Raw genomic sequence first — 144,179 nt, 5'->3', positions numbered from 1 at the left:
TAACTTTGTCATGTAAAAGTATTCCCCTTTTCCTATAGCTGCCTGCAGCTCTGCCAGTTGACTGTGTTTACTGTGTCTGTGTCGTGTCTGTGTACCAGCATGCAGAGGTCTGAGCTTCACTCACAGACAGTCCCTGTCCCCGAGCTGTGTTCCCACAATTCATACAAAGGCCAGCCTCAAAAGGACCACCACTGAAGGGTCCTCTATAAGATTAGAAACAGGAGGTTTTACCCCATATTTTCTGTACTGGTGGCCTTTCTGAGAGCCCCTTGCACATGACATTAGAATTGGAGGTACTTAAGAAAAAAAAGAATACTCTTAAAGCTAATCTTGCTGTTGACAGAAAGCAGAATTCGACTTTGGAAAGTATCCATTCCTTAATATCGCATATTGCTCTCATTTGCAGTGTAAAATGATGCAACTCACGTTGTACTATGTCCAGTAGAGCACTTAATCCTCATGAAAGAAAGAAATGAATCACTGCAGCAAGACGCGCATCCCTGATGACTCTGTCTTAAATTAGAAATGAGTAATTATTATAGGGATAAATAACTGTGAGTTTCTCAGAATAGATAAGTTTCCTCAAGTCATGAGACAGCGCTCACAGGATTCCCTCATCCCAAATCCTGGAAACGCTAAGCTTCGGACACCCCCATTCTTGCGTTCAGGAACTGAGACATTTAAATGGGCATGAGTGGAAAAATCCACATTTGCTCACAGGATATGAATACGGTTTCCTTGCTTCAAGTGGCATCTTAATGGGAATTGTGTTTCACACTCCAATTAAAGAGGCCAAGTCCCAGAGAAAGGCTCTAACTTTCAATAGCTGTGTATAAATAGCATAGGAGAGTAAACAATTGGGGAACCACTTTCCCAGGCCACCCTTTACAGACATGGAACTCCAGAACCAATCGCATGAGAAATATCACTCGTGTGATCCCATGGTGGCTTCCATATTAAAAGCTGCTGTTTACCATTCAGTCAGGAGAGTACCGTAATAAAAAAAAAAAAACAATAAAATAAGATTGCAATTTTATCTTGATAAAGTTAATCCAAAGCAAACATCAATGTTTTTGAGAAAACAAATACTGTAAAGCAATTCAGTTGTCTTCTAGAGAAAAGTAATTTATCATGTCTCTTCTGAGCTTCAGGTGTCTCCAGGAACTAGGAAATGTTTTGAAAATGAAGCAAAATTGGTAAGCAGACTAATATCAAATAAATTATTTCCCAAGCTATGATCGTAATCCAAAAGCCTGGATAAAGAATGTATCTTTTGGTCATGCGCTGTTCTCCTTTGTCTTAGCTTGATGAGTAAGAAGCTGAGCTATGGTTTCTTCACTGAGATCAGCTGTCTCCAGGAACTTGAGTAACTGTCTCCAACCCAGTGTGTGGATGAGGAGAGCAGAAGGACCTTAGGTAATCCAGAATTTAGCAAAACACAAGATTGGCCTCCTGATAATCCATTCCTTGTATATAGCAACAAAACTACAATGAAAAGTGTACCAAAAAATCTCCTCCAAGTAAGAGCATTAAGTTTTACAATAACAAGATCAATACCATGCTGGACCCAGGATGTTTTGTGGGCAGTGCTTCCCCATTATCCTAGTTACCTCAAAAGATTCTAGATGAACCACAAGCATTCCCATTTGTCTCTGAAGTTCATCATGGATCTGTCATCCATGAATTCAGCTAACTATTTGAGAAGTGATTTATATCTCTATCTAATAATGAGTAACATATACTATTTACTGTGTGAAGTGGTTTATTCTTGTTTGAACTAAATTTCTGTCTCTTGAATTTTACAGGTGATTTTCCTCATTCAATTAAATCACATTTGTAAACAAATGTGTTTTCTTCCCCCACACTTTGGATAATTTTGTAGATCTCAACCTCTGCTTTTCCAGACTAAAGAGTATTTTTTTGTTTTTTTTGTGTGTTTTTTGGCCATTTTAGTAGGACTATCAAGAAAACCTATAAATGTCAGAATCTCAGAAGTACAGCAAAGATCCTTTTTGCTTACTTTTTTTTTTCAAGACAGAGTCTCACTCAGTCACCCAGGCTGAAGTGCAGTGGTATGATCTCAGCTCACTGCAACCTCTACCTCCTGGATTCAAGTGATTCTCCTACCTCAGCCTCCTGAGGAGCTGGGATTACAGGTGCCTGCCGACAGGCCTGGCTAATTTTTTTGTATTTTTAGTAGAGACGGGTTTCGCCATGTTGGCCAGGCTGGTCTCGAACTCCTGACCTCAAGTGATTCGCCCTCCTTGACCTCCCAAAGTGCTGGGATTACAGGCGTGTTTGCTCACTTCTTCATAGTGAATCTTTGTAGTGAACATGGAGATATATAATGGTCTAGAAAGAAATAAAATATACTGCATTGTTTGGAGGAACATTTCCAGAGAACAAGGCTTATTTGATTTGACTGCACAGGCCAGTTCAGCAGTTTTATTAAAGGTTTCTCAAATTGTCAATCTCCCTATCTTACCCCTATTATCGTTCAGATGAAGAAAATAGTTACTTAGTAATTAGGCTAAATCAGAACATTTAGTTTCTGCATACATGATCTCATTTCATCGTCACCACACCTCTGAAAAATAGGCAAAACTATCCCTATTCTACAAATAAGCAACTGAGGCTTAGAGAGAAGTTAAAACCCAATACTGGGTTTGAATCCAGTCCTGACTCTAAGTACCCAGATGAGTAGCTGAAATTGCTTTCTAGCCCATCTCAGTGGATGGATTCTTACTCCTTTAGGTTGATCCTTATCTTTTAGGGTATGGATATATCCTTAACATTCACAGTTCCTTTATACCAGCTATGCATTTGAAGTATCTTAGGTAAAAACCATAATGACAGAAATGTATCTACTGCATCTGTCTCTGTAGCTGTTTTTCTATTTTGGCAGTTCTGTTTGGAATGAGATTATATCACATTCACTAACGAGTTAAAGTGAATGGTAGTAATGTTATTAATTAAAAACATGAGATGCTACCAGTTTTTAATTTGGATGGCTGAAATTGTATGTATGGCTATTTTCCACTTGTAAATTCAATCTTTTATCCCCATGAAGCATCTAAAATGAGAGAAATAAAAATACTGTTGTTAAACATTTGGGAGATTATTTTGTAAGCCAGTGAAAACAGAATCTTTCATTTGTTTCACCAATAGTGGGAAGGTTTTCTTTTTAATTTTTCTGTGTATGTTCCCTTGGGAATGAGTCCACATAATACAAAATAATATTCTTTTTTGTCCCCCCCCAAAAAACACTATTAGTTCCACATGGTGACATCCATCTCCCTTTTCAGAAATGCCCTGAGAACTCCCCGGACAGACTCAATGCGACTCAAAAACATAAGGAATGGCTTATTTTAACTTTTGTACTAAAGTCTAAAGCAAGACAACTTTTAAAATAATACACATGGTCGAAATTGAAGACTGTTTTCTCTATATCATAATAGTTTTTAAATTAAAACAAATTTCTCCACTTTCTTGGGCCTTTGTGAAAATGTGAACCCATTGGGGTACCTGAACCAAAAGGCAGTGCCTCCTCCCTCCCCACGGACAGGGGGATTATGGTTGCAACATGGCAGTCAACTGCTGAGGACACAGCCAGGGGCTAAAGCAGAATTTTTAACTATTAAACATCTACTAAAGTATCTGTGCTCCTTGAAAAGTATGATATATAGAACAGTTTTCCCCTAAAGTAATCATCTTATCTGACTTGTAGACAATCCTGGACGAATGAGTTTAGGGAATTACGACACATTTTCCTTCTTCTATCCTGTTCATATCACATGCTACCATATCAAGGGCCTGCAATAGAGAAAACAGTTGAACGTTCTTTAACACAATGTTTCCTATCTTCTTTGGCAATGGAACTGTTTATCATATAGTATCACGTGAAGCTAATATTCCATAGAGCACTTTGGAAACTTAGTCATCAGGAGAAAGGGCTCAAGATCTAAGAAGTTCAGTCTAAATTTCTGTCTCTTAAATTTTACAAGTGTCACTTGGACAAACCATAAGACCTCACCTAGAAAATGTGGGGAGGGAAGAATCCATTTTCTCCCTGTTTCAAAGGGAGATGAGAAGAAGGAAATGAAATAATGGGGTCGAAAGCATTTCTTAAACAGCAGAGTTGGTTGCATGTACAGTCGTTAATATTTTGTCACCTTTTGTTTTTTAAAGAAGAAAGTAAGAAAAAAAATAGATGACTTTCTTGTAAGTGGCACAACAGACTCACAAGTCAGGACGTAACCTGTATCAGGGCCAGGGGCTCCTCTGACATCCCATCTTTCTACCCTGAGCTTTTTCTTCCTAAGGATCTCAGTGTGACCTTTGGACATGGTCTCTTTCTTTCTCATAATGTGCCTAAAACAGAATGCCAAAGCGTTCATTTTATACTTTAGCACATTTGTGGGCCAAGATTCAGAACCACCAGAAACTCAGGAAGTAGCGATACCTCTATCCATTAGCTAAAATAAGAAAGAAAAAAAAGATCACCAGCTAAAGCAAAACAGGCAAGATTCCTAAAATGATAGACAGAGTAACTAGTTACTGAATAGAAACTGTGATGTCTGGAGAGTTACTGATATACATATTATTTTGGTTATGTGGCGTGCCAACTAAAGTCTGTCTTTTGAATTTTTTTGAAAAGCACTATTAAATGTGGCTTTCCTTTAATTTGTAAATGATAAGTTCTCCATGTTTCCAGAAAAAGAACGAATAGTAAATAAACCCATAATGACAACTTGGTATAATTCCCTTCCCTGGACCTCTGCCATTGCCAATTTTCATCTATTCTTTGAGTTTGAAAAATATTTTCTGTGTTTATATTCCATAATACTTTATACTTAGGACTTTATACTGATATGGTACCTTATTGACTTGAAGTCTTATAACAGTCCTTATAATCCGATGTGTATAATTATTAGCTGTACTTTTCACAATGAGATCCAAAAGAGAAGATTTAAGATATGTACCTGAGTTCTTTTTTTTTTAATATATGCACCAGTTTATTATAAAGGATATTACGAAGGATACAGATGAAGAGATGCCTAGAGAAAGGTATGGGGGAAGGGGTGAAGCACTTCCATGCCGTCCCTGGGCATAACAGGAACCCCCTTATGTTCAGCTATCCAGAAGCTCCCCAAACCCAGTCCTCTTAGGTTTTTATGGAAGCTTCATAAAGCCAGCATTTCTTCTCCCAGGGTATAAAGCTGGACCCTCTCTGGGGAGGATCTTATGACCTACAGTCAGAAAGGTAGGAGAATATTAGAGTCCTGCCTTGGGGCAGGTGAAAGGAAGGTAGGAGAAGGTGAGAGAGATTCTGTTTCCTGAGGCCTGCCCCTGAGGCCTAACACACTCAACATTATAGCAAGACCGTGACAAGGGCCGTGGGAGTTACAAGCCAGGAAACCAAATATATAACAAAAACCAGTATATATGTCATAACACCACAGGTCACACCCTGGTTGTGGGCCACATATCCCTTATGGCAAAATGAATGTACACAATTTTTAATAAGTAGTCCAGTCCATCATATTGCCTGAATGTCTCCCAGGGTGAGGCCACTCAAGTTTGTAGGCTTTCCTTCAATCTCGTCAGGTTCCAAAAGCAGGAATGGTCTCGGCAAACACACAGCTTCACCCTTTCAGGCATCTGGAATCACTGAGCTAAGAGACAAGGCCATCTCTTCCCCTGAGGCTCTTTAGAGTTGATAATGTAATATTGGATGCCCCTCCATTTATAACCTATTTATTCATTTCTTTACCCTCAGCTATTATTCTTCCTTTTCTCCACTTTTTGCCCAGATTTTTCCGCCTTTCAGAGAGACATTAGGTTCAGCCACTATGCTGGTCCAGGTTGCTGGTAGCAGTACTAGTCTAGTGAGTACTGCCCCCTCAGTCCATTGCCACTCATTTACAGTAGGGTTACATACGTTCCCACTAGTGAGCCTGGTTTTGTTTTGTTTGTTTTTTTAGACAGAATCTTGCTCTGTCACTGTTACCCAGGCTGGAGTCAGTGGCAGGATCACAGCTCACTGCAACCTCTGCCCCTGGGTTTGAATGATCATCCCACCTCAGCCGCCTGAGTAGCTGGGATTACAGGCACCTGCCACCATACCTGGCTAATTTTTTTGTGTGTTTTTGTACAGACAGGGTTTCGGCATGTTGCCCAGGCTGGTCTCGAACTCCTGAGCTCAAGCATTCCACAGGCCTCAGCCTCCCAAAGTGCTGGGATTACAGGTGTGAGCTGCCGCACCCTGCCTAGTGAGCCATTTTTATCACCAGGCAATACAGCTGTGTTGATTCTTATCCTGGTGCCTGAGTTCTTAATGGTAATTAACAGGACAAGTGAGCTGAAGTAAAATAATAATCAATGATATTTGTTGATAATATACTATGTGTCAAGTACTATAAATGCATTTTTTACCTAGAAAAATAGGTGATATTTTTCCCACTTTGCAGATGAATTAGCAATTTTTTTAAAAAGAATTTTATACCTCTCATAAGGTCAAGCAGTTAAAGGATGGAGCTGGGATTTGAATCCAGAACTATTTGCCTCTAAGACTGGTCTTTCTTCATTGAGTAGTATTGCCTCTCCAAATTACCAGTGTTGTAATTCTCAGTCATGTCATAGCATTTTATCTTTTCAAAACTATGTTTCGCAACCTTTGGTTGTGTGAAAATAAAATAGCAGACTTTTTAGTATTTAGATTTGAACCTACCCCAATATAGATAGAGAATATTTAAACAAGAATCATGGCCATGCGTGGTGGCTCACACCTGTAATCTCAGCACTTTGGGAGGCTGAGTTGGGAGGACCATTTGAGCCCAGGAGTTCGAGACCAGACTGGGCAACCTAGTGAGACCCTATCTCTACAAAATACTTAAAATTTAGCTGGATATGGCAGCCTGCACCTGTGGTCTCAGCTACCCAGGAAGCTGAGGTGGGAAGATAGCTTCAGCGATGGAGATGGAGGCTGCAGTGAGCCAAGATGGCTGGTACCATTGAACTCCAGCCTGGGCAACAGAGCAAAACCCCGTCTCAAAAAAACAAGTATCATCTAATTGGGTACTTCTTTTCATAGTAAAATCCTTCTCACTTCATGGATTAAAACAACCATGCAAAGCACACCTTCCTTTTGGGTACTCATGGCAAATCTGTTCTTTCTAAGAACATGTGTACACACTGCAACACATTTTTGGTATAAAAACATAACTTACAAAGTATATGAATATGTCTTTTCTTTTCTTGCTGATTTACCCAGCTTTTTAAAAATAACATCACATGATTTTTTTTCATTCTAACTTTTCAGTATTCAACATAATTTTTGAAATTTTTAATCTTAAAGAAATAGCCTTGGTACAAGTGATAATGCCCATTTTTATGGTTTTCAGAATGTATACAACCATATTTTTTTTCAATTTTACTCTAAGTTCTGGGATACATGTGCTGAATGTGCAGGTTTGTTACATAGGTATACATGTGCCATGGTGGTTTGCTGCACCTATCAACCTGTCATCTAGGCTTTAAGCCCCACATGCATTAGGTATTTGTTCTAATGCTCTCCCTCCCCTTGCTCCCGACCCCCAGACAGGCCCCCATGTGGGATGTTCCCCTCCCTGTGTCCATGTGTTCTCATTGTTCAACTTCCACTTATGAGTGAAAACATGCGGTGGTTGGTTTTCTGTTTCTGTGTTAGCTTGCTGAGAATGATGGTTTCTAGCTTCATCCATGTCCCTGCCAAGGACATGAACTCATTCTTTTTTATGGCTGCCTAGTATTCCATGGTATATATGTGCCACATTTTCCTTATCCAGTCTATTACTGATGGGCATTTGGGTTGGTTCCATGTCTTTGCTATTGTAAATAGTGCTGCAGTAAACATATGTGTGCATGTGTCTTTATAGTAGAGTGATTTATAATGCTTTAGGTATATACCTAGTAATGGGATTGCTGGGTCAAATGGTATTTCTGGTTCTAGATCCTCAAGGAATCACCACACTGTCTTCCACAATTGTACAACCATATATTTTGAGGATCTTCCATGTGCCAGGCTTGCTTCGGGGACTGGAGAGAAAGTGATTAATAGTGGAGACCCCTGTCCTGTGGAAACTTAAAGAGGGGAAGTAGCCAAGTAAATCATAACCACAGTACAGACCGGTTAAGAATGTTAAGTAGAAAGTTAACTAAATTGGGGTATTAGGAGAGAATTACCCAAGGGATTGGTATCTAAGCCAAATCTTGAAGGATGGATATATTTTGATAAGGCAGGTAGACAGGTAAGAATGACTCAAGCCCAGGTAGATATTAATTTGATAAGGTATGACACATGGGATGAATGGAAAAGGCTCTGCATTACTTGAAATATGTCTCCATCAAGTGTAAGTAATTTTCTCAGTTGCAGGTTTGGGGGCAAAACTTCAATTTTCCAATGAGCCCAACGCTCTTCACAGCCTTTTCTAGTTAAAAATGAGAAAACGATGGATTTAATAAGGGTAGAGTGGGGTACAGAGAGAGTTAAATAGCTAATGTAGTAAGATATTTCCTGGAGTCAAATTCCTATGGTCAGATGCATCAGAGCAGCATGCATACAGCATCATCAAGCAGCAGTCTCATTTCTGAATTCTGACAGCTTTTGGGAATTGGCAGATTATTATTTTTATACTTTTTTTTTTTTTGAGATGGAGTCTCACTCTATCACCCAGGCTGGAGTGCAGTGGCATGATCTCGGCTCACTGCAACCTCCGTCTCCCGGGTTCAAGGGACTCTCCCACCTCAGCCTCCCGAGTAGCTGAGACTACAGGTGCACACAACCCCCTTGCCTGGCTAATTTTTGTATTTTTAGTAGAGACAGCATTTCACCATGTTGGTCAGGCTGGTCTCAAACTCCTGATCTCAGGTGATCTGCCGGCCTTGGCCTACCAAAGTGCTAGGATTACAGATGTGAGCCACCGAGCCTAGCTGGATTGACGGATTTTGAACTTCCATTATGTTCTTCTCTCTTATGTGTTTGCATGGTATTTAATTTGCCCACCCATTTTTTTATTGAGAACGTGTCCTTGCATCACTTGTTTTTTAAGGAAATTTTTTTCTGCAATGCACTGACATTTTAACAAAGGAGTTACAGAAATAGAGTGCTCAAATGTGACAATTTATTAATTCAAAATTTTCAACTTTGCATAATGGTGTAATATTCTCTTTTCTCATCACTCGCTGCAGTTGTCCAAATAGTTCAGACTAATATCAACTCATCAATGAGCTATAATACAATGTTACTTCTGCCACATTTAACATTGCCAAATGTGGAGATACTGTCTTTTCACAATTAAGAGAAAATATAACATAAGGAAGTAAAGTGGTGAGAGTTTTTTTTTAATTCCACAAGTATGTTGCCACTATTTTCTAAAGTAGATTATTGAAAAGGGTGTGGGTGTAAAGGCTTTTAGAGAAACAATTCAGGTAATCCACTTAAAGTCTAAGTCTCATTCAGTTGTCTGGAAGCCAAGTATTTCTTACTTGGAAACTCCGATGACAGAGTGTGCAAGTTGGGACTTGGATTACTTCTTTTCACTTTAACTCTAGGCTTTCCCTGGAAGAACTGGTCTGTGATCCATCTACAGCACCACTCCCTCGCCTTTATGCAGTGTCAGTTCAGTTCAGTCATTGCAGTTCTTCAGAAAAACCCTTTGGGTTGAATATTTTTGAGAGTTGGAAAGATGTTATCCCCTACTTTACTGTAGTCCAAAACAGTATCTTGGTAATCACCTATGTTGTTTTGGAGAGAACATATTGCTATGGATACTGATTGAACTATTATCTGAGGCAATTTGGATAGGACCCTTCTTTGTTGGATTTTTATCCTTAAAAATCCTCTTCAAATCCTTCTCTCTCCATATTTCACCCAGTGTATCTAAATTGAAAACCGTGTCCAAGAAACTAAGATCTGTAAGTAAATAAGTCAGTTCATAATCGTGATTCTGTCACCAACTTGCTGAGAAATTATGTAGCACAATCAATTAAAATATTTAGAAAAGTCTTAGAGATTCAGAAATTTAAAAATGTAAAAAGAGTTACATGCTTAAATAACTTTGCATTATCAACCCCAGTATAAATGATTAATAAACTTGTTATTCAAGATACTTTGAACCCAATGATCAATAAGGAAGATTATAAGAAAATCCGAAGCATTGTTAATAACTACAGTCCTAGTAGATATATTATGGGGGATAATAATTTCTTAGCTTTTAGAAAGATCCTGTGCTATGATTACAGCAATTAAGTATGAACACAGTGAGTAAGTGAGTTCCTGTCAGGGGCTGCCAAAGGATAAAATTGACTCACACTCGTGAAATTTAAGCACATTATTGATGATGGTAATGAATTTCACATTTCAGTTAAACCCAGTAAATGATGACAATGAACTAAGAAGCATTAACCTAGTAAATGAATTTTGTATTTTCTCTTTTTTTGTTTTAAGAGACAGGGTGCCTGTCACCCAGGCTGGGCCTGTGGTCGCAGGATCATAGCTCACTGTGACCTGGAACTCTTGGGCTCAAGTAATCCTCCTGCCCCAGCCTCCCAAGTAGATAGGACTACAAGATGCACATCACCATGCATGACTAATTTTTTTTATTTTTTATAGAGACGGGGTCTCGCTCTGTTGTCCAGGCTGGTCTTGAACTCCTGGCCTCAAGCAATCCTCCCACCTTAGCCTTCCAAAGCACTGGGATTACAGGTGTGAGCCACTGTACCCAGACTTATTTTCTCTACTGTAAAAGGCATTTGCTGGAAGTTGGCCTTCAGATATGAAAATATAATAATGGTGACAAAAATAATTTATAATAAGAATAATAACTGTATTAGTTGCTATTATGGCTATGCCTAATATTTTATATCATTTAATTCTCAAAGTAATTTCATGTGGCCATGTGATGAAGATATATCGCCATAACGATATTTTATTCATATGTATTTATTAGAAACAATTTTATAACCACAGAATGGCTAAAAGTAAGTCCAAGAACATATTTAATTGACATCTTAGTTGAGTTGCATTTTGAGTTCTGTTTTCTCCTCCTAACTTAATACAGGAACATTCACTAAGCTGTCAAATTAATTCCAAACCAAGTAGCAAAGTTGTTTTTTTTTTAACGTCAAGCTGGTTGTGGTAAAAAGTGAACAAAACTAGTTGAAATTCCATATGAACAGTTAAAATTAATTTTATTTGTAGTACAAAAGTGAAATGCATAACACACATTGTTCTCCAGATCATAAATACTGGCAAAGTTCCTTCAGCAATTCCAAGGAAATACATTGGCTTCAAGAGAAACTAACCATCTTAAACATCTTAATGGATAATATTTCCCATGACAATATTTTCTTTCTAAACTGTATTGTCACTACTAAGTAAGGGACAAAGGAAACTGCCACAGGGTTCAATCAAGACTTAGCAAATACTGGCCGGGAATGGTGGCTCACCCCTGTAATCCCAAGTGGGAGGCCAAGGTGGGTGGATCATTTGAGGTGAGGAGTTCGAGACCAGCCTGGCCAACATGGTGAAACCCCCATCTCTACTAAAAATACGAAAACTATCCAAACGTGGTAGCGCTTACCTGTAATCCCAGTTACTCAGGAGGCTGAGGCAGAAGAAGCACTTGAGCCCAGGAGGCGGAGGTTGCAGTGAGCCAAGATCACGCCACTGCACTGCAGCCTGGGCAACAAAGAGCGAAACTCTGTCTCAAAAAAAAAAAAAAAAAAAAAAAAAGACTTAGCAAATATAAAATTTAAATGCTTTGTATTTGACTGGGAATATTTTATTTCATCTAATATATTTCTGCAATATGATAATTCAGGTAACATATTTGGGTGAACATTATGGAAATCAAAGTGGTCAACATAATACCCAGAGAAAACCATGGATGGCCATCATGTTTAAAAAAAAAAAAAAAAAAAAGCCATTCGGCCAGACACGGTGGCTCCCGCCTGTAATCCTAGCACTTTGGGAGGCCGAGGCAGGCAGATCACGAGGTCAGGAGTTCAAGACAAGCCTGGCCAACATGGGGAAACCCCATCTCTACTAAAAATACTGAAATTACCTAGGAGTGGTGATACGCACCTGCAGTCCCAGCTACTCGGCAGGCTGAGGCAGAAAAATCACTTGAACCCGGGAGGCAGAGGTTGCAGTGAGCCGAGATCGTACCACTGCACTCCAGCCTGAGCAACAGAGTGAGACACTGTCTCAAAAAGAAAAAAAGAAAAAAGAAAAGCTAGTATATTATTTGCATACAAATCCTGTGGCAGCCAGGCACAATGATATACAGTGATGTGTGAACTTATACATTTCCTGAAATTCCACATCTTCTATGAATTCTTTTATATTCGTTAATTAGAAGAGGTGACAAGCAAACTAAGCACTGTAATTTCCTCTAAATTCACTTTCTTCCCTTAGTATATATGTCACGACACACTTTCTTCATATATAGTTCCACAATGTTGAGCCTGTTAGTTATACAAAGACAAGTAGATAATCTGAGTCATTTTTAGCCTCTAAGGCTATAAATATGTAAGAAAAAAAGCATCTCATGTTTTTGACTCTGCTTTTCCCTATGTGCATTCACATTGATGATGATGATGGTGAGGAATATGGCTAAAATGTATAAGTAAAAGGATGATGAGAATAAGGTACATATTCCAAGTGCTTTTTGCTGAAAACCATAAGCTATGGGCAAAACAAGTAAGTGTTTTTAAGTGAAGTTGTGACAGGCTTTCCTTGACTGGCCCCTCCCCCTGCCCCCGGAGGATTTCCACCTCCAAAAGGCCATCTGATGGAATCAGATGGTCACTTCTTTAGAGTCCGTGCACTTAGTTATATGACTTTGGGCAAGTCATTTAACCTTTATGAGACTCAAGGTCCTTGTGATAAACAAGAACCACCTTACAGGATTGATATGAGGCCAAGAACCATCATTAGGCAGATAAATAAAATAATGTTTATAACATTCTTGGTACTGAGTCTGGCACATGATCAGCCTCCATTGAATGAAACCTACTGTTTTGGAGAATTAGGAAATTTATATGTAATACCATAGAAGATGACATATGATTCAGAGTTAAATTCTGATGACATCTACATTCAATTGTGTTTGCCTTATGCCAAATCATGTTTTTAATAAGCATTATCTCATTCTTTACACTGACACCCTGCTGTGTATTTATTAAGTAGATCACACAGATAATGAAGAGTAAAACCAAAGTGCAAATGCTGGGCCCTGTGTCACCATCCTCTGCTAACTTGCCCCAAAGAGCTTTCACATCTGACTGAAATCTAAAGTCTTTATATTTCTTTTCCTCATGGATAATTTGGCATTATTCTCTAACATTGTCTTGCTCTTCAAGAACCTACCACTAACTCACGATAGGTAAACACAAACTTCCACTTTGAAATCCAACAGTTGAATTTTTCTAACATCATCGTTAAAGAAGTATTTATAGATTTTTCAAAAGCACGGGCTTTTTTGAAGTGTTCAATTCTACGGAATATTATTAGTACTTAGAATTGTGTCTGGCACACAATGAGTATTCAATACAGATACAATTCAATACAGATACAATTCAATACAATACAGATATTTCTGGGAATTCTGAGCTGTATGCTATCTTCTATTCATTTCTACATAATCTCCCTAATTCATCCACCGACATGACTGCCATACTAATTTAATAAGCCCTTTGAACCTCAGTCTCCTCTCCCATAAAATGGGAAAAATTATGTTCTTCATAAAATGTTCTTGTGATGATTAAATGAGATGGTAAAACATTTGGAATACCCAGAAAAATGAATGCCCAACACATAGTTGTCAACTAAAACTGTTGTTATTGTCAAGCACCAATTATGTATTGCTGAATTCTAAATCTCTATCACCAGCCCACACTAACCTTTCTGTCTGTAAACACATGTGTTGAACTCCTATGAGATACCTCCACTTGGATTTTCAACAGTCATCTCAAACCAGCTTGTGCTGAATGGATTTCAACATTCCCACAGGACTAATCTCTCTCCCATCACCATAGTTTTTGCTTCCACTAAATTCTACAGTTGTCTAAGTCAGGAGTCTGGGAAATCATTCTTGACATCCTTCTCTTTCCCTTACTCTGGTGTCTAAAGAATCATAAGATCCTGATGATTCTACCTCCTACTCACTCTTCAATCAATCTATCCTTCCATCACTGCGTGTACATCTCCATGCAATGCTCTCTCATGACTATCATGAAGAAGCCACCTTTGTGATAGCTGAAGCTCTAGTTTCAGTCCCCTCCAGTTTGTCCTCTAGATTGCTTCCAGAGTGAGTCTGTTGAGATGCGAACATGAGCGTGTCACTTCCCAACTTCAGCCTGAAGTCCTAGTTCCCCACCCTGGACCATAAGGTTCCGGATTCACCCTTCAGCCTTATCTCTCCCCTCTGAGCTCCAGCCAAATCAGGCTTCATGGACCTCCCCAATGCTGTGTTCTCCCAAGCTTCCAAATCTTTGCACATGCTCCTTTTCTTTACCCACTTCCATGCATATATTTTTCAAAATTCAACCATATGTTTCTTCTCTAGTAAATATTTCTTTCCAACCCAGCCACAAGCCACCAAAACTGCTATCTCCCCCAACTCCAAGCTGGGGACTGCCTTTTTTTTTCCATCTCGTATCTAAGTAATGACTACTTTAAGGGTAGGAATTATTTGCTCTTCTGTATCAGAACTAGGATATTGTCAGAGACATAACTTGTGCTTTGTAAATGAGTATTATAATTTATTACATAAATGAATAGATGCCTCTTTAAGTTTTGTGTTCTTAATTCTTCTTTAATCTAGTGGAAAGAATACAGAATTTGGAATCTGAAGACCTGCACTCAAGTCTCAACTCTGCTACCTACTAATTGGAGGACATTGGACAAATTAGTTAACCACCTTAAACTTGTTTCATCATTGTGAGGATCAGATATAATCATGGATGTAAACCTTGCAAATAGTAAAGGACTTTTGAAACTATAACAAAGACACAGAGATGAGATATAATGTAGCTCAAAACAAACACTATTATTGATATCAACTTTAATAACTGAAGCTGTGCATTCTGTGGGTGTCTTTCTTGGGAAACATGGAACACAAACACCTGCATACAAATTCTATAAATTCTTATTGGTTGTATGTGTTGCATATGTTGCTTTAAAGCCTTGGGCCTTAATTTTCTCACCTGTAAAATGGGAATGGTAATAGAATTTCCTCATGGGATTATTGTGAAGATTAGATACATGAAGATCTATAAAACACAGCACCTAGAACATTGTAAGTCATCAAAAAAAGTTTATGCTTTTATCATTTAAAGCCCTTATTTCTTCCTTGGACTCCAGAATAACTATTCTGTTTAAAATTTTTAAGTTATAAGAAACTAATGATCAAATGTCACTATGATTAGAGTCAGTGAATGCAGAAGCAGACTGAAGTTTCAATAGATGCAACATCCAAGACTCAGAAAATACAAAGATGCCCGTAACTGTTAGGAGGATGAATAGGGAAGTATACTTATACTAACTCACAGATATTAATTAATAGCTTTACTTGTATTAATTTTCCCCATGTTTTTTCAAGGAATTTGATAATTCACTGCTATAATTTGACTAGTAGTCAGATTCATGCCTAAATTCATTTTAAATTCTGCCACATCGTAAATCTTTCTAAAAACACTATTATTACTTTGTAATTTGCTTTAAAAATGTTTAGTTGTTTCCCACAATGCACAAGACAAAGGCCAAACTTACATGACTTGACAGCCGAGAGCCTGTATCCCTGGATCATCCCCTCCTCCTATATTTTATCACTCCCAGTCTGAATCTATTGCCCCTGACATAACCCCATCAACATACTCTGTGAATTCTTGCATCCTAACCTTTGTTCATTCCATCCCTCCCCAACTAAATCCCTTCTGAATTCTTTCCTATCACTTCCTGCTTTTCCGAATTTTACCCATCCTTCTCTGACCTTAGAAGTTATTGGTAAGTTATTCCTCTACTAAATCCACCTATTGATAGTTATGATGATGACAAAAATGATGATGATGATGATGATGATGATGATAGTAATTAACATTGATTGAGTGTTTGCCATGTGCCGGGAACCAAGCCAAAGGATTTATTTAAATCTTATAATTACTCTATAGGGTAAGCACTATTATTTTCATCTGTATGAAACAGAGAGAATCAGTTATGTACCCAGGTCGCACATAGAGGAGTGAGGTGGCAGAGCCTGGATTTGAAGAAGTACCTGCTGACCTTCAAAGTCCATGCCCTTACCTACTAGACTGTGCTTTCACCTGTTGTCCATACAGATTGTCACGATGGGTTTGCAGGGCCATTTTCTGTTTTGTGTCATTAGTTGAATCTTCTGTGTGTGTCTGCTCTCCCATTAAGGTGGTTATTCTTCGTTTACCCTCCCCAAATCTATTCTCTGCTTTGCTCTGGGCCTTAAGAGGCCAGCCTTTGGGTTGCATCATCTCCTTCCTTGCCCTCTGGCTTCCAGATGAATTGGGCCAATGGAAGGTATCTGAAATTGGTCAGGTGATGAACCCTCCCACTCCATCACTGCTTCTTCCCTGCCTCATTAAGTTTCTCTACAACCAGCTTCTATTGTGGAGGGGCTTCTTTCAGGGCACCAGGGCCCTCCCTTTCTGATAACACTGCCCCCTGTTCATTCAGGACCAGTGCCAGGAATAGCTTCCTCCTGTTCCTAGTTCCTTGACGTTTCACCATTCCTTATTGATTTCCCTAATCTTGATCATGCCACTATAAATAATTCCTTCTTTAAACTAGTTTCAGTTAAATATTGTAATATGGTATCTGAATCTTTACTGGAACCATGATGGATCCATCACCACCTCAAATTTGGAAAGAAAGTTTAATAGGAGCTCTCCTCATATCAGGGAAGGAGTATGCATATGTATGTGTATATGGTATAATAAACTCAAACATATGAATCTGTGGAGATGGCTATCTTTCTTCTTCTGAATTTGTTTTATGAATCATTATCAATTATGCCCAGAAATCTTAATCTCTTCTAAACACCAAGTCATCATAAAAGGGGAATGTGTAAATTATATTTCAGAAGTTTTCATTCAGTGTTTTAGAAGTATTTCCTGAAAACTGCCTTTTTTTCCTTCTAGGTTACTTAATGATATGGGTTCCTATTGTATAAATGAAATACAAATACATTTTTAGATGTAGACTAGTCTTTCATGGAATAAGGCAGGATTTGCCCACCGATCTCCCAGGCATCAGTAGGAGGTGTGTGGTTCTGAAGCTGTTTGTCTATTGTCAGGGGTGTTTCCCCCTGGAATATGAACCACCCTTGTCTGGAAGTCTGTTCTCATGGGTATTTTTTCCTGAGTTGTTATTCCTGTCAGACACAACTTCATGCTTTATGATGATCTAAAGAGTCTTTCCCCTTCCAACCTCAATTCCAGGGACATTTATGTGCAGCTGCTCAAACTAAATCCATTTTTTTCCACCAGAAAGATAACCTGATTTGGGAAAAGTCAACAACGGCCATAAATGAGTGCAACATTCATCTTTGGAATTAGGAAGGATTTCCAGTCGGCTGATTTTCTTTGATAAAAAGCATTCTGACTGCCTTGTTGTATCTAGACAGGGCTGTTAGCACACAAATAAAGCAGATCTATGAAAATGAAAAAATTTCTGTTATTTGTGACAGTAAAGCCTTTTTGTAACCCTTAGGTAAACTATTTAAATTAATCCACTAGAAAGTAAAATGTTTCAGTAGAGAAAAAAGTATGTGCTTCAAACTAGTTTCAGTCCCTTAGAGAATACTTGCTGCTCAAAGGTACAAGAAACATTGGCTATTTGAGGTTGTCATTGACATGGATCAGTATAGTTTTTTCTGCTTCTGCCCCTCTGTTAAAGTTTCCGGTAGTAGAAGCCGTGTTTTGTTTTGTTAACTTTTATTTTAAGTTCAGGGGTACATGTGCAGGTTTGTTACATAGGCAAACTGGTGTCATGGCGGTTTGTTTTACAGGTTATTTCATCACCCAGGTGTTAAGCCTGGTATCCATTAGTTATTTTTTGTGATCTTCTCCCTCCCACAAGCCTCCAACCTCCAACAGGCCCCAGCATGTCTTGTTCCCCGGTATGTATCCATCTGTTCTCACCCTTTATCTCCCACTTGTAAGTGAGAACATGCAGTATTTGATTTTCTGTTCTTGTGTTAGTTTGCTAAGGGTTATAGCCTCCAGCTCCATCCATGTTCCTTCAAAGGACATGATCTCATTCCTTTTTGTGGCTGCATAGTATTCCGTGGTATATATGTACCACATTTTCTTTATCCAGTTTATCATTGATAGGCATTTAGGTTGATTCCATGTCTTTGCTATTGTGAACAGTGCTGCAATGAACACATATGTGCATGTGTCTTTGTAATAGAATGATTTATATTCCTTGGGGTATGTATCCAGTAATAGGATTGCTTAGTCAAATGGTAGTTCTGTTTTTAGGTCTTTGAGGAATTGCCACACTGTCTTCCACAATGGTTGAACTAATTTACACTCCCACCAACAGCGTGTAAGCATTCCTTTTTCTCTGCAGCCTCACCAGCATCTGTTATCTTTTGACTTTTTCATAATAGCCATTCTGACTGGTGTGAGATGGCATCTCATTGTGGTTTTGATTTGCATTTCTTTAATGATCAGTAATGTTGAGCTTTTTTCATATGATTCTTGGCTGCATATACGTCTTCTTTTGAGAAGTGTCTGCCATATCTTTTGCCTACTTTTTAATGGTTTTTTTTTCTTATAAATTTATTTAAGTTCCTTATAGATGCTGGATATTAGACCTTTATCAGATGCCTAGTTTGCAAAAATTTTATCCCATTCTGTAGGTTTTCTCTTCACTTGATAGTTTCCTTTGCTATACAGAAGCACTTTCATTTAATTAGATCCCACTGGTCAGTTTTTGCTTTTGTTGCAATTGCGTTTGGCATCTTCATCATGAAATCTTTGCTCATTCCTATGTCCAGAATGGTATTGCTTAGGTTGTCTTCCAGGGTTTTTATAGTTTTGAGTTTTACACTTAAGTATTTAATCCATATTGAGTTAATTTTTGTATATGGTGTAAGGAAGGGGTCCAGTTTCAATCACCTGCATGTGGCTAGCCAGTTATTCCAGCACCGTTTATTGAACAGAGAATCCTTTCCCCATTGCTTGTTTTCGTCAGGTTTGTCAAAGATTAGATGGTTGTAGGCATGTGGCCTTATTTCTGGGTTCTCTATTCTGTTCCATTGGTCTATATGTCTGTTTCTGTACCAGTACCATGCTGTTTTGTTTACTGTAGCCCTGTAGTATAGTCTGAAGTCAGGCACTGTGATGTCTCCAGCTTTGTTCTTTTTGCTTAGGATTGCCTTGGCTATTCGGAGAGCCATGTTTTAATTGGAGCAAGTTGCCCAAAAAGAAGAGTGTGACAACAGAAGGTCTACCTCCCTGGCCACAGCCTTGTCTAGCCTTGGGGGCCCTGACTATCTTCCTGCCTCCCCAGCTTTGGATTTGGGGGCAAGAAAGTTTATTAAAGAATTACTTTTAGATGACTGAGGACAGGTGAAGTGCTGATTTGCTGGTATTTCTTTTTCCTATAAGAATGAAAATGAAGTCTAAACATTGGGATTGATCATCAGGATTGTCATAATACATTCCTGATGTATTATGGAACACTTACACACTGTTGGTGGGAGAGTAAATTAGTTTAACCATTGTGGAAGACAATGTGGCAAAGATGGGCAAAGATTTCGTGATGAAGGTACAACTTTACAAAGATTATTAGGTGTTTAATGTTTTGAATGAAGTGTGTTCAGCCACTTCATTTGTCCTAATAGTTGTAGAGGAGCTGGAAGTTTAAGTAAAAACAACACCAGCATTGCTGGGGAGGGATAGTTCCAGACTAGCATTGCTGAGGGGAGATAGTTAAGCTTGGTACAATCAGTCATCCCTCAAACATAAAAATTAGTCAAGAATCAGTCTGGGTTTCTGTCCCCAACCACTGGGTAGCTTGGGGTTATATAATATGAACAAAATGCAGACAAAAACAAGACCTGGCAGATTGGTTAGAGGAGCCCCATAGTGTCCACATGTGAGTGAGGATACTCTGGGTTTGAGATTGGATCTCTCAATTCTATAGGCTTGGAGCTTTACTTAATGAACGTAACCAGGAGCTATTGCATCTGAAAATAATAATTTTCAACCCAGGTTATGCAACAGCATCAATCATCAGCAGAGGTTTAAAAGTGTATACTCAGCCTGATGTCACCTCCTGAAATTCTGAATCAGTGCATCTGGGGTGGAGCGTTGTTGAATTTCTATTTTTTTTTTAGATGGGATCTCACTCTTTTGGCCAGGCTGGAGTGCAGTGATACAGTCACAGTTCACTGCAGCCTCAAACCTCTACAGGCCTGCACCACCATACCTGGATGCTTGGCTAACTTTTTTTATTTTTTGTAGAGATGGGGTCTCACTGTCTTGCTCAGGCTGATCTCAAACTCCTGGACTCAAGCAATCCTCCCAAAGTATTGGAATTACAGATGTGAGCTACCACACCCAGTACAATTCTAGAGTATAAGTTTAGACAGCTCAAGGTCTTAAGAACGAATATGTATGGGAAAACTAATTTAACTAACCTTTCATTCCTTTTCTTCCTCGCCTTTTTCCCATACTTTCTTTCCTCCCTCAAATATTTATTGAACACTTACTATGTGCCAGACACATAGGAGGCATCTCCTTGACAACAGTTACCTATCTGATAGTCAACATCTTCTCTTTCCAAAAGGGAAATTTACTTGGAAAAGCAAATTAAGGTTAGAAGATTGCTTAATAAACAATAAATCATTGATTCCTTTAACAAGCATTTGTTAAGTTTTTACTATGCACTCATCAGCATAAATGTCGCTGAGTGATCTTAAGAGATTTTTATTTCACTACAGTTGCTGGGTGTCTCTCTTTACTATTCTGAGATCTTCTCTTCCTGCCAACTCCATCAATACATTGTGTTGGCAAGTCGATATAGCCCTATCTAGAATAGCACTAGAGAAATATGGGCATTCTTCTGGACCTCTTTTACCAGACTGTAAGACTACTATTTTTTTGTTTTTATTGTTATTACACTCATACCTACTTTATTTCAAAATAATTTCATAACCTGGTATCTTTCATAAGGTTGTAAGTCTTCCTGTAATTACTTAGAGGAAAGTACCTCAATCATTAAACTATTTGCAAATCATCTCAGTCAGGCACACCTATGATAGTTTCTTGCATCCAGATAATCTTAATTGCAGGATGAAAGTGCTTAAGGGCCTCAATCCGGGAGGGTGGACGTTTCCTAAGCCAGATGGATCATTCTCAGTCACCTCAGTTTGAAAAAACCGGCATCTATTTTATTTTGGTATCTGTAGCATTCTGTCCAGCTGGGCTACTCCTAAAAAACATTCTATAATAGCAGTGAGTCCCTCCCTGTAGAAGTCAACCATGTCAATCAGTCACCTCAGCCACAAACCAGGAGTTTCACCCATATTTTCTCTACTTTTTAAATGCATTCCCTTTATTTAAACTACCCCTTATTTGATGAAGCCTCCCAATGTAAATCCCTACCCCAGAGCTCTTTCCTCAACTCTAGCCACAAATCCAGCTACTTCCTGTCTTCTCTACCCAAGTCACCTACATGACCATTTATGTCAAAAAATGAAATTAACATTCCCCCAGTATATGTTCTTCATCTGCTATTTCTGACTTTGGTTGGTGGCAACACCAAGCACCCAACGTCTTAGGATAGAAACTAAGGTTCATTGTAGATTCCTCTCACTCCATGCTGTTCTTCCTTTGCCCTACTCATCCCACTCAATAAATCATCAAGTCTCTTTGAATCCACCTTTTATCATCTCTCATATCCACGCAGTTCTTTCCTTTCCACCGCAACTTCCTTAGTCTAGCATCTCATTAACTCTTGTAGCAGGATTGTGATTGGTTTCTCTAACTATATTTTTCTCTTTCAATTCATCCCCAACAAAACCACAAAAATAGAAGCTTGATTTCTAAAATCAAGCTTTCTCTATTTCTAAAATAGAAGCTTGATCATGTTCCTCCTTTTTTCAAAACTTTCCCTAACTATCACCACTTACAGGAAAAGGTAGAAAATGAAGAGAGCAAAACACAAAAGTACAAAGACATGAAACCACATGGAATCTCTGGGGAAGCCATAAGCATTTTGAGGTTGCCCAAGCTCAGGTATGTGACATAAAGGATGGAGAAGATGGGCACGGGTTGGATCATCTGCAGCAGGCCAAGTATCTGTCTGTTCCTTCTTCCTGGGTTGCCTTGCCCTACTCCCTTAACTGCCAGTTCGGGCATGACTTCTGGAAAGGATTCTCTAACACCCCTAGACAGGACTTAGTTATTTCTTCCTCAGTGCTAATGCTTTGTCTCATACTGTCACTATTGTCATCTTAATCACACTATAACATAATTACTTGTTTGCATGTATCTCCCCTTAAGACTATGAGCTCCTTAAGGACAAGGGCTGTGTCTTATTCATTCCTTTATCTCCATATACCAAACTTCCCAACACACAGTAAGCCTCCAATAACTGGTCTCTTTCCCTCTACTCTCTACTTTTTTTTATCTCATAAGAATGCAGGCAAAAGATAATGAAGTCTTAACTAAAAGTGATGGTAGAAATGTAGAGGTGGAAATACATTTTTAGAGCTATTTAAGAAATTGGATAGACTGTCATTAACTGAAAGGAGGTAAGAAATGATTGTCATACCTCTTCCTTTAAGAAGGAGCCCATCTTTCTTGCTTTCAGTTATATCAGTTTAAAATTTTATTTATTTTGTTCATTCATTCCTTATAGCTTGTGGTGAATCTAATATTAAGTTAGCATTGTATCAGACCAAATTTAATTATAAACATTTCTGACACTTTCCCAAAGCTTTTGTACTATTTTTGAAATAGTTTTTTTTTTTTCAGTGGTGGCAGTTAAGATAGAATTTAATTGAGTACAGATAAAATTTCAAAGCAAGAAAATTACAAGTCAGAAAACAGACTCCTACTAGAATGTTAGCCAAATTTGGACAGACTGTAGCAAGAGTCACCAGAGATAACAGTTGAATGTAGTGAAGAGAATACAGGTGATGACAAGGGTTCTGTTTGGATTGGGGGAAAACTTGTCGTAGGTGATCCCAGGAGTTAAACTGGATATAAACCACATGAGTCAAGCATCAGGCTCCCTTGTAACAAAGACAGCCCTTGATCTGGAGAAGCACACGTGCCTTCCTGAGGGACTGGACTCCCACCGCTCCTCCCAGGCAGGGCTGGTAGAAGAAAGTCCTGTGTGAGGTGGAGGCCATGGAGACAGGAACAGTTTCTCCTACAGTAGGAGACTGGAATTAGCAACGTCTACCACACCTCCTCAGTTTCACTCTGTGAGATTCTGACATACTCGTCCAGAGTTTCTCTGTAAGTTATACTTTTGACTCAAGAATGAGTGAGATATGAAATATATGAGCTAACATGATACATCCATACTGATCTTTCCTCCTTACTTAGAGTACAGCCATTGAGTCTATGCCAGAAAGAAAACTTTTTTTCCTCCCATCATATCCCTCTGCTACAGAATAATTTTAGGAATTCTTTCAGAGCAAGTCATATAGTGATAAACCCCCAGCCAATGGGCCAGGTACAACTGACAACTAGTCCCAGTGAGTCAGCAAAATAGATAATAACATCACAGTCATTGAGTCATGACTCAGCATCTCCATGTCAGCATCTGTGTTTACACATTTGTGGGCCTTTCATCACCTACCTATCACGGGCACTGGTTTGGGATGCAAAGACCCCTCTTTCTGCTACTCAGTCAGTTGTCTTTTTATTCATTCCAAATGACTGCCCTGAGGCAGAGGATGCAATGATGACCAGGGTATTGTAGGGTCTGTCTTAGTGTCTCAACTCTTACTCCAAGCCTATTCAAAATGCCCTCTCCTTTCTGACATCTAGGGGCCAGGAATTTTGCACAGAAGCAGAAAAAAGAAACATTATTTCTGGATCTCTGCCTCCTTTAGCCTCCCCTTACCAAACTTGTGAAATTACTTAAAAGGTTTACTGAAGGCAGGTCTCTGGACCACTCACAAACAGTCAAACAATTTATTACATACTTCATGATCTGAGTGGTGCATAAAGGAGTGCTGCATAAAACTTACATTCTCAAGCCCCACTTGGAGGTCTCAGGAACACTGAAACAGTGAAACTTGGAATAAAACAATTTTCCACTATATCTTTAGTTTTATCTTCCATTCAGTATTATAAATGTACGAGGAAGAGAACTAATTAGATTTGAATGTAACTAGATGGAGCCAGGCACAATGACTCACACCTGTAATCCCAGCACTTTGGGAGGCTGAGGCAGGCAGATCACTTGAGGTCAGGAGTTCAAGAACAGCCTGGTCAACATGGTGAGACCTCGTATCTACTAAAAATACAAAAAATTAACTGGGCGTGGTGGCGGGCAACTGTAGTCCTAGCTACTCGGGAGGATCAGGCAGGAGAATTGCTTGAACCCAGGAGGTGAAGGCTGCAGTGAGCCAAGATCACACCACTGCACTCCAGCCTGGGCAAAGAAAAAAAAAAGTAACTAGATGGAATTTTAGCCAATTTAAATAAAAGATCATACAAGGTCTGGCGTGGTGGCTCACCCCTGTAATCCCAGCACTTTGGGAGGCCGAGGCAGGCAGATCACCTGAGGTCAGGAGTTCGAGACCAGCCTGGCCAACATGGTGAAACCCTGTTTCTACTAAAAATACCAAAAATTAGCCGGGTGTGGTGGCAAGCGCCTGTAATCCTAGCTACTTGGGAGGCTGAGACAGGAGAATCACTTGAACCCAGGAGGCGGAGGTTGCAGTGAGCCAAGATTGTGCCATTGCACTCCAGCCTGGGCAACAAGAGTGAAACTCTGTCTCAAAAAAAAAAAAAATCATACAAATGTAGAGATGTCATATATGGAGATGTGGCAGAAAAATGTAGCTCTGTAATTTTGTCTGAAATTAATATCGTTTTACTCATAACCCTAGCCACTTTGTGGATAAAAATTAATTAAATTTGCATTCTGATTTAATATTGATATTATTTGCAAAATTTTTAAAAGTCGGGTAATAGTACCTCATTTTGATAAAAATGCTTGAACTCTCAGAGCCCCTTGCCCCTTAGGAGGGAGTCCAAATGTATAGAGGGAGATGTGTGGCTTATGTGTCCTTGTAACATCAGGGAGAAAGTACATCCTGTTCTCATGCTGGGCCTTTGGCGAATGCTGCTTTTGGTGAATGCTCATAGTATCTGCTGTTTTGCAGAGCTGCCTGTTATCATCTGGAAGCTGTTCATCCTGATGGCCCCATCCTTAGCCTGCTGCTGGAGCAACTTGAGATCTGAGATTCTCAGCTTCCATACAGCCTGCTAGAATGCCCTGGGCTATTGTCCCTCACTTGTCCCTTACCCCCTCTAATAAATCTGTTGGCTCAGCAGTTCACCCCTGGCTCTCTGGACTAGAGCTCCATATTCCATCTCAATATGTTCTATCCAGTTCTATTCAACCTGCTAATGAAGTCATCAGCCAAAATTTATTTTCAAGTATTACCTTTTTAATTTCTAGAATTTCTACCTCAAAAAAAATTCTGCCTTTTCTCTGTTAATATTTTCAATTTCCAACTTATCTTTTTTCTAACATTAGGTATAACTTCTATTTAGCATTGATAAATCAAGCTGGTCGAGTCTTTCGGAGTCTGTGACTATTGTCTGCTCTTTGAAATTCTCCTTTATGTTGCTTTGTGTGTGTGATTTGTGACTATAAGTGACTCATTTCTCTTAAAACCTTTTCTGCAAAAATTATTTGAGACCTGAATTGAACTTCCATTCCTCTATAGTGGATTCGTGTCTACTTCTGCTAGTTACCTGGAAGTGCTACCAAATAAAAATTATTTAATTCAATTCTCAGCTTGAAGGCATGAATTCTAACAGGTCATCTTTCATGGGACTATAATATGATTATGCATTTTCAGTGAAGATCTTTTTTCCTTCTTTTCAAAACCAAAAGTTATGAAGCAAGTTATTTTGTAGCTTTCCTGAACAGTGGAGTTTATTTCTCATTCAGCAGCTTTTCATAGAGGATGCAACCACTTGAGATTCTCCTAACTTTATACAAGGATTCCTCACTTTGGCAGAGCTCTGAGGTTTATCTTTCATTCCCTGAACCTCAAGCAACAACCAAGCTTTCCAGGTTTAATCAGAATTCCCCAGTTTAAGAGCCTCCAGCATCTGGTTACCTCCCAGGGTTCCTAGTTTCCCTTCTTTTATGTGCTTAGTGAATTCCTTACTTTTGTGCCAGCTCAATGCAGCATTTTTATTCTGTCCAAGATTTTGTTTTAGTCAGGAGAGCCACCTAGGGTACTACTCCAGCATACTACGGGAAACATAACCAGTCCTTTTTCTACCATAATTAAGAATAAACATTTACATGGTTGAGATGTTGAATCTTCGGGCTTTGACACCAGTCAATTTCAGGTTAGAATTTCAGTTATTTGACCTACTACTGTATGGCCGTAGGCAAGTTAGTTATTTGTTCATCCATTTGTTTGTTTGTTTTAAACTGTGTCCACAGTGAGGGCGCTGCTCTGCTAAGTAGAAAGCCACTGCCTAGAAGCTGGTTGTCTCTGAATAAAGGATTTGAGATGACCTCCTGGGTTTGAGGGATCCATGGAGGCGCATAGTGTGACCCAGAAGGGAACATGCCCCACTCCCCTGTTTGGCTGCAGTAAGTTTCTTAAACTTTTTTTAAACTCTCCTTTCTTCATTTGTTAAATTGAGATAATAATACCTTACCTCTCAGGTTGATACAAGGATTAAAGAGATCATATTTGTAAAGTACTTAGCAGACTGCCTGGCATATATCCAGTGATTATTAGCAATTTTGATTATTAGTGTTATTTTATACATTTTCTCCATGCTCTTAAATTTTTCGTAAACAGAAATTTTACTCAACTAATAAAACAAATATTTATTTAATGACGACCATGTTCAAGCTTCTAGAGTTAAAATAGTGAGCAAGACAAAGCCCCTGCCCTTTGATATTTATGTTCTAATAAAAAAGACAGGTAATAAGCCAGTAAGTAAATAAATATAATATATAATGTCTTGACCCAGCAATCCCATTATTGGGTATATAAACAAAGGAATATAAATCATTCTATTATGAAGATACATGCATGAATATGTTCATTGCAGCACTATTCACAATAGCAAAGACATGGAATCAACCCAAATGCCCATTAATGATAGACTGGATAAAGAAAATGTGGTACATATACACCATGGAATACTATGCAGCCATAAAAAGGAATTAGATCATGTCCTGTACAGGGACATGGATGGAGCTGGAAGCCATTATCTTCAGTAAACTGATGCAGGAACAGAAAACAAAACACCACATGTTCTCACTTATAAGTGGGAGCTGAACAATAAGAAAACATGGACACAGGGAGGGGAACAACATATAATGGGGCCTGTCGGGGGGTGGGGTGGGGAGAGGGAGAGCATTAGGAGAAATAGCTAATGCATGCTGAGTTTAATATCTAGGTGATGGGTTGATAGGTGCAGCAAACCGCCATGCACACGTTTACCTATGTAACAAAACTGCACATTCTACACATGTACCCCAGAACTTCAAATAAAAATAAAAATTAAAAAATACATATGTATATAACTTCAAACACTAATAAATGTCACCCCAAAAAAACATAAATCAAAGTAGGATATGGGAAATGATTGGATATGGTATAGATGCAATATTATTTTTAAAAATATGATCAGATAAGGCCTCTCTGAGGAGGAAATAGTTAAGAAAAGTTTCTGAGTAAAGTGAGGGAGTAAGACATACAGATATCAGAGAAGAAAAGCCTCCCAGAAAGAGACAACTACAAGTACAAAGACCTTGAACTCGAGACGCACTTGCCCTAGTGGAAATGTCAGGAAGGCAAAGATGGCTGGAGCAGACGGGGAGGAAATGAGTTGGAGAGATTGGGTGGGGCCAGACCATGTAGGGTCTTGGGATCCAGGGTATGGAGTATGGCTTTTATTCCAAGTATAATGGAATTGTCATTGGGACATTTTATGCAGGGGAATGACATGATCTGATTCATATTTTAATAAGACCATTCTGGATAATGTATGAGGAGCAAACAATAAGACAAGAGCAAATGAGTCTAATGGGAACAGCCAGTTGGGAGGCATCTTGCTGACTCAGTAACAGACAAGAGACATGGGGCTTGGGATAGGGTGGCAGTTGTAGAGATGCTAAAAGGGTACATGATTTGAAAGTAATGCTCACAAAGTTTGGTGCTAGATTTGGATGTGGAATGATGAAAAGGATCCCAGGATAATGAATATCTAACATTTTGGGCTGAATGAGACAGGGATAAATGAGATGGGGAAGAATGGGGGAGCACTGAACTTGGTAAGTGAGGAAATCAAGTCTGGTTTTGTACAGATTGAATTTGATATGTCTATTAGTGAAAATGTTGACTAGGACATTGGTTACCCATGAGTCTAGAGCTCTGAGGAGCTGTAGATAACATCTGGGTCAGTAGCATATGGATGGTTTTTATTTATTTTTTATTTTTTAGTTATTTTTTTTACCTGCTAATAAGCATTTTAATTTTTTTAACACTTTAAAATTTTTTGTGGGTACATAAGTGTATATATGGGGTACATGAGATGTTTTGATACAGGCATGCAATGTGAAATAAGCACATCATGGAGAATGGGGTATCCATCCCCTCAAGCATTTATCCTTTGAGTTACAAACAATCCAATTACACTCTTTAAGTTATTTTTAAATGTATTATTGTTATTATTGACTATAGTTACCCTATTGTGCTATTAAATAGTAGATCTTATTCATTCTTTCTATTTTTTTTTTTTTGTTACCCATTTCCCCACCTCCCTCACAGCCCCCAGGATACCCTTCCCAGCCTCTGGTAACCATTCTACTCTCTACGTCCATGAGTTCAATTGTTTTGACTTTTAGATCCCACAAATAAGTGAGAACATGTGATGTTTGTCTTTCTGTGCCTGGCTTATTTCACTTAACATAATGATCTCCAGTTCCACCCCATGTTGTTGCAAATGACTGGATCTCAATCTTTTTTATGACTGAATAGTACTCCATTGTGTATGTGTGCCATCTTTATCCATTCATCTGTTGATGGACACTTAGGTTGCTTTCAAATCTTAGCTGTAGTAAACAGTGCTGCAACAAACATAGGCAAGCAGATATCTCTTTGATATACTGATTTCCTTTTTTTTGTCTATATACTCAGCAGTGGGATTGCTGGATCATATGGTAGCTAAATTTGTAGTTTTTTGAGGAACCTCCAAACTCTTCTCCATAGTGGTTGTACTAATTTACATTCCCATCAACAATGTACGAGGGTTCCCTTTTCTCCACATCATTGCCAGCATTTGTTTATTGCCTGTCTTTTGGATATATGCTATTTTAACCGAGGTGAGGGAATAGCTCGTTGTAGTATTGATTTGAATTTCTCTGATGATCAATGATGTTGAACACCTTTTCACATATATGGATGGTTTTTAAACAGTGAAACAGGATGAGATTACCTAATGAATGCATGAATGTAGGTACAGAGGCAGAGTTCAAAGGATTGAACCCTGGCTGCTCTGCCATTCAGATACTTAGAAACCAAGCATGAGAGTCCAGTAAGTATACAGGAAGATATGAAAACAGATATCCAAGAAGCCAACTGAAGAAAATATGTTTTACGGAAGATTTTGTGGTCAACTGCTTCAATTGCTGCTAAGAAGTCTCTAAGATGAGGGTTAAAACTGACCACTGCATTTGACAAAATGAACATTATTGATAGGAATGAAGACATGATGGAAGTAGGTTGATGTGAGAGATTTAATACTGACAGCTTTTTTGGAGGAGTTTTATTATAAAGGAGAAGAAAGTAATGGAGTGGGTAATTCTCTCCTGTCTTCTGGTGTTGCCAGCTGTCTTTGGCATTCTTTGGCTTGTGGCAGCATAAAGCTCCATTCTCTAGCTCCATCTTCACATGGTCCTCTTCCTTGTGTCTATGTTTCCTGTATCTTTCTTCTATTCTTATAAGTGCACCAGTTATTGGATTTAGGGTCCACGCTAATTTAGACTTCATCTTCACTCATTATATCTGCAAAGACCCTATTTCCAAATTAGGTCATATTCTGAGGCTCTGAGTAGACATGGATTTGGGGAAGATACTGTTCAATTCACTATAAGAATTGAGGGCATATGCAAAGAAGTGATTACCTCAATGAACCATAGAGTCTAATAAGAAAAGAGATATAGGGCATGTAATGGGATGGAGAATGGTCACTGAAAAATGGTAAGGCACATAGATTGGCCTACCCTAAATGGAGTAATGGTACTACAGTAAGTGAGCTGGAAAAGCAGATGGTGGACAGAGAGTGGGAAGCCAGAAAGGTTGGAGGCAGTTCATTAACTGATTATGTAAATTCTAGGGTAAAATCACTGAAGAGGCTGGAAATGGGGTTGTAAAGGAAATGAGCATCAGAACTGAGCTTAGGTTGGGTACTGTGGTTCATGCATAATCCCACACATTGAGAGACCGAGGAGGGTAGATTGCTCGAGCCCAAGAGTTCAAGACCAGCCTGGACAACATAGTGAAACACTGTCTCTATAAAAAGTACAAAAATTAGCTAGGTGTGCTGGTGTGTGCCTGTAGTCCTGGCTACTAGTGAGGCTGAGGCGGGAGGATTGCCTGAGCCCAAGAGGTCAAGGCTTCAGTGAGCCATGTGGCCTGGGCAACAGAGTGAGACCCTGTCTCAAAAAAAAAGAAAAAAAAAAAGAGAGAACTGTTGATAGCAGGGAACTTTGAAGACAAGACATTAGCTGATCACCTATGGGGGTGTTAAAGTCCTAAAGAATGATGTCAGGAGAGGTGGTAGATGGAAAGATAGGGAGTCATGTGCCAAAACCCTTAGTGAGTGAGGAAGAATAACGAGGCTGTCAGTTAATTACAGCAATAAGTATGAATAGCAGCCAGATTCTTATGGCTTGTAAGCATCAAAAGAACTGCAGATTTCAAGAGAGGAGCAAGGTAGGTACCAATGCACCTTCAGGCGCTGTGAGAGCCAGAGGTAAGAAAGCAACAACGTTCTCCTAAGAGGGCCCAGTGGGCTGCATAATTCTCAGGTACTATTCAGGTTTCAGTTAGAACAAGGATGTTCCAAGCATGTATTCAAGACAGAGGAGTTTGCTGGCAACAGCCTGGTAGAGGGGTGTGGGAAATGATGAGAACAATGGGAGACGGAATCAGATTACAGAGTGTACCCTACCATGCTGGGTAAGAGGCTGGGGAGGGGGTTTGGCCAAGGAGACTTCTGCTGGTAGTAGAAGTAAACAGGACGGCAAAGCCCTCTATTGTAGGGACAGACTGTAATTTAGTTAATTTTTATCCTAATTTGAGACACGTGAGAGTCCCTATATTCTCGATATTGTTTATAATGGAATAGATAATGGTCGCTGAAAAATGGTAGGGTGCACAGATTATTTGTAATACTGAGAATATTTGATACCCCTGCCCAAGTGTGTTACAGCAACCATGCCCTCAGATTGTAGGTGGTCCACTGGGCTTATTAATACCACTAGAATGGGAGCTTGAGGTCATGGAGAGATGGGCTTGTGGACTATGTAACTTCTTTATTCACAGCACCTTGCACATAGTAGGAGTTTCAAAATGGTGGCATGAGTTACGGTCATTTGAAAATCTAAAACTAAAACAGTCCTTGGTTCTCTTCCTCCATGCTTTCCTTTGTCCTTTTTAGAGGTGGAGTGGAGGAGCACAATGTTACGCCAAAAGATTTTTCTACTGTTATAATAGTCTTCCAGCCTGTTTACTTGTTCAGGGCACATTGTCACCATGTGACAGGACGTGTGGGCTCTAAAAGGACAAAGTGTGTGGATCCTAGCCAGCGGGGTCAAGAAAATACTTCATAAACAAGGCTGTAAATAACATCTGGGCTGTCCAAATACAGGAGGACCTGGTAGCTTTCCTTTGGTTGTTGTTTTGTTTGCTCATGGCCATCTCCCTGTAGATCCAAACAAGTCAGGGAGCCACAGTAACAGCCCCAAATTACTTCAGGCTAATTCTTGTTGCCGAGACTATATGGCAGGCTGTCAATGGGAAAACCAGACTCTCTGCAGAGTGAAATGACAGGAAACCAATGAATCATAGCATCGAAGAAGAAAGCCAAAAGATCAGATTAATCAAGATAAAGACTTTGAACCATGAAGGGGAAATAAAGCTTATAAACATTTTTTATCTCAGGGTACAGAAAATATTTAATGAGAAGAAGAAGAATAATTGAATTTTTTCCTCTAAATACCTCAAGCCAAAAATTTTCATGTAGATATTAGTCAACGTACGCATCCAATACTCAATTTTCTTTCTTCTGCGATTGATTTGCAGATTATTATAAAAACATCCTTTATCAGTAGAAATGACTTGAAATAAAAGATAAATATGATTTTTAATATCTTGAAGGAAAACTACATTGTAAATATGCACTGCAGAAAACTCTGCCTTGGCTACAGGTGCAAAGTTCCCAGTTACCTCAATTATTCACATGATGCTTGCATCTTTGATGGATGGCATAACCTGTACAGAAATCAGGGTGAGCTCTGCTGAGGCCACCCTTACAAATGAAGGTAAGTTTGAAGGGAAAAACAGTGGGAAGGACCTTCTATGGTGGCTTCTCCCTTTCTCTGTTTCAAAGGGGAGGCCCAGGAAAAGATCTTTTGCCAACATCATCCTGAACCTCTACTCAGCCATTGTTAGAATGACAGAATTGAAAAAGAAAAAAAGATGTTGTGATGGCTAGACTGGGAAGGGCTCCAGCTCCCCGCCACTGGCTGCAGATGCCATCTAGCTGTGTCTGTGGAAAGATCACCTAGGTGCCCCAGTGAAAGATCACCCAAGCGTCAATGTCTGGGAGCCCTGTTCTGAGAAAAGGTGCCACAAGTGTGGCTTTCTTCACCAGTGCTCTAGAAGCACTACTTTGTCTCTGATTCAATTCCTTTCAATGGATACTAATTGAATAACTACTATGCACATTGTGAGGTGACAAGGGAATAGCACTGGACTTGGAATCAGGAAATCTGAGTAGATAGCCAGGTTCTATCACTGACCACCTATGACTGTAGGTCAACAACTTGGTCTTTTTCTCAATGTGTCTCTCCATCTATGAGATGGGTTTAATGTGAGCACTAAATGCCATAAAGCTTGTGCTGCTACATGGCCAACTGTTACTTTTCTTCCTATCTTCTTCTGGATTTGCTGTTGCAGGAAACATAAAATCAGTTTAAGTCAGTGTTGTGGCTCTCTGTGGAGAGATACTAGCCTAACTTCTGGGAGAATTTTGCACATGTACCTGGAGATGACATGAGAGACCCACCCTAGGACTGTGAATCCCGATCTCTGTGGTCCAAGCAAGAATCTTTTTGTTCCCCAAACTTCCAAGGTGATTCTGCAACATTCTACTGCAAAGCTGGCCTCAGTCTTCCTGGACCCCACAAATGCTGGCATTGTCACAGAGATTCCTGAGGCGTAAGACCTTATAGACATTCCAAAAGTTATGTTACACCCAATACTTTAGAGTTGGGGGACTGGATATAGGGAGAGAAAGAAAGGGAAGCTTTCCCCATAACCTTCTCTTCCGCTGTATAATATATGAGCTCTGACCACAAAGCTCACATAGCAATTTTTGTGTTCCTCTTTCATGCTACTAACCGCTTTCTACTTTGCATTGGAAATTATATATAATTTATTCTCTCTGTGGATTACCTTGCATTCCTCAAAGTGCTTGGCACATGGCAATGAGAAATCAATGTTGAGGTGAATTGATAGGTGAATGAATTCAACAGTGAATTCAGTCTTCTCAACTTCTGTACCTGCTGAGACCCAAAAGGAAGAGGATGATTGGACTAGGAAGAGAAAGGCAGTGTTGGTATCTCTGAAGCTGCCTTGACCAGGAACAAAGCATTTTTGACTCATGAGGGACAATTTCCCCAGGGATGAGAACAAGTGCACCTTTTCCTGTCTCGCCAGGCAAGAAACGAATGCTGAGATCTTGAAATGTCTTGCTGTGCTCTGCCAAACTCACGAACACACCATATGAGATGCTGATGAAATACTTTTAAAGAAAAGAAAAACTGGCCGGGTGTGGTGGCTCATGCCTGTAATCCCAGTACTTTGGGAGGCCAAGACAAGTGGATCACCTGAGGTCAGGAGTTCGAGACTAGCCCGACCAACATGGAAAAACCCTGTCTCTACTAAAATACAAAATTAGCTGGGCTTGGCGGCAGGCACCTGTAATCCCAGCTACTTGGGAGGCTGAGGCAGGAGAATCGCTTGAACCTGGGAGGCTGGAGGTTGCAGTGAGCCAAGATCAGCATTGTACTCCAGCTGGGGCAACACAGTGAGACTGTGTCTCAAAAAAAAAAAAAAAAAAAAGAAAAAAAGAAAGAAAGAAAAACCATAATTGAAGTGGGTTGTCCTCCAGTGACACTTGGTGCCCCCCAAAAATCTAAGCAACTGTGGTCTCAGGCTTTCAGCAGGCAGGTTGCTCTTATCTCATGCATGCAATTCTATGTGGTGGAGAGCTAGAATAGACTGATAAGCAGAGTTTATAGTGAGGAGGTTTCTAAAACCAAGAAACTGTATAAACATAGAAAACTAAAAGAGGAAGAATCAATGGAACCAAGAGCTTATTTGTAATGTCTCATGTACCATGTGGGAGGCTTCCAGGTTTGAATTGCTTATTTGAAACCTATCTTGCTAAGGGCATATATTAAGGCATATTCTCCAAATCCATTTTGGGGGCATCATTTCCAACAGCCAGGCAATTTCAAGTCCAGGTTGGCCAAGATATCTTGGTATTTCACAGTGGAACATGTTCTTTGAAATGCAAGAATGAAAAGCAGGGTCTCAGGTGGTGAGTATGGAGGGTCAATCAATTACTGTTAAAGTCCTTGATGGGGTCTACCCAGATCTGCTGTTATTGAGGGAATAACTTCAGTTGGAACAGGTAGCAGTCACTTAACCTGTCAATTGAGCTGTTTAGATGAGTGGCTCACAAGATTCACTGCCAACCTGAATTAAATGTAAGTGTACACCCAGACTGTTTTCAGCATCACTTGCACAAATATATATATTTCCACCTCCACCTCTGAAGAAGCCAATTCAGTAGGACTATGATAAAAGAATAAATGCTTTTAAAGGTCCTGATATGATTCTGGGGCCCATCTAGATTTGGGGACCACTACTCTCCATAATTAATAGAGTCCAGGTGTAGCCCAGGTATGGAACAACGCCAAGGCAGCTTTGGAGTAGTTACCAAATAGGAAGGGCATTTCCATTCTTCAGTGCATTTTTAATATTGAGAAACACTTTAGGTAGTGAGTTAAATTGTATGGAAATATTCATGTGCTCTACACACACACACACAGACACACACATATACTAGTGATAGGAAAAAAATCTAGATTTGATTCATCCTGTTGCTAGCCAAATTCTTTCCATCCACTGAACTTCCTCAGAGTTCTTTGAAGTCAACAATTACTTTGTTCTCAGAGGAATCATTCTGTGGCAAGGAAAATGTTGAAAGCTTAGCAGTGGTATTAGGACTTTCCCCATCTGAATCATTTCAAAATATTTATCTGCATTTTGTTTATTCTTTTTCAGTATTTAGACTTCATTCCTTCTATTAACCAAATCTACTGATATTAGTCACTTGGAAGGCATAGTAAAGACAGCGAATTTGTCAGTGTTGATAACAAAAGGCAGCTACCAATAACTGATTTCCTTATTAATCTACGCTGTCCTCTTTCAGAAGCACAGGTTTGGTGACTGAATAGAACCTTGAGCATAGAGCCTGAAACAGAATCATTTCATAGTAAATATGAACTATAATTTGCATTATTCTTTTTTCATTAGCTCATTAGCCAGCCCCACTCCTCCTGACAGATTAGCAGCAATGTACTGAGGGAATATTTTACACACATCCTATTCCTATCTTTTAGCATTACTGTTCTCTGACGTCCTGTTCTGCCTGTCATATGTTTGTCCCTGGCACTTACAGAGTGAGAAATCTGGGTAACATCTCTTTATAGTTGAAACGAGTGGCTTTTTTAACATTTTTCTCTTAGATTCCCCATTTACAGGAAACCATAGACACTAATGTCAATTTCCTATACTGCTGGAGTATCTCAGGACACAGGGATTGCACTTTTCATGATCCCTCTTCTTTCTGCATAAACCCATCCTTGCAGCGATGCTCACTGTAGTATCTGAACACACACTGACCCCTAACTGTGGGTGCGGCTGCTCCCACCCGTTTCTACTCCACAGCTCCACTCTGTGGCGTTCTCTCAGCCGGGCCCTCCAACTCCAAAGGGTACTGAATCATTGTATTACACCCAGTCCGGATCCCAGTTGGTAGCCTCTGTGTTTTTCACTATGTAATGGATGAAGTGTTGATATTTATAGAGGCTTAGTTATTGATAACCCAAATGATAAGATCACTTCAGTGTCTCCCAAATCATTTCTGTTCCTTCAGTGAATGCTTCTACTGGATTCTCTCATCACAGCACATCATCAATCAGCCTCTGCAATTACAGGGAAATTCACAAAGCCAGAGAGGGTGTGTGTCTGAGCCTTTGCAAGAGATACGCAAATTACCCCAAAGAGGGACATTTTAAATCTGTTTTTCTTTTAATGGCCTTCCACCTCCCCACCACACACACATATACACACACACACACACACACACACACACACACACACAGAGCTTCTGTTTTTCCAAGAGCTTTTGAAATTTTGCTTGGCTTATACCCCTGAGGCCAGTAGACAGGAAATGAGAATTGGATAGGAAAGGAGTTGAAAACATCTTTTGCGAATTTTTTGTTCTGTGGGGTATGATAATTTTCCGTCTAAAATGTTTTAAAAATAGATTTACCAGGAAATATTGTTTTATATAGGACTGCCATTCTTTAACATTTATATATGGTTATTATTATTGCTACCAGTTAAAATCACCATATTACTAACCTCTTGAATAATGACTTTCATTTGACCGTCTGAAAAGTTTAGAAAATACTGAGATAAATTTCCCTGCAGTCTAATTTTAGGGATGATGTTCTAAGAACAGTCTTATCCTATTGAAGGAACATGTCCCATAGAATTACAGTAATTGAAGGGGCAGATTTTTTTAAAACCCTTAAATCATTCACTCTTTTAACTTCACTTACTATAAAGGAATACTTTCAAATGATTTTTATCTAAACACAGCAAATGACCCTTCTGATTTTATTTAAGATTTTTAGATTTTCTAATTCCCTTCATCTTTGTTATCAATTAGCATTTTCTTCCCAATCTATATGGAAAAAACAAGATAAAAACAATGTACAGAGTTTTTCCATAAAGATTTGTTCTTTAGTTTGAGCTTATTTTCTACTTACTATTTTTATGTTCAAATGTCTTTCTTTTTTGAAGTTATGAATATGATAAAAAATGATTATTGTTCTCATTTGACAAAATTAGAAGTTGATGCTTCCACATTGGTCCCCAAATTTAATTTTGACATTTCATTTCTGAGTGAAATATAAAACTCCTGAAATAAGCATCTGCCTTTAGAACTCCACCAAGACAGAACACCACTAAATGCCACCATAGTGACTGCAATAAGCCAGAGCACGTAGGGATGCCTGCTGCAGACTTTGCCCCTACAACTTAAGAAATAGATTAGGTGACTGTTGCTGGTGTCCCAGAGGTCATAATTCTTCTTCAGATATTTCAAAAGGATAAGGTAATTAAGTTAATAATCCCTGTTGTTATAAATACTAGATGTGGCATTGTTCATTTATTGCCTTCTAACATCCATGATATCGATTTACACAAGAATAACTTGGGGGAAGCTCTGGTATTGAAGACTCTAGAAAAGAACTAGGATCAAAGACTCCTAGATTAAAGGGTTGATTTAGGATAAATGTTTAAAGGCATAATGTGAACAACACACTTATTTCAAACGAGAAATCCCTGGCTTACCTAAGGTTCTCTCTGGTGACAGGGATTTCACTTCCTGTAAAAACAAAACAAAAATGGATGCATAATTGAGTGAAGTAAATTGTTACTTGTGCAACTAACATAAAAGTACTTGCATTTAGACACCTTTAATTTACATTTAAAATGCAGTTTAATAGTTAATGTAAGTAGGGCCACACAGGAAGAAAAAGTTGACCTCTCGATATATACATGTTTAAATAACATGTACGGTTAATGTGCATATGTTTTGCAACCTTAACAAGTGCACTTATCTATCTGTTGTATTTTGAGATCATAATATTTAGTGTCTATATCTGGCCTCTTTTGAGAAACTCCCAAAGTACAATTTAAATAGCTAGATGGCCCCACTTCATAAACCACAGACATCCAAATTAGCATAGTCTCATAGGCTCAAAGAAGACAAATTGGTATGTGGTCAAAGAAGAATTTTAGTAAAACACGAAAATACAACCTATGCCAACTGTGCAGTATTTTTGCAAACTACTGGTTGTCAGTGTCATGTTACATGTAACAACTGCTATGACAAATGGCTGCTGAGAAACTTCTGGAAAAAACAAAAACTTTTGCAGAATAGTAGAATTTCAAATCTATCAGCCAGGATGACGTAGCAGGATCATTTCATAGAATATTTCTTTAAGTCTCAATTTCCCACTTATGTCCTATTCCCTGGGCAATTTGTCAAACCTACTACCACTTTCCAAAGGCCCTGGGTGGGTGTTTGTGTTTAGCATCTGGCACTGAGAAGAATCTGTCTTCATACCTCTGTGATTGTCCACCATGCCCCGCAATTAAGTATGCTCTGTTCTCTTCCATATTCAACTTTTATTTTAGATTAATTAACATATAGAGTTTTTACATAAGAAGGGCACAGACTATAGTCCACAGGCCAAGTACACCCTACCACTTGTTTTTGTAAATAAAGTTTATTGGTCCATATGGATGCCCACTTGTTTATGTGCTGTCTATGGATGCCACAGTAGTTGAATAGTTGCTATAGAGATTGTATGGATACAAAGCTTAAAATATTTACTATCTGGCCCTTTACAGAAAATGTTTGCTGACCTTTGGTCCACAAAGAAGAAAACAAATGTGATAGGAGGCAATTATCCATCACATGGGTTTGGGTGCTAATTCCTTATGATCGAACATTGCAAAAGAATATTCGATTTGAAGTCATTGCCTTTCAACTCGCTGAGAAAAATATGCAAAGATGGATGCCTATCCATGTTTATTTATCATTATTATTTTTTTTAGTAGCTGGAGTGCAGTGGTGCAGTGGTGTGATCTTGGCTCACTGAAACCTCTACCTCCGGGGCTCACGTGATTCTCCTTCCTCAGCCTCCCAAGTAGCTGAGATTACAGGCGCCTCCCTCCACACCTGGCTAATTTTTGTATTTTTAGTAGGGACAGGGTTTCACCATGTTGGCCAGGCCAACCTTGAACTCCTGACCTCAAGTGATCTACCCACCTCGGCCTCCCAAAGTGCTGAGATTACAGGCGTGAGCCACTGCACACAGCCTCACCTTATTTTTAATACTTGATCTTTGTGTAGATTCACAGTATGTGCTGAAGGAAGAGGAAATATTTTGAGCAAGCATGATCAGTGCTGAAGCAGACATGTCTTTGGCAAAATGTGAAGAACCCACCTTTGGTGTCTTTTCACCATCCCTTTTCTTCTGCCATCCTCTCTACCCCTCCTTTGTCCTTGGCATACTCTGGGTCATATCCAAATTCCTCTTGTATCTGGCTTAGCTCTCAACTAATTCTCACAGGACTCTTATCTGATAGTGACTTTGGTGTTACTCTTCCCATGGTATTTGTATTTTAAAGATGAATTTCTGAAGCTGATGAACTATAGCCAAAAAGCAGAGCTTGTCAATCGGGGCTGACTATATTGGTTACTGTCATGCCAAGGTTTTGATTGCCACTGGGCAGCCCATGGGCCAGTTGCTTCCCATTGGCCGCCTTGCCTCCAGAGGCAAGGAGCTCTGTCAGGATGACACTCCAACGTTACTTGCTATCATGTCATGAAATAAAAAAGATTGGGAAGCATTCACCTCCAGGAATAAATCATTGTGTGTTTCATTTACCCCAAAGGTAACCGATCTTAAGAAATCAGAGTTAATGATGACCACTTTATATTTCCCAGAAAGTTTGAAAACTCTGTTTATAAGTAAATCAATAGTCTATAGATAAAATTAGATGAAGGAGTGTAAGTTTTGGTCACTTAATTCTCAATCAAGAATAAAGTCAGGTTTTACTGACTAACTGATCAGGACTGTATACTGAGTATAAGAATGTAAGCTACACCTCTGTTCTTTTCTCCTGTATCCTCACCACCTCACCCAATGCCCGGTCCATAGAGGGAGATTAATATTCTATGATCACACTACCTCTAATGTGATCCATGGACCCGCAGTATTGTCATTACCTGAGAACATGTTAGAAATGCAGAATCTCAGGTGCACCCTAACCTCCTGAGTCACAAGTTGCTCTTTAGCAAAATCCTTTGAGGGATTCGTACGCACTAAAGTTTAAGAAGCACTACGTAGGAGACCAAGTGAGACTAGACCCTCCAATGAAACTTGGCTGTGCCATCCGAAATTTGGAAGATGTGAATTAAAACTAAATGTTTTAGGAAAGATGAAAGAAACAATAAAGTGAACATAAAAGGGAAAAGTGTTGATGTTGTTGTATTGTTTGGTAAACATCTATGAGGGCAGAGTGCCATTTTGTAAACTCAGTCATCACCGGGACAGGCTTTGTGTACCACATAGCAGATGGTCAGGCCTACAAAGAGTTAAGCAGAAATCCTGACTTGGTCTCTAACTTGTATCATGTCCTTTAAAATACTTGGAGGGGTGAAACCCTGATGTGTCGAGCTTAGTTTAGGCTCTATTTTTCCTGGCAGGGAATTTCATCAGCTTCACGCTCATGTGGGGGGTTCTGGGCTTATAGCTGGAAGGCTCAGCAGGACACAGGGATGGTTTAATGGACCATGCAAATCTCTGAAGTGGAGCCCACTCCTAGAACAGAAAAATGCACCTGATTCTTAGAGTGCATTATCATACGGCCAAAAGGAAGGATAATCTTCTCTATGGTTTTGTGAATTTTTAGGTGCTTTCTGTCAGGCCACTCTGACTCCCAAAGGAAATAATTTTTAAAACCATTGCCAAGCCAAAATGGAAGGTGGAATTGCCTAATATTTTAGAGAAAAGAATCACACAACTCTATAGAATATGAGGTATAACTTACAGGCTTGGCTTTGATCCTTTGCCATCTTTAGAAATAGATGTTTCTGGAGCCAGAGACCGGAAATAAACACCATGTTTTATCCACAGGGAGAACCATATTCTGCCCTGTCCCTTATACACAGTAAAATGCTTTGAACTTTTCTGGAGATCATTAGGGATGTGTAAAGCCAATATTCTGACTCTGTAAGAGCATCATGGGACATCCTTCTTTTAGATTTACTCCCATGAAAACAAATGCAGAATCCAACTAAAGGGAAAGAGTCAAGGTGGCCTGAGGTCACAGGCATCCTTGTGGAGAGCTGGCAGGACCTGCAGCCCTGCATTTGGACTTGGCTAGAGCTAGTCCCTGCACATGAATGAGTCAAGGCATTAAGAGCTGAGCAGAGACAGAGCAAGTGGGATGCTAAGGAGGAGAGAAGAAGAAAAGTGGAGAGAAAAAGCAGCTAGAATCCACAGTCTACAAGTGCAAGACAGCACAAAGTTTCCAAAGTCTCTCTAGATATCTTGGCAGGGTGCTGAAGGCACTTCGTAGCCTGTCCTTAACCCTCCTGGCCAGCCTCAACCTATGCCGTGTTCTTTGGCAGTGCAAGTCATTGCCCTGCAATTTCCTTTTCAGTCCTTTCTTTCTCACCCAGCACAGTAAACTGAAAGTCCTTTTTCAAGACTCAGGTCCTGTAGTATTTCCTTACCAACATATTCCCACCCCTGCCATGGCCAGGAAGGCCAGCTATATCCCATATGTCCCTCGTTCTTCGGATCCCCATTATAGTACTTGTCATATAATTCCTTTTTAGAACTTGCTACCTTGTCCTTTGATTTCTTATTTATCATGGACACACCAACATGGTTCCCCAAAGGGCCACCATGTCTTTCTTGTTCATTTGATATGCCCAATTCTTAGCAACAGAGCATGGCATGTAGTAGGCATTCAATATTTGCCAAATTTGAACAAAAATATTATTTCACTTCTGAATACCCTTTAATCTCTCAACTTCTTTAATTTTTCTAAAAATTAGTGTGATGTAGCTATACTGTAGAAATCGTTTGGAAAACTCATTTGGAAAAACATGAGAGGTATTAATGACCCAAAGTCCATTGCGAGTCCTCATCTTCTATGATCTTTTTTTTGCTGACAACTCTGTTCCCTAGGGCTGTCTCCTTTATCCACAGGGCAGTCAGTACCAAACCATGTTTGAGGTGTGCTGTCTTTTATTGCTCCTTAATTGTTTCATATCTATAAATCTTATCTCCTCAGATAGATTGTAGTTCAAGTCAATTCAAACATTCAAATCAGCAAATGGTTATTGAGTGATGGGTATCTGTGAAGATCTGTGCTGCTTGGGTGTTGGCATCAGTTCTTGTTTTAATTTCAGTTAATTCCTTTAGTAAATATTTATTGGGCATTTACCTACACATATGATCACTGTGATAAGAGAGATTACCAAGAAAATTGCCAGTATTGAACAAGGTCAAGGGAAAATTGACCAGGCTACTGACCTGGCGACTGACCAGGACCAGTGAATGAGCCTAAATGAAGTAGCTTGAAGCCCCCAAGCGCAATATAAACCCACGTGCAACAAGATTGCATGAGATTCAGGTAACCCTTGGCATCAGACGGCCCTTCTAGGGGTTCAAACATTGTGGAAATAGACTTTGAAAAGCAGTCCATGGCAGAAGTCATGTCATCCATAGGTTGTAAGATCTCTGCCAGGTGGCAGGGGCCTGAAAAACAAAGCCCTGCCCTGGGGTGAAGGAATACTGTGACCCCAATTCTAGAGAACACCTAAAAAACACTAAGAAAGGTAGCAGGCAGAAACTTGGGACTATTAGTGGAACCCTCATAGACTCTATGAACCTCTGATGACAATGCTGGCAAGGTAGCTCATACCTAGAAGCCCAGAGCCTATATGTCCCAGGCTGCAGAGGAGGCTGGAGGGTACATGCAGGAGCTCAGAAGTTCCAACTTAGCCACTGAGTTCCAGATCTGGAGAGCAGAACTCAATTCTAAGTTCTCCCAGATGGTGACCTCAGGCTGCTGACCTTTCATCCTGCCATCTCCCCCACATTGAGGGGAGAATGAGCCCACCCTTCCATTGAGTAGAAGACTCAATGTCAGTTTAGCAAGGGAGAGAAGAAGGGGACCTGATGGGACCAGGACAGGGAAGACCAGAATGGCTCAGAACCAGAAATTTACCCACCAGGTACTATTATATAAATAGCTCCTTGTGTTACTGCTCTTATGGCACTATATGGAAATTACTGTCTGACTTGTTTGTTACCCTTACCAGGCACCAAGCTGAGTATGACTGTGAGGGCAGAGCCTGGATCTTACCTTGTTCATGATTTTATTCTCAACACAAAACAGTGCCTGCCACAGGGTGGGCACTCAAGCTATGTTATCCGATAAATAAATTAATGTCAGGCATAGGATCAAGCACAGTCAGTCAATTAAAGAAAAGTCAAAGTGCTGAAGATGGAGAGGTACTACAGGCCAGAGAAGCAAGGCGTCAAGCCTAGAAGAACAAAGCAAGGCGATACTAAGTAGTGGTTACTGTCTAGGCTCTAGAGTCAGTCCTGGGTTTGAATTCTGGTTCTGCTTCTGTTCATTTCTATTTTGTGAGCTTCCGCAAGTTGTTAAAGTTGCTCTACATCTCAGTTTCTACTCTGCAAAATAGCAGTTTACAATATTAACCTCATGTGAGGATTAAATAAGATAGTAAATTTAAAAGGTCAGCTCGATGCTTGATCCTGTATTCAACAAGTTGTTGCTATTAAAGTGGGCAGGAGGAAGCAAATCCTGTAATTCCAATAGATAATAAGAATCATCCAGAGTTAGGGAGATCGAAGCTCAGAGATAAAGAATGGAGTTTCCAAGACTAACAAGTAAATGATGAGGGACTCAAATGGAGACTAAAAACACAGGCCAAGGATTGAGGTGTCAAGGAGTAAGATCCAGGCAAGGGATCTTGTATGCCAGGCATGAAGGGAAAAGAGGAAAGAGTGTAGCCTGAACCCGTTCCAACAGCATTTGGAGGCCAGGGATCCTTCTGTGCCATATAGCAGGGCTGTTCACAGTGAGTAGGCAGGTCTGAGCTCATCAGAGAAGCTAATAAGTACACTTGGCAAAGAGCAGGGATGAGAAGGGGTGTGAAGTCAGACAGTTCATGACAGCTAGGTGCATGGAAGGTGATCAATAAATAACTGTTGATAATTTACTTTCATCATTACCACAATTGTTCCAAGGTGGAGGAGTGAATAAGCCTTCACTTGGATTGTGAAACTCTTTTTTCAAATGAGGCAAAGTTGAGCATCTTGCTTGCTCAATTTTATTTGCTCAAATATTCTAGAAAAAATGGTGATTCCTAAACCATCCCTATTGTTTCATTTGTAGAATCACTGGTGCATCTTATGGAATGTTTGACCATTTATCATTAATCTGCATTAAGTGGTACAAAAAGCACTACCTGGAAACAATATTCCATGGCTGCGATGAGGGTGAGCTAAATTGAGAGCTGTTAGAATGGATCTGGCACTTTTACCACTCTGGAGGCCTTCTTCTCTCTCCAGCAACCACCTCTTACTGCAGTTGTATGGTGATTTTGCTCACAAAGACAATAGTGAGTCTGAAATTCTCCAGCTCCTTCAAGCCCTTGCTCAAGCATGTGGCCTTTGGGTCTCAGTTTGGGCCGGTTTTTTCCTGAGTATCCAGTCTGTTTCTCAGCATGAGAACAACAGGCATCACACAGAATGCAAAGTTTTCTTGTAAAAATGTCAGTTGCAATAAAGGGAATCTGGAGCCAGCCTGGCAGCCTGGGGGCTGTTACACGATGAAGTCAGAGCCTCAGCTTGTGTCTACAAGACACCAAACATCCACTTAAAAAGTGAAAAACTCAAGCAGTCATCCAGATGTTTTGTCTGCTTGATGCCAAGCATCCTGATGTTTTCAACTATCCAGATGTTTGGCATCAGGCAGACCAGTATCCAAAATCTGGAAACATCTAGGTGTTCGGCATCTTGTATTATAGCCTTAGTCCACTGGAAAGTGAAGGCCAGAAGCTTGGACATCATTTTTCCTGAATGCTGGGAGGAACTGTGAGTCTCTCAAGACCTTCATAGGAATCAGACTATCTAGTCTAAAAAGTAAAAAGAACTTGGAATCAAACACATAGGTTAATAGGGCTTTGCCAGAGGGACTGAAACAAGGAAAGGAAAAACACAACAAAGCCCACTGCAGTTCAAATGGCTTTGCAGTATCTTGCTCAGTCAAGAAACCTCTTTATATGTCCATTCCTCAAATCTTTGGGAAGGGGCAGTAGAGAGCTCAACTCTGAAGCGAGCCAAAGCTTGGGTCTAATTTTGTATTGACATCAGGCATTACTTATTAAACTGGGCCCTCTGCTTCCTGAAAGTGAACCTGAACTTCTAGACTGACTTCAGAACTTTTTCCATGTTCTCATGGCTGGCCTGGTCATGCTGGAGTTACTTAACCTTCAAGTTGACCTATTTCTGCATATGTCCCCTAAGTGTGAATGTAAACAAGAATTGAAGTGGCGTCTAAAAAGATGGAGAGAAAGAACTGGGCTTTTCTAGGACATATTATCTTATTCAGACACTCTTTACCCTGCTCCCTCAGATTCTGGCTCATGATCTATGCCTAACTCTCCTCTCCCTCTTCTCCCAAAAATCCTGAGAAATGACAAGTGCAGTTGAAAGAAACGAGAGAAAGAGAGAGAAGAAAGAAAATGTTCTGCAGATAGCACGTGCAGGGGAGTTTAAAAACAACACCACAACAACATAAAAGAAACAATAAGAGCAACCCAATAAAGGGATGAAACACAGTCATGCAACAGAGAGAATCTGAACATCTGCACTTTTTCTTATTTATAACCATGTCAGGAAAACAGGAAAAATAGTGTGCAAAACCTTAAGCAGAATTTTCTTTCTGTTCCAGTTTTGCTAGTGAATTCCACTAGGAAGAAAGTGACTGTTTTGATTGTCTTCTATAGGCTTGTAATATACAATTCATCATTGTCTCATGCATCCTATGATTGTGAGTCGTTAATACTCACTGTTATGTGGGGAAATTCCTCTCCTACTCACATCTGGACTTTACAGCAAAGGATAGAAGTGGAGCCCGTCTGGCCCTTTATCATTTCTGGATTTGATGCATCCTTTTCTCTTCTAGGATGGCTTCTTTGCTATTGTTCTGTTATTGTTGTTGTTTATTATTACTTGGTTGAGTCAAATGTTTTAAGAATTTTATTGTGACAATGGTAATGGCAATGATTGCACTCAATCCAAATTAGCTCATCACTACCATCATTGTTAAATCAATTGAGAGATTAGCAATAGCTAATATACCCATAATTTGATCTCCTTAAAGGAGACAGACATCTGTTTTCCTTGGCAGCAGTCTGTTTCCAGGCCCTTACTTGATACCATGTGCATGCCTAACTCCTGTTCACAATAGCTTTTATCCTTGAGGTTTGGTAGTATAGTTAATTAATGCCTTTATCTTTTCATGAGAGATGCCAGCTCACATCAACCCCCCCCCCAAAAAAAGGGGGGAAGAAAAAAACACAACTACAAAGGCTTGGCTTCATATCTGTTGTAAATAGAGAACCTCAAAGCTGGATTCAGTATTAGAGAAAAATAAAGGTTGCTTTCATTCACATAGCTGAAAATTTGCCTGTATCCTCTAATTTTTCCTACCATCATTGACAATGCAATGAGTATTTGGGTCTGAATATTAAAAATCTGGTTTTTGCTTTTGAGAAATACAAATGTCAATCAAAATAGAATAGAAGAGAAGCAACATGTGTGTTTCCTGGACGAGAACAGCCCTTGATGCCAGACAGCATGGTAGGAACCATGTCGTGTTGTGCTGGGGAGGGAGAGGCCAGCTGCCTTGTCTAGAAAGAACTGAAGTGTGCATTTTTATAAATGCTGAAATAAACCATCAGGTTTTTTACTTTATTTGTTGTAATACTGTCCAAACCTGCATATTGAGAAAAGAATAACTCATGTCCTACTCAGAGAAAATCAAATTCTTTAGTAGGTCAGTAATTCTGTTGTCCTCAGAGAAGTGTCTAGGTTTGTTATATAAGAGAAATTAATGCATTAAGATGATAATTATTTAGTCATTCATACCCTCAAAAAGTATTTATTGAGTACAAAAGCTGTATATGATGTTGATGAGAAAAACTCCAGACTGAAAACTGGGTGATTCAGGGTTCTGGTTCAGTTTAGTTGGGAAGATAAGTACAGGAAACATTTAAATGAAAGTAAAAACAATACACAATTAAATACCTAAATGGGCATTTGGTAAGATAAAATCTGCCTAAAGAAAAAATAAAGCTTTACACTTCCAGGATGTAGGATAAGAAACACTTGTCAGGCGGGGTGCGGGGGCTCACGCCTGTAATCCCAGCACTTTGGGAGGCTGAGGCAGGCGGATCACAAGGTCGAGAGATTGAGACCACCCTGGCCAACATAGTGAAACTCCATCTCTACTAAAAATACAAAAATTAGCCAGGCATGGTGGCAGGCACCTGTAGTCCCAGCTACTCAGGAGGTTGAGGCAGGAGAATCACTTGAACCTGGGAGGCGGAGGTTGCAGTGAGCCTAGATCACTCCACTGCACTTCAGCCTGGAGACACAGCAAGACTCCATCTAAAAAAAAAAAAAAAAAAAAAATACTTGTCAAAACATGTCAGTAATTGTTTTCATGATTACTTCTTATCGTTATTGATACTTAGTCTCAAAACCTAAATCCAGATATTTTTCCAGTGTGAACACAAAAACGAGCATCACGACAGTGTTTAGATAGCCACTGTACTAGTAGCTTCAATTGTTTTTTCTTTCAAATCCAACTAGTCACAGGTATATTTTAATAGTTATATTTTTCTTTTTAATTATTATAAGTATACAAAAAAACAGACCAATAATAAGCACTGATATATACGCCCATCTTCGTTAAATCTTAATCTTTTGCCCTATTTCTTTCAAATCTTTTTTTAAGGAAAAAAAAGACATTCATATTTAGTTGAAACTCCCTATATATCCCACTCCTAATTCCACTCTCCTTCCTCCATCCCTTTTAGAGTTAACCACTATTCTGAATTTGGTGTTTTTCATGCCTGTTCTTACATTTTTATATTATATGTTTATATCCATAACTATATGTTGTATGATTTTAACTTTATTTTTTATCATACTATATTATGATTATGCAGTTTGCTTTTTCCCTAAACATTATGCTTTTGAGACTTATCTATATGAAGCTTTGTAGATGTAGCTCATTTATTTTCATGTTTGTATTTGAATACACAATCTATCCCTTCTCCTGCTCAGAGACACTTGGGTTGCTTCAGATTTTTTACCACAAAGCTTCCATGAATATTCTTGAAAAAGCCTCTGTGCATATGTGGCTACAGTTTCCCTAGGGGCAGAATTGCAGGATCATACAATATGTGCATCTTTTCCTTTTCTCACTGTCATTGAATTGCACTTCCAAGAGGCTGTACTGATGTATATACCCATAAGAAGTATATGAGAATTTCTGTTTCTCCACATCTTTGACAACACTTGCTATTGCAGGTGCACATTTGAAAAAAGTATTATCACTGTCTTTACTCTCAAAATGCCTGAAATACTACTAAATATATACTACTCAATAAATTAAAAATGTATAATTGCTTCCTTATTGAAAATATTGTACATTATCACTGATGCCATAAAAGAATCTCAAATGTCTACAAGCCTTCTCACTAGGGAAAAGTTACCAAACAGGCAAAGACTCTTTCTCTTCCTGAGAGCTTTCAAGGTGTTCATCCAAGCCATGATCAAGTTTTAGAGCTAGAAAACATTTTAGAAATCATTCTATCCAGCAGTATCATTTAAACTAAAAAATCGGAAGAGTTACACCCAAAGTCACTCAACTATGACAATGATCATAATATTATCATTAATTTAGAATCTATTATGTGCCAAGTACCTTTCTAGATGCTTCATAATTGTTTTTTTACAGGTTGGCCTCAAACTCCTGGGCTCATGAGATCCTCCTGCTTCAGCCTCTGGAGTAGCTGAGACTAGAGGAGCATGTCATCATGCCCAACTGCTTCACATATATTTTTAATCCTCATGACAATAGCCAGGTAGCTCCATGAATAGTTTATTCTCCAAAACACATTTCCATGGCTACTGAGAACGAGCCACCATGCTATTAATCTGGTGGAACAAAATTGTACCAGAGACAGTTCCTATTTTCAGAGGCATAAAAGCTGGAAAGGAAAGTGACACCAAAATATAAACGAGCACGTGAGGAAAGCTGGGTGATGGCTCAGACCAAGCCAGGCTACTGCCTTGGATCTTTCTCCAGCTATGATCATTTGGGAAAATGTTCTAAAGAAACTTATATGGGAATTAGACTTTAGAGAACAGGGAGAACTTGGATGGGCACCATCTTACCCTGGACGTGTTATCTGGGCAATGCCCACTTAATGACCATGAGATAGACAGTGATGGGAATCCAAGACCCTGCCATCAAAATGGGGCACGTCCAGGGGGAACGAGGAAGGACAAATCAAGCCAAAAGGAACTAGAAGCAGGTAAGCTTGACAAACAGTGCAGAAGATCTGCAGAGCCAGGCAGCTGGCAACGGGGGAAAATCCAACAAAACTACTTCTCAGGAACACAGCAACAAGGTCTCCCCTGCTCTGGCCCCTGCTGCCCTACTTTCTTTACTACTCTTCCCTCCTTTGCCCTGATCTGCTGGCCTCTCTTCGGTCTCTGATGATTACAGTGGGATCTTTCGCCTGCAGTTTCCTCTGCTTGGGACATTACTCAGTTTCACGCATGGCTGGCTGGCTCCTTCTCGTCGGTCCAATCTCAGCTGAGATGTTATCCTTAAGCGCCCCATCTAAAACACCTGCTGCCAGTCCCTGCCTCCATCTCAGTAGCCCATTTGACTCTCCTCATAGTCTTTCTCACTCTCCAAAATTACTTTGCTTCTTTATTTAACCACTTACCCCAATGAGAGAGTGAGCATCATGAGAAGGGGGAATAGTTCTTGACATGTGTTATGTGGCCAGGCCCTGGCATACAGGAGGGCTCCGGTAAACATTTACTGTTTGTTGAATGAATGAACCATAATATTCCAGTTTTCAATGAGGCAGGTAGGCTGTTAGAATCTGCAAAGTGTTTTGGGACCTTGGAGTCTCAGTCATAGGGGTGGAGTTTAAGGGAAGGATTATATGAAGGGGATGCTGAGTTCAACGTGTGAGGTAAGGGGTCCCCAAGAGGGACACAGAAAACAGAAATGAGGCACAGGCTCAGGTACCAGAACTGAGGGTGAAGACGGGCCTCAGAACCAAAACAAGAGCTGAGCGGGGTGAACAGGCTGAATTGTCACAAAGGGACTTTCTCTACCACAAAGTGTCAGGCTATATACTATTTAAATCCCTCCTGCCCCAGATCCGGGCAAGACCTGACCACAGCAGTGAAGTGAGTAAGGGACATGCGTATCTCCTGATCTGGCCCCGTGGTGGAGGCAGACAACTCCACGGTGGTGGAAAGCAGAAATATTTGTGTAGAGAAATGTGAAGATGAGATATTCCCAGCAGAAAGGACAGCAAGAGCAAGGCAGGGAGGTGAGAGAATCACTGTGTTGGGAAACAGAATAAACAGAATGTGTTGGGTGCAAGGCTGAGCACCTGCTGATGAAGAGCAAGGGAAAAGGGAAAGTGAGGCCAAATGGTGGAGGAACTTGATTTCCAAACCAAGATTTTGCCGTTAAATTGAGGAAATAGAGAATCTTTGAATATTACTTTACTGCTTTGGTTGGCTTTAAGCAGGGAAGTTATGTAGTCATTTTGGACACTTTAGTAAGCTTCCTTAAAGCAAGAGTCTTGTCTGTTTATTCAGTGATGTGTCTCCAACTTAGTGCCTGGCACACAAAAGAGCACAGGAAAAAAACAAAAACAAACAAACAAACAAAAAAACACTGTCAAAGGCATTGAATTTCAACTTTAATCTGGTGGCTATATTCAGGACAGCAAGCCTAAAGGTGGGCCAACTCATAGGAAATTTATTCCAAAATATGGTTTTAGAAATTTGATTTGTTTCAGTAGGAATGGGAAAGAACAGATTTGGCAAAGGGAATCAGCAGGAATTAATGACTAACTGCATGTTTGCTTGGGGCAGGGGTTGAGGCAGGGAACAGTGTGGGAAAGAGGGGAGTAAAAACTGATCCTGAGCTAGTTTAGAGTGTGGTGACTGAATGACACCACTACGGCGACAGAGAAGTTGGAATGCAGAGCTGTTGAAGTGGGACTGGGAAGCTCAGCGTAGGTATTTGAGGTGCATGAAGCCTTAAGTAAGTAGGGATATTTAGAAGGCAGTCGAAATGAGACTGGAGTTCTGTAGATGCCTAAAGGAAAGATGTATATTTGCATGTAAGTACTTCAATCATTTTCAGAGAGAGATTGGGAATAAAACTAAATAGAATTGAGAATATCAACCGCATAGCTAGGATGCAGTGAAACCTAACTTACCTGGCCTGCCTCGTATTCAACAGTAGAATACTAGGATCCATTTCTAGAATCGAACATGCTGAGTGCCTTCGCACCAAAACTCAATTCCTACTAGGCCTTCAGGACCTAATGTCCTTGAAGCTAGGCAACTCACTTTTTTTAGGAGGTGGTATTGCCAAGTGGTTAAGAGTATGGCAATAGAGTGAGACTACCGGGGTTCAAATCCTGACTCTGTCACTCACTAGCCAGATGACTTTAAGCCAGTTACTTAACCTCCCTCTTTCTGTCTCTGTAAAATAGAAGTAATAATCATACCTACCCCTAGCAGACTGTTGTGAAGACCAAATGAATCAATGTATATAAAGCATGTAGCATAGTACTTGGTAATAGCCAATGCTCAACAATGGTCCTTGAAGCTTTGTACTGAGGACTGGAATATGTGCTCTTATTTTCATTTATGAATAGAGCGTGCTTTCCCTGAAAATCCCTGGGATATTGTAGAATATTTTCAGCAAAATAGAAAAAAAAAAACAAACCTATCAATGTTCATTCTACCAAAAGAGGTCACCTCCTTAGATTTAGATTAAAAAATATACCACTTAGGCATGCTGCCACTATAGTGAGTCTAGCAACTCAGGTGCACTAAATTCTCACAATTGAAAAAGCTCTGGGATAATTCCAATGCTATTGTTTTGGAGACTTCCTTTCACCCTGCTTTGAATTTGTCACCGTTCCAATTTTAGACAGTAAATTATAAGTCTTTAAAAAGAGAGTTCTATTCAATCTTGAGAAAAGGGAAAATGAACCCCTGAACTGGATGTCAATTACCAGTCCCTGACTTGGGCAATGTCTGAACTCTTCAGGTTGGCAAATTCAACCATGGGGTGTTGTGTTTTTTTGTTTTGCTTTGTTTTGTTTTGTTGGCTTCTTTGTTTCATTTGCTAATTTTTTTTTTTTTTTTTTTAACAAGAAGGTTTGTTTCAAAAGAGCCTTTCTGTTGTATTCATAGTTGTCAGACCAGGGCAAGCAGTGAGGCAGTGGAATTTATTTGAATTGCCACTCTTCGTTACTTTTTAAAAATGCACCCTTACAATAGTGACTCTTACAAGGATAATCTACCAGCAAACATCAGTAGGCCAGACATACTGGCAGTCCCCAGTCAATCTGTAACTGAAAACTAAAAGTATAGCAGGAAATCCTAATAATGAAACTTGCAGGATTAGAGAGCTGATGAAGCAGAAAACAAAAAGTAGGTGATAACTGCTCAGTACAGCCTTGCTTGGTGTCAGGCCCTTAAGGATTTTCTTCACATGTGGGTGGATCTTCATCTATTTTTGACTTCACTTTAGCCATCCAAAACAAGTCTTGGCTCTGGGTTATTTTCCATCCTCTTCCGAGATAACCCCACACAGCTATAATCAACAGAGCTATTCCAACAAGCTTTTTTTTTTTCTTTTTTTTTTTTTTTTTTGCTCAGTAGTCTTTCCCAAAGTAATAGAGAGTTCAGGTTATCATATCTTAATGTCATGTGGTACTAAATCACACACTCCAAGGAGAGATAACAAGACTGCCCAAGGAGGGTGGGTGTGGTGGGTATGGACTTTGTCCCAGCCAATGTTCCTTTCTCTCTAGGGGGCTAAATATGTCCAGCTTATGTATGGCAAGAGGTATCAGAGCTGGATGGGGTCAGGCAATGAAAATAAAGAAGACAGCTCTGCCAATGGCTTAAAAATGCCTAGGCTCATCTTTGTTCCGTAGTTGGAAATGGGATGATTTCATCTTGTTTTCCCAGTGAATCACAAAGTGGACTTGAGGAATCACATGCTTCTAGCTTGCTTTCCTTGGAAATAGAGACCTTTGCATTCATCTGTCAAGTGCAGAATGTGGGGATTTGTCAGGAAAGCCAAATCTTCATGTTGGTCATACCAACTGTTTTCCAGTATTCTACAAGGGGTCTTAGGACCTCACTGTCCCCCACCCTGACAGGGTCATGTATCCTAGACTTTGCATTCAGTCACACACAGGTTCTGGTTGCAGAACAAACTAAAATGTAGACGGGATCAAGACCTATAGGACATACTTCCTGGCTTTGCTAACTTTATTGGCCTTCATCTCACCTCATATTACCATAGTCCACATGCCTGGAGATCCTACAGATCTCTTACTGATGAAAACTATATAGAAACCATGGCTTCAGCCAGTAATTCCCCTAATCCTCCTTTGGCAGTCTCAGAGGGCAGAGGACACATCTGCGGTATCTTCCCAAAGGCCAAGGAAAAAACAGTTGATCAGTTGGTAAGACTCAAGCCCTAGTGGAGACACTACAGGCACCAAGTACAAAAATAATCCCTTTATAAGAACTCGAAACCATTTATGTACAATTGGAATCCACTCTTACCCACTCACCCACCTATCTACACTGTTGAAGTCATGAAAGTGTGGCAATTATTAAAGGAATATATTTGTTTATAGAATTGGAAAGTGCTATGGTTTTACATTTTATTCAATGTACAATGGCTTTGCGGCTATGAATTAAGACAGTATGTAAGAAAACAGCAAGAAAACACAAATAAGGGCCTAGAAAATGTGTCCCTTTGCAGCATCTCAACATCACCAGCTCCCAGAGAAAAACAAGTGTACCTCTTGCACAAGAGGAAAAATGTTTTAGTAGTGGTTATCAAGGTGACGCTTTCTGCCAGAACTCAGACTATTCTTGAGTGCCCACCATCTCAGCCTACTCAGGCTTCTAAAGAGGTATAAGACAAAACCAGCATACATACACCAAAATCCATCTGATCTTCAGCATCCCCAGCCTCTATGTTGCTGGGGCTGTCATGGAGCCAACCTGGGTTTCCTTTCTGTAATAAACTGGGTCACCACTGGAGATAAGACCGAAGAACCACTGGGTGAGGCTTGAAGCACCCTAAGCTGCCTAACCGTCCCTTCAGATAGATGAGCCTCTTGGCCTTGTTTTTAAGAACTAGAGAAATCTGAGGGTCCCACAGAAATTTTTTTACATTCAGATAGGAAGGGAAAAGCCTCTCAGGTAAACTGCCTGCCTCAGATTGTCTCTTGAAATGAAGACCTGGAAATAAAAATGTCCAGTGGTATACGAAATATATCAGGAAAAAAAAAAAATATATATATATATATATACACACACACACACAGTAACTGCACATACAACATACAATGTGTTGTATCCTGTCAAATTGACATCTTTGTTCATGTTCTTTAAACAATTTTTAAGTTTTCTGTTAACATTGTCCTAAAGCTGGTGTTTTCCTTCTCATCTCACATGTTGGTTTGTTTGTGGAGGCGCTTTCCCCACCTTAGAATGTATATTTAGCCAGGCACGATGGTTTATCCATGTAATTCCAGAATTTGGGGAGACCAAGATGGGAGGATTGCTTGAGCCCAGGAGTTTGAGACCAGCCTGGAAAACAAAGTGAAATCTCACATCTACAGCAAATCAAAAAATTAGTTAGGCACAGTGGCATGTGCCTGTTTTCCCATCTACATGGGAGGCTGAGGCAGGAGGATCACTTGAACCCAGAAGGTTGAGGCTGCCATGAGAAGTGTTCACACCACTCACTGTACTCCAGCCTGGGGTACGGAGCAAGACACTGTCTCAAAAATAAAATAAATAAATAAATAAAATTTTAAAAAAGAAAGTATATTTTGCATTGGACCTCATGTCATTACTCATTTTCTATCTTTCTCTAAACCTTGGTGAAGACATTCTGTGACCTCGGAATATGTGCTTCACATAACACTTGTTATCTTATTTCATAAGTGCTTATTGTAGAAGACAATTGAAAGCATAAAGAACAGAGTTCTTCAAATCCTCAAATGTTTAAACTTCAGTTTCTTTTATAACACCCAGGCCCACAGTACCGTGTCTGAAACCAATAGGAGGAAAAAGAAAAATGTTATTCCTTGGATGTCCCTAAATGTGCCAGGGTTCATTTAGACCCTCCTTTTGCACACATGTCCTCTAAATACGTCTTAATGTGTGTTTATGTTAAGGTAAAAATATGGCCATTTGTTCAGCTTTACTTTGAAGGGGATCATAGAAGAAGTCTTTTTTTTTTTTTTTTTTTTTTTGAGACAGATTCTCCCTCTGTTGCCCAGGCTGGAGTGCATTGCAGTGGTGTGATCTCGGCTCACTGCAACCTCTGCCTCCCAGGTTCAAGCAGTTCTCTTGCCTCAGCCTCCCAAGTAGCTGAGATTGCAGGAATCTGCCACAATGCCTGGCTAAGTTTTGTATTTTTAGTAGGGACGGGTTTCACCATGCTGGCCAGGCTGATCTCAAACTCCTGGCCTCAAGTGATCCACCCACCTCGGCCTCCCAAAGTGCTGGGATTACAGGCATGAGCCACTGTACCCAGTCAGAAGAAGCCTATTTTGGCCTTCTAAAAAGAAGGCACACAGTCACTTCAGTGAGTGAATCAAAGCTATGAAAGGACATTTCAGAATAGCTTAATTATTGTCTTGATTCATAACTCAGTGATTTCAGTACATGGTTCAGAAAAGGCTCTTGGTCACTCATCAGTCGATACAGTAGCAGCAGTGGGATCTTTGACAGCGATAAGCCATGTCTCCCTGAATGTACACATCTACATAGGTATACACAGGGATATAAATAAACATATATGCCTGACTTGACCCATATCCACCCTCAATATCATGTGATTTCAAGAACACTTTGAAGACATTTTACTTCCTCAAGGATCTCCCCAGTAGCATAAGTTCCACAATCAGAGACTCATTCCTTTACCTTAAAGTTTCTTCTGTTATATTACAAATAACCCTGGGATAGTGCTAACATTGAGAACTATGCCCCAGTGCAAGCAAAGTTATTGGACCCTCTGCTGAGAGCTGTGTTTGGTTTCCAGGAAAGCAGAAAGGACAGATGATACTGACTGTCAGTATCTGACTGTATACTGTCAGTATCTGTCAGTATACTGACTGACAGATGAGGGGACTCCAAGATGGGAGAAAGGAGACCAAGAAGAGAGGATAGGGTTGCTCCAAGACAATTCTCACAATTGCCCCTAGGGCCAGAATGGAAGACATGTTTCAAAGCAGAGATGACTTAGCTAGTGAAGTCAAAAGAGGCCTTTAATCTCAGGAACAAGAGAGAATGAAAAAAGAAATAGAGATGTCAATAAACAAGAGAGGTACACCTCTCTCTCAATGACCCTACACCCTCTCCCTCAAAAGGCTTCTGCGTTTCTCTGACTTCTTGTTTGTGGGCCCCAAACAAGATCTAGTTGCTTTTTATACATTCAGATTGGCCATAGACCAAGGCCTGCATTTCCCTTGTTAAGAAAAGGAATTAAGCCCCAGATTGCAAAACATTTACAAACATATGAGCTTGGAGTAAACTTTCAAAACCAGCCTTAGACAAAAGTGACAATTATAGATGGTCAAGATGGTGAAAGTGAAACCAAACAGGACAGAGAGAATAACAGGGTAGAATAGAACCCCCAGCCCCAGGTCCAAGAAGCCTGGACACTAAAGATGAAACATTTCTGATCCATTATTGGATCTGACTGATGTTTCACTGTCCGAATGACAGGTCTCATCGGCAGGGTTTATGTGAAAGGAGATGATTTCAATTCCTCCTTTTATGGCACAAGGACTTTGGCAAGGTCACTTGACGTGTCACGTGTGAGCCTCTCAGAATCTTCTCCAAGCATTGGTGAGAGACAGAACAGCAGATTTTAAATGTAAAGATTGGGCAAACTGTGCTGTGTCCAGGAAAATGCTGCCACGGTGGGCTTATTGTTGTCATTATGACCGTTATTTTTCCGCCAACATCTTTCATTGCCTCTCAGTGTTTTTGTGAAACAAAAGAACCCAGCTGAGACTTCCACAAAGAAGAATGCAGGGAAAGGGGAAAGGGGAGAGAATACCTTGAGCAAGAATAGCTTGGAAGGAGCCAAAAGTGGAAAAGGAAGTCTAATTCTGTCCTAGTCCAGGGGGAAAAAAGTTTTTTGAGAAATGTAAACAAATCAGGAAATCCTGGCACTTACTCCAGTTCCGATCTGGGGAGACACACAGGTCCTTTCCCGAGGAGGGAGCTGCTGTTTGTGAATGAAATCCAGATAAAATTATTCATTGAGCCCTGCCAGCCCCACAGTTTCCAGCTTTCTTTTTGCCTATGGCATAGCTCAAACCTTAAAATAATAATAATAAAAAAACATATGCATGTTATTAACTCTCCGTATTCAAATGGAAATTCAATGCTATCATAAATCTCTCTTTTCTAATGTAAATTCCATTCTTCAGCATGAAGCTGCGGGAAAGCCATTGTATCTGAGTAATCTAAACTTGAAAGAGAATTTTTGTTAAACTAGTTATGATAGGGGAAACATGTTTTTCACTGAGTCGAAAGATTAAAGTTGGTTGTAAAAAGAGGTGGGGGACTGAAGGAGAACTATTGGTTGCTCAACTAATGATTAGATACAGAACTTCAAGGACAAATTAAGAGGCACAAAAGAAAGAGTCATGCAGATAAGTGAAAACAGTTCCAATGATATTAAATAAAAGATGCATTGTTTATGTTAGGTTGTAGTCTCTATTCCCATATTCATCTAAACAACCCCCACCACCCCATTAGCTACCCCAAGTAAGTTCCTAACTCCACTGCACAACGCATCTGCAGATTGGAGTAGTATCTACCGTTCCCTTTCTCACTGCCAGACCATCCTCCCTATCTCTAGTTTCACTATGTCTAAGCCCCTCTTCCTTTCCTTTTTTTTTTTTTTTTTTTTGAAACAGAGTTTCATGCTTGTTACCCAGGCTGGAGGGCAGTGGCATTATCTCTGCTCACTGCAACCTCCGCCTCCCAGGTTCAAGTGATTCTCCTGCCTCAGCCTCCTGAGTAGCTGGGATTAAAGGCATGCACCACCACACCCAGCTAATTTCTGTATTTTTAGTAGAGATGGGGTTTCACTATGTTGGCCAGGCTGGTCTCGAACTCCTGATCTCAGGTGATCTGCCCATCTCAGCCTCCCAATGTGCTGAGATTTCAGGTGTGAGCCACCACGCCCGGCCTCTAATCCCCTCTTTTAATGAGGCCTTGATCCAGAAGAATGTAGATAGGAGGTTTAAAAAAAAAGAGGTGAGGTAGCCTTTTTTTTGTTGTTTTGAAAATATGTTGTGAACCCTTTGGTTTATTTCAAACGATTTTCACCCAATACCGTATATTATCCCTCATCTCAAATAGACTCCACTAAATTCTTTTGATTTATCACTCTTGTCCAACCTACCAACCCTCTTTCCCGCTCATGCCCACTGTTAAATTAACAGTAAATTAACAGAGGTAGCCTAAAGCCACCTCCTTACATATTTTAAACTCAGCCCAAAGGTTTCTCTATATAGTGAACTATAACCTAAGTGGATGTGTAAACAGACTGTAACCTACTCTAGTGACAATCACGGAGTTTCAGCCAATCAAGGGTGGCCAACTATTCAAACCGTGTTCAAATAAGGCACACTCCAAGCTGTAACCAATAAGGCTGTTTCTGTTCCTCACTTCTGTTTTCTGCACATCACTTTCTTTTTCCTGTTCATAAATCTTCTTCCACCACACGGTTGCACTGGAGTCTCTGAGCCTCTTCTGATTTTGGGGGGCTGCCCGATTCACATACCGCTCTTTACTCAATTAAACTCTGTTAAATTTAATTTGTCCAAGTTTTATCTTTTAACATCACAAACCTACCCCAGGTCCCTCCTTTGAAAAATTATTATTTTGAATGTAGACTTGGTCTGGGCGTGTAGCAACAAGAATGTGTCTGTGCATTACAGAGCTACAGGGAGCACATTTAAAGGGCTTCCCCAAGCTCTGATATCAATAGAGGCTCAGGTAAGAGACAAGTTTCGCTTTGCGGGGAGGAGATGGGGTGCTGGGAAGGAGTAAGGTCCAGGATATACCTCCCATTCAAGAGGCCTAGGCCTAGGCCCTCACTGCCTATGTTTGCATGGAAACCTCCAGAGCGGAGCAGGGTCAGGGCTTCAATCCTCAAGATAAAAACTTTCTCAGCTGACTTTTAGAACAGAGGGCAAGGATATACAGATAAAATATATCCCTCTGTATCAACACAAAGGATTAGCTCTGTCCCAGAAGAGTATTCGTGGTAAAAAGAAACACTGAAATCAGAATAGAAATAGTCACAGCAGGGGTCAGGTGCGGTGGCTCATGCCTGTAGTCCCAGCACTTTGGGAGGTTGAGACAAGAGGATCACTTGAGGCCAGGAGTTCAAGACCGGCCTGGGCAGCACAGTGTGACCCTGTCCCTACAAAAAAATTAAACATTTGTTTAAATAAAAATCTTAAAAAATATTAACAGCAGGACAGAACTTGACTCGTGCAGGCATACGACTAAGGGTTTGGCTACACATGCACACGCCTGCTGTCAATGTGTTACCAGCATTTAGAGCTGAAATAATACAACTTAGAATCATCTTAATGAAAATACCAGAGCCAACCTCTGCAGCTGCTTGTAACATAGTCACCTTGCCTCAGGACCAATTTCTCCCCTGATCTCTTATTAATGTTCAACATTCAAGATAGAAGATTTAATGTTCTCTCTGGATTGTTCAGAGATTTATGACACCTATACAAATGTTCATAAAATTTGAGGCTATGCAAGGCTTTTGGCATCTGTCTTATTGTTATCGGAACCATAAAAGTCATCACCATCTTGTCCACCACAGCCAGTCTTTTCTTCCTAGATAATCCAGAGAAAAATAAAGTTGCCTCTGAGTCTCTGAGTATCTGCTTGAAGCAGGCTTTGTTGTCAGGTGTGTGTGTGTGTATGTGTGTGTGTGTTGAAGGAATAGTGGTGTCATATCAGGGAAGGGAGAGAGAGAATAGCAAATCAACCTGTATGTGTTTGAGGACTTAAAGGGGAATTTTGAGAAATTGTTTCTAGAGCAACTCATTTTATCTGTCAAAAGGATGCTGCAGTATGTACGTCGCTCACTTCAGCCTGGTTCTCTGGCCCAGCCTACCCAGGAGTGGTAGTCTCCAGAGTGTACACAGAGAAGGGAAGCAGGTGCTTCAACTCCCCCAGCATCTGGTTTAGATGACCACAATGCTGAGAACACCTGCAGCCTGCATTTCAGCCAAGTCTGGCCTCCCATTGTATTCAATTGGACTTTCTGCCTTGAGCAAGAAAAAGGAATTGTTTATCAGATTTGCCAAAGGATCTCCAGGGAGGTGAAGAAAGACAGGATACACAAACCTACAACAAGCAAGGGTAAGCAAAGCACTGGGAGACTTGGATTATTTGTGACTGTCCGAGGTAATCTTTCAACCTGACACAAAGTAAGTAAAAGCTGAGAGAGAGAAGCAAATGTTAGCATGGACCAAGTCCATGAGGGAACTGATATTAGATCATCTTGTCCAAGCTCTAGTCGTAGGCTGACACAGAAATCAAATTCTCAAGACTGGAAAGACTTTCAATCAAACAACATGGGTTTAAAAGATGACTGTCCTAGAAAAATCTTACAAAGAAGATGGTCTTACCACTTGCGTAGCAAATGTTCCATTGCGCACTTTATAATTTCATATTTTGTAATAACTACGCAATGGGTAAGCTGGTTACCTGCAAATCATATCAATAGCGGTAATCTTGGTTTTACTTCTCTAACCAATGTAAGCAAAGCAAGCACGTCTGATATAGCGATATAATACAACTTCACGGTTGGTATATTGGAACAAAAATTAAATTAACGCGCTTATTTCCAGGGCCTCAGAAAATAGTATGGCGGTATCATGTATTGTGTTTTCTTAGTAAATAATTCTGCAGGAACCCCTTCTTTTTCTTTCCTTTGTATAGAGCCCCAACTAGTGGAATATTGGAAAACTGCACTTAAAGAGAAAACATTTAAATAGGAGATGACCACAGGTCTCTCTCCTCAGGTTAAGAGCTAGTGTGATCGTACAGACACTGCTTATTTTGGGGTGTGGAGATATGGACAAGGTGCTAAATTAAAAGGGGAGGGGTGTGTGAAACTGGCTTATACTTAGCTCCTCACAGGCGTAAAGGGCAAACTCGTACTGATGAAAACAAGTGCAATCTCTGGCATTTGAAATGAGTCAATGGGCTATATCTATCACTAGTTTGAGAAAGGAAAATATTTCTTGAGTTCAGAACTTATCTTCTTGAAGATATCTTTTCCAAAGAAAGAGGAAGATATCCTGTAACACAAGATTGTATATGTTGGAGGAAAGAGACCTGGTTTCACAAATTAGATGAGAAGGCAGTTGGCAACATTGTCCCACTGCTGCAGAACAGAACAGAACAGGTTACCACTGTGCCTGTGTTGGGGTCAGTGAGAAGGAAGGGAGAAAGCAGGTGGAGGCAGCAAAGTGAAGGGAAGGACTCCCACACAAACAACAAGAGTCAAATATAGACACCTGGAGAAGCGGTTTATGATACAGATTTTCCTGAAGGAATGAAATCTTAGGGGTTCTCGGGCTTTTAATTTTGTTTCTTTCTTTGTTTGTTACCTCTCCATTTCAAGGAATCTCATGCTTGTAGATTTTTTTAGGAGTCTTGGCTCCCTTGCCAAAAAGCACCAATAAAATGCAGGCAGCCTGGAAAGGTTATAAAAATGCAAGATGAATTCATCAATCAGACAAGGTCTTGTCTGTACGTGCAACAGGGGGTTCACAGACAGGCTTCAGGGACTTGGTGGAGCTCCCTAACAAGATGTGCAATTTCTGTGTGTGTGCATTCTTCTGGATTTTATAGCTTTTATCAGATTCTCAAAGGGGCCTATAACCCAAAAGAAGAATAAGGAATATAACTGTATAGAAATCTGCACATAGACAAAAAAAAAAAAAACCTCACACTCACATTTTAATGGATGCCCCTCAGAATGATCCCAGACTCCATGTAATTCTGCTCTTAGAGAAGCCAGAGATATCAGATTATTTCAGTACATCATGAGTCAGACTGTAGCCTTCTCTTTTATCATGCAGTGACTCTTTGAACAGAGAGCTGCAAGACATTTTTTGTTGCATTTTGCACTGCTGTGATGGCATAGGGCACCCTTCTCAAACCTCAACGTGCTGTCCTTGAGCAGGTTCCAAGCTGATTAACCTCCATTAACCAGCTTTCTTCACTGTGCATTAAACAAACAAGATGAATTACGCTCAAAGATCCAAAAGCAGCAGCAATCATTTTTGTTAGTTTTTCTTAATAGATTAAGCAGTGGAAAATAGAAAAAAAAAAATGCTGAACTTTGGGACTTGAAGACTTACTCAGCACATTTGGTTGTTACCAAAATTAAATCATGAAAGCAGAGTTTTTTATACCACTTCATGTTTGTGGTGGTTATTAAATAAACTCTCCAGTTTTTCATTTCTTTTGAAAGGGGATTTGTTTAAATACTACTTATTTGAAGATTGTTAAGTCTCCAGAGTTCAGGGATAACCAGGGCGATAATACCATGGTGATTCTATCTAACTTCTTTTACGGCATCAGCTTTCCCATAGATTTTATTCAACAACTGACTTGGTTGTGAAGAAAAGCTGTTTATTAATCTGTCTGTCTTAGCCTTCACCTCCCAACCAGACAGTTAATCGTCCAAGGGGAGTTTGAGGGATAACTAGAGAACACACATCATCTATAAGTAATCCCCTCGTCAGATGGCATGTGGTCCAATGTCACTATGATTTTCCTTCTGAGCTGTTAACTCCCATTCTTCCTGCCTCAGAGAGGCATAAATGTGTTTTTAAAATTCATGAAAAACAAGATGTGTAGCTAATCTAAGAAATAATGTAAAACTTGCCTGCATTAGAGGAGGGGAGTTGGGGGGGGCTTTCTGTTGCTTTTGAGACTATAAGGAATTTACGTGATTGGCCGATGTCTTTGTGTCCTTATTGGAATGATTAGACAGGTCTTCAGGAAAACAGTTTTCAAAAACTGAGGTTTGGCGTTTTTGGTTTTTTAATTTGACTCCCTACCCAAGACCATTTTTAAAAAGTATTTCAAATATAACCACAAACTGTTCAACCAACTGAAAATGAAAGTAGGCCACTTAGAGGTTTTTGTCTAAACTAAAGCAAAATGTCTTGAGCTAATAATTTTAACCATTGGGAGTTTGCTGGTCACTAAAAGCAGTTACTTTGGAATTAAGAAATAATAATTTTAAATATTACATCAGAATTTGTAATTTTTCTTTTACGGAATATACAGATTATAGTTGGTTTTGGGTCTTTGGGGTTTTTTTTTTTTTCTTTCCTTCCCCTTAGGACTAAACTGACCTTCCTGAGCAGTGAAACCCCAGACTTGGACTTGGGCCAGCTGCCTTTCAGCACATCATTAAGAACTCGTGGAGATGCTGTTTAAATGTGAATTTTCCAGCACTCCTTCACCAGACAGATAGACGATGCTAAAGCAGTTGGGGCATGTTTGACACATCCAATTTTTAAAAGCAAGAAAAGAGAAAAAAACTTCAAAAATATGTATATCAAAGTGAAAGTTAATGAATAATGAGGCCATTTGTCAGTACACACAACACCTTTCAAGACTCTCTAGATAATAGCAAATCTGCGAGTCAATTTAAAGGATGAACAAGGCTTCAAATAAAGATGTCTTCATGATTTCCGAAGAAAGCAAGCATTCCAGAAATATAAGGAGACCGCTCACACCCCCTATATTCTGATGACTTAGGATCCCCTCAGTTATTGTCAAGGTCCGCTATGGGACCTGATTAACCCAAAGAGAATTATAATACATATGCATACCAAAAAAAATGAAAAGAGAAGGCAGAGAAAGGGAAAAAATGAAAAATCTGTATTTCCATTAGGTTGATAATGACATTTTAAGCCCGCTATAGGTCGAGACATGCAGATGAAAATAATAAGGTCAACTCGTGAGCAGTGTTTTGGAGGTGAGCCATACCACCACCCAAGTGAATGGTGAACTGCACTTCAGCTAGCAGGTCTAGTCTTCGATAAATTATAGCAGCTTTCCTCTATTGTAGTCTGTGATGGCAGTTGAATATCTAACCATAAAATAAAGCAGAAGCAGCCAGGTGATTTGAGGCCATTTCCCTCATTTCACAGAATCATATCAACATGTTCAAAAACACAATATATGAGCCCATATTCACAGCCAATTCTCAATTACCTGTAACTATGTTCCCACCTCCACTGCTAACCCAAAGTAATGTCTAATTGATTTTGGAAGACATTTCAAATTACTATACCTTCTGCCGTGCATTGTGCTTAATCTCATTTTACTACCTTAGCATACTCTGATGGAATTGGAGGACTAAATGATAATGAACAATAATGACTGAAGAAGTGGCCTGAAATGCTTAAAGTAATGATGGAAGTTTATAAAATAGATGACTAATACAAAGATAATGACACATGCACACATTTTGTTTTTACTGCTTTATTTTTTTAATTTTTTAATTTTTTTTTTTTTAGACGGAGTTTCACTCTTTTTGCCCAGGCTGGAGTGCAATGGTGCCATCTCAGCTCACCGCAACCTCAGCCTCCTGGGTTCGAGCAATTCTCCTGCTCAGCCTCCCGAGTAGCTGGGATTACAGGCATGTGCCACCACCCCGGCTAATTTTGTATTTTTAGTAAAGACGGGGTTTCTCCATGTTAGTCAGGCTGGTCTTGAACTCCCGACCTCAGGAGATCCATCCACCTCAACCTCCCAAAGTGCTGGGATTACAGGCATGAGCCACCATGCCAGGCCTGCCTTCTTTATTCTTAATTTCTTTCTAATGACAGTTAAACCTTTTCAAATAACTTTATACTGTGATTTTTCTCAATGATTTCCACAATGACAAAATGTGCTAAGTAAACTATTCTTAATTTTTTATGGCAGAAGTATATACCTTGGGAGTATTACTATTTTTAAAAAACAATTGATAGTTTTTTCTACTTACAAACCAGGGTTGAGTTGGTGACAATTTTTAAAGAAATTGACTTTTCACATAGTACAAGTTTTCTTAAGGTGAGTTACCTGATAAACACACTTAGCCTTTGCGGATTTCCCTTCAAAGAAAAATATAATCAGATCAACACACAAAAAAACGAATATACAGATAATACTAATATTGATTATTTCTATTTGTTTAAAATGTATCTCCATATTGCAATAGAATTAATAAGATAATTTTGTGTCTCTTCTCTTGCAACTTGTACAGAATCCTGAAAAAGAAACTAAAAACTGATTCTGAACAAGTCCCATATGCTTGAAAATTTTGAGTTTTGCTTATTTAACAGTAGATAACTTTTAGCAAATCAATTCAAATATGCAAAGAAAACAAAGGATTGCTTTGAACAAGTTATTAACAAAGGTATAAGTATAAGGGCAAGTTGCTCCTCCTTGAATAAATGTATCTTGGCTTTGGTAAGTCTCTGTGTCACGTCCACAGCAGATGGAAGTATCAGAATGTCAGTTCTGTTTGTTAATGGCAAGATTCCAATTTTAGAATTTTGACCTCATCTGTACTCCTTTATACCTAATTTTAAAGAAATATGCCATTATCTGGCCCCAGACTACATATTTTTTAAATTTAAGTTTTTATTGATGTATTTCTTGCAATATACTTGGGAAGGATGCCAAAATGTTAACATTGGCATCAATAAAAAATAATATAAATGGTTTAAAGGAAAGAGTGAGAGAAAAGAAGAAAGATAAACCATTTCATGTCTGTAGCCATATTATTGTCATCATTAAAGTAGAGTAACAGTAAAAGTAAGAAGAGATAAAAGAATGGCACACACATGTATCCAATCATATTTATCTCAAAAATATGCCAAATTTCCATTTAAAATGTCATGGCATTTATTATTTTGAAACCATTCAAAATTTCTTCTTACTGAGGTTCTTGAAGTGGGCTCCTATAATTTGAGTAGTTGAAGACATTATTTGTCTAATATGAAGTTTTCAGTTATTAGTGTAGTTAGAATGTAATTTCTCTTAATTTGCACTAAAATTTATAAAGTTTGATACTTTTTTGCAACCTAAAACTAGGCTTTATGTTTATTGTGATGTGTGGGATCCTTAAAATAATTTCTTATTACTAAAATATTTTTATACATTGGGAATCATATAATATGTATTAGGCTAAAATTGGTACATGAAATCAGGGTCATACTTTTTACAGGACACATTATAACTGAATAGAGTTTCAAAGAAAGGAGTAAATAGTTATTAGAACTTTACTGCATATTCCGGCCAATAATATTGCAAAGAAATTTTCTTGTGGGAATTGAACAAGACGGACTTTTCTATTCAGCGACTCCCCCATTCCAATTTCTGAAAACAAACAAACAAAAAAAATGTTCCTTAATTATATCAACCTTTCATCTGAGACAGGGTGCAGTGGCCCACACCTGTAATCCCAGCACTTTGGGAAGCTGAGGTGAGCAGATCACTTGAGTTCAGGAGTTCGAGACCAGCCTGGCCAACATGGTGAAACCCTGTCTCTACTAAAAATACAAAAATTCGCCAGGCCTGGTGGCGTGCTATGGTCCCAGCTACTCGGGAGGCTGAGGCAGGAGAATCACTTGAACCCGGGAGGTAGAGGTTGCAGTGAGCCAAGATGGCACCACTGCACTCCAGCCTGGGCGACAGAGCAAGACTCCAGCTAAAATAAAATAAAAAAAAATTTCATCTGACAGCAGGTAAACCATTGCAAAGTCATGCCCCAATCATTGTACAATATCCATTTCCTACAATTGGCATAATAAATTCCAAAAAACAGGTCACCTAAAACAACAGAAATTTACTCTCTCACAGTTTCAGAGCTAAAAGTCTGAAATCAAGGTATCATCAGTGCTGTTTTTTTGCTGACAGCTTTGGGGAGAATCCTTTCCTGCCTCTTCTAGCTTCTGGTGATACCTGCCAGCAATCCTTGGTATGTGTTGGTTTGTAGATGCTCCACTCCTTCTCTGTGTGGTCACCTTCTCTGTGTGTGTCTTCAAGTAGTCTTCCTCTGTGCCCCTCTCATGTCCACATTTCTCTCTTTCACAAGGACACCAGTCAGATTAGATTAAGGTTCATCCTAATAACCTCATTGTAACTTGATTACCTCTGTAAAGACCCTGTTTCTAAATAAGACCACTTTCTGATGTAGTAAGGATTAAGACTTCAACATATCTTTTTTTCATTTTTTGGTGTAGGAGAGTGTCAGACAACTAACTTGTTGCTTATTTTTTTCTGTCCCAGACAAGAGAGGGTCTTGTTGCAATACAGAAAAAAATGGAAATCATTTATAAATATTATGGCAGGAAGGAGAACCTGAAAGTTGAAAATTAAAACTGAAATTTCTTTTAAAAAGTAAATAATATTAAGTTGAATTCCGTAATATAAAATTACGGAAAACTCCAACCATTTTTTACCTATAAAATGGTAAGTTTATATGCTCCAACTTAATAAATTAGTAGAATGAAAAGACTAGGTATTTACATACAAACAAAGAAAACGTTTTCAGGAACAAATAAATGGGTTTTATATTTTTCAATATGCTGGCAATAGCAAGAGTCTACCTTCCTGATTTCTGAGAGAGTCCTAGAAGTATTTACATTCAAGGACTTAGTAGTACCAATACAAGTACCATTTTCATAAACATCATTAAATTATTGAATTTGAACTACATCTGAAGTTTCAGTATTATAATAATTAATATTCTTTCAGTTGCAAAAAACAACAACCAAACTCCAAAGAGCTAAATCAAAAAAATAGAATGTATTGTCTTATGTAAGTAAACAGACCAGGTAAGACTTGATCCAGGATTCAAACCATGTCACAAGGAGCCGAATTTTTTTGTTCTCCAGTTTGAGACTCCACTTTCCCAGAAACAGTCCAAACTGTACTCTGATTGGTTCTTCTTACACCATAAGTTCACCCCTGAGCCAATCACTGTGACCAAAGGAATACCATTTAAATCTGGCTCATGTGCTCTACTCTTAGGATCCAACCACAAAATTGAGAGAGAAGTGAATTTTAAATAATAAAAAGTGACACCTTTCAGATCACCTGAGCCCAGAAGGTTGAGGCTGCAATGAGCTGTGATCACACTACTGCATTCCAGCCCGGGCAACAGAGCGAGACCTAGCCTTAAAAAAAAAGAAAAAAAAAAAAAAAGAAAAGAAAAGAAAAGAAAAACTCTCAAATAGGAAAGGAAGAAGTGAAATTGTCTCTGACAACGTGATCTTGTATATAGAAAACCTTAAAGAAGCCACCAAAAAACTGTTAGAACTGATAAATTCAATGAAATTGCAGGATACAAAATCAACATACAAAAATCAGTATTTATATATACTGATAATGAACTATCTGAAAAAGAAACTAAGAAAACAATTCCATTTAAAATCCCATCAGAAAAAAGACACACCAAACCTCAGTGACATGCAATTTACCCATGTCACTGGGTAAATTTACAAACCTACACATGTACCCTATGAACGTGAAATAAAAGTTGAAAAAAAATACTTAGGATAACCAAGGAGGTAAAAGATATATATACTGAGAACTATAAAAAATTCAGGGAAAAATATGGAAGACGACACAAATAAATGGAAAGATATCCCATGTTCATGGATTGGAAGAAATATTGTTAAAATGTCCATACTACCCAAATATACAGATTCAATGACATTCTTATCAAAATTCCAATGTCACTTCACTGAAATAGAAAAAGCAGTCATAAAATACAGAATCACAAAAGAGCTAGAATAGCAAAAGAAATCTTGAGCAAAAAGAACAAAGTTGGAGGCAACATACTACTTAATTCCAAAATGTATTACAAAGCTATAGTAATCAAAACAACATGGTACTGGCATGAAAACAAACACATGGACCAATGGAAAAGGATAGCCCAGAAATAACCCCCCACACCCAGGCTCAATTGATTTTCTACAAAGGCACCAAGAATACACAATGGGGAAAGGACAGTCTCTTCAATAAATGGTGTCAGACAAACTGGCTAGCTACATGCAGAATAATGAACTTGGACCTTTATCTCACCCCTTATACAAGAATCAACTCAAAATGGATTAAAGATTTAAATGTAAGACCTGAAACTGTAAAACTACTAGAAGAAAAGATAGGGGGAAATCTTCATGACATTGGTCCGAGCAGTGATTTCTTGGATATAATCCGAAAAGCACAGGCAACAAAAGCAAAAATAAACAAACAGGACTGCATCAAACTGGAAGGATTCTGTACAACAAAGGAAAGAATTAATAGACTGAACAGACAACCCACAAACTGGGGGAAAATATTTTCAAATTATATACAAGATAAGGGGTTGATATCCAAAATATGTAAGAAACTCAAACAATAGCAAGAAAACAACCCTATTAAAAGGGGGCAAAGGACCTGAATAGACATTTCTCAAAAGAAGATATACAAATGGCCAACAGGTATATGAAAAAATGCTCAACATCACTAATCATCAGGGGAATGCAAATTGAAATCACAGTGAGACATCACCTCATATCTGTTAGGATGGCTATTATTAAAAAGGTGAAAGATAACAAGTGTCAAAAAGAGTGTGGAGAAAAGGGAACCCTTGTACACTGCTGATGGCAGTGTAAATTAGTACAGCCACTTTGGGTTACAGTAAGGAGATTCCTCAAAAACCTAAAAATGAAATTACTATATGATTCAGCAATCGCATTTCTGAGTATGTATCCAAAGGACTTGAAATCAGTCAGAGATATCTGCACTCCTATGCCAAGATACGGAACTAACCAAAGTGCCCATCAATGGATAAACTGATTTTTTAAATGTGGTATATATACACAATGGAATATTATTTAACCACTAAAAGAAGGAAATTCTGTAATTTGCAAAAACATGGGTGAATGCAGAGGACTTTATACTAAGTGAAATGAGCCAAGCACAGAAAGACAAATACCACATGATCTCACCTGTATGTAGAATCTAAAAAAGTTGGACTCACAGCAGAGAGTAGAATGGAGGTTACCAGAGGCTGACTGAATAGGAGTGGTAGACAGGGAAAAGGGAGTTGTTGGTCAAAGGGTACAAAGTTTCAATTAGGAGGAATAAGTTCTGTTCATCTATTGCACAGCACAGTATAGTTAATAATAATTTATTGTACTTTTCAAAATTGCTAAAAGAAAAAGTGCATTTTAAATGCTCCTACCACAAAGAAATGATAAGCATGGGAGGTGATTGGTATGTTAATTAGCCTAATCTGACCATTGTACAATGTACACATGTATTGAAATATCACATACCCCATACATATATGCAATTATTATTTGCCAATTCAAAATAAAATAAACTTTTTAAAAAAAAAAAAAAAGCAACATCAAAATAAGCCAGTCACAAAATAATGAATCTGTATAATTCCAACTATATGAAATACCTAGAGTAGTTAAATTCATAGAGACAGAAAGTGGAACGGTGGGTTCAGGGACCAGGGAAGGGGAATGGGGAGTTAGTTTTTAAAGGGGACAGAGATTCAGCATAGGAAGATGAAAAATTTCTGGAGATGGATGGTGGTGATGGTGGCACAACAATGAAAATGTACAAAATGCCACTGAACTGTGCACTTAAAATGGTTAAAATGATTTTTTTGTTACGTATATTTTACCACAGTAAAAAGAATGGGGGGAAAAAGCAGCATCAGTGGAAGCCAGATGATGGTGGAATGATTTTTTTTTTTAAATGATGTCTTGACAGAAGAAGAAATGCAATGTGGTGAGGCAAACTTTGACTATCAATTTGTTTGAAACACAAACCAAACAGAAATTATAGGAATCTGTCAGATAGAAAAATTGTGTTAAAATCAGGTTGGTCTCTTAACCTAAATAATGCTTTTATTTTGCTTTTGATTGTGAAGGTGGTAAATTCAGTCAAAACTGAAATAGGCGATTTGGGGAATCCTAAAGGTTTCACTCTCAAACAATTTGGGGGCTGCTGCATAAACACATTTCCATCATGTCTCAGGTATCATCTGAAGGCATAATCCGCACACCTTCCAGCACCTTCAGACTGCATGGGAAGAGATTTCTAGCATAGCCAGGGCCAGAGAGGGACCCATAAATGAGGCTATTGATGCAAAACTCTATGGATTAAGTTCAACACCTTGAATTACATGGGAAATAAACAGGAGCTGGGGGAAGCTAAGGGAACACAGGTGTGGCGTGTCCAGAGAAGCCCACATTCCTGAGTCTACAGGCGGCCATATTCTATTCAAGCTGCATTCCCCGGGTGGTCCAGCTAACAAAGCTTCCTGTCATAAAGCTATCGCTCAGTACAAGGCAAGTGTATTTTGAATGCCAGGTTCAAAACAGTTCATTGAAAACTTCTTGGTTAAGTAATTAAAGCAGTCTGAGCTTTGGGAAATCCTCCAGGAGAGAGCTCATTTTGAGAATAGCTTTCCAATTCACATGTTTCATAAGCCAAGGGTGAGCTTAGTTCAGATGAATAACACACACACATACACACACACACACACACACACACACACACACACAAATTGTGGGATTTTAAAGTAGAACTGAGGTCAGGGCGAGACCACAGCAGAAGTGAATTGGCTTCAAGAAAACTAGATATTTTGTCTCCAAAACCATCTGTTTATTGGATTGTTTTGCTTGATTGCCACTACTGGTATCTCCAGATACAAATCTATATTGGAAAGATTGCAGGTGAAGTTGCCTGCCTACCAACCACACAGCTGAGCTTTTTCTCCCCTTTGGGCAAAAACCAAAAAATAAATTATATATGTTTTAAGTGAATGAAAGGCAAGCAGAATTTTATCTTCTGCCAACCTAAAAGAATGAAACAGAACAAAATAAAATGGTTTCATTGTTCCTAGAAGTGTTTAAAAAGAGAATGGACAAACTATTTCTCCTACAAACTGTCCTTTGTTTCAGGTCAGGTGACTAGAAAGATAATTTTTCAAAGTCCTGTCCATTCTATTATTCAATGTTTTTGTCATATATGTGGTTGTGTATTTTACTTTTTCAGTTTGCAAAAATTGCCTTTATGGGCCGGGTGCAGTGGCTCACACCTGAAATCTCAGCACTTGGGAGGCCGAGGTGGGCAGATTACTTGAGGTCAGCAGTTCAAAACCAGCCTGGCCAACATGGTGAAACCCTGTCTCTACTAAAAATACAAAAATTAGCTGGGCATGGCAGCACATGCCTGTAGTCCCAGCTACTCGAGAGGCTGAGGCATGAGAATTGCTTGAACCTGGGAGACAGAGGTTGCCGTGAGCTGAGATCATGCCACTGCACTCCAACCTGGATGACAGAGTGAAACTCTCTCTTAAAAAAAAAAAAAAAAAAAAAAGCCTTCATGGTACTTCCATTTATGGTCCCTAACCCTGAGTGGGATAGTAGTGCAGAGTGGAGAATTAAGTATGGGAGGAAAGTCTTTGTTTATAGAAAAAGACTGCAGGTGTACACTCACAACTAACTTATAGATTGGATTGGTGTGATGGAAAAAGCAGGTGATTGTCATAGTCCAGAAATCTGGGCTTTTCCAACAACCTGGCAAAAATTAGTTCTATATCCTTGGAAAGATCATGTCTCTTCTCTGATTGCTCTGAATTTTAGCAGCTTCCTGGTTTTAATAGTCAGTGAGTTCTCTGAATACCTTTCAGAATTTTAATAAAGAACTATTGTCAGTACTGGAATTGATGAAAAACACAACCCAAGGAACTCAGAAGGTAGAGAAAAGAATTCAAGATTGTTCGAAAAAAAAAGGAAGGCAGCAAGAATAGTTATAGTTACTGGGATAGTAAAGAAGCAAATGGATTCATAAAGATCAAGCAGCTACGGAAAGCACTGCCTCTCCAACCATAATAGAACTTGCATTGCTGAAATGATCAACATATGTTCAGTTTGGTTTTGCTTGTCTTACTTGTCTACCACCATAATCCACAATGTGGGGCTTACCTTTAAGAAACTTAGCAATCCTGATTGTTGAGATGTCTAAAGAACTTATGAAGTCAGTTGTTCCCTGGAGATAAGCATTAACCCCTGTGTAAAAGCTAGGACTTTCTGGCAACGGGCACAAAGTTTTCTAGCCTGAATATTCCAGAATATTCATGAAAAAAATTTTAATTTATATATTTTATTTATATATTTGAATTGTTTAAAAAATTTCCTAATCAAGGGATCTTTGAGAAAATACATCTTCACCTAGTTTGATTTGAAAAACATGAGCTCGAAGTAGTCAATGTTTATTCTACAATTTAAGGCTTTTAACTTTCCAATAGCCCAACTTTAAAGTATCCCTGAACCTTTTCATTCTCCCTGATGTGGGGTTAGGGGTGAATATCAGTGAATAGGAAAAGAGGCCCTAAAAGAAAAAAAGAAAATCCTTTCTCACGAATAGCCTGAGGTGAAAAAGTGTTTGCTGTTACTCCAGGGGAGTTGTGGCTGGCTCCTTCTAGTCTTGCATTCTGAGTTTTAAAGGCTGCTGTTGTTGGTTGGTAGCATTAATGTGCTTCAGGAGAAAAATAAACAGCTTTCCCCTGACCTGTTGATATTTATGGAAAAGGTAGAGGGGCTTTCTTTTTAACCCCTAGAGTAAAAGGAGAAAAAAATTGGCTCATTTGAGGGAAATGATATAACTTGTAAATGGTGTTTTCAGGAAGTTTCTGATGTGGCCAACAGAAATTTTGTGTCAGCTTACAGATTTTATTTTTTCCACAGTTGTAGAAATGAGGAAAGTACAGATTTCACTGGAAATATAAATAAAAATTAAATAGAAATGGTTCACCTGGGGAACACAGTCTTTTCCACTAATCTCCTGGGAACAAGCTACTCAGCATTTGGTAAGATACACACACAAAGAAGCACAGTGCCCAGTGTGAAGAGAGGTGGAATAAATACACGCACCGTTTGTTGGTTTCTTATAATGCTAGTTGCAAATCTAGAACTGACAATCCTCAAACACAAGGCCGTTATGTGTTCTTGTACAGTTGAGGTCTGTTTAAATGCACAGCCTTAGAGTACAATAAATTCCACAAATTTCCCTAATGGATTTATTCTTCTTAAGTTCTTTGTGTGAGAAACATTACACCATTTGAACCAATGACATGAAACTGTTGAAGAGAAGATTTATTCACTTAACAGGTTAATTCATGAAAATGTGGTTCTAATTGTTGAATTTAGCAAGTGGAAATACAACATTTGAACAGCGCTACCCATTTCCTTTCTTAACAGCAGGCTAAAATAGATTGATATTTTTCAGCCCCACTTTCATTTCATGGGATTTACACCCTGTTACTAGAGCAATCAACAGCCTTAGATTGATGGTGATGCCAATTAATTCAGATGATCTTATCCCAGGAGTTCATGGAATTTATCATTGCTGCTCATAAAAACTACCTTTATACTCTAAACTTTTGTCCTTCTCTTCCGTAGACTTTTCTCATGACCAAGCACCTAGCTAATGATTGATCACCTTTCTAACTTTGGATGATTGGCAAAACTGACATTGTCCTACTTATATACACAAAAAATATATTCCATTTCAATACTTTAATGTGTATTCTACCTCAGTGCTATTAGAACCACAAAATGTTTAAAAGTGGAACATCCTTAGTTATTTTTGTTACCTAGGTTGCAAAGTTCAGTCAACATCAACAAATATGTATTGACATATAAATGCAGTGAAGGATTTTCCATGGTTAAACTAATTTTTTGCCATTTTTAAAGCACTTTTATATCTATTATGTCATTTAGTCCACACAACCTGAAAGTTGGAAAGGGCAAGTATAATTTTATCACTGGAAAAAGACAGCGGTTAAATGTCTTGCTGAAGGTTGCACAACTAATTACTAGCAGAACCAGATCTTCAACACGTGCCTTCTGGCTTCTAATGCAGGGTCCTCCCACTCCACCAGGGTGTTCAAAGTCTATCCTGAGAAGCCTCCTCTGAGTCTACCTCAAAGAAGCATCACAGAAAATGAAGACAGGGACACTGGACCCCTTTCCAAATTCCCTCACTTTTTATCTGTTTCACATGTTGGGAGACTGGATAAATTTTTGTTTAAACGAGGAGATCCTTGGCAAAAAAAAAAGAGAGAGAGAAAAGAAAAAATAGAAAACCAGTGCACGTTATACTGCCTCAAAATGCATAGGAAACCCTGGCACAGTGATAAAGTCAATTCAGTCATTTTTTTCCCTAGTACTAGTAACTAATTTAATCAGTTTAAGAGAAAAAGGCCAATGTAACAGAGAAAAATATAATCATTGTTATCCTTAAGATATTAAGAACCTGGTTGTCTGTTAACACAAATTAGATCCTTTTTTAAACATTGTGTGTGTACCTTCTACAAACGTATCTATTAAGAATAGCAAAATGAGGATTTGGGTGGACACAGAGATCTGGCCATAGGTGCAAGCTGTGTGGGATGAAAGCAGGGAGGATGTGATACACGTCAGCCTTCATCTCTTTACGGTACCAGGTTGGCCATTCATCACCCAGGCCAGCACTGTGCCTCTTTAGGACACTGTATTCTAACACCATTGAATGGTTTGCTTTTCTTCCTCTAGAGAGATTTCCTGTGAGGCACATTAAGTTCAGTTTGACAAATAAGGTTTTAGGAGATAATACATGCATTGGGACCTCTTAAGTCATGAAAGAAGAAGGATTTGAGTCTAGGGCTCCTAGTGATCATCATGCCTCTTTCCCCTCACCCTCCCCCAATACACAGAGAGGAAAGCCCTCTTCAGGAGGAGAGACAGGAGCCCAGCAGAGAGGGGTCTAGCCCAGGCAGCCTTTTCTCAGTTCCCATCACCAATGTTCTCAGAACAACCCTGGCTTCTGCAGACCTTCCCGTTATTCTATGACTCTTCCAATAAGAATCCTCTTTAAGGCCAAGCTAGTTTGAGTTGGTTTACCATCACCTGTGCTAGAAAAGAAAAGCCCCTAACACTGCAGTAGCTCAAAGTGGTACAGACAGCAAAAACAAACAACTCTGAATTTGAGTCATGATGATTCCAGCCACTTAAACTTGGGTAAACTATTTAATTTCTCAAAGCTTCAGTTTCTTCTTCTATTGAGTGGTAATATGAATAACACCACTGTCACAGAGTTATTGCAACGGCTAAATAAAATTACATGGGTGAAAATCCAGCTATTCTTTCCTGGTGCTACCTTCAGTAGGAATATTTCTAAGGTCCCCAGTTGAGTAGTAGTTCATTCATCCAACACTTATTTATTAGTCAAGTATCAACCACATGCCTAGCATATCTGGCATTGCAGCATGAAAGTTAAAAAAAAAAAAAAAGAAGAAGAAGAGGAATATAGGGTCTCTGACCTCAAGAAGTTTGTGTTTCATTGGAGAAACATACAAACTATAGATCAACTGGCATCAGAACACTTTTTGGCACAAATATGAATTGAAGAACATGAGGGGGTAGCCAAGGTGGAGTATGGCATATCAGAAAAGTTTCTTAGAGGGAGGAGAATTAGAGCCAAGTCTTAATAGTAAAAAAAATTATGCAATAGATTACCAGAGGGACACTTGTAAGATGAAATGTCCTTCCTTGTCTGTCAAAACGTTTAGATACTTGGTCTTTCTAAGTGAAAATTTTAATATCAAATGACACTTCTGGCTTGTGATTTGAGTGACTATACTCTCCAAGGAGTCCGCTATTTGACTATCCAGGTCAAATTTAATTCTTACCTAAGCACCTGACAGTTTTCACTTTTCTGATCTAAAATTCTCTCCAATATTTTACTTTCTAAAAATGCCTTGCATAGATTACTCTAAATGAGTAAAGGGTAGATAGAGAAGAACAAAATATTGTTTTCAGATTTCCTCTAACAGCCCGTGGACTGTGAGGATGCCCATGGCATCCCTTCTGTCTAATTGGGTTCAGATACCATGAGGTTTGAACTAATAAAGTGATATCAGCTGGTCATAATTCGAAATCTGTCTAAAGAAATAATAATATATGATCAATATGCAGAAACGCTTGCTTAAGGAGCAGACATTAAGTGCATTTCTAAGAATTTGTAAAAATATCCTTGATTTGCCCCAAAATCCACACATTTGTTGGAGAAAAGAAATTAGAAAATAGTAGTGGTTAAGAATATGGCTTTGATGTCAGGTGGACCTGATTAATCTCCCTAAGCCTTAGTTTCCTCATCTGTGAAATGGAGATAAGAATAGTTGTATCTCACAGAACTTAGTGAATACAAAGTGAGGGGATGTAATAAGGATTCAGGGTAGTGCTTGGCACACACTGTGGTAGGTATTTCATAAATGACTCACTTATATAACTGTTCCTCAGCCCCTAGATGGATGCTAGAATCACCTGGCAAGCTAAAAAAAAAAAAAAAAATTCAGACCCACCACAGAGATTCTGATTTCATTGGTCTGGAAAGAAGCCCAGGCACTGGTAATTTTTTATACACTCTTGAAGGGATGCCAGAGATGTTCCCCTGCCTTAGACTTTGGCATCATCAATACCTACAACTCCTCCATAATCTTTTTTCCCCAAAGAAAAAAGCTATTCAATTTCATTATTTTAATTTTTTAATTACAAATAAAAATTGTATAGATTTATAGTGTACAACATGATGTTTTCAAATACCTATACATTACAGAATGGCTAAATCAACCTAATTAACATATGCATTACCTCACATCCTTATCATTTGTGATGAGAACACTTAAAATCTCTCAGCACTTTTCAAGTATATATATAACACATTGTATTTAACTATAGTCACCATGTTATACAATACATCTCTTGAATTTATTCCTCCTGTCTAATTGAAATTGTGTACCCTTTGACCAAAATCTTCCCAGTCCTCCCCACCTCCCAGCTGCCTGCTCATGGCATGATCCAGTTTTAAGCATCCCACTTCCCATGTTCTTCCTAACTTTCCAGTTCACTCTCTCTCCTATCTCAATAAAAATATTTTCAACTCCATGAGGACCCAGTGATTCTATCACCTTTACAATGATCCTCCCCCAACTTTTTAAAGGTGTCCCTTACTCAGCTTAAATTCCATGCTTCATCATGAAAATCACTCTCTTGATATTTGCTCAGCTCCTTTGCCCACTTCTACTTCACCCACCTCATCTGAGGTGGTATCTGTTCTTCAAAGATAGCTCCTAATGAAACACACCTCCCAGTATTCATGCCCTTTTGTAGACCCCCCTTCATATTGAATCTGGTTGACCTGTGACTCACTTTAACCAATAGAGTGCAGTGGAAGTAACACTGTGCCCCATCCAGGACTGGCAGCTTCTGTATTTGCACTTTAGTGAACCGTAAGCTACCGTGTAGAAATTCAGCTACCATGCTGGCAGGACCATGTAGAGACGCTATATGAAGAGACCTTAATGGAGAAGAGATGTCCAGTCATCCCCAGTTCCTAGCTGAACCCAACCTTACATCTGTCTCTGCCAAGACACTAGCTCAGTTAAGCCCAGATGTTTGCAGCCCTTTCCGATACCACATGAGTCAAAAGAACAGCTTGGTCAGCCCCCATAACTGTGAGAAATAATACATTGCTATTGCTTTAAGCTATTAAGTTTTGAGGATACTTGTAACACAGCAATAGACAAATGTGATAGAACTTGGTTCCTACAAGTTCAGTGCTGAGATAACAAAAACCTAAAATCAGTGACATTGACCTTGGGACCAGATAGAAGCTGGAAAAGCTTCAGGAAGACTATTAGTGAAGACAGTAAGGGCAGTGAAGAAATTGCTCTTGGAGGCTGGAAAACAGGGGGTACCTAAGTTATGTACTGACCAAAAAATTAGCAAAAACTGTTATATCATCGGAAAAAGGGTCCCTAATGAAGGGTGAGTTTGGCTGTGGAGGCTTCTGTCTAATGGAATGGATTATAATTTGATACACAGGAACCCACAAAGTTTTTAAAGGAATTATATCCACTTCTAGCCATCCAGAAAGACATGTGAATGAGCTATTGTGAACATTTCAGCCCAGTCAAGTGCACCATATCACTGCAGCCCAGCCTCACACCTTGTGAAGCAGAAGATTAACAGGTCAAACCATAGACTTGGAAGAAACAATAAACTGTAGTCATTTTTAAATGACTGCATTTGGAGATTTGTTATGTAGCAATAGATAACTGAAACACCTCAATTCTAACTGAATACAACTCTTCTGTGCAAGTGTGCAAATGTGGCATAGGTGCATTCCCAAAGCTGAATGAGGCTGGAGAAAACCACTGTTGACGGGCCTTTAAATCATGACCAAAACTTCAAGTAAAATCTTAGTACTACAGAATAATAATACCACATGTCCTGAGTTCATATAGTTATTCACCTACGCCATCTTTTTCTCAGTTTTTTTACCTTACCTCTTCCAAACTGCCAATATCCTATTCTCCATCCTCACTCTTAGCCTATGACTTTTGCTCCTTCTTTCACTGTTAAAATAGAAGCAATTAAAAGATGGTTTTCACAAGCTCCCTTCATATCTATTCATCTACCTATCCGGAGGCCATCTACTATGCTTTTCTTTCCTCTACCATAGGCAAACTTTCCATGCTCTTATTTTGTGCCAACCCCTCCACTTTTGCATGAGATTTCCTTCTCTATCACTTCAGCCTCTCTCGTCTCTGCTTCAGCATTTTTTCCCTCTCTCCTGGGTCATTCCATAAGGGGGAAAAAAATCTCCCATCTTAAAACTATCCTTCTCTTCATCTCACTTTCCCATCTAACCACTATCAATCACATGTCAGTACTCTCCTTTATAGCAAAATCTCTCAAAAAGGTTATCCAGAGTGTCTCCAATTTCTTTTCTCCTATTCTTTTCTAAATTCATTCTGGTAAGTATTTTACTCCTAACCATTTCACCAATGCTCTTCATACAATCACCAATGACTTCCTTGTTGATAAACCCAAAAGCCAATTCTCAGTCCCTATTTTATTTGAACTTTCAGCAACATTCGACATAGTTGCTCACGTCCTTTTATTTAAATCACTTTCTTTTCTTGGTATCCAGGACACATGCCCTTTTAGATTCTTTCCATTATACCAGCCCCTGTTTGTAGTCCCCTTTACTGGTTCATCCTCATTTTCACAACATCAGAAGGTCATCCCATGACCTGGGTCCTTGGACCTCTCCTCTTTCATCCATCACTATATACTTGTAGATATTATCCAGTCTCATAACTTTAAAAATCATCTATATGCTGCTGTTGACTTCAAATGTATATTTCTAGTTCTAATCTCTAAAGGACAAACCCATAACTGCTTACTCAATCATAGGTATATCAAATTTAACATGTCTAAAGTGAATGTTTTCCCTCTTACACCACAACCTGTTTCTCTCATGTTTTTCCGGGCTCAACTCTGTTCTGTACTGTTGCTCAGGCCACAAACCTTGGAGTCATCCTAGACTCTTTTCTTTCTCTCATACTACACATCTAGTTAATCAGCAATTACTGTTGACTCTATGTATTAAATGTGTTCAGAAGGTGGCCACTTGCCACTCCTCCACCATGGCTACCTTTGTCCAAGACATCATCATCTTTGCATAGATGGTTTCCACAGCTTCCTCACTGGTCTTCCTACTTCCCTACAGTTGTTTTCAATACAGCAATCAAAGTGACCATTTGAAAATGTGAGTCAGGCATGTCACTCCACTGCTCAAAATCTCCAATGGCTCCCAACTTACTCAAGTTAGAACCCTTACACTGCTTACAGGGACTAGAAAGTCTGTACCCCCTCAACACCACCCTTCCTCTCTGACCTCACTCTCATTCCACTCCAGCCACTCTGGGTTTCTTGGACTCTCCTGGCAGGAACTAGGGCTTTTGTACCTGCTTCCACCTAGAATGCTCTTTTCCTAAATATCTTTATGTCCTCTCCTTCAACTCTTTCAATACTCAAAAATGAACTTTCAGTAAAATTTTCCCGGATAACTTTTCCTAAAGTTTCCCAGAAGTCTCTAATGCCCATTGCTATGGCAATTATACCATTTGTGTGTACATATAGGAAGCTCTTACTTCCTGTCTCCATTAATATGCAAGCTCCATGAAAGTAGGGATTTATCTCTTTTTATTCACAGTTGTTCCATCATCAAGAACAGTGCCTAGTACATAATAGGTACTCAGAATATATATATTTTTTTTGGTGGGGGGTGGGGGGGAGAGGGACAGAGTCTCACTCCATCACCCAGGCTGGAGTGCAGTGGTGCAATCTTGGCTCACTGCAATCTCGGCTCACTGCAATCTCCGCCTCATGGGTTCAAATGATTCTCCTGCCTCAGCCTCTGAAGTAGCTAGGCTACAAGCATGCACCACCACACCAAGCTAATTTTTTGTATTTTTAGTAGAAGTGGGGTTTCACTGTTTTGGCCAGGCTGATCTTAAACTCCTGACCTCAGGTGATCCACCTGCCCCGGCTCCCCAAAGTGCTGGGATTAGAGGCGTGAATCACCACGCCAGCCCTCAGAATATATTTCTTAATTGAATGGATGTAGCCTTAATAAAAATACAAATTCTAGAGCTACCAATACACACAACAACACAGATAAACCTCAAAAACAATGCCAGGCACGGTGGCTCACACCTGTAATCCTAGCACCATGAGAGGCTGAGGCAGGAAGATCACTTGAGCCCAGGAGTTCAAGACCAGCCTGGGCAACATAGGGAAACCCCATCTCTACAAAAAATACAAAAACCAGACAGGCATGGTGGCACATCTGAGCTACTCAGGAGGCTGAGTTGGGATGATCGCTTGAGCCTAGGAGGCAGAGGCTGCTGAACCAGGATAATGCCACTGTACTCCAGCCCAAATGGTAGAGGGAGACCCTGCCTCAAAAAAAAAAAAAAAAAAAAAAAAAAAGTTGCACTGAAGAAACTAGACACAAAAGAGTACATACTGTGTGGATCCATTTACTTAAAACCCTAGGAAAAAAACAAAGCTAATTTATAAATACAGAAAGCAAATCAGTGATTGCCAGAAGCTAGGGGTGGGTGAGGAAATTGACTGAGAATGGACACAAAAGAACTTCTGGAGGTGGCGAAAATATTATTTACCATGATTGTGCTTTGTTGTATATAAGTTATACCCTAGTAATTTTTATTCTATATATCTGTATTTATAAAAATACAAATTCTATAGTTAGGACCATAGGTCACCAGGTTATATGAACAAGTGCCAGAAACATAGAGTTAATTTATGTGTTTGGAGTGAAAAGACTCACAGTGATTTTGAAAGAAAAAAAGATAAATCTCACAAATCATAACCTATAACAAACACAATATTTAGAGACTGAAACATAAATGACACTTCTCTCACCACAGTGCATTGTGTCTTTATGCCAAATGTGTCATGCCTTGGGTTTAGTTCTTCACATTTTTTTTTTCTTTCAGCAAGATTCATTCATTTCTACCTCTTACTAAATAGAACATGTAACTCAACTTCAGTCAAAATAAAGCCAAGATGGGAAGAAGACAGAGCACAATGCCCCCTGTCTCACTCCGGGGCCTATCAGGAAACTCAAAATGGGAATTTAATATAGGTAACCAGTATGAGCCAACACTAGTGGAGCAGTAAACTTAACTGTTTCAGAGTACCTGAGAAAAGGATACTTTTTAAATCCAAGACCTTTTGAGAACCATGCTCAACAAGTATATTTCTCATGCATTTTAGAAGTTGGGTGATCCATAACACATTTATTTGTATACATTATATAAAAATAAAATTTTAAAAAACTTACAAGAACTCAATAAAGAAAATAGCAAAACATTTCCATAAGACTTTTAAAAAAGACTAATTGATGGAGACATTATGGCCTCTCCTAAATGGACCTATTCTCCCTAAGTTAATCTATAAAAGAAAGAATTGTTGATACAGCAAAAGGTTAAATTAATCACCAGATAATTATGCTAAGTGGAAAAAACAATCAAAAATGTTATATACTATATGATTCATTTCTATAATATTCTTGAAATGGCTAAATTATAGAAATGTAGAACAGATTAGTGGTTACAAGTAGTTAAGAAGGTGGGTGGGGGCAGGAGGGAATTGGGCGTGACTATAAAGGGCAGCAAACAAGAGGGATCCTTGTGGGGCAGAGATGTTCTGTATCTTAACTGCACCAGTGTCAACATCCTGGTTCACATTGTTCTATAGTTTTGCAAGATGTTATCACTGGGGGAAACTAGGTAAGGAGTACACAGGACCTCACTGTATAATTTGTTACAACTGTATGTGAATCTACAGTTATCTCTAAATTAAAACTTTAATTTTGAAAAAGTGAATCAATTACTTAACCACTGGGGGAAAAAATAAAATCATATCCCTATTTCAAACTTGACATCAAAACTAATTCCAGGAGTTTGAAGAGTTGAATATAAAAACAGCTCATATCTACCATGTGTTGGGCAATTTCTATGTGCCAAGTATATTCATAGAATGGGAGAGTTCCCCAGCCCCCTTGGAGAAATTGCAATAAGGGTGTGGCTCATTTGCTCGGGTCACCATGCACTGAAACACCTTATGGGAGGGGGAGCATGCAGACGGGCAGGTGCCGGAGTCAGGGCAAGCGTTTTTGGGCTCTGGCCCCATGGTAGCATCTAAGGGTGTGTTACAATTAATATTCTTTTAGCAGTTGCCATCCACGGATGGCTGAGTGTTAAACCAGCTTAGTGGAGGGTCAGGGTGACAGCCTTTTACACCCTGCCCTCTTGGTACTCGAATCCTTATCCAGCGTCCAGAAAGAATCAGGTCACATGGACTTGAAGAATGGTGAATGTGAGGATTTTACTGAGTGATGGGGATGGCTCTCAGTGGGATGGTTGGGGAGCTGGAAAGGGGATGGAGTGGGAAGATAATCCTCCCCTGGAGTTTGGCTGTCCTGTGGCCAATCTCCTCTCTGCTCCCAGCCGAACTCCTCTCAACATTCAGACGCTCCTTCTGTTCTTTCCTTCTCTGCTGTGCCACTCTGCCACTCTTTCGCTCCTTTGCTCTTCTGCTAGTGGAGCCTGGGGTTTGGGGTACAGGATGGGGGGTTGTGGCAGACCAAAAGGCAACATTTGGACACAAAAACAGGAATGCCTATTCCCATTTAGGGCCACAGGTTTCCAGGCTTGAGGGTGGTGCCTTTGCCGAGGAACCACCCTCTTCTACCCAGTATTTCCCTGCCTCCTGTCCGTGTCATTCGTATATATTCTCATGTTATTCTTCCAAGAAATTTGTGATAGAGGTATTATTATCCACATTTTAACAAAGAGGAATATTAGTTCTTTTCCCAAATTTGCACATTAAAAAAGAAAAATCTACACATAAAAGAGAAATAATGCACAGCAATGTGTTAACCTTGATTTGGATGAATAAGAGTCTAAGTGTTTTGAGATTTTTCTTCTGTAATTATTTATATGCACTGGGTTTTTCTATAATGAACATGCTTTCTTTTTTTAAAAAATTTTAAGGTTGTGCGAAAAGAAGGAATTTTTATCGGGGACAGGAACAAGTCAGAAGGAAGTATGGCTCACACAGCACAACACACAAACCCAGGTTAATATAAACTATGTTCTAATAATTGCATCTAATTACAAGGGAGAGCTAAGCACTAATAATGTTTAAGGTGGATGTTTTTAAAATAACAATTAGCAATTACAAAGGAGAAATTTGGCAACATTTGAGAAATGACTGAATGGAATAAATATAACATTTCTTGAAAGGTGATTTTATAATTACTAATTACTTTTGTTCCAATTTCAACCTACTTCAAAAAAAAAAAAAAAAAAAAAAAGATGGGCAGTCCTGAAGCCACAGGACTGCTGTAGTTGTCTAGGCAAAGAGGAACCAGAACCTGAATTGGGGGATAGGAAGGAAGGGGCAGAGAATAGAAAAGTTAAGAAGGAAGTGAATAAGACTGGTGATTCATTAGCAATAAAGAACAATGGGCAGAGAAAAGCCAGAGTGTGATGTAAGAGACAAAAACAACATTGGCTAGTCTTGGTTTTGCCACAATCCAGTTGTAGATCCTCAGGACAGATATTTAATGCTCTCTTAGCTTTGTTTTCCTCATCCCTACAATGAATGTGTTCCTCTATAACTTCTCAGGTCCCTCCAAGATCTAATGTTTTGAGGCTTAGTGACCAGAATGATGATAGTAACATGAACAGAAGTCCCACAGAGGAACCTGATCCCAATTTCTGGGATTTAGATGATTCTGTTCAAGCTGTTTGACTTTGGACAAATTACTTAACCCTTCTGTGTGTCCATTTCCATTATAAAATGGTAATAATAATAGTAATACTGCCTACCTCGTAGAGTTGTCCTACATAAACCTATAGGGGAGTGCCTGGCATATCATTAAGTCTCAACAGATGTGAACAACTAACAAAAATGCCATCTGTTCTTAAAACTGATCACAACTATGCCTCACGGTTTCATCAGAGAGACTCTCTAGACAACAAAACTTTTGTCATAAAATCCAACTTTTATGACATCCCCTCATATATATTATTGGAGCAGATGTTGGATGTTTATAGGAATGTGACATGTAGGATTTTGAGTAGCTGAGTCACTAGACTTTCAGAGTTGAAGCCTTCAGATACTACGTCCTAAAGCGAGTGCTCATTGTCACGTCCACTCTTCCTAGCCCAGCACCATCACGTCCTAATATTTGTCATAGGTATTACCCCAAAGCAACAGAACATGAAGATCTGAGTCATTATGAAAAAATAAGTGTTGATCCAGCTGCCGTAACTGTCAGAAACAAACCACTCTGAGCACAACGGATGCCAGTGCACCAGATTGTGAGGGTGTGTGGCTGACCTCCCAGTCCTTGGCTCTGTTGACATCACTTAAGGGATTTGCAACAAGAACACGGCGATATAGCACATTTATGCACATATGTGACTTCCCTCCCTGCCCAAGCCTGTTCTCACCTGAATCTCATAATAGGGATGGCAGTTCAAATAACATCTGCCAACCAAAAAAAAATAGTAATTATTTGCCTGGGACTCCAGGAGGAAAACTAAGTACAAGAGTGTCAAACTTCAGGGGAGAGGATACCAGTGAAGAAACATTATTAGAACATATGCCTTGATATTAAAATTATAGGAAACATCTATACAAAAGATGCAGAGAAATTTTTGCTATTATCATTTAAGATTCCATTGAGTGAATTTTGTAAAACTTGTGATTTCAGAGCCAACTTTCGATTTCAACTCACATAAAGCTGCATGAATCAGGCACTCTCTAGGTCACTATCTAGAACAATGCTAAGGGTACTTTCCAGTGTAATGTCAGGGTAATTCTCTTCTATCCAGTTCCCTCAACTTCATTTTAATTGCCACCAAAATTGCTGGTATGGAAATTCCTATAATGTAAGGGGAAAATGGCGGTTAAATGATTATTCCTTTGTTTCTCTCTATAGTGGCAAAAAATATTTTTGTTTTATCTCTGTCTTAAAATTTTTTTCATCTTTGTCAACATTATATACTGACTAGGCAGAATGTTTATATCAAACCTTACAGTCTCTGGTTTACAGGTTCATAAATGAAGAAAGTGACTCTGTTTGTTTTTTCCTGATCACCTGAACACAAAACAGCCCTATCAGCCTCAGGAGCTAAAACCCAATTATCATGAGCTCGCTCCCTTACACCTTGAACATTTGATCTTGTAACACATTGCAATTCTCATCATCTATCCTTTTGTCTACAGGCATTAGTAGAGATGGTCTGTAGTTTTGGTTTTTTCCTTTTTTTTTTTTTCTGCTGACAAAGCTGTGGAGAGGAGGGTGGGTGTTGAAGAAGCTGCTGAAGAAGCACTAGCAGTTTGTCCTTAAACTCAAAAATTTCAGTAGTGCCTACAGCCTTTCCAGTAATTTTTAAAGTGCCTATTTCCCTGAGTTAAATCCTTTTCTTCTTCAAATACCTGGAGGTATTTCTATTTCCAGTTCTGAACGTAGACTGATAGTTAACATCATTGGTCTAGGACAATGACCCTTAGGGATGGTCCCGACACATCATTTACAAAGCGAATTGGTTTTTCTGAGGTATAAAAATACACATTGAAATTGGTTTTCTGGCTACCTTACTTTTACTAAGCTGAGTTCTTTTTATTGGTGTTTTTGTTATTCCTGCTCTCCTAATTATTGAAAAATCAGTGAATAAACATAAACAGCACAGCCAGGAATTCTTGGCTCATGAAAAGGGATTTTTCTTAATGCTCATTTTATCATCTACTAAATAATTGAAAGGATGATGATATTCATGAATCTTGGTGGGATTGTCAAAGCATTTGAATGAGAGCTGTAAAGCTAGTGATAAAATGTTTACTGATGGTATATAATTTGCCTAGACTTTACAGAACACCGCAAGTTGTCACTTTTCTATTATCATGAAGGTTTCAAAAATAGGAAAATTGAAACTCAGAAAATTTTAGTCAAGGAAAACAGCAAGCAGCTAAACAAGAACTCAAACCTCGGATATTTGGTTCCAAACACCGTGCCCTACTTTCTACCCCATACTACACCTCTGTACATTAGAGATCAGTACATTAGAGATGAGACCTAAAAGTTTTAGGCAGTATTTATAGTGTACACACACACACACACACACACACACACACGTATGTATGTTTGTATATGTATCAAGAGGCAAAAAACTCTTTTTTATCACTGTTTTTCTTGATTTAAGAGGTACAAAACTCAACCTCGATTATTCGGGGTCATTAGTTTTTAGCTATTTTTCTTATTAGAGTAAGTATTTTATAATATCAGGATATATTTTATCTTGATTCTAAATATATATATACACACACACATTTGATACACATATATTTATATGTGTGTATATGTGTATATGTGTGTGTATGTCTGTGTGTGTGTGTATGTGTGTGTGTATGTTCCTTAACCTCTGCGGTTTTGTTAAATACTGACCTTCACTTTTGGATTGCGAGGGGTGTAGGTCATATTAAGGCTGAATGTTCCAATTCTATTTTTAAATTATCCGTTTATAAATTAAGCCACTTTAAGCCTGATGCTCATCCTTGTAGTTCTCTTTACAGCTCTCTCCCCTCTTTAAGTAATCAGTTTCTTCTCTTTCTCTTTTATGTCAAAAGCCTTCCCGAGATAATGAAGGTCAATTCTTTCTCCATTAGGGATATCTCAAATCTCTCCAAGGGCTTTCTCAAATCTCTGCAAGGGCTTCATTTCCTATGCAGAGTGTGCTATCCTTAATCACTTGAAGAATCTTTTGACAGAGCCTTTTGTAACGTTTTTGTAGTTTCCTGCTTTACAGAATTTGCAGGCTTAGTAAAAGCATGGATAGAACCAGAGCCATTGCAAGCAGAGCCAAAGGTGGAAGGATAGTGAGGCAGATCCTTGACCTCAATGCTCCCTAAATTGGAGAGAAAGTGGATGAACAACAACAAAATATTAATTCTCCTGTTCATTTATTTCTCTTTTGCTAGTTGAGAATTAGCTGAAATACAAAATCTTCACTATGTTACTGAAGACCAGATATGGGGATTGTGTTCTATTGTTTCAGTTTGCTACATGTGATTTTAAAAAAATCATTAAATAACATTTTAGAATGTTTTTAAGTACTCTGTGTTATACAGTGAGAGAAGTTTTTATCTCCCAGTATAGGATTTTCTCCAGGTATGCCTTACCTTCCCCTCTCTCACCCAGATTTGGACGCATAAAAATAAAAGAAATTGCTTTCAAAAAGCCAATTGGCATGCAAACCTTGGAGGCATAGCAAATACATTGGATGATGGAACCTGGGCCAAAAAAGATTATGACAGGCTTGAACTATGAACCAGAACCAACAAGGGAAAATTAAGTGATTCTTCAAGCAAAAGCCTATACCTGTGCACAATAAAGCACCTGTGGAGGTTGCTGATTTTACTGAGTACCTTCTTGGTACTGGTCCCTCTTTAATGCGCTTTTGCTTGAGTTATCTTGTAAATTATAGTAAAAAAAAAAAAAAAAAAAAAAAAGAAGAAATCACAGTATAATACTGCAGTGGGTAAGTTAATGCAATGTTAATGAGAATGTGGCTAAATGGGAGTTGGCTGAATCATATTTGAGTTCATGTTATGAGCGGGTGCATTATTTCCTGGTTTTATTGAATTAGTGTAAGAAAATGCAGGACTCTGGGCTTTCAGTAATCCCTATACTGCTGATGAGCAGTATATGTAGAACTATAGCACTAGAGCTAATAAGATGGTAACCACACCGCCTTCTGCTGCTGAGACCACATGGGGAGTCCTGCTTCCACCCATAGAGATTATTCTCTAAGTGAGAGAGGGCAAGTAGGACCATCTTCAGAAGAAAACAGAGCAGCATTTCATTTTAAGTGCGCCACAAATTCTAAAGTCATCACACTAAAATTATGTATAGTCAACTTTATCTTTGAACATTTTTTTTTTGAGACAGTGTCTTGCTCTGTTGCCCAGGCTGGAGTGTACTGGTGCGACCTCAGCTCACTGCAACCTTCATCTCCCAGGTTCAAGTGATTCTCATGCCTCAGCCTCCCAAGCAGCTGGAACTACAGGTGCAAACCACCACACCTGGCTAATTTTTTGTATGTTTAATAGAGATAGGTTTTCACCATGTTGGCCAGGCTTGTCTTGAACTCTTCACCTCAAGTGATCTACCTGCCTCAGTCTCCCAAAGAGCTGGGATTGCAGGTGTGAGCCACCACGCCGGCCTCTTTGAACATTTCTTAAATCAATTTTATATTGCCAGGACCTGGGTCATAAGGTCAAAAGGCATAAATGAACTCCTTTTGTTTTCCTGTGTATGTTTTCTATGAGTTCCCTTTCCCTGGATCACCCTTTCTCTAGTTCATGAATCCAGTGGGAAAGGTGATTGTGAAAGGGACGAGAAAAATGCCACTTCAAACTATGCCACTTTTGCATATTTACTATTTTGAGATGAAAACAATTGAGAAACAGCAGCTGCAAGAAAGGATTTATGCCCTTTCCCTTTCTGCTTAAAAGCAGGGCATATTTCCCACGAGAAAGTTGCCCTTCTGATACCAAGAAGAAGAGAACACTCTTATCAGAGACAGGACTTGGGGAGGAGATGGTGCAGAGATAAGTCTGCACAAACAAACCTTACTGAAATAACCTTTATCTTCCATTAGTTTCTCTCATATATTTTCTAGTCACTTCCCCACAAATTACTGCCCCTAGGACCTTTTTGGACACCCTTCTTTGTCCTGTCATTCCTCCACAAATTTTTTGCCCTTTGTTAAAATGGTATATAACCCCTGAGTCTAACTGCTTCTTTGGGGTTTTTGCTTCTTTCCTATGAAGCCCCTCATGCTACATAAAAATATTTACATCAAATAAAATTTATATGCTGTTCTCCTGTTAATATGTCTTTTGTCTGCTTGAGTCAAAGGCTCAGCTACAGAATCTAGGAGATTAGAGAAAAGGTTTTTCCTCTCCTACAAGTGTAAATGGGAGGAAAGGAATAGGGGATTCTTCCCTCACTGTTGTTGTTGTTGTTTGGTGCAACACAAATATTACTGAATTTCTATGAGTTAAATGAGGTTTGTTGCAACTTATAGGTAGGTTCAAAACCATGTTATAGAACTCAAGAAATTCAAGATATTAAGCCTTAGAATTATATATTCACAGAAGATCCCAGAGCTATCTTAAAATATTTAAAGGACTACCCATTGAAAGAGGAATTAGAACAGAGATGGCCATTTCAACAACTAGTCATGGCTGTCTGGAGCTCTGAATTAAAAAGAATGTGAAGCAGCATCCAAGCTCAGTGGGAAAAAATTCTGCTTGACAATGATGTCTGTCAAAGCTTGAAAGAAAGCCAGTACCCATGTGTTGAGAACAGAATGGCTATAGCTGACAAATACTAAGCATTTGAAAGAGGAGTTTATGTGAGGTTTGGAATACCATTTTCTCTCATGCACACTAAGTCAAGAAAGTTTAAAGGGGAGAGAGAAAGAGAGAGAGGGGGAGAAGAATAGAACGATTCTTCAGAAATGAGAGCACTTACAATTATAAACAGCATTCTCTTTCATTCCTGGTAAGTTTCCACTTCCTTTTGCATTTTCTCGTAAAGAAATCCATGTATCCTTACAGTAAATTTTCTTGTTTAGCTTTAGCTAGTCATCTAGATTTCTGGTTTTTGCAGCCAAACAACCCCTAAGAGATCTATGTCTTAGTGGGGCCATATTTCAATCCCATTTAATTCAATTCAACCGATGTTTATTGAATACCTATTGTGTCTCTTATATCCAATAATTGGGGTTGAGTCTTGAATCTGGCCTATGACTGGAATCTATGAAAGATTCAAAGGGAAAAATAGGCATAGGTTATGATGAGCTATAAAAAAAGAAACGAGACAGAACATAATGTAGAGTTCTTAGCTCTCCCCACCCGGGTTTATGTTCTGAGTTTTCTTTAACATTCTGTCCAATCGAGTGTGAGTGGGCTGAGACGTGGGTGGCAGAGCTGAGACACGGCCCCTCTAACTGTCTCATGTACAAACTTGAGGGGTAAGAGGAAGTTTGACACAGGAAATAACAGCCAGCAGCCGGGCTCTCTGACGAACACTATCCAATGAAGCCTTTTAATTAGGCAAGATCTTTTTTTTTTAAATCTGCTCAGAAAATACTGCCTTAATCTCTGAAGATAATAAACCTCATTTAAAGTCCTGAGTTGACTCACTGTCCATAATGACTGAGATACAAATAGAGCTTTTATCCTGCAAAAACCATTACCAGGACACAGCCAATTAAGAAATTAACCAAAATCTCCATCCCCAGTTAGAGTGCTTACCTCTAGGAAAAGCCTGAGGGGAATTATAAACACACAGTTTCTATGTGTGTTCTAATGCCAAGGTCCAAAGCAAAGGAAACCCAAACCAAATCAAAAATTGAAAAGGAAACTGTTTTAATTGATCAGGAGCCACCAAACTTCCTCTTCTGCATTATCTGTGTTTAAGTAATCCAATTAGTTTGACCTCATATGAGCAAGAGAACCCAAGTGCACATCTTTTGAAGTGGTTGTTTGGGGGTATCCTGAAAATTCTTAATATCAATCCCAGGAACATCTAAATGGTATTTTCCCCTGCACTCCTACCAGCATAGTGGAAATATCAATACCAGAGGTGGGGTGGAGGAGGAGGATATTTGTTTTTTTGCTATTCACTATCACGTGTACACACACACACGTACTTTTACCCACATTATGGAATTACTAAAAACAATGGGTGGCTCAGACTAACCATTCCACGTTGCAAATAATATCAAAATGGCTCTAAGTAGCAAAGAGAGCCAAGCGTGAGTGTCATGTATGAGCTGATGCTGCTGGTAAAGCCTTGCTTTTCTATACATAGAATGTATCACAAGAATCTGGCCTGGAGGTGCCAAAGTAATGGATGACTCTTACTCCCGCAGAGGGTCTTGGCCATTTACAGCTGAAGGAATGTGCTAATGGCAATGCTGCCCTCTTTTGGAACAGGGTACAGAAATGGGTCTAATTACCAGCTACTTTTGTGAAAAGCAGTAATAATAAATTAAAGACAATGCAGTGATTTATCCTCACCAATGACTCCTCTATCTTTTCATCAAGACAGTAGTGGTCCAGAGTCTCTAGTGGTTTTCTTTAAGTGGTGGAATAGAGAGTGCCTAAAAGTATACATGAATAGCCCTCAGGAATAACTCGTCTAAAAGGCGAGTTATTCTCTTTTTTGCTCTTTGCATCTATAGCTTAGCATGCAGCCATTGATTACATACTTACTGCCAGGACTTGGTGAAAGAGTGCAAATAGAGGGCCATATCCTAAATGTCTAAATAGTTAAAGGTTATAAAGCAAGCTAACAAACTGCTAAAGAAAACAGATTCTATCCTTCCGCCTTGACAAATTTACCTAAGTGACCTGGGGGCCTGGGTTAAATTTAGAATTTTTGGATTCCTTGGAATTTTGTACCAGAACATTCTACTTGTACTCTACTACCTCTCTTCTTCCATTTCTGATACTGTGCCACACAGAGAGGGGTCCTCCATTCATGCATGTGGACACTCTGACCCACATGTTCACACTCTGTCCAATGCTTCCCTCCCCAGATAGCCACTCCTCAGTCTTCCCTCAGGCTTAGAGGTCTGCACACTTCTGTTGCTATCCAGCTTTGTAGGAATAGCCAAGGGAAGGCCTCGCGCAAGCCCTGAAACCAGGTTTAGGGCCATTTGCACATAGAATTCCAGAGTTCCAAGGACCTGGAATAGGCTCCCTGGGAAGGAAGACAGCAAAGTTTGTGTTATCAAGCAAGTTACTAGTTGGACAACTAGAGCTTAATCCCACTGGGGAGCTCTAAAAGGCTATGGAGACCTAACCACAGAGTTACCCCAACCAAGGGCCAAGGGAACTGGGGTATCTCTACAGGACTTCCCCAGTCATTGGCTGAGGGCGATTCCCAGAAAGAGTTAATTCCTTGGCACTTCTGGCCTGCTCTATGCATGGGCAGAGTGGGCTCTGATGGCCAAAGAAAGCTTTTAAGTGGAGTCGCAGATGTTGTCAGTTGGAAATCTGGCTGAGTGCAAGAAAACAGTCAGTACTAAGGGAATATGGACCAGCATCAGCATCATCTGTCTCTTGCATGCTAAGATCCACTCATGCTCCACATTAAATTGACCTTATACTGTCACAAATTCTTCATGGTGGTGTTAAAAATAATAATAATAATGAGGATTCGTGAGTTACTGAGACCAGCTACAGTCTCCAATGTTGCAATTGGCCCCAAGGCTGTAACTGACATTCTTTGTTTCTTCCTCCATCACCCAGATTCTCTCTCATGTTCAGCCATACTGTGGCTGGTCTAGGATGCCTGCCTGGTAGAGTAATCCAGACCATCATTGAGAAGGCCAAGACTTTGGTTACCAATTCTTGTTGCTGCAATCACTCATTTATGATTATCAGCAGGTATGGGAAGCACCATGAAGTATTCGCAGGGAAGTCCTGAATTTCGGATATTTTCCTCCCTGCCCTCACTTTGCAGCAGCAACTTTATCTCCTAATAATAATCAAGGTTAATTGCATCTTCCAGTATAAATACTTTTTCCTTTGCCTGCCTATCTACTAGCCAGAGGAGCCCAAAATGACTAGTCAGATACAGATGTAGTGGAAACTGATATGTCCTCTGTATTAAGAACCTCAAGAACCAGAACCTCTAAGAGAAGTAAAGGCAGAAGTTGCTGGGACAGTAAATGTAAGTGAGTTACTGGGAGTGATGGTGAGTAAGACAACTTCTACTTCCCTCACCCTTGACCTTGCCTCCCAGATTCATGTATTCTACACATCAGTGACAGCAGCATATATGGCTGATGACTGAAAGTATGTAACACCTCTTATCCCCACCCTCATCTGACCACCCCAGGAGAAAAAAGCACAGAAGTAACACAAGGTGATCTTCAGCTTTATTAAAAGGATCCTTAGTTGCCAATAACAAAAACACCTCTAATTCAAACAAGAACAAAAAATCATTAAAGAATATTAGGTGGGAATCTTTGGTAGGGCAAGAAAGTTAGGTTCAGAAATGGCACGGTCGGAGAAAATACCCAATCCACACCATGGGACTCTCTGACCAGATGCAAATGCTAAGCCTTATATAGCTGACACAGAACCAGCACCACTGCTGTCCCCACATCAAATGCTTCTGCTGCCACTCCCATCAGAAAATGGATTCTGCAAGGCTCTTCATGCTGCTTATCTGAATTGAAGTCTTGTACAATATATCAGATCAGCAGAGCCTGGTGCACATGCTTAGGCCCTTCCTGCAAGAGATGCTGGGAAAACAAGCTATTGCCTTTACTCATGGGAACCAGGAGTCACAAAATGGGACATTCTCCAGCTGAGGAATGTTGTTGAAAAGATTCCCATCAGCCACAAACACGCAAATGCCCATTATATCACTCAGAGGGTTTATTTCCCAGACCTAAAATCCAACCAATTAAAAACCTAGTTTGGCAAAAGACTGCCAACCCTCTCCAAGGAACAATTCTCACCTTCTTCTTCTTCTTAGAAGTGTAACTCCCTCCAAGTTGAACCGGGCACATGGCCACCAGTTAGAGACTACATTTCCCAGCCTCCTCAGCAGGTATTATATGTGACTACATTCTCACCAATGGCATGTAAGAAAAAATGTGTTGTAGCTCCTGGGTCTTTTTCTTAAAGATGAAACTTTCTTAGCCTATACTTCCACTTTTCTTCTTCATGCTGGCTTAGAAATGGCAACAATTGGACCAGCTGCCTTGGGCCTAGATATGGATGCATACATTGACCATAGCAGAACCAACCCACAAACCTGGTTCCTGGATGAACTCACAGACAAATGGTGCCTTTCCAGCCCAGTTAGAGAACCTTTGGACTTTTACATGAAATAGAAATAACTTTTCTATTATTTAAGTTGATTTATTTTTACAGTAGCTTAGCCTTCACACTCAATAATGTGCTTCATCATTCAAGAGACAGCAGGAATGTCTTTGTGGCTTTTGAGAATCCTGAAGTGCTGGAGGTAGGCTCAGAGGCCACCGGTATTCTGGTCGCCTTCTCAAATAATGCATAACCAATAGGAACCCTGTGGTAAGCCTCAGTGACATAAATCTCCAGGTCTGGCAGGGCGCAGTGGCTCATGCCTGTAATCCCAGCACTTTGGGAGGCCAAAGTGGGCAGATCACCTGAAGTCAGGAGTTTGAGACCAGCCTGGCCAACATGGCGAAACCCCATGGCTACTAAAAATACAAAAATTAGCCGGGGATAGTAGCGCACATCTGTAATCCCAGCTACTTGGGAGGTTGAGGCACAAGAGTCGCTTGAACCCAGAAGGCAGAGGTTGCAGTGAGCCCAGATTGGTCACTGCACTCCAGCCTGGGCAACAAAGTGAGATTCTGTCTCAAAAAAAAAAAAAAAAATCTCCAGGTCAATGCAATGGAATATTGTAGGCATTTAATAAATGCTAGCAAGTCTTCTAACCCTTCTTTCTCAGGAACCACAGCAGCTGAATGTCCTGAAGGAATATTATTGCGCTTTGGGATGTTTCAAAAACTCTCACAGAGAAGATGGTCAAATTGTCATCAGAGCTAGGTTCCAGCTTAAATTTACTCAGGTAAGAACTGAGCAAAAAAGAAGGAACTTGATTTGAGTCTGAACCTATGTATTCTCAAAACATATAACTTGTTTAGGTGGAATGCTTGAAAAGATGGGGTACCTGGTTTCCATTTGAAATCTTTTAGAAAAGAGGCCTTGTATAACACTTGAATGGATACTAACCAAGAAAACTGCTGGGTTTTTCATTCATGGCAACTGGGGGGAAGGAGAACATCTTGCTTAGATAAATAAGACTAGTGGCAAAAGGAGGTTCTTCAGCATCACAGGGAGCACATGATGCTGAATGAATGGGGAAGTGAGGAGGATCATGGTTTAGGAGAACAAAGGAACCATCAAAGGACAGAAGATGAGACTTCTAGCAGTGACTATACCATAATATCTGTGAATCTGTCCAAGACCTCCATTAGGTTGAACATGCATTCATCCATTTATTTATTAGTTTACAATGTTTATTGAGCACCAACCACACACCAGAAACTGGGCAAGGCGTTGAGGACACAGCTGTGCATTAAATAATATAAGGGAAGAAAATTAAAATAAGGACAGGAGATGGTAAGTAACAGAGGATGCTCTCATAGATAGGATGCTGGGGAGGCTCTCTGAGGAGGGGAAATATGAACAGAGACCTGAATGAAGTCAGGAGGGGAGCCCTGTGGGTGTATATCTGGGAGAGTTCCAGGCAGAGGGAGCGTAAAGGACAAAGGATCTGAGAAGCAGCTTACTTAGCAGATTTAAGGAACAGAAAGGAAGCCAGGGGCTGAGCATGGTGGCTCATACCTGTAATCCCAGTGCTTTGGGAGGCTGAGGCAGGCGGATCACAGGAGTTTGAGACCAGCCTAGGCAACGTGGCAACAAGCCGGGTGCATTGGCATGCTCCTTACTTTCAGCTACTGGGGAAGCTGAGGTGGGAGGATCACTTGAGCCCCGGAAGGTTGAGGCTGCAGTGAGCCAAGATTGCGCCACTGCACTCCAGCCTGGGCGACAGAGTGAGACCATGTCTCAAACAAACAAACAAACAAATAAATAAATAAATAAATAACTGGAAAAGGAAACCAGTATGGCCAGAGCATAGCAAGGTAGGAGAAAAGTTGTTGGAAATGCAGGTAGACGGGGGCCTGGGGCTAGATGATACAGACCTTATAGGTGATAGGAAAGGACCCAGCTTCAATCTTCATAGAACATTCCTTGGCCACTGAGCACAGGGGTTAGGTCTCACTCACCTCAAGTGCCCTGTAGGGCCTAGCACTGTGATTTTTTTTTTTTTTTTTTTTTTAGACGGAGTTTCGCTCTGTTGCCCAGGCTTGGGTGCAGTGGCGCCATCTCAGCTCACTGCAAGCTCCGCCTCCCGGGTTCACGCCATTCTCCTGCCTCTGCCTCCCGAGTAGCTGGGACTACAGGCGCCCGCCACCAAGCCCGGCTATCTTTTCGTATTTTTAGTAGAGACGGGGTTTCACCGTGTTAGTCAGGATGGTCTCCATCTCCTGACCTCGTGATCCGCTCGCCTCGGCCTCCTGAAGTGCTGGGTTTACAGGCGTGAGCCACCGCGCCCAGCCAGCACCGTGATTTAATACTGTAGATACTGTGCAAAGAAACTGAAATAAACTTCAGGTAAACTCTGGAATAAACTGTTAACAGGCACATTAGGGATACCCAGCCACAAAATACTTATATAATGTTTAGTTGGAGGTTTTGGCAATTCTCTGCACAAATAATCTTGTCTTTGGCAATCAACCAGTTACATTTGCTATAATAAAAGAGTAATCATTTTTATTTCAATATAACTGCTGATCGTGGTGGAACTTAGAGGGCATCTGCTCAAAATAATATGGCTGAAGTGTCATAACACCTGGAGCAGCCATGGCGAGAGTCTATTTTGGTCATCATTTTGGCATTCAATACAAGCATTTATTGGACAATCTGCTTCTATATTTTAGGAAAACCGAGTGTAAGAAATTACCCAGGAAACACAAAGGGATGCTGCCTGCCAAAAAGACTCTACCTTCCACTAGTCTACAAGTGGTAGAAACATTTTTCACAGCTGGATTCTCTAAGGAAAATTATGAAATGGGATTGCTTAGCCTAGAAATTTTCTTCAGTGTATATTAATGTATTGTTTCTGTTAAAACTTCTCCCTTTCCTTTTTTAAAGGAAGATGCTTAAATGAGGGGATTTGCTTTTTATCCTGGGGCAAGAGTGGCCTTTGACTCAAGGTTAGATAAAGATAACTCTATAAAAAACATTGAGGGCTCTGTGATGGCAACAGGAAAAGCCCAAGAAAAGAGAGAACCTTGCTGAAGGATCCATCCTGGAGGGGGAAGGGCGGGCTCTGGTGGGGGAGGAGGGAGGAAGGCAAAGAGTGAAGAAGATGAAGGAGACCTGGAAGTGACTATTATTTCAAGAGATGGCCCTGATAAGCTTATTGTAGAGCATGGAGCTTGGTCAGTGACCTTTAACTGGACTCGGGTTACATTAGCTGTCACTACTCAGTCATCACAAAGATGGTCCCGTCCTTTTGAAAGACACATACAAGGTATAGTTCAACTGAAACTATGTCTGTAATAGCATTAGGAAGTTCACCTCTTCTGTATAACATCCATTTAGGTACCTAAGGCAACTCTGCCTTCTAATCACCTACCAGTTGCTATGCCAAGTAGGGTACTGAGGTTCCCAATCTTAGCATAATAGTGGTGGATGCTCAATTATAGAGCTAAGGACTGTTGCAGGCTGTGGGGAGGCAATATGAAGAGGACAGGGAAAGGATATGTATGGGATGGGTTTTATTTCATTGAGACAATTTCTTAGAGATTATACTATCTTTATATAAGTTTTTATAGTAGTTTACAAATAGTATTTTTTTACAAATAGAACTATTTTACAAATAGTTCTATTTTTAATAGTTTCTTCATTTTGTTTTCTCTTTTTCTTCAGAAGAGATGCCATCTCTTATTTTTAAAATCTCTTTTCAAGAATTTAATTTTATATTGCCCTCAAGACCAAAAACATGTCAATTTAGCAAGGGAAGATGTTTAATTGCTTCAGAACATCTACATTTTGAAGAATAAACATGTTTCTTTTTCTCCTTGGTCAATTTGGCAGCATAAAGTAACTTATTTGTGGCTGTTATTTGTCTCCACAATTTCCCTTAATAGTAGGTTTCACAGCCTTTATATTCATGAAGTATTTCCTTATGTCTGGACCAAATCCCTTTTTGCTCTAATTTGAGGCCAGTGACTGTGTGGAGCTGCTCACAATGGTCTACTGAGTAGACAAACCCTTGGAGTTTGTTTTGAACACTCGCTTTGGCCTTCTCTTTACTAGAATAAACAATCCCGAGCTTCCACAACCTTCCTCAATGGCATTATAATGCACTCATGAAAATGTGCTCATATGCAAAACTGGACATAGTTCAACAATCTTAGGACTAGTTCAAGAAATGCAATACAGAATTGATTTAATTTAATTTAATCTTCTGATCCCCTGTATTTGAATGGTACTTTAATTTACAAAGTACTTTTATAAACAATAGCTCATTTTATCTTTATAACAAATCTGTGAGATATGTATTACTTTTCTTTTTCTTTTCTGATAATGTCACTGAATCTTGGGCTACACTGCTAGTAAGTAGGAAAGCAGAGATTCAAGCCTCACTCCTCTGAGACAAGCTCTGTGGAATTTCTACTACCTAGCAGCTGCCTACTATGTGCAAAGCCCTGTGCTGAGTGTTGGAAAGGCTATAACTACATCATATATACAAAGGATATAAAAGAGGTCTTCAAAGAGTTCATGGACAACCTGGCCAACATAATGAGAGCCCATCTCTACAAAAATTTTAAAAATTAGCTGGGCATGGTGGTGTACACCTTTAGTCCCAGCTACTTGGGAGGCCGAGGTAGGAGGATCACTTGAGCCCAGGAATTTGAGGCTGCACTGAGCTATGATCATGCCACTGCATTCTGTCTGCATGATAGAATGAGACCCCGTCTCAAAACAAGAAAAAAGAAAAAGTTCATGAAAATGCATTTTAGGAAAAACCTGTGTGTGTGTTCAAAATTTTTTTGCACCAAAATAAACTTGATCCGACATGTTATACTATGTCTGAACAAGATCTTGTTTGAGGCACTAAGAAGAATAAGATATCAGTTTGAAAAGAACCCCTATCAGAGCAACGTGAATTCTACTAAAATTTAAACAAGAGCAAACATCAAGTTTATGGTAAAACTTGGGTGGAAGAATGGTGAAATCACTGATGCTTTACAAAAAGTTTATGGATACAATACTCCAAATAAATCAACAGTTTACAAATAGATAACTCATTTTAAGAAAGGACAAGACAATATTGAAGATGAAGCCCACAGCAGCAGACCATTCCACATAAATTTAGGAGGAAAAAATTAATCTTGTTTGTTCCCTAAATGAAGAGGACTGACAATTAACAGTAGAAACAGTAGCCAACACCATAGGTATCTCAATTGGTTCTGCTTACACAATTCTGACTGAAAAATTAAAGTTGAGAAAACTTTCCACTCCATGGGTGCCATAACTGTTGCACCCAGATCAGCTGCAGACAAGAGCAGAGCTTTCAATAGAAATTTTAAACAAGTAGGATCAAAATCCTGAGGCATATCTCCAAAGAATTATAACAGGAGACGAAACATGGCTTTACCAGTATAGTCCTAAAGACAAAGCACAATCAAAGCAATGGCTACCGAGGGGTGGCCGTGGTCAGTCAAAGCGAAAGTGGACCAGTCAAGAGCAAAGGTCATGGCAACAATTTTTTTGGATGCTCAAGGCATTTTACTTGTTGACTTTTGGAGGCCAAAGAATGATAACATCTGCTTATTGTGAGAGTGTGTTGAGAAAGTTAGCCAAAGGTTTAGCAGAAAAATGCCTGGGAAAGTCATACCAGAGAGTCCTTCTCTACCATGGCAATGTTCCTGCTCATTTCTCTCATCAAACAAGGACAATTTTGGGAGCATTTTGATGAGAAATCATTGGCATCCACCTTACAGTCCTGATTTGGCTCCTTTTGACTTATTTTTGTTTCCTAATCTTAAAAAAGTCTTTAAAGGGCACCCATTTTTATTCAGTTAATAATGTAAAAAAGACTGCATTGACATGATTAAATTCCCAGGACCCTCAGTTATTTAGGGATGGACTAAATGGCTCAGATCATCACTTACAAAAGTGTCATGACCTTGATGGTGCTTATGTTGAGAAATAAAATTTACATTTTTAATTTTTATCTTTTAATTTCATGTTTCCATGAACTTTTTGAAGTCCCTTTGTATAAACAGTCAATTCCTGCAGACCTGCTTCTAGAGATAAGGAAAAAGGTCTTGAGAAGAAAATAGAATGAATTGGGATCTGAGTGTTAAGTAGGTTGCAGGTATGTGGAGAAATTAAGAACATTCCTAATATGAAGAACAGGCCTCCATGAAGGCATGTTTTGCAAGATCATTGCATAGTAAGCTTATCTCCTTTCACAGTAGAAGGAATAAAGGTGCCCTCTTTGAGAGGTGATAAAGTTTCATGATTAAGAACTAGAGCCATAAGTCTAGCGTGGTGGCTCACGCCTGTAATCCCAGCACTTCGGGAGGCTGAGGCGGGTAGATCACCTTAGCCCAGGAGTTCAAGACCAGCCTGGGCAACACGGTGAAACCCCATCTCTACAAAAATAAATAAATAAATAAATAAAAATACAAAAATGAGCCAGTCATGGTGGTACATGCCTGTAGTCCCAGCTATTTGGGAGGTTGATGTGGGAGAATCACCTGAGCCTGGGAGTTCAAGGCTCCAGTGAGCTGTGATCACACCACTGCTTTCTAGCTTGGGCAATGAGAGTGAGACCTTGTCTCAGAAAAAAAAAAATAAAAAAGGAACGAAGGAAGGAAGGAAGGAGGGAAGGAAGGAAGGAAGGAAAAAGACAACTGGAGTTACAGAGTTACAGCTCATTCACAGGGATTTAAACCTAAGCCTGAGTACTCTCAACAAAATGTATCATGCATGTGAAAGCTTTCTACCATGTGTTCTTAACTATTCAGGGGACAGTGAGTAGGGCTTGTGTTGGAGAAGTGGAAGAGGCAAATATATTTGGCTGTGAGGTTGATCAGTGTCTCCATTTTGAGGTGGAAGAATATAGTATCACTAATCATCTTCATTGCTATGGGCAAATATAATCATGGTTGTGGTTTTCTTCCTCCAATGGGCTACTTAGTGGGATAAGAGGAATGTCATTATTGAGTAAATGTATTAGTTTCTTATGGCTGCAGTAACAAGTCTCTGCAAAATTTGTGGTTGAAACAATGCAAATTCATTGTTTCATAGTTCTATAGAATAAAAGTCCAACATGGGTCTTACTGGGCTAAAATCCAGGGGTTGGCAGGGCTGCATTCCTCTCTGAAGGCTCTAGGAGAGAATTCGTTTCCATGCCTTTTCCAGCTGCCAGAGATTTCCCTCATTTCTTGGCTCCAGGTCTTCTGCCCTCTCTCCAAAGCCAGCAACAGCAAGCGAGTCATTCTTATATCACATTCCTCTCACCTACTTTACTGCCTCCCCCTTCCATTTTTAAGGGCCCTTGTAGTTACATGGGCCCACATGAATGATCCAGGATAATCTCTCTATTTTAAGGTCAGCAGAGTAGCAACCTTAATTCCATCTACAACCTTAATTCTCCTTTGCCATGTAAGGTAACAGATTCACAAGTTTTAGGGATGAGGACATGGATATCTTTGGGGACCCATAATTTTGCCTACCAGAGTAGACAGTGATACCCAAAGACATTCCCAAAACCATTTGTTCAACGGATCCATTGATTAGTTAAGTTATAAGGCTCTGTTTTGTCCAAAAGTATCTATTAAAAATGGTCAAGCCTACCAGACACAGACACTTGGTGCTGGCATTTATCTGGAATAGAACCTCTGCCTACTAACTTGGAGAGAGGCAAGGAAAGAAGACAAAGAACATCAAGGTGTTGTGTGCTATGCTTATCTTCCACTGCTCAGCTTATATTCTTTGCCTTTATTATGTGCACTTAAGGGCTTCTGCTCAGAAGGACCATCGGCCTACACTCCAAGGACCACTGAGAGCTTCTGTACAGAGCTCTGATGAACTCTACCATGTCCATTTGCCATCTCCTTACTACAGCTAAAATGGGCTCCCAATAATTCCAGGCTTATCTTTTGTTGGCTTTCCCTCTTTTCTAAGTATTGAACTTTCATTTCTAAAATGCCTCAGGACACCAGAACTCAAACTCTGACCTGATTTAAAGAAAATAGATACATTCAAATGTATTTTTAAAATTCAAGTCATGACTCAGTCTATACAGTTGAGTTGGGAATCTTCAGAAAGGAGTGGCCCTCTCCCTTCTCCCCACAAAAAAATAGGTTATTAGAGATATTTCAGGAAAGTTAAATTTAATTATAAAATTGTAGAATATAAATATACTTTAAAAATTCTAAGGGAACTCAATGATTTTTCTCATTTATTCCTCTTCTGTATCAGAGAAAGAATCAAATCACTTAAATCAGTACGGGTGCAGTGGCTCATGCCTGCAATTTCAGCACTGTGGGAGGCCAAGAAGGGTGGATCACTTGAGCTCAGGAGTTTGAGACCAGCCTGGACAACATGGTGAAACCCCATCTCTACAAAAAATACAAAAATTAGCTGGGCATGGTGGTGGGCACCTGTGGTCCCAGCTGCTCTGGAGACTGAGGCAGGAGAATTGCTTGAACCCAGGAGGTGGAGGTTGCAGTGAGCCAAGATTGTGCCACTGCACTCCAGCCTGGGCAACAGACTGAGGCTCTGTCTCAAAAAAAAAAAAAAAAAAAAAAATCACTTACATCAGAGGAAATTGTCTTGTTTTGATTTTAAGATTTTCATCCCATCAGAGGATACAGCTCCACAAATTTTCTTGGCAATACATTCTGAAGTTTAACAGTTCTCCTGTCTAAAATCAATTCCTGGTCTAACCTAGTTTAAATCTATTTATTCCTTTATATTCGTAGTAGAAATGTAGAAAAATCTGGTTTTAAACTTTATCCAGAGGATGTGTAGATACTTGAAGATGTTTATCACTGTTCATCTTTGCTAGGTTTGCCAGAATTTGGTACATATTTTGACAAAATTTGTGTTAACAGTAATGCACTGTAGTGTCTAATCTGGGCACAAATACTACATGTGTGAGTGCATGTCAGCAAGTGAGTGTGTGTGAGTGGTGTGTTGTTCTTTTAAAAACAGAAGAATCCCATCCATATGGAACATTTGGGAACCCTGTCAAATTCTTTTTATTCCAAGTCAAATAATCCCAGTCTCATTTAATTTTGTTTCAAAAAGTTGAATTTATAAACCTCAAAATGAACCATTAAAGGAAGCAAGAGTCACACTGGCACTCATGTAGATAGGCACCTAGGGCGATGACGTCAAGTCAAGCTTTCCTAGAAACAGGAAAATAAATAAATAAGGTTTTTTTTTTTTTCTAGCATTAGAATTCTATGGAACAGAACCAAGTACACCAACAGACATTTGAATACCCAATAGATTTGTAGCACTGACATAGGATCTGTGGAACAAACAAGTAATGAGTTTTGTGACCTGCTTGAAACATGCAAATAGAACTTATCTCGGGGTGACAGTTCAGTCATTGACTGGGAATTTACTCAGGCTTCCCATTCACCCAGGACTTCAAATGTGAGCTTTTGATGATTTTTCCCCAAAGGGAGTCTCACAGATACATACGCATGATTGACAGAAGATATTTATCATTCAATTATAAGCTTCTGTCCCATTACAGGCATCCTGCCTATAGTGCACTTTAAATTAAATATTTTTTATAAGTCATGTAATTATTTTATGAAAAGCCCAATTATATTGCATTAATTATGTACTTAAAGCATTAATTTATTAACAGTAAACATTTAAAATATATCACAATTTTTTATAACCTCATTATAAAATTGGGAAGTAGCCTAATGCCTCTCTCAACCTCTGGGAGACCCTATTCATATAAAATCCCATCTTGGCTTCTGAGCCTTTCAGTAAGAACCTGCAAGCTCCCATGTGTGGCGCTATGTCCGTGTCCTAAAAAAGCAGGATCTGGCTTTATTGGACTGACGCTTTGATGGCCTTTGATCAGGTCATTGTACCAGAGCAGCCAAGATATAAAGCAAGATGTGGCCTTTCAGTAACCTTCCTTTCTTGTGTGAGAGTAAGACAAGTTAATTGGGCTTGACAGTACAGATGACTCTTTCAAGTCAGGTAAAATGAGACTGTTGTGCTTATCACAGGTAGATAACCATTAATATCGCTTGTACTGTCTCTGGGAAGAGAAAGGGGCTTGTTTGTTTTAAATGTTTTTCAAGGAAGGCAACAAAGATTCCCGGGAAGGTTGCCTGGTCAGCTCCATCTAAGGAGACAATAGTGCCATTTGAAGGGTTCAAGACCCACTGAAAGGCAGAGAACACACTCCCATTGATAAATTATTATTATTGATAATCCCTTCTTTGTCCTTAATTTTGTGTAATTGTCAAAGTTCAGACTGCGGGCCCTAGCAGATTATTTTAGACCTGTCTTTAGAAAGCTACCTCTGAAAAGGGAGTCCTTTTGTATCCTAATAACAACGAAATGTCCCGGGAAATCTAAGTTGATATTGTACTTTATTCAGCAATTTGTTTTGCTCGCAATATATTCTGGGGCTGTTTTTTCCTTTGTATTAGTTCGATTCTCTTTATGATCAACAGCAGTGATCACACAAGTGTTCACTGAGGGAGAGGGCGGTCATAGGGGAAATCTCCCTCAGCAGAATATCATTCACTCTTCCACTAGGCAAAGTTTCCAGGGATGCAAGATGGCACCATTCTCTCCTCTTTCCTGCAGAAAACCAAAAAATTACAGGCCACTCTCAGGGAATCAAAGGCCCTTTGAGTTAGTAGGACATTGATACTCACCATTCTATTGTCACCAGTGTTGGCCCTGTTCCAGTTTCAGCCATTCAGAATCTAATTTAGAAAGAAAGAAGGAGCCGGGTGCAGTGGCTCACACCTGTAATCCCAGCACTTTGGGAGACCGAGGCAGGGAGATCACCTGAGGTCAGGAGTTCAAGACCAGCCCGGCCAACATGGTGAAACTCTGTCTCCACTAAAAATACAAAAATTATTGCGGCGTGGTGGCCCACGCCTGTGTAATCCCAGCTACTATGGAGGCTGAGGCAGGAGAATCAGTCGAACCCAGGAGGTGAAGGTTTCAGTGAACCGAGGTCACGCCATTGCACTCCAGCCTGGGAAAAAAGAACAAAACTCCATCTGAAAAAAAAAAAAAAAAAAAAAAGGAAAGAAAGAAGGGTGAGAGGGAGGAGGGAGGAAGGAAGATAATGAGGCTGGTCTAAATAGAGTTCTTAGGCAGCCTGCAGTGCGTTTCTGCTGTCTGTGAACACAGTCCTGGTGTTAGGAACATGATCTATGGATTGATGTCACGTGCCTTATGTTAGTAAAGGAAGATTTCTAAATTACTCCAAGATTTACCAATAAAATCAGAAATAAATCTGAGTTTTATTGCTTACCAGGAAGGGAATTACATCATTATAGTATTGGCAGGGGGCTTCAGAAAAAGAGGTTCATCCATTATCATTCTAGGTTTTGTCAATTGGCAGCATTTCTTTTGAACAACTTGACAATGCATATCAAATGCAAGGCAACATGATAATCCTATTTTTGGAAACATATCTTCAGGAAATAATTCAAGAGGAGAAAATGATATTACTGGAAATCTCCAAATAAAGGGAGATGCCTAGAGAAGCATTATACTATCTAAAACTGGAAAAATCTAAATTTCCAACAATAGAGGATAATTGAATAACAAAATATCAATGCTGTGGAATATTAGGCAACCATGAAAATAGTAAGTGTGATGATGTACATGGAAAAATATTTATGAAACGTATAATGAAAAAATAATGTAAAATTCTATATATACAGAAGACTACTATTATGAGACATTTCATGTGTAATAAAAGGGTCTGTAAATAAATGAAAATAAATTATGGGTTTTTCTGGTCTTTCACAATTTCTGATATAATACTTCAAAGCTGATTTAATTATAAATAATTTACATTAAAATTAGTTCCTGTTTAGTGAATGAGTGATTGTTGGCAGATGTACATTTTCTTATATCATTACAGGTAGGGAAATAGTAGCAGATTTGTTTAGGCACCAAACTTATTCCATAAAAATTCTTTCATCATCAAAGCTGTACTTAATATGCTTGCAAAGATTAGGATGATAGATTCTGAGTCTTCCCTTCTTGGCATGATCAGAGGATAAAATCTTTTTTCATCATCTTAAAAAAACAGAATTACCATGTGCAGTCTCAAAAAAATGGTGAAATTGTGTTACATAGTTAAATGAACCAGTTCACACTCATTCTGAAAATTAGCTCAGAGCTTTTTGTTCCAAATTTAACAAACTAAATAAACTAAAAATATACTCTGAGTAGGGCATAATCATATTAGCAAAGCAAAAATTAGTTTTAAAGTTCTACATGTGACAAATGTGCTTGGATAGAAGACATTTGTTAACTTCTTTGTCGGTTATGGAAGTCTGTCCCTCTGTATCTGTATCATGGGTTCCTCTGAGGACAGATAATTTGCTTTTGCATCACTTATACCCCTACATATCTCCAGCATCTAGCACATCATTTGCTAGAGAGTTGATTAAAGAAGTAACAAGTTAACAGTCCAAACCAAATTTCAAACATGTCTTTTCCCCCATTTAATTGCTACATACTATGTTATAGTGGAGCATGTTTAATAAAATAACACTATCGTCTTTGATGGAAAGCCAAAAAAATCAACATTTAATAATAGAGTCAATTCTACCACATGCAGAACCACGGAAGACTTCTACTTTTACACTTTATGTACTTCTGGATTGTTTTAACTTTTTTTACTTTAAAAAAACATATATTACTTCTGTAATTTTTAAAAAATATAATGAAAAGCTGGGAATATTTTGTTTTGTCGTGAACATTCACGCTTTGGGAATTTGTTGTTCCTAAAAGGGTGGGGACCGAAGAAAGTTTCAAAGATGCTGAAGCACAAAAACTGTTTAATGTAAATGTTAGGATTCACATAACTACAACTTGGAAAAATGCTATTGATCAAGATCTCACCAATCCTTTGCTAAAGCAATGAAAAAGAAGCGTATTTTCTTCCTATTTTAAAGCGATAGATTGTTTTTGCTAGACTGTGGGGGATGGGGAGAGAATCATGTTGTTTTGTGCCTAAATGTAAGTATACCTTATAACTCCCTGCAAAAGAAGGGATAAAAAAAATCAAAGAAGAAGGACAAGTCATAGCCCTTTTCTTTTTTCCCCCAGAAATTTTATTCCAGGTTAGTAAGAAATTACAGGACAGTTTGCCACCAAACTTACCTAATAGTCTCAAAGCTGTGCCTAACATTAACGAGATTTGACTCTAAAATTCAATGGATGATGACTTAAAAATGAGTTAAATCTTCCCATGTCTTAAGAGTGGGTTGTGTAAAGTGATTTTCTTCCAAAGACTACTGAAAGGAGAGGGGGGATAAAATTAACTTTACAGCAGAGACACCTGACAAACACTATCCTGGCCAGATGCTCAAGGTTAACAGCAACAGTGATAAGTCTGGCCGATGGCGTGTACCTTTGAGATGAGGTGATGAGTGGGCCATCTCACCTCTGTGGTCTTTCTCCCCCAAACCCATTACTGCAGCCTAATCATAAGAAAAATGGGCAAATCCCAATGGAAGGACATTCTACAAAATACCTGACCAGCACACCACAAGACTGTCAAAGTTATCAAAAACAAGACAAGTCTGAAAAACTGTCACAACCAAGAGGACCCTAAAGAGACATGACGGCTAAATGTAATATAGTATCCTGGATGGGATCCTTCCTAGAACAGAAAAAGACGTTAGGTGAAAACTAAAGGAAATCTGAATAAAGTATGGACTTCAGTTAATGTCAATGTATTATTATTGGCTCATTGTTATAACAAATATACCACAGTAAATATAAGACGTTAATAAAGGAAAAAAATGGCTACAAAGTATATGGGAATTCTCTTACTCTCCTTGCAAATTTTCTGTGAGTCCAAAACTATTCTAAAATAAAAAAAGTTTGATTTTGTTAAAGTAAATGAAGTAGGAATAAGACCTGAGCAATTTAATCTTCCAGTGGCAGGAATTAAAGATTTCTTTAGTCGGAGGCAGTGGTATACATCTGTAGTCCCAGCTATTTAGGAGGCTGAGGCTGAGGTGGGAGGATCTCTTGAACCAAGGAGTTTGAGGCCAGCCTGGGCAATATATTGAGAACTCATCTCTAAATTAAAAATTAAGAATTAAAACAAAAAAGTTTTAAGATTTTTTTCAAGCATGCAAGTTCTGATTGTTTAATAAATATGCACCAGTCTTTGTGGATTACTCTAAAAATACTCTTTCATGATATACTCTTAAAATAAATTTTGATAAAACCATAAAAAGCTATATCTGAAGAGTAGAACAGATCTTTGAAATAGACTCATCTTTATTTTATGAATGAGTTAATAAGAAGCTGATAGGCAGAGCAAAAAGGCAGACCCAATCCCCCTAACTCCACATCCCCAAAGTATGAAGACCCCCTACCACAAAATACCAACTGAACACAGGAATCTATTTCTAAGATATCTATCACTCCAATCACAGTCTGCCAGAAATTTGGTATAATTGCCCAATATTTTCCAATGACTTAATTTAAAGTAATTCTACATATCAGCATAGCTGAATAGAATAGTTTAAAAATCACTTCTATGTCTCAATTCTTTGCTTTAAAGCTGCTCTATAGCCCTGGAGTATCAGAGCAGGTACATCCAGACTGCCACTGGCTCAAAGTGTGAGCAAGTTTTTGACTTGCATCCGGGAACATCCCAGAGAGAGAACGTTCTTACCATACCTTTCAGCCATATGTGCCCTGCCTCAGTGACCGCAAAGGGATGTCAGATACAGTAGCAGCTTCAGGAAAAGAACATGCTTTTTCACTTTCCCATCAGTTCTTAGAGTAACTGAGAATCTCTCATGATGTAACTAAAATGGCTTAATCAAGTCCATCTCATAGGCAAGGTTACTAGGTTTTTTAATACCTCAACTCAAGAGCTGAGCAAATCCATTCTAGAGACAAGTCAGGTTTCTTGACTCTCAATCTGGTACTCTGGATACTAAGTTGTACCCAGAGTTTTATTCATTTAAATTGTTGGAATCATTGTTATTGAATCCAACATTTCAAACAAATTAAAAATAAATCCAACCATTGTTAAGTTTCATGAAAAATATGCACAATATCAAATACTGCATTCAAAGATAGAATATGTTCACCAATAACTACTTCTGAAATATTAGAACTATCCTGCCATTCAGCAAAGATGTATTCATCCTTACTGAGAGAGTCTCTCTAAATTATTTTAGCTCATAAAAGGGGATAATAGTGTCCTTAAATCTTATTCTAGAATATTACGCCAACACAAAATACAGTTGTCCTTTGGTATCTTCAGGGGATTGGTTCCAGGACATCCTTGGGCACTCAAATCCACAGGTGCTCAAGTCTCTTATAGAAAATGGTATCGATATCATATTTGCATATAACCTATACACATCTTTCTGTATACTTTAAATCATCTCTAGATGATTTATAATATGTAATGCAATGTAAATGCTACGTAAATAGTTGTTATACTGTTTTGGTTTTTATTTGCATTATTTTTTATTGTTGTATTGTCATTTTTATTGGGTTCTTTTCCAAATACTTTCAACCCACAGGTGGTTGAATTCATGGATGTGGAACCCATAGATGCAGAGGACTGACTGTAATGTAGTATTTTCACTGAGGAAAGACACAATTCAATTTAACGTTTTTCCACAACTCCTGGCCCTGAGGAAGAATAAGTAGCCACTTTGAGTTGGCTGACTCACCACAACCATTCTAAAGTAGAAGAAATAGTCACATTAACAGGATTCACTCATGGATCAAGGAACAGGTACCACACAGAGTCCACTATGATTGTGTGTCCTGTGCCTGAGCTTCTTAAATACAGGCAGTCAAGACCATCTGGGAAGGAGAGGGTCAAAGAGTAGCTTATTATGCTACTGCCTACCTTTTCTATTTGATGGCACACTGCCCAGTAGTAGCTAGATATTTACAGTTTATTTGGTCCAAAAAAACAACAACGAGCTCCCTCTAGGTAGAAGAAAAAAATTATTCTATATCAGGCAATGAAAGTTAGCTTAGGAAAGAATTTCAAGAGACATTTTCTTTCAACGGTATCATAATATTATATTTCTTGTGATATACTCTAGCCACTTAAACAATAATTATCATCCCCAACTTTACTACCCAAAGAGAAATCACTGGCTGAGAGGAACAATTTGAAAGCAAGTGTGCAATTTCCTACCAATGTATATTTTATATGTTTGAAGTTGTAAAAGTTGGGCATTATATACAGAAAAGATGGCACTTGGACAGGTAGATAGCCACAGTGTTCCACACTCTAGACCAGTGTTATCCAGCAGTACTTTCTGTAATATTGGAAATGTACTATATCTTTCTTGTCCAATCTGGTAGCCACTAGTCAGACATGGCTACTAAGCACTTAAAACGTAGCTGAAGCAACTGAAGAACTAAATTTTATTTGTATTTAATTTCCATTCGATAGCCATAGTAGCTAGTGGGTACCTCACTGGACAGTGCAGCTACAGACCAATGGGTTATAACCTCTCTGCAAGAAGTAGGAGGAACAGCCAGCAAGGATCAGGGTAAGAGCTAGTTTAGGTACCAAATACCAAATGTGAAGTCTGGAGAGTGTGAGGCTTTGTGCCAGTCATTTCACCATTAAATCTCTTCAGCTGTAAAATAGAAATTTGTGACTCATCTAAGAAGAATGTACTTCTATAAAAGCTTAGGAGCATTTTTCAGATTTTTGTATGAATCATACAAATAGACCAACAAGATCATTATCTCTTATTTTTTCCACTCTTTCTTTGTCTACTATAATGTTGATGATTGATGACGGTGGTTGATTTAGACTTATGTGATTTTTATAATATAAAGAATTTTATAAACACTGCTAATAAATAATGTAATTAAATCTCCAGATCAAGGGATCTGATATCTTAGTAAATTAAAGTTATTTGTTCACATAAAGTTCTCTTTTGTCCATACTAAGGCTAAGGAGAAATGTCAAGGAGGCAGTTGAATGTACAAGTCTGTAGTTCAGGAAGAGCTCAAGATGATAGCTTGCATACCCTCTCCAGTTTTAATAGAGTAACATAGTATCTAGGTATTCACTTTATTAAAATTATAAATTCCTGTAAGAGACTATGCCTGCAATATAGCTCCTATCTTAGTCTTTTCCATAGCACTTTTCTCAGTTTCATATATCATTGTTTTGCTCACAATATTAAATGAAATGGAATCAAGTTTGCATTGACAATTTAATGACATATCCGTATGTATTTTTACATTTGTGTTCCAGTTCATTGCAACAAAACCTTTGGCTAGCAAAAACTTTTCAAAGTTCCAAAAACAGCCCATTCATTTCCAACTGTTAAAATTGGAAAAATGCTAACAAATAAAGTTTTACATTTTTCAGAAGTTCTTTGGAATTCATTTAATGAGATATGAGCTACGGTAAAATGTAAAATGTAATGATACTGTAATGTTGCTATGTATGTCAGCGTTTTCTCAACACCCTTTATATAAGAAAACTGCTGCACACGGTGTCTCGTGCCTGTAATCCCAGCACTTTGGGAAGCCTAGGTGGGTGGATCGCTTGAGCTCAGGATCTCAAGACTGGCCTGGGCAACACGTGAGACTCCAACTCCGCAAAAAATAAAAGTAAACTCGCCGGACATGGTGGCATGCACCTGTAGTCCCAGCTACTTGGGAGGCTGATGTAGGAGGATTGCTTGAGCCCGGGAGGTTGAGGCTACAGTGAGCTATGATTGCACCACTGCACACCAGCCTGGACAACAGAGCAAGACCCTGCCAAAAAAAAAAAACAAACAAAAAACTTACACAACACTTAAAAAGGAATTCCTGAAGTTGTTAGTTTATCCTTACACATTTAACTTAAAAATAGATATAAAAACCTGTCAGTTTTACTATCCTAAGACCTTTACCCACATTCAAAATGACTGGAAGAAAAGTATTCAGCTCGATGGTTTATGAAACATGCCCATTTTAAAAGCCCTACTTTTCAATTCACTTGATAACATATATTGTACATACAGTCTTTCTATCATGAAGCATCTTTAAATATGGAGATTATGGTTTTTTCATCATATTCAAAATGAATACAATTAATTAAATGTTCTCTGAAATTCTGAGGATTAATCAAAGGCAGCTAACATTCTCTTTTCTTGTCACTAAAAATTGGGTTTTTGCTGCCACCTGTTGACAGTAATTGCAAATGATAAATCTTGTCTCCACAAATCGCAAACTTGCATGCTTGAAAAAGTCCTTAGAAACATACTACTTCCTTCATTCTATGCATGACAAAAGGGCCTAGCAGGGCCAAGTGACTTTCCCAAGGTCACTCAAAGGGAGACAGATCTGAGACAAGAACATAGGTTTGGGGGTTTGGGCCTTGGAGTGCAGTGTTGATTTTCCCATGCCCCTTATTATCAAACTTATGTAGGTGGCAGAGCACCTGAAATCCACAGTGCTCTTTACACAACACCATGAAATACTGACGTGTTTCAATCCATTATATTAACTAGTAATATTTTTTACCATATTATGAAGGAACAATTCTATGGCTCTCTAATGTGACATTCAAACAAGTGCGGGTATGTCTGGCTGAAGGGGAAGGTGGGTCCACCAGTTGGCTGTTTGCATGAGCAATTGAACAGCCTTCTGGGAAATAACTCATTTCTGTGAGAGAAGAGAGTTCAGGCCCACAAGTCTGACCCAAGAGGACATAGGAGAGTCTGCACAGAGGTTAATGTGTTTCAGAGTGGCTGAGGTCTCATGATTGAGTCTGAAAGAGAAGGAGCTGGAACAAGAGTCAATAAAAACTAAAAGAGTGCTTCATACTTCTTGGGGACACTGTGGGTGCTGGCTTCCTAAGTGAAAGAAGATAGCTCCTCTGAGGCCTCAGTGGATTTCACAGGCACCATCATCACTCTGGGAAGGGCATGAGTTCCTTCAACACCAGCATCAAAGGGCGGCTAAGTGGGGACTGTCACCTTGGAGAGTCAGGGCAGGGACAGAGCACACATGGCACCTGGCTGACCACATTTATTAGCACATAGTAAACATCCTTGTGACTCCTGGGATTAGTTCAGAGGGAAGACTCTGAAATGGGCTTAGACTTCTCTCAATTGCTGATGGTGACATAGCTGGACAAATGCTGTTTTGTTTCTATTACTCTGAACACCAGATCTGTGCCACAGAATTGGTGCTTATCAATTTGCACATTACAAAATATAACGCTGAAAATTTGTAGATAAAAAAAAAAACTGGTAATCATGATTAGCTAATCTAAAGGAAAGTTCTTTGACCTTAAAAAAAAAAAAACTCTCTAAGCCTTGGTTTCCCTATATATAGAATGAGTAAATTATTAACCCACCCTTCCAACCTCCCTGAAATGTCTGAGAGAATGCTTTAAAACTGTGAGACTTACTCATATGGAAGGGAGTGTTTGTTAATTTAACCTATCCTTTGCTACTTATTGATACGCAGTTAATTGTGAACATGTGTCTTCCTTTGGCCAAAAAAACATGAGCAGAGGTGACACACCACTTCCAGATAGAAGCTTTACAAGTCAGTATGTATTTCACCGCGTTCTCTTCACTCTAACAGGATGCTTACGGAACACATTAGGATGGAGCCTCCGTTGATCTGAATCTGGTCCCTGAGTGACTCCACATGTGCTGAGCCACACTGGACCTGGAGCACGAAGGAGAAACACACTTTTGCTGATTTAAGTCACTAAGATTCTGGGATCATTACCTCAACATTGCCTGGACTATCCTGACTGGTCCTAGGGCCTTGCCACATCTGGGATACAAATGTAAAATATAAAGAAATAATCCCAGTCAAATCGAGGTGAATGAAAGAGGGCTTCTTAGAATAAATGTTTTAGTGAAAGCCTTAAAAAAAAAGACGAAGCATAAGAGATGGCATTACTAATGAAAGAACTATTATTTCATATGGCTAGCTTAATTTGAAATATGGCTAAGAATCAGATGGTCAATAATAACGTGATTTTTTAGACAATATCAAAATGCAAATGTCTCATATACTATAATGCTTGAAATGGCTTTAGAGGAAATCAAGTCCTTACCCGTATTTCTATGAAGCTTATATATTACATGAAGACAGAAATAAAAAGCCCTAACACTCAGAATTCCTTTTTATTTATTAATTTATTTATTTTCCTTTTCTTCCTATTTTGCTTATCATGACAGTGAAGATCTCTATAAATCATGAGTGTAGACTTATGAGTTTTAAATGTCTGAATTTGGACAAAAAGGAAACAAACCCAAGGGACATACACAAATAAATACAAATTCATCAACAAATTCCCCATCCCTCCTCACCTCCGCTCAATGTCGGTTTTAAACTCTTGGTGAGGAGTGGTATCTCCAACTCTTGATTCTAGCACTTTCATCCTCTCTTTAACAGCATTATAAAAATGACCCAGAAGACATTGCTGAGTGAAAGCATACCTTAGCAGAGTGACACAAGTGAAAGAAAAAAAACATCCAAACAATGAAGCCTTTGATGGAGAGCCCTGAGATTTCCTAATAGCAAATAGGACTAATCGGTGGTTATGAAAGTAGTAGCCTCAACTCCCATTAGAAAGAAACAACATGCAGGCCTCTTTCTGTAACTCCCAGAGAGAAACCCTGGGGAGAGTGGTTCCCCGGGCTCTCCAACCCAGAAAGGTCAAACTTCTTTGCCCTTCCTGAGTGCAGTATGAAGAAAGCATCAACACAAAGGAAATATTTTTGTTGGCAGTCAGATCAGAGCATGCTGACATCCCTGTTTTTAACAATTCCCTGGTCAGCCTGGGTGTGGTTACCCTTTTGAAAGTTTAGTCTTGAGGAAATAGGTCAAGGGAGCCAGTGTTGTTGTGTTCTCCTGAGCGTGACTGAATCCTTGCATTCCTTACGTGTACATTGCTTTGAAATGAGTGTCTTGCTGACACCGAGTGCCACCTACCAACCAGCATTTCTGGCTCCCCCAACTGACCAGCAAGGCTGGACTCTCTCCTTAAAACAGGCTGAGCTGGGCAAGCAAACAGCCTGTTGTGCTGAGAGTCAGAGGAGATTGATCAAACATGAATCTTAGCTGAGGAATGACAAGTAGCTAGGGTTGAGATAAATAATCCAAGAGGCCCTGTATGTATTTGCATAAGGGAAATGGAAATTGAAAGAAGACCAGGACTACAAGATAAGCAGAGGCAGCTAGAGAAAGGACTCTTAGAAGGAGTGAGCAATGGTTCTGATTCATAGCCCACCAGCTCTTCCCTCCAGCACTGTGGCAGACACTATTCCCCAAAATCCATTTTCTCTTCTTCCTGAGCACAAAACTGGGCTCCATTTTCCAGGGTACTTTGCAATATGGTGTAACCATGTGACCGGGTTCTGACTAATGGAATGTGACAGAAGCAGTACGTTCTACTTTCAGACCTGGCCCATAAAGTCACTTACTTACAATCCCTTTTCTCCTTCTAGTTTCCTGGGGTGGTGATGCTAGAAACAATGGGTTAAAGATAGCACAGCTGCAGTCAGCCGGGGTCTCTGCAAAGAACAGAGCCCACCTTCTCCTCTTCCCATTTCTAGCTGCTCACTTGAAACCATTCAGTCCTATAAAGTGAGAAAGAAATAAACTTTCTGTTCTCTAAGTCATTGAATTTGTAGATGTTTGTTGCAGCAGCAAGGCCTACCCTGCTTATAATTTGTATCACACCTGTGACATTATCTGACTAACACACTATAGGAGCCATTTACTATAAAGCCAGTGCATAACTCTCCTAGTTCCCTAACATCAATGAATATAGGAGACTTGCATGATTTGACCAATTTTCCTCTCCAGCTTCATCTCTCCTGACTCCTACATTGCTCTGTAGGCTCTGATATGGTTTGGCTGTGTCCCCACCAAAATCTCATCTTGAATTGTAGTTCCCATAATCCCTATGTGTGGTGGGAGGGACCCAGAGGGAGGTAATTAAATCATGGGGGCGCATACCCCCATGCTGCTGTTCTCGTGATAGTGTGTGAGTTCTCACAAGATCTGATGGTTTTATATGGGTTTTTTTTCCCCTTTTGCTCTGCACTTCTTCCTGCCACCATGTGAAGAAGGACGTGTTTGCTTCCCCTTCTGTCATGATTGTAAGTTTCCTGAGGCCTCCCCAGCCATACTGAACTGTGAGTCAATTAAACCTCTTCCCAATATAAATTACCCAGTTTTGGGTATGTCTTTATTAGCACCGTGAGAACAGACTAGTACAGGCTCCATCCATACCAAACTCTCACACTCCTTCACATGCATCCCTTGTACACAGCCCTCAGCATTTCCATAGGGTACTCCCTTAGACTCTGCACCTGGCTGCTCACCCCCCCCCCACTTCTGATCTGTACCTCGTTACTTCTTACTCATTTTTCAAATTCAATTTAGACATTACTACCTTGGGTCACCCTTCTCTATCCCTACAAGACTAAGTTAGATGACATCTGTGCTCCCACAGCATCCTGTCCTATAGATCCAACTGTACTAGATTAGAGTTGCTTCCCAAATCCAGGCTCCATAAATCTCTAGCTTCCAGCATGGTACCTGGAATGTGGTAAGCACTCAATAAATATTTATTAAATGAAAGACTTGCTCCTGAAGTGGCCATCGAAATCCTAATATAGTAATCTGAGATAATGTTTGAGCACAAGTCAACATATGTTCATCTTTTTATAATTCCATGTTTAATTCAGTGTCCTGTGTATAGGTGTTACATATATATATCTGTTAAGTGACTACCTTTTTTGAGAAAGACTTATATTTTTGTTTGTTTGGTCCGTTGGTTCTTGAGACAGGGTCTTGCTCTGTTGCCTGTGCCTCAACCTCCCAGGCTCAAGTGATTCTCCCACCTCAGCCTCCTGAGTAGCTGGGACCACAGGCACATACCACCATGCTAGGCTAATTTTTAAAAATTTTTTATAGAAATGGGGTCTCCCTATGTTGCCCAGGCTGGTCTTGAACTCCTGGGCTCAAGTGATCCTCCCATCTCAGCCTCCCCAAAGGCTAGGATTATAGGCCTGAGCGACCATGCCTGGCCATATTTTGTTATTAAAGGGAAAACTCAAAGTGAAGTTTTGATGCCTGATGCACTATTTGCATTTTATCCTTAAAATGGCTCTTTTATCCATTTTCCAACATGTACTTCCATATGCATAAGAAGCATAATTTTTCCTATAAGTGATAATTAGAAAAATCCAGAAAGGTCAATTTAAATAAAACAATTAAATACGTATACGAAATGGAAGTGCCTTAAAACTGATATAAATACATCAGAAATATTTTAGGCAAACACAGTAACATCCAGTCAAGCTTAGAATTGGGGCTAAAGTGTTCATCTGAAGGATAGGAGATTTTAGTGGGATGTCAAATCCTGTAGGCCAGCAAAATAAAAAAAAAAAAAATCTGATCAAGAATTCTTAGACTTGTGAAAGCTTGTCGGAAAGAAGCTAATGGCAATGATGGAAAGGTATATAGGTATACAACCACACACACAAAAAATCAAATGTTCTAAGAGAATAGATTCTGAAGAGGTAAGTCAAGAAAGGTAAAGAAGGAATAGAAGGCAAAGAAAATTCTTTTTTTTACATTTTTTATTTTATTTTATTTTATTTTAGGTTCTGGGGTACATGCAGGTTTGTTACATAGGTAAACATGCGCCGTTATGATTTGCTAGACCTATCAACCAATCACCTAGGTATTAAGCCCAGCATGCATTAAGTATTCTTCCTGATGCTCTCCCTCCCTCCATGCCCTCCACCCCTCCCGCCCCGGGCAGGCCCCAGTGTGTGTTGTTTCCCTCCCTGTGTCTATGTGTTCACATTGCTCCTGAAGTGGCCATCAAAATCTTAAAATAGTAATCTGAGATCATGTTTGAGCACAAGTCAACATACGTTCATCTTTTTATAATTCCATGTTTAATTCAGCATCCTATGTATAGGTGTTACATATATATATCTGTTAAGTGATTACCTTTTTTGAGAAAGACTTATATTTTTGTTTGTTTGGTCAGTTGGTTCTTGAGACAGGGTCTTGCTCTGTCACCTGTGCCTCAACCTCCCAGGCTCAAGTGATTCTCCCACCTCAGCTATTTATAAGTGGTAACAGGCAGTGTTTGGTCTTTCTGTTCCTGTGTTAGTTTGCTAAGGACAATGGCCTCCAGCTCCATCAATGTCCCTGCAAAGGACATGATCTTGTTCCTTTTTATGGCTGCACAGTATTCCATGGTGTATATGTACCACATTTTCTTTATCCAGTCTATCATTGATGGGCATTTGGGTTGATTCCATGTCTTTGTTATTGTGAATAGTGCTGCAATGAACATACACATTCGTGTATTTTTATAATGGAATGATTTATATTCCTTTGGGCATATACCCAGTAACGGGATTACTGAGTCAAATGGTATTTCTGGTTCTAGATCTTTCAGGAATTGCCACACCATCTTCCACAATGGTTGAACTAATTTACACTCCCACCAACAGGTAAAAGCGTTCCTATTTCTCCACAGCCTCACCAGCATCTGTTGTTTCTTGACTTTTTAATGATCACCATTCTGACTGGTGTGAAATGGTATCTCATTGTGGTTTGGATTTGCATTTCTCTAATGATCAGTGATGTTGAGTTTTTAAGATAATCCTGTTCTTAAGACTTTGAAGTTTTATGGCAAATTTTGTGGCGTCAGATAAATCCTCAATAACACACCTTGTGTTTGTACTGTAATGTGATGAGAGATTGCCTTATTAGTAGATAGTGTTTTTAAAAATATTTGTATGTTATTTCTAAAGTAGACTGGAAGCAGACAGTCCTGGGTTAAACACACAGGATGAGTGATCTTGGCAGTTGTAGGTGGTATGCACCTGTGATTTCATAGGAACAGTATTCATCAGAATAGACTGGAAGCAACTGGTATCACTGCAGACTTCTAGGATACCTCAGGGAATGGTTTCCTAACTCTTTTTAAGGATCTGGGTGACACATTGGCCAACATACTCGAGGACCAAGAAAGGACCCATGGCTTAGAAAGAAGAGTAAACATCAGACATTGGCCTTAGAATTAAATGTCACTGAAGGGATTAAGCCAGGAGCCAGGGAGCAACCTGAAGTAGAGAAGTATCCCTTTCCAAGAGCCTCATGCTACATTCGCAGAAACTGTCCAAGAGCCTAAGCATCTCTAAGTTCTATATGAATAGGAAACTTCACCAGATAAGGAAAGGAAATTAAGTGCGATAGGGATTGATGAAGCCGTTTATCTAGGGTGAACTTTAGTACTTGGCAATGGGAGCCCCCCATTTTAGGGTAAATCCGAATTCAGACCAGCAGAGGGCAGTGTAGTAAATGTTGAAACATCCAATGGCTGAGGCTTAAGACAGTATGAATCCAGTACTGAGGGACTGTTAGTGAAGAAGGGATGAAGGACTACCTGTGGGATAAGGGTTGCCTTGAAAAGATAAAGAAATGGTCGGCACTGCACTCCAGCGTGGATGACAGAGCAAGACCCTGTCTACAATACAGTACAATACAATGTAATACAATACAACACACAGAAATGATCAGGAGTGAACCTACACTTGTGATGTGTGGGTATGAGAAGCGGAACAATTAGGAATTAATCTCCACTTCATTTCAGAGAAGATGGATCAGTAAGCAGCTGTTCCCTTTTTCTGACTCCAGGAACAGGAAAAAGGACCACAACAAGTCACATCCCAGTCAATCTTTCAGGAATCTGCAACTGGCACCCCAGATTCTTCTGCCCAGGTGAAATCCTAACACTCAGCTTTCTCCTGCACACTTCTTCTTGATATAGGCTTGACAGGGGGCTGGCACTGTGGTGCTGTGGATTATGAGAAGCCCTTACCTCCCCATCTGCTGCCGGCCACATAAATGGAGAAATAGCCCACCCTGTTCAAAGGTGGAGAGGACATAAAAATATTGCTTCCTTCTTTACCCATTGGAATTCAAATAATTAGGCTTCCACTTTTAAAAGGGTTGGTATGTTATGAGCAATTTGTTTTGTCCCCATATGTGGGTTAGAGAAGGGGACAAGTGAACTATTTTTACTGTGAAAATTTTTCTTTGAGTTTATTGCCTAGTCTAAGCTGTGAAAAGAGGTCCTAGGGGGCATTCAGAATTGCTGTCCCTTAAGCCAGTAGATGGCAAGTGCTGAGAAACACTGCAACTCTAAGACACCAGTATAAACCCAGAAGCCTCACTGCACAGCAACTCACTCTTGGAAAGAAATGCGTGCAGAAAGACATCCTGAAGACCTGGGTGACCGCTCAGTGAGGGTTCAAAGGAGCTTTCCTACTGGCAGGCTATGGAATACTTTGTCTATAAAAATGGAGATTTCCTCACATTACATGGCAGTTAGCATGCTTACTAGTGATCCACCTCAAGCTTTTACTACTGCAGAACCACCTGTACCTTGCTTTCTTGCTGGTCCCTAAATAGCACGTCATGGCAGATTGTGAATGCTTTGAGTACCGTGAGCAGTAATTACTCAGGACCTTCTCCAAGTACCTCTTTTCTGTTTTACAGTGCACAATTCACACAAGCTTTGATTTTCCTGGCCCCAAACTTTCAGATTTGGCAGGTTTCAAACACTAACCAGGTTCTTGGATCTTGGTCCTATAGCATGGCTTTAAGCATTGCCTGCAACCTAAGGGGCATCCTATTGCCTCCAAGGAGGGCCCCTCCTTCCCTCTGCCATATGTAACTGGCCAATGAGACCAGCCTCTGGTCCCCAAGACCTCCAAAGGGAACTTTGAATTGTCAGCAGCTCAGTGGGTTATCTAGTCTAAACATTCCCTCCATTATATGACAGATAAGTTGACAAAACAGGCCCACAGAGTAGTCTTAGACCACTCGTATCTCTGATACCAGGGTTATGCCAGAAAATTCAAGATCAATTAAACATGAATTTAAAATAATCCATGTCCACCATGACTTTCTGAGTGGACAGAAAATAAGAAATCAATAAATACTGTCTGAGGTTTAAACTTGTACTTAAGTAAGAACACACACATGCACACACATAAGAACATTCCGTAAAGACTATAGCATTATGATTTTATATATATTATTAATTATTTATTAAACTGATGCCCCTACAAAAAGTAGAGGAAAATGCAGTTCTGTTTACCTTTCATAATATTACCTCCAAAGAGCTCTTTTGAGAACTAACATCTCTAGTGTTTTTTTTGTTTTTTTTGTCTCACTCTGTCACCAGGCTGGAGTGCAGTGGCGCGATCTTGGCTCACTGCAACCTCCGCCTCCCGGGTTCAAGCAATTCTCCTGCCTCAGCCTCCCGAGTAGTTGGGACTACAGGCATGCGCCACCACGACCAGCTAATTTTTGTATTCTTAGTAGAGACGGGTTTTCACCATGTTGGCCAGGATGGTCTCAATTTCTTGACCTCATGATCCACCACCTCAGCCTCCCAAACTGCTGGGATTACAGACATAAGCCACCACTCCCGGCCTAACATCTCTAGTTTTAAAGAAAAGTCTATCTGAAGTTTCGCAATTCCAACAGTTTTACTTTTTCTTTTTCTTTTTCTTCTGTTAAAGTCAAGAAAATATCAATACAGATGTTCCTTGACTTACCATGAGGTTATATCCTGATAAACCTATCATAAGTCAAAAATATTGTAAGCCAAAAATGCATTTAATATCCAGATATACCCATTGTAAAGTCAAAAAATGGTAAGTTAAACCATCATAAGTTGGAGACCATCTGTAGTTATTATTTAAAAATAGTGTGTATTATATAATCCATTGTGTACATATGCAACAGTTTATTCAATCTACTATTAGTAGACATAAGTTTTGTTTCTAGTTTGGTGCTATTACGCACAAATGCTGCCATAAACATTCTTGTATGTATATCCTGGTGCACATGTCCATAAGCTTCTCTTAAAAACACCTGAGTGGGATTACTGGTGTAACATATATGAATCTTCAACTTTACTAGGCAAAGCAAAACTGCTTTTCAATGTGGTTTTACCAATCTACATTCCTTCAAGTAGCACGTGAGAAGAATCTCCCTTGTTCTACATCCCTCCCCTATACTTGGTATTTTCAGAATTATTGTTGCTTTTTTTTTTTTTTTTTTTTGAGACAGAGTCTCATTGTCGCCCAGGCTGGAGTGCAGTGGTGGGATCTCCGCTCACTGCAAGGTCCGCCTCCTGGGTTCATGCCATTCTCCTGCCTCAGCCTCCCGAGTAGCTGGGACTATAGGCACCTGCCATCATGCCTGGCTACTTTTTTGTATTTTTAGTACAGACGGAGTTTCACCATGTTAGCCAGGATGGTCTCGATCTCCTGATCTTGTGATCCACCTGCCTTGGCCTCCCAAAGTGCTGGAATTACAGGCGTGAGCCACCGCACCCAGCCCAGAATTATTGTTTCTAATCTAGTGGATCTGTAATGATACCTCACTGTGGTTTTAATTTGCATTTCCCTGATTCCTAGTGAAATTAAGTACTTTTTCATGTGTAAATTGGCCATTCACACTTCCTCTTCCTTAAAGAGGCGTTTTAAATCTTTTAGGAGAGAGGCAGAACAAGGTTGCTGAATAAGACTCCAGCAATCATCCCCCCACAGGAACATCAATTTGAACAACTATCACACAGGCAAATACCTTCACAGATCTGAGGAAACCAGGTGAAAGATCACAGTAAACCTGGCTATAGCCCAATTATAAGAAAAGATGCATTGAAGAGGGTAGAAAGGACAAGTTTACATTACACGTATCTGCCCACCCCCAACCCCAGGCAGCACAGCTTGGAGTGAGGGACCCTTAACATGGAGGAAGACAGGGAAGTGAGTTCAGAACTCAGAACTTTGCCTTGGATCCCAGCTCTGGGCCCACCACAGTAAAACTTCACAGAGGGCATACCTCAACTGCCCATACTCCAGGTGGGTACCCACAGACTGAGCCTCTAGGTCGTCCCCAGCTCCAGGCAGAATCACAGAGCCCCATACTTCAGCCTTGCATGGCGGACTCAATCTCTAGTCCACATTACCATCAAGCCAACTTCAACAAACTCAGGTTCCAGACAGCCCTCAGTAACCCCGGGTTTTTGGTGCACCCCAGTGCCATGCCAGTTGCACTGGGCTTCTGGTGCACCCAGTGCCATACTGCTGCAGGGCTTTCAAGACAAAGCCAGTCTGTGAACACTAAGGTACTTACTTCTTAAAATGTGCAGAAATCGTTACATTACATTTAAGAATCAAGAACAATCAGAGAAACATGACATTCTTAAACAGACAAAATAAGGTGTCAGTGACTGACCTGAAAGAAATGAATATGTATGAACTGCCTGACAAAGAATTCAAAATAGCCATTTTTAAGTAAGCTGGTGAACTTCAATAAAATACAGAGAAACAAACAAACAATTCAACAAAATGAGGAAAACAATGAGTGACCAGAATGAGAAACGTAATAGATTGAAATTTTAAAAAATCAAACATAAATCCAGAAGCTGAAAAGTACAATGAATAAAATTTAAAATGCAATAGAAAATATCAACACCAGAATTTTTGTTTGTTTGTTTGTTTTGTTTTGTTTTTTATTTTATTATACTTTAAGTTCTAGAGTACATGTGCACAACTGCAGGTTTGTTACATATGTACACATTTGCCATGTTGGTGTGCTGCACCCATTAACTCATCATTTACATTAGGTATATCTCCTAATGCTATCCCTGCCCGCTCCCCCCACCCCACAACAGTCCCCGGTATGTGATGTTCCCCTTCCTGTGTCCAAGTGTTCTCATTGTTCAATTCCCACCTATGAGTGAGAACATGCGGTGTTTGGTTTTTTGTCCTTGCGATAGTTTGCTGAGAATGATGGTTTCCAGCTTCATCCATGTCCCTACAAAGGACAAGAACTCATCCTTTTTTATGGCTGTGTATTATTCCATGGTGTATATGTGCCACATTTTCTTAATCCAGTGTATCATTGATGGACATTTGAGTTGGTTCCAAGTCTTTGCTATTGTGAATAGTGCTACAATAAACATACATGTGCATGTCAACACCATAATTGATCAGGCAGAAGAAAGAATCTGTGAACTCAAAGATAGGTTATGTGAAAATATACAGTCAAAGGAAAAAAGTGGGGAGATAATGAAAAGAAATTTTAAAAGCTTATGGAATTTATGTGACAGCATCAAAAGAGCAAATATTTTAATCATAGGAGTTTAAGGAGAAGAGAAAGGTAAAGGGGTAGAAAACTTACTCAAAGAAATAATAGCAGAAAACTTTCCATACCTGGAGAAAGATGTAAATAACAGGTGCAGAAAGGTCAAAGGTCTCCAATCAGATTCAATCCAAATAAGCCTTTTCCAAGACATACTGAGGCAGGAAAATAGGGCCTGCAGGCAGAGAACATAACGCCAATTCACACTTCAGCTATGACAAGAAATATCCTTTCCATAGGGCATGCACCGAATAAATGACTTTGTAACTTTATCGTCTTCATTTACATAAGGTGTACACCAAGTAACCAACGGACTCCTCTAGAGGGTATTTAAACTCCCAAAAAATATGTAACAGGGCCCTTGAGCCCGTATGCTTGGGCCTGCTCCCACACTGTGGAGTGTACTTTCATTTTCAATAAATGTCTTCATTCTCTCCTCTCTGTTTGTGCATTGTGTCCAACTCTTTGTTCAAGACACCAAGAACCTGGACACCCTCCACTGGTAACATATTTTGGCAAGCCAGCCAAGAGAAGGTAGTCCCAAAGTTTGTGGTTTATTTTTCTCCTTTCCCGTTTTACATACAGGGAAATCTCTATCTCACTCTCTTTTGCTTTCCAACTTGGGACCCTTGGTGGGCAACGCCTAAACATGGAAGCAGCTGCAGGTTCCTGGCTGTGGCTGGTGCAACTAAGGGGCTTCCATGTGGAGAAGCCTAAATGCCATTTCCCAGTTCACTTAAGGGACTTGGGTCTTTTTTGTTTTTCTTTTTCCTTTCTTTCTTTTTCAGTCTTTCAGTGGCTGTTTATAATTGCCCTTACCTGAAGGGGGAAAGACTCTTTTTTTTTTTTTAATCTTTTCCAGTTGTGTTCCCTGATCCTTACATGTGGCATGGCTTGGGGTTGGGGTGAACTCATATATGTTTCAGGTGACTTAAATCTTCTTTTCTTTCTTTCTTCTTTTTCTTTTTTTCTTTTTTTTTTTTTTTTGAGACAGAGTCTTGCTCCGTCACCAGGCTGGAATGCAGTGGTGCGATCTCGGCTCACTGCAACCTCCGCCTCCCGGATTCAGGCAATTCTCCTGCCTCAGCCTCCCGAGTAGCTGGGATTACAGGCACGCACCACCACACCCAGCTAATATTTTTGTATTTTTAGTAGAGGCAGAGTTTCACTGTGTTGGCCAAGATGGTCTCAATCTCCTCACCTCGTGATCTGCCCACCTCGGCCTCCCAAAGTGCTTGAATTACAGGTGTGAGCCACTGCACCTGGCCTTAAACCTTCTTTTCTTATGCTAAATTCTTCCCTTCCCCTACTCTACTGGCTAAGGACAAAAGGGAAGCTCATAGTAGGCTCTGGAGGGAAAACACGCAAGTGGCACTAGGGCCCACCTAAGATCAGAGACATCTGACACTCTAAGATTGGACCCCACTGGGGGAACCCCAAAGGGAAATTCTCCAGACCTCAACCTCTCCAAAGGGGCCACCCTTGGCAGAGGTTCTGAGGTCTAGTATTAAGCCCTCCTTAGAATTTTCTCTCAGAGTTGCAATAGTGTTTGGCCCTAATATTGTTTGGAATCTGGAGTTTACTGTTGAATGGGAAAGTGGGATGGCATTGCATGTATCCAGGCTTTTGTGCTGCTGTTCTAAGCAGGGGGCCTGGTTAACATGTGATACTCTTTTTTGGTGCCATTTGACCTTTAAAAAATCAAACTGCCATGGAGACTACTTTACCCGAAATTTTGGTTCACAGTCTTCGTTGGATTATCTATTGGGCCAAACAAAGTAAAACCAGCATGCTTTTATTGCTATCTTGTAGCTAAGGTTCCAAGCTATTGGATCTTCATTTATGTGTTTGTATAGATGTCCAGATCGTTTATTTCTATGTACACTTCTTGTTATATGTTGTGTCTACCAAATTGGCTTACAAGTAAAAGAAAGCTCATAAATTAAGTAAATAAGCAATTTTCAAGTTCATGTGACTTAAGTATAACTTTACTAAACAAGCTGGTTTTAAAATTATTGGTAGAATATAAATAGAAATGCCATCAGAATTGTCAGCATACATTTTGTCTGGATTTTATGTTTGTCTTTGCTAGATATTTTGAGATGTCAGAGTTTGGCATAGAAGGTTATAAAACTATAAACCCAGCCCAAACAAAATGATCTTGGTTTGTGTGCTTTCTTTTGAAGAATGTGAGTATTTTATGAAAGGAAAATATCTTGGGCCCCCCAAAATCACTAAGCTGAAGGAAAAATTCAAGCTGGGAATGCTAGGGCAAACCTGCCTCCCATTCTATTCAAAGTCATTGAGATAAATGCATATCTGATTGCCTCCTTTGGAAAGGCTAATCAGAAACTCAAAAGACGTGGAAGCTCCCAAGCCCCCTCCCTGCTTTAAGTTGTCCTGCCTTTCCAGACCAAACCAATGTTCATTTCACATGTGTTAACTGATGTCTCATGTCTCCCTTGTTAAAAGTGAAAGAATTGAGTACAATGAATGGGATAAATGTTTTAGGTAAACTTTTTGTGTAGCTTATTAGTGAGAAAAAGAATAATTTTGTCTAATTCAGAAGTTATCCAAAAGCTAGTTCAAATTACAGATTTTAAAATGTTATTTATGAAACAATGTAATAAGAAACCATTAAATAAGGCAGAAAGATGTGGAAAAAGTTTAGATAATAAAACATTCTTTAAAACCTAATAGAGAATTGGAGACATTTGGCTAATTAACATTTTCATCATTAAAGCTCTTACTCAAGTAATCATTTGTTCCATTTATCTGGAATTCCTAAGCTACCTTTGTCCAGCCCACAGGACTTAATGGAGCACACTAGCCATTTAACCTTAAACTGACTTTTTGGATTTTAGGCTTCTTGATACCTTTTAAGTGTGTTGAGTATACTTTCATTAATACGACTTGAGTCATATTTCTCTCTCTCTGCCTAATTTCTCCAAAATTTGTAAACTGTTTGTGAATGTTCTTAATTCATGGCAATGTGTTTTTGTGCATATAGCTGAGCAGGGTCTGTAAGGCCACTCAGGGAGCAAGAACCCAGAAACCCGGCATGCCGGCAAAAGGGTAAGAATTTCTTACCAGTCAGTCTCTGGCCTCTTTTTCTCTGTGCAAACCAGTTAAATGAAAGGTAACAGTCACTGTTTATCTCCTCTGTAAAGTTTGAATTAATACAAAAGAGCTTTAATTAATTCGTATAATAATAAGAGCTTAAATCAAATATTTTGTCAGAAAAGTAAAAAGTGTAATGCCTTTTAGTTCACATGACTTTGGTAATCCTTGTGAAATAAACAATTTTAAAGATTATTGGTAATCTTTAAAATGTCTTCAAATGTCTTCAAAATGTAAACATGTGGTCTAATTTATGTTCAAATTATGTTCAAAATTATGGTCTAAATTATGTTCAAACATTAGGTTTGCTAAATGCTTTAAGGTCATAAGCTACTTCTTTGGCTTTTGGAAATTGTTTAAGTTGCCTGCTTTACAGCTAGGTAAGGCCTGGAGACATGTGGAGTTGGGCACGCCCCTAGCTATGCTGGAAATAATCAGTCCTTATCAGCACCTAGCACACAATTAACATAACTTACCAGGTTTTACGTTAAAATTAAAATTGCTGAGAGTTGCCATTATAACATGCAATTAAGACTACTAGAAACAGTTTTACACTCTAGGTGTGTATGAACAGTAGAATGTGTTTTTGTTTTTGTGAAAGGTTATAAAAGGTGTTTTGTTTGTTTTTTGAGACAGAGGTTGGCTTCTGTCGCCCAACCGGAGTGCAATGGTGCGATGTTGGCTCACTGCAACCTCCACCTCCTAGGTTCAAGTGATTGTCCTGCCTCAGCCGCCCAAGTAACTGGGATTACAGGCACCTGCCACCATGCCTGGCTAATTTTTGTATTTTTTAGTAGAGATGGGGTTTCACCATGTTGGCCAGGCTGGTCTTGAACTGCTGACCTCAGGGGATCCACCTGCCTCGGTCTCCCAAAGTGCTGGGATTACAGGCGTAAGCCACCATGCCTGACCAAAAGGTTTTTCTTTTAAAATTTCTGAGTCATCATTTTGGCAAAATAAATAATTTACGGTAATCTGGAATTCCAAGATCAAACTTCAGTTTCAAAATTATCTTTTCTAATGCCTGGCTAATTTTGGATGGATCTGAAGGCCCCTTAAAACATCCAGAAATGAGGTAAACAGGATTATTTGACATGTTTAGGTACATGGGATTGCCAAAATGATGTTCCATCTTCTTTAGGTTATATTTTTGTGAATAATACCAATATATGTTCCAAAATCATATGAGATTTCTAAAATTCTAATGTCTAAGTATAATTACAGTTATTAAGTTATTGTAAACCACAGAAATAACCAAATTTCCTTGTATAAAGCTACTAACCCAAGTAGAACAAAAAATTAATTAAATGCCAAGAAAATACTTTGTCAGATTTTCATGTTAAATCAGCTGATACTGAAATTGTTTAAATATACAATTTGAATGAACTCCACGGTCAAAGTCAAATTACCAATGATAACCCCTCAGTTATCAGTGCTATGCACCTAATTTGGAAAAACAACTGGTATTCAAGAGGATATAAGTCTAATGTTAATTAAGCATGGACTCATGGAGAATCAGGTTGGCCATCTTGTCCTTCCTGAGTCCTTAAAGCTTTTATTATTAAAAGTTCTGCATTCTATGACTCATCCTGGAAAAGATAAAATGATCCAAATTAAATACATTGTTGTGGTAACCAACAAATTACTAAAATAGTTTATAACCAATGTTTGGTCCCATATTTCTGGGAAAACAACTAAAGCTTCAGGTACATTTGGTCACCTGGTGGGCCATTTAAACATTTTATAAAGAGATTTCATTCAATTTTTCAATGCATGTTTTCTGCTTGTATAAAAGCCTTCCCATGCAAGAGGGCTGATGTTATAACAGTAGATTATTATGCTACCATGTATTTTCACCAGGTAAGGAAAGCTTTTTATGGTTTGGATCTTCTGAGAACATCAAAGAAAAACTGTCCTTGCCATCAAAGAAAAACTGTCCTTGCCATCCACTACAACAAAACTTTGGGATCTTGAACTTTGGGTTCATAATCTCACAACTGAGAAGGGTCCTTCCACACTCTTGGAACAGTTAAGGTAAAACTAACCAGGGAAGTTTCTCCCCAGAGAAGGATGGCATCCTTAATGTAATCAGCTTATCCCAAGTTCACAGATTAAGACTTCTACTATGATGAAACTCTTATCTTTGAATATTTTCCCTTGCTTATGCCTCTATGAACAATAGAAGTGAAAAGGGGGTCTGTTATGTGCACTTACAGGGTATACTTTTATTTTAAGGAGTTTGTGGCCAGCCTTATAAATGGATAAATTTATACTTTGAAAGATAAAAGATGAAGGCCCAATGTAGGTAGGAAACTTTAGTGGTACATATGTTGCCTCATCATAAGTCAGAAACAAAACATTGGTTCACTCCTCTTAACCTACATAATGGGTTAAAGAGAACATTGCCAGAAGGCCTTCACTCTTCTAGAAGGGCATCATTTGTTAGGTCCTTTTTCCGTGGTTTAAAGTAAAAGAAGCGATTACTAGAAATGTATCCCTCATGATAGGCTCTAGCAAATTCTACTGTAAAGGCAGATTAATGAAGAAACTGCTTAGTTAAGTAAGTAGACTCTTTATCTAGCTCACCCTTTGATGTATTTGATTTTAGGAGGTTTGGTTTATGGGGACCTTGGGTAGAGATCATACTCTGAACCCTCTGTATTATCCTCCCAATAGTCATAATAATAGTCTCCCTGGTGCACTGTATTCTCTCAAAGGTTTTAAATGCTTGTGTGCAGCCACATCTGGAATGTCATATGATCTCTCTTCAACTGGAATGACAGGAGCTGAAAGAAATGTGCAACCATGAGGACACTGTAACCTATAAATGATGTGCTGTGACTGGAAACCCAAAATAACGGTAACTGAGAGTGGTGCTAAGGCCCTAAGTTTTGGTCACACTCTCACCTAAGTGAGAACCTTATCAAAAAGGGGGAATTTTTAAAACAAAATTCTGGGAGGCCATCATTTTGGACTAAGCCCATGCACTAGGCCCCAACAGACCAAACCAAACAAAAATGGAGTCGTTTGTGCTAAGACTTTAAGGAAACACATGGATTCTAGAACAAGTCAGGTTTTATTTTTTCTCCTGCAAATCTCTGTAGCAAACATTCCTGACAGCATAGGTATCCACCCCCTGAAGTTCCGATTAAATCTTTTAACCAAATTCATTTCCTCTCGCCTAGAGACCATCGAGCTTCAGATGATCATGCAACAAAAGTTCCAGCCAGTTCCAGGTGAAGACACCACCCCTGGCCATTCAGAAGCTACCCTGCCTCCACTACACAGAGCAGGGTGAGAGTTCCATGAACCCAAATAGGTAGGGACTATGCCCCAAGCCAGCATGAAGCAGTTACAGAAGAAAGACCATTGTCCCTCTCCCTCCCTTAAAGATTTATGGGGATCACATCTTTCAGGGGGGAATTGAGGCAAGAAAATAGGGTCTGGAGGCAGAGAACATAAGGTTGATTCACACTTTGGCTATGATAGGAAATATCCTCTCCATAGGGCGTACACTGAGTAAATGACTTTGTAACTTTACTTCATCCTCTTCATATACATAAGATGTACACCAACTAACAAAAGGACGCCTCTCGAGGGTATTTAAACTCCCCAAAACAATGTAACAGGGCCCTTGAGCCCTATGCTCAGGTCCACTCCCACACTGTGGAGTGTACTTTCATTTTCAATAAATTTCTTCATTCTTTCCTTGCTTTGTTTGCGGTTCTGTCCAATTCTTTGTTCAAGACACCAAGAACCAGGACACCCTCCACCGGTAACAATATAATCAAACTGTCAGAGAAGGTGGTCCCAAGATGGCCAACTCAAAGTTGCTATGGTGTGTGGCTCTCACCAAGAGGGATGATAGGAACAAGTAAACACAACACCTTCAACTGAAACATCCAGGGCTGATCAGAGAAACAGCATGACCCATGGAGAATGGAGAAAAGCAAGGCAAGGTGATGGCACACCCAGGAGTAACATGGAGCCGGGGGAACTTCCCCCTGCCAGGAAAGCAGTGAGTGGATGTGCAACCCTGAAAACCATGTTTTTCCCATGGATCTTGACACTCTTGGGTCAGGAGAGACCCACGTGAACCCACTCCACCAGGGCCTTTGGTCTGACACACAGAGCTGCGTGGAGTCTCATCAGAGCAGCTGCTCAGGCATGCATGGAGACCCAGGACTTTCACATACTCTGGTTTCAGGCTCCCTAGCAAAGGTGACTGCAACTCAGGCAAGGGGGGAGGTCAGACCTCCACACATACCCCTAGGAAAGAAGTTGAATCCAGGGGGCCAAGAAGTGATGGTCTCCAGGCCCCAGTTCTACAGCACCGAACAGGGTAACGCCCACTTGCTTGGAATTCTAGCCAGCCACCAGCAACAGTGTTGCACCTACCTGGGACAGCACACAGTTCCCCAAGAGAAGCGGCAGGCTGCCATCTTTGCTGTTTGGGCAACTCAGCCATTCCAGCCCATTGGCTTTGGAGAATCCACACTGAACGGGGGCAGAAGGAATCCCCAAGCACAGCAAGCTGTTCTACCAAAATGTGGCCAGACTGCTTCTTTAAGAGTACCCTGATCCCTTCCTCCTCACTGGGTGGGACCTCCCAACCAGAGCCTTCAGCCACCCCTGCCCATTTTCTCTGGCCTGACAGAGATTTGATTTCTCCCTGGGACAAAGTTCCTAGAAGCAGGGGTGGGCCACCATCTTTGCTGTTTGGGCAATTTACATGTTTCAGCCTATGGCCTTCGGATAGCCCAAGCCAACCAGGAGGGGGGGTGGGCGTGGAAGGGTGGTAGAAGTGATATCCCAACACAGCACAGCTGCTCTATGAAAACATGGCTAGACTGCTTCTTTAACCAAGTCCCTGATCCCATTACTCCTAACTGGGCAAGACCTCCCAACCAGGCAACCAGGGTCTCCAGCTACTTCCTACAGATGCATTTGGGCTGGCAAGAGGTCCATACCCCCCGGGATGGAGCTCCCAGAGGAAGGGATAGGCTACCATATTTGCTTTTTTGCAGCCTTCACTGGTGACACACCTCCAGGTACTGGAAAATCCAAGATGACTAGAGACTTGAGCAGACTCCCAGAAAATGGCAGGAGCCCTACAGAAAAGTGGCCAGACTATTAAAAGAAAACAAACAAACAAACAAACAAAATCCAAAGGTCAATAACCTCAAAGATTGAAGAGTCCCAAAAGCAGCAAGAGAAAAGAAGCAATAATATATAAGGGGGTTCCAATACAGCTGGTAGCAGACTTCTCAGGAGAAATCTTACAGGCCAGGGGAGAGTAAGATGATATATTCAAAGTACTGGAGAAAAAAAAACACCCCTATCAACCAAGAATACTCTACCCAGAAAATCTATCCTTCTGAGTGAAGGAGAGATAAAGACTTTCCCAAACAAACAAAAGCTGAGGAAGTTCATCACCGCCAGACCTGTCTTAAAAGAAATGCCACAGGGAGTTCTTCAAGCTGAAAGAAAAGGACACTATTGAGAGACATGAAAACATAATCATAAAAATCTTTTGCTCATTTTCTACTGGCCAGATAAATGTTTTCTTATTGATTTCTCAGAATATTTATACTATATTATACAAGATTTTAATAGTTATATGTGCTATAGATATTCTTTCTCTTAATGTGGCCTTTTCTCTGTTTTTTTTTTTTTTTTTTTTTTTTGTAGTCAGCTATTTAATTAGGTTCTTAAGACATTTAGAACACCAATTTGTGAGGATAAATTCCATCCATCAGGGCAAACACAGATCGCAGGTAGCCCAGGAGCTGAGGAATAGCTTTGATTTTTGGTAAAATTTGTGAGTCCACAGCTTTCTGATCAATCTTGCACTGCTCCATAATCCCATATTTCTCTTTTTCTGTGTTGAAGATCTCACCTTCCTGGTGTCTGGGCTTCCGCAGCTTCTTCTTCTTGAAGTACGCATTAGTAAGATGTTTTGGGATTTTTACGTTGCTGATAGCGATTTTGGTTGAGGTGGCAATGACAAATTTCTGGTGTGTTCTTCATAGAGGAACTCAATTGAGAACCAGAGGTCCAGTCACAAGTAGCAAGCCACTAGCCAGCTGCTTCAGGAAAACCACCCTCTTGCCCCTGTGGCGTCCAGTGAGGATGATCGGAGTGGTCCTGGGGGTAATGCTGGCTCGCAGTTTTCTCACGTGCTGACTGAAGGGTTTTTTGCCGTGGCTCAACAGCTTTCGAGGCACATCTTCAGTAGGATAATATCTAGGCATTTTGCAAAGTTTAACCACCCGGGTACCGCCGTTCTTGTCACCACCAACTGGTTTTGTAACAGTTGCAAGGACCTTCTTTTTCTTTTCAACCTTGGATTTAGCGGCTGAGTACTTCCTCTTGTACATGGCCTCTCTGGAATACATGGCAGATCGGGAATACCTGCCAATTCCTCTGACAAGGACAGGGATGCGGCTGCAATGGGGCTTCCCCTTCTTGGGCTTTTTAGCCTTGAGGTTACCCTTTTTCACCTTGCCACCAGCATCAGCCCTCTTGGCTTTGGGTTTCTTCTCTTTAGTATCGGGCTTCTCAAATTTTTCACCCGCCATCTTGCAAGATGGGAAAGAAAACTGAATGTGGACTTTTCTTTTCACTCTCCTTATGAATGTAGTGTGATGAACAGGGGATCCTAATTTTAATGTAGTCACAATTATCATTCTTTTTCTTTGTCATTAGTGGTGTTGTTTGAGAAATCCTTCACTCTGGCTGGGCGCGGTGGCTCACCCTTGTAATCCCAGCACTTGGGAGACAGAGGTGGGCAGATCACGAGGTCAGGAGATTGAGACCATCCTGGCTAATGCAGTGAAACCCTGTCTCTACTAAAAATACAAAAATTATCCAGGTGTAGTGGCATACACCTGTACTCCCTGCTACTCGGGAGGCTGAGGCACGAGAATCACTTGAACCTGGGAGAAGGAGGTTGCAGTGAGCCAAGATCACACCACTGCACTCCAGCCTGGGTGACAGAGTGAGACTCTGTCTCACAAAAAAAAAAGAAATCCTTCACTCTAAACTAAGATTTTTTTTTCCAGTTATCTCTTCTAAAAAGTCTATTGTTATCTCTTTTAGGTTTTCTTTAATCTACCTCGAATTTATTTTTATATGTGACTTAGGTGCAAGTCCAATTTTTTTTTGTACAAATTCACAATTGGTTGTTTTTTTTGTTTTTTGTTTGTTTGTTTGTTTGTTTGTTTGAGATGGAGTCTCACTCTATTGCCCAGGCTAGAGTGCAAATCTCGGCTCACTGAAAACTCCACCTCCCATGCTCAAGCAGTTCTCCTGCCTCAGCCTCCCAAATAGCTGGGACTACAGGCGCCCACCACCATGGCCAGGTAATTTTTGTGTTTTTAGTAGAGACGAGGTTTCACCATGTTGGCCAGGCTGGTCTCAAACTCCTCACCTCAAGTGATCCACCTGCCTTGGCCTCCCAAAGTGCTGGGATTACAGGCATGAGCTACCGTCCCTGGCCAAATTCACAATTGTTTTAACATATTTATTATATATAAGAATATAGTTGGTTTTTATATATCCATTTTATAACCAGTGGCTTCCTAAAATTTTAGTAATTGCAATCATTTATGCATAGATTTTTAAATTATATAGCTATGTAATCATCTCTCTTCATACTTCATGAATGAATGATAAAATTTTTTCAACATATTTCCAAAAAAATTAAAATATATAATGTTTACCATTTACTATCCTAATGTGGACAAATTTATAGATTTTTATGTTAACCTTGTACTCCAGGGATAAATCAACTAGACTACAGGAGATTGTCCTTTCTATACATTGCTAATATTTTAGAATTTTGGTACCTATGTTCACAAGTTATATTAGTTAGCCATTATAACTTTCTTATCTTTTATTTTTTTAATTCCTCCTGATTGAAATTTTGTATCCTTTGACCAACATTTTCACAATCTCCCTACCTCACTCCATCCTCAGGTAGCCACCATCCTACTCTCCACTTCCATGAGTTCACCTTTTTTAGATTTCACATGTAAGTGAGATGCAGTATTTGTCTTTAAACCTAGCTTGTTTCATTTACATAATGTCCTCCAGGTTCATCTATGTTTTCATATATGACAGGATTTCCTGCTGTTTGGAGGCTGAATAGTATTTCATCCTGTATAAATACCATATTTTGTTTCCCCATTCATGTGTTGATGAAAATTTATGTTGATTCCATATCTTGGCTAATGTGAATAATGCTGCAATGAACATGGAAGTGCAGATATCGCTTCAACATACTGATTTCCTCTACTTCAGATATATCCCCAGTAATGGGATCACTGGATCAAAACATAGTTTTAATTTTAGGAAATGTCATAGTTTTCCCTAATGGCTGTAATAATTTACATTCCCACCAACAGTGCATAAGGGCTCCCTTTTTTGCACATCTTCACCAATACTTGTTATCTTGACTTTTCCATAATAGCCATCCTCACGGGTGTAAAGTGATAGCTCATTGGGGTGATCTCAATATGCATTTCCCTGGTGATTAGGGATCATGATCGTTTCTTCATATACCTGTCGGCCATTTGTATATCGCCTTTTGTGAGATGGATATTCAAGTCCTTTGCCCATCTTAAAAATAGGGTTATTTGTTTTCTTGCTATTGTTTGAGTTCCTTATATATTTTGCCTTTTTAAAAAATTTTTATTATATTTTAGGTTCTGGGGTACATGGGCACAACATGTAGGTTTGTTACATAGGTATACATGTGCCATGTTGGTTTGCTGCACACATCAACTCGTCATTTACCTTGGGTACTTCTCCTAATACTATCCCTCCCCCATCCCCCTACCCCATGACAGGCCCAGGTGTGTGATGTTCCCCGCCCTGTGTCCAAGTGTTCTAATTGTTCAATTCCCACCTATGAGTGAGAACATGCAGTGTTTGGTTTTCTGTCCTTGTGATAGTTTGCTGAGAATGATGGTTTCCAGCTTCATCTATGTCCCTGCAAAGGATGTGAACTCATCCTTTTTTATGGCCCCATAGTATTCCATGGTGTATATGTGCCACATTTTCTTAATCCAGTCTCTCATTGATGGACATCGGGTTGGTTCCAAGTCTTTGCTATTGTGAATGGTGCCACAATAAACATACATGTGTCTGTGTCTTTATAGTAGCATGATTGATAATCCTTTGGGTATATACCCAGTAATGGGACTGCTGGGTCAAATGGTATTTCTAGTTCTAGATCCTTGAGGAATCACCACACTGTCTTCGACAATGGTTGAACTAATTTACACTCCCACCAATAGTGTAAAAGCTTTCCTATTTCTCCACATCCTCTCCAGCATCTGTTGTTTCCTGACTTTTTAATAATCGCCATTCTAACTGGCATGAGGTGGTATTTCATTGTGGTTTTGATTTGCATTTCTCTGATGACCAGTGATGATGAGCATTTTTTCATCTGTCTGTCAGATGCGTAAATGTCTTCTTTTGAGAAGTGTCTGTTCATATCCTTTGCTCAATTTTTGATGGGGTTGTTTGTTTTTTTCTTGTAAATTTGTTTGAGTTCTTTGTAGATTCTGGATATTAGCCCTTTGTCAGATGGGTAGATTGCAAAAATTTTCTCCCATTCTGTAGGTTGCCTGTTCACTCTGATGGTAGTCTCTTTTGCAATGCAGAAGCTGTTTAGTTTAATTATATCTCATTTGTCTATTTTGGCTTTGTAGCCATTGCTTTTGGTGTTTTAGTCATGAAGTCCTTGCCCATGCCTATGTCCTAAATGGTATTGCCTAGGTTTTCTTCTAGCGTATTTATGGTTTTAGGTCTAACATGTAAGTCTTTAGTCCATCTTGAATTAATTTTTGTATAAGGTGTAAGGAAGGGATCCAGTTTCAGCTTTCTACATATGGCTAGCCAGTTTTCCCAGCACCATTTATTAAATAGGGAATCCTTTCCCCATTTCTTGTTTTTGTCAGCTTTGTCAAAGATCAGATGGTTGTAGATGTGTGGTGTTATTTCTGAGGCCTCTGTTCTATTCCATTAGTCTCTATCTCTGTTTTGGTACCAGTACCATGCTGTTTTGGTTACTGTAGCCTTGAAGTATAGTTTGAAGTCAGGTAGCGTGATGCCTCCAGCTTTGTTCTTTTGGCTTAAGATTGTCTTGGCAATGTGGGTTCTTTTTTGGTTCCATATGAACTTTAAAGTCGTTTTTTCCAATTCTGTGAAGTAAGTCATTGGTCGCTTGATGGGGATGGCATTGAATCTATAAATTACCTTGGGCAGTATGGCCATTTTCACAATATTGATTCTTCCTATCCATGAGCATAGAATGTTCTTCCATTTGTTTGTGTCCTCTTTTATTTCATTGAGCAGTGGTTTGTAGTTCTCCTTGAAGAGGTCTTTCACATCCCTTGTTAGTTGGATTCCTAGGTATTTTATTCTCTTTGTAGCAATTGTGAATGGGATTTCATTCATGATTTGGCTCTCTGTGTGTTATTGGTGTATAGGAATGCTTGTGATTCTTGTACATTGATTTTGTATCCTGAGACTCTGCTGAAATTGCTTATCAGCTTAAGGAGATTTGGGGCTGAAACAATGGGGTTTTCTAAATATACAATCATGTCATCTGCAAACAGGGACAATTTGACTTTCTCTTTTCCTAATTGAATACCCTTTATTTCTTTCTCCTGCCTGATTGCCCTGGCCAGAACTTCCAACACAATGTTGAATAGGAGTGGTGAGAGAGGGCATCCCTGTCTTGTGCCAGTTTTCAAAGGGAATGCTTCCAGTTTTTGCCCATTCAGTATGATATTGGCTGTAGGTTTGATCTTATTATTTTGAGACACATCCCATCAATACCTAGTTTATTGAGAGTTTTTAGCATGAAGTGTTCTTGAATTTTGTTTAAGGCCTTTTCTGCATCTATTGAGATAATCATGTGGTTTTTGTCATTGGTTCTGTTTATGTGATGGAATTCATTTATTGATTTGCGTATGTTGAACCAGCCTTGCATCCCAGGGATGAAGCTGACTTGATCTTGGTGGATAAGCTTTTTGATGTGCAGCTGGATTCGGTTTGCCAGTATTTTATTGAGGATTTTCACATCAATGTTCATCAGGGATATTGGTCTAAAATTCTCTTTTTTGGTTGTGTCTCTGCCAGGCTTTGGTATCAAGATGATGCTGGCCTCATAAAATGAGTTAGAGAGGATTCCCTCTTTTTCTATTGATTGGAATAGTTTCAGAAGGAATCTATATCTCTTTGTACCTCTGGTAGAATTCGGCTGTGAATCCATCTTGTCCTGGACTTTTGTTGTTTGGTAGGCTATTAATTATTGCCTCAATTTCAGAGCCTGTTATTGGTCTATTCAGCAATTCAACTTCTTGCTGGTTTAGTCTTGGGAGGGTGAATGTCTCCAGGAATTTATCAATTTCTTCTAGATTTTCTAGTTTATTTGCATAAAGGTGTTTATAGTATTCTCTGATGGCAGTTTGTATTTCTGTGGGATCGGTGGTGATATCCCCTTAATCATTTTTTACTGCATCTATTTGATTCTTCTCTCTTTTCTTCATTAGTCTTGCTAGCGGTCTGTCAATTTTGTTGATCTTTTCAAAAAACCAGCTCCTGGATTCATTGATTTTTTTGAAGGGTTTTTTATGTCTCTATCTCCTTCAGTTCTGCTCTGATCTGAGTTATTTCTTGCCTTCTGCTAGCTTTTGAATTTGTTTGCCCTTGCTTCTCTAGTTCTTTTAATTGTGATGTTAGGGTGTCAATTTTAGATCCTTCCTGCTTTCTCTTGTGGGCATTTAGTGCTATATATTTCTCTCTAAATGTGTCCCAGAGATTCTGGTACATTGTGTTTTGTTCTCATTGGTTTTAAAGAACATCTTTATTTCTGCCTTCATTTCGTTATTTACCCAGTAGTCATTCAGGAGCAAGTTGTGCAGTTTCCATATAGTTGTGCAGTTTTGAGTGAATTTCTTAATCCTAAGTTCTAATTTGATTGCACTGTGGTCTGAGAGACAGTTTGTTGTGATTTCTGTTCTTTTACATTTGCTGAGGAGTGCTTTACTTCCAATTACGTGGTCAATTTTGGAATAAGTGTGATGTGGTGCTGAGAAGAATGTACATTCTGTTGATTTGGGGTGGAGAGTTCTGTAGATGTCTATTAGGTCTGCTTGGTACAGAGCTGAGTTCAAGTCCTGGATATCCTTGTTAACCTTCCGTCTCATTGATCTGTCTAATATTGACAGTGTGGTCTTAAAATCTCCCATTATTATTGTGTGGGAATCTAAGTCTCTTTGTAGGTCTCTAAAGACTTGCTTTATGAATCTGGGTGTTCCTGTACTGGGTGCATATATGTTTAGGATAGTTAGCTCTTCTTGTTGAATTGATCCCTTTACCATTATGTAATGGCCTTCTTTGTCTCTTTTGATCTTTGTTGGTTTAAAGTCTGTTTTATCAGAGACTAGGATTGCAACCCCTGCTTTCTTTTGCTTTCCATTTGCTTGGTAGATCTTCCTCCATCCCTTTATTTTGAGCCTATGTGTGTCTCTACACATGAGATGGGTCTCCTGAATACAGCACACTGATGGGTCTTGATTCTTTATCCAATTTGCCAGTCTGTGTCTTTTAATTGGGGCATTTAGCCCATTAACATTTAAGGTTAATATTGTTTTGTGTGGATTTGATCCTGTCATTATGATGTTAGCTGGTTATTTTGTCTGTTAGTTGATGCAGTTTCTTCCTAGAATCAATGGTCTTTATAATTTGGCATGTTTTTGCAGTGGCTGGTACCGGTTGTTCTTTTCCATGTTTATTGCTTCCTTCAGGAACTCTCGTAAGGCAGGCCTGGTGGTGACAAAATCTCTCAGCATTTACTTGTCTGTAAAGGATTTTCTTTCTCCTTCACTTATGAAGCTTAGTTTGGGTGGGTATGAAATTCTAGATTGAAATTTTTTTTCTGTAAGAATGTTGAATATTCACCCCAACTCTCTTCTGGATTGTGGGGTTTCTGCTGAGAGATCTGCTGTTAGTCTGATGGGCTTCCCTTTGTGGGTAACCTGACCTTTCTCTCTGGCTGCCCTTAACATTTTTTCCTTCATTTCAACCTTGGTGAATCTGACAATTATGTGTCTTGGGGTTGGTCTTCTTGAGGAGTATCTTTGTGGTGTTCTCTGTATTTCCTGAATTTGAATGTTGGCCTGCCTTGCTAGGTTGGGGAAGTTCTGGATAATATCCTGAAGAGTGTTTTCAAACTTGGTTGCATTCTCCCCGTCCCTTTCAGGTACACCAATCAAACATAGATTTGGTCTTTTCACATAGTTGCATATTTCTTGGAGGCTTTGTTCGTTGCTTTTTAGTCTTTTTTCTCTAAACTTGTCTTCTCACTTTATGTCATTATTTTGATCTTCAATCACTGATACCCTTTCTTCCACTTGATCAAATCGGCTATTGAAGCTTGTGCATGTGTCACGTAGTTCTCATGCTGTGGTTTTCAGCTCCATCAGGCCATTTAAGGTCTTCTCTATGCTGTTTATTCTAGTTAGCCATTCATCTAATCTTTTTTCAAGGTTTTTAGCTTCCTTGCAATGGGTTCGAACATGCTCTTTTAGCTTGGAGAAGTTTACTATTACCAACGTTCTGAAGCCTATTTCTGTCAACTCATCAAAGCCATTCTCTGTCCAGCTTTGTTCTGTTGCTGGTGAAGAGCTGCAATCCTTTGGAGGAGAAGAGTCACTCTGGTTTTTAGAATTTTCAGCTTTTTGGCTCTGGTTTCTCCCCATCTTTGTGGTTTTATCTACAAGTGGGGTTTTGGTGTGGATGTCCTTTTTGTTGATGTTGATGCCATTCCTTTCTGTTTGTTAGTTTTCCTACTAACAGTCAGGTCCCTCAGCTGCAGGTCTGTTGGAGTTTGCTGGAGGTCGACTCCAGACCCTGTTTACCTAGGTATCACCAGTGGAGGCTGCAGAGCAGCAAATATTGCAGAACAGCAAATATTGCTGCCTGACCCTTCCTCTGGAAGCTTCACCCCATAGGGGCACCTGCCTGTATGAGGTGTCTGTCAGCCCCTACTGGGAGGTGTCTCCCAGTTATGCTACACGGGGCTCAGGGACCCACTTGAGGAGGCAATCTGTTCATTCTCAGAGCTCAAATGCCATGCTGGGAGAACCACTGCTCTCTTTGGAGCTTTCAGACAGGGACATTTAAGTCTGCAGAAGTTTCTGCTGCCTTTTGTTCAGCTATGCCCTGCCCACAGAGGTGGAGTCTATAGAGGCAGTAGGCCTTGCTGAGCTGTGGTGGGCTCTGTCCAGCCGAGTTTCCCAGTTGCCTTGTTCATTTACTCAAGCCTCAGCAATGGCGGATGCCCCTCCCCACAGCCAGGCTGCAGCCTCGCTGGTTGATCTCACACTGCTGCACTAGCA

The 144,179-nt window shown here is 39.5% G+C and overlaps 1 protein-coding gene and 1 long non-coding RNA gene across 2 annotated transcripts; one reads left to right on the top strand and one right to left on the bottom strand.

Annotated features, from left to right (window-relative positions):
- Positions 1-61,187: 61,187 nt before the first annotated feature.
- Positions 61,188-133,137, top strand: LOC129039512 (uncharacterized). The gene is made up of 3 exons (XR_008503332.1): positions 61,188-61,333; positions 132,480-132,622; positions 132,948-133,137. It is a non-coding gene; the product is annotated as an uncharacterized LOC129039512 (long non-coding RNA).
- A 2,330-nt stretch (positions 133,138-135,467) lies between these two features.
- On the bottom strand, positions 135,468-136,360 carry LOC129038531 (large ribosomal subunit protein eL6-like). Its single transcript, XM_054491657.2, is given in 1 exon segment — positions 135,468-136,360. A coding segment is annotated over 1 exon segment (861 nt). The 5' UTR covers positions 136,344-136,360; the 3' UTR covers positions 135,468-135,482.
- Positions 136,361-144,179: the final 7,819 nt, after the last annotated feature.

The sequence above is a fragment of the Pongo pygmaeus genome, chromosome 5 (assembly GCF_028885625.2).
Source record: "Pongo pygmaeus isolate AG05252 chromosome 5, NHGRI_mPonPyg2-v2.0_pri, whole genome shotgun sequence".
Classification (NCBI taxonomy): domain Eukaryota; kingdom Metazoa; phylum Chordata; class Mammalia; order Primates; family Hominidae; genus Pongo; species Pongo pygmaeus.
Note: the sequence above shows the minus strand (reverse complement) of the source record. Positions and strands in the feature narration are given on the sequence as shown.